The 109,885-nt window shown below is 37.0% G+C and overlaps 3 protein-coding genes, 1 long non-coding RNA gene and 1 other non-coding gene across 13 annotated transcripts; 3 read left to right on the forward strand and 2 right to left on the reverse strand.

Annotated features, from left to right (window-relative positions):
- Nucleotides 1–52,660: 52,660 nt before the first annotated feature.
- On the forward strand, nucleotides 52,661–52,742 carry TRNAS-AGA. Its single transcript has one exon. It is a non-coding gene; the product is annotated as a tRNA-Ser (tRNA).
- Nucleotides 52,743–55,218: 2,476 nt separating this feature from the next.
- On the forward strand, nucleotides 55,219–61,093 carry LOC121253930 (probable sulfate transporter 3.3). The gene is given in 14 exon segments (XM_041153851.1): nucleotides 55,219–55,334; nucleotides 55,337–55,554; nucleotides 55,706–55,754; nucleotides 55,883–56,090; nucleotides 56,267–56,438; nucleotides 57,051–57,116; nucleotides 58,902–59,015; nucleotides 59,139–59,255; nucleotides 59,366–59,492; nucleotides 59,619–59,905; nucleotides 60,025–60,215; nucleotides 60,357–60,442; nucleotides 60,541–60,617; nucleotides 60,793–61,093. Coding segments are annotated over 14 exon segments (1,968 nt in total). The 5' UTR covers nucleotides 55,219–55,252; the 3' UTR covers nucleotides 60,967–61,093.
- Nucleotides 61,094–65,002: 3,909 nt separating this feature from the next.
- LOC121253931 lies at nucleotides 65,003–66,464 on the forward strand. The gene is made up of 2 exons (XR_005938535.1): nucleotides 65,003–65,350; nucleotides 65,474–66,464. It is a non-coding gene; the product is annotated as an uncharacterized LOC121253931 (long non-coding RNA).
- Nucleotides 66,465–70,123: 3,659 nt separating this feature from the next.
- LOC121253932 (dipeptidyl aminopeptidase 4) lies at nucleotides 70,124–76,264 on the reverse strand. Its single transcript, XM_041153852.1, is given in 8 exon segments — nucleotides 70,124–70,880; nucleotides 71,643–71,950; nucleotides 71,953–72,751; nucleotides 72,958–72,987; nucleotides 73,475–73,669; nucleotides 74,656–75,134; nucleotides 75,837–75,915; nucleotides 76,246–76,264. Coding segments are annotated over 6 exon segments (2,334 nt in total). The 5' UTR covers nucleotides 75,106–75,134; nucleotides 75,837–75,915; nucleotides 76,246–76,264; the 3' UTR covers nucleotides 70,124–70,328.
- Nucleotides 76,265–89,003: 12,739 nt separating this feature from the next.
- Nucleotides 89,004–94,364, reverse strand: LOC121253933 (calcineurin B-like protein 4). 9 transcript variants are annotated; one of them, XM_041153858.1, is made up of 10 exons: nucleotides 94,186–94,364; nucleotides 91,510–92,047; nucleotides 91,163–91,245; nucleotides 90,930–90,989; nucleotides 90,476–90,584; nucleotides 90,263–90,315; nucleotides 89,929–90,009; nucleotides 89,734–89,846; nucleotides 89,608–89,663; nucleotides 89,004–89,338 (listed from the first exon to the last, which is right to left on the reverse strand). In XM_041153858.1, the coding sequence occupies exons 2-10, from the start codon at nucleotides 91,589–91,591 to the stop codon at nucleotides 89,331–89,333; spliced, it is 645 nt and encodes a 214-aa protein (XP_041009792.1). In that variant the 5' UTR covers nucleotides 91,592–92,047; nucleotides 94,186–94,364; the 3' UTR covers nucleotides 89,004–89,330. The 9 variants fall into 9 exon arrangements, with proteins under 9 accessions (XP_041009792.1, XP_041009796.1, XP_041009788.1 ...); XM_041153862.1 differs by lacking the exon at nucleotides 89,608–89,663 and having other exon boundaries at nucleotides 89,004–89,297; nucleotides 91,510–91,673; XM_041153854.1 differs by lacking the exon at nucleotides 89,608–89,663 and having other exon boundaries at nucleotides 91,510–91,673.
- Nucleotides 94,365–109,885: the final 15,521 nt, after the last annotated feature.

Here is a 109,885-nt window from a genome sequence, read left to right on the forward strand (position 1 = left end):
TATTTTGATCAATATCAACAAAAATAAGGCAAAATGTTTTTGAAAGAATAATTCTATTTACAGTCCCCGAATGGGGACTGCTTATGCAGACCTCACTTAAACAAATCGAATCATTTCGTTTAAGTTAAAGCAGCTCTCTTGTTGCTGTGTGGATGGACGAGATAGAAACCGGAAGGCAAAGAGCCCTAAGAACCAACGACGGGAAGGCAAAGAGCCCTAAGAACCAACACCTCTGAAGCTGTTGACATTGCGTCGTCACGATTCACAACTTCGTCGTCGCCCAATTGATTCAGCCATCAAACCAACCATCTCAGAACCTCTGAATATGTTGTCACATTCGATTTTGCCAACAGAACTGCGGTCCCCTTCCCTCTCCTTAGAATCGTCATCCATCCCCTTCCTCGAGCGTATGTATACATAGGTCACACAGAATCATTTATAATTGCAGGAGTTAAGATTTATTGGATAGTAAAGCTTCTTATATCTGTGGCTTGGGAAGCTTTATTTTATCAAAAGACTAACGTTGGGTCGTATCTATAGTTGGTCATCACTAAAGATATTGCTACTTCTTTTGTTACCCTTGTTGAGGTCGGTCCAGTTAAACCTACATTTAGGCCTGGGGTTAGTCCTATTGCATGCCTATGAATCTCTTTTCTTTTTATCTGTAATGCATCACAGTGCTTTAAGGGACCACAAGTTGCCCCCCATACAGGCTAAAGAATTATTGATTTTGGAGTGCATAGTTTCCATTCTGACTGATTATGAAACTGTTAACCACTATCTTGATTGGGAAGTATCTGCCTACTCACTTGTTTTGAGTTTGGCAATACTTTAGGTTACAATGTATAGATATTTAATATATCATATTTTGTTATGTTGCAACACAGTGATTATATAGTTAAAACTGTGTTATGTTGCAGTAACATCTCTACTTGTTTCAAGGTTGTTTCATGTTTTTTATATGCAATGTCTTTGTCACATTCTTCATCTTGTTTAGTTGATCGTTCTTTGAATTATGCTCCAAAATGTTTATGTAGAGAGATGATACGTTTAAAATTCTCAAACATCTCAAGAAATCCAAGGCGACCTTTTTATTCCTGCCCATATTAAAATAAGGAGGTAAACACTAATTACTCTTGTATGTGTACTTTTATTTTCAGACATTGTTCTATTAATTATAATTTTCATTTCCTATAGGGAAGGCCATACTGCAAATACTTTTATGGGCAGCTATTGAAGTAGGAAATGAAGGAAACAGAACGTCGCCTCCAAAAGAGAGAGTAAGAACTTCAAAAGTAGGAGGAAGAACTCCAATGTGCAAGGGTAAAGATTCAAAAAAGGGAGGAGGACATCCAAAATGATCGGAATGAGCTTCATGGTCAAATGAAATATATTAGCCAAGCACACATTCTACTCTGCGTATATTGCAGACTTTCAATTCTAAAATCATGTTGTTTGATAGGATCAAGAACAATTACAAATTAAGTAAATGTATACCAAACTATGTAATGTTAGTAGATAGGTTGTAATAAATAGGTTTACAATCTTTATTAATATTGTAATATTCAAACCTAATAGTTGTGTATGAAACTCTTAGAACCTATGATATCCTATAATATATTACTTGTGTTGTCATGTTTTCAGATAATTTGGATTGCTATTTTTTCAATACTCAGAATATCAATGATGACAAATTGAACAGGAGGAAAATGATGGCAACATGTATTACCTGGAATTAGAAAATTATAATGACCAATCTAATCTCCACCAATCTCATGAACATGACCATTCTAATCTCCACCAATCTCATGAACATGACCAATCCTATAATAATTTGAAAATGAGGAAACATATCTCATGTCCACCAAAATTTATAGAAATCCATACCCATAAAATGGTTAAAATATCTAATGTCATCAACAATACACCAAGTTACAATAATACAAAATAGAGTTACACGGATGAAGTTATGACATAGTCAACAAGAACAGTCTGCTGCCATCTTATTCTTTACTTTCTTCCTCAGTGCATTGTCAAATTGATCAACAAATTCTTTTAATATAGTCTTTGAATGTACAAATAGATTGGTGGAGGATGCTGACAATGGGAAGTGGAGGAGAAGAGCACTTTGACCCCATGGATGGTGGAGGAGGTCGGCAATGGGCAGTGGAGGAGAAGAGAACTACGAATCTATCGATTGGGCAGTTTGTTGCTTTCAGTCAATGGTGGCCAAGGCAGTCGTCGACAGTGGAGTATGTGACCTCGTCGACGGAGGAGGAGGTCGTCCCGTTGATGGTGGAGGAGATTGGGTCGGAGGTGGTTGAAGATTGGGTCGGAAGAGGTAGTCGATGGCACGACAGAAAAGGAAAAAAAGTTGCATTCGATTTTCAATTTTTTGGGTTTAGTTAACTTTGGAAACATGGGTAATTTATTCTATTCAACGATAGAAATGGGGACAATTTAGTCAGTTCATACATTAGGATTGCAAAGGAGTCCTACAAGGTGATTGTACATAGCAGCTCTCATACTCCCCTGAAAGAAAAAATTGTCAATTATAGATTTATTCCTATTAAGAATAAATAATTAATCATTTTGTTTGTGGGTTTGTCTCTGTCAATTTTTTTTCACTTACTTTTCTTTTTTATAGTTCTCACTTATCAAAGATTCACAAAAGTACCTTGTTATCAAAAACATAAAATGAGAGAGAGATCCAAGTCTCCAACTAACATGTATAGGTTTTGATTTTAGGGTATCGGCTTAGGGCAGGGAATGAAAAAAGAATGGAGCTAGAAATTATCAATTTGTCCTCACCTTTCAAAAAAATTTCAAAAGTGTCATTTATATCAATTTCAAATCGAAACACATATTTTGACCAAAATACCATAATCCGGCCAAAATGGATCGAAACAGACCATAATGTTTGGAATTTTGTTTGGAATGATTCATCCTATTAAGTCGTATTGGTTATTATTCCGACACGAAAATTTTTTGTGGTTCCAGCCATAACAAAATGAAAGTTAAAACATTGATCTTAGTTGAAAAAGATATCCTTCAGTCTTCAGACCAAAAAAATAATAAAGTATTAGCAATATATTTATGTTCAATAATAATTCATTCCTACCAAAAATTGTTAGGGCTTGTTTGGTTACAAAAATCATCTCATTTCATTTTATCTCATCTAATTATTATAATTTTCCTAAACTCTCACACAAAATACAATAAACAATTCAAAATTTTCAAATCTTAGAATAAAAATAATATTATAACAATATTTTATTCAATTTTTAACTTTCATCTCATCTCATATGATATGTGTAACCAAACAAGGTCTTAATCTTTATATCTTCCATTTTTTCATAGAATATAAGAGATAATTGTAAATTCAGTATGTAAGGGGGTTTTCCCTCTTATCGGCCCATATAGCAAACCCAAAAGGACCATGGGGGAAGTAAGTTAGAGAGCCCGATCAAGTCCAATGACCCTCCTCTAAAAGGAGTCAGTGGGCCTTTGCAGAGTACTTGACCCACTAGCAAAATCCACCCCAAAGAAACCCCACGCATAGGAACAACGGACGGTAGGGGCATATGAGACTCACTGCCCTGATACCACCCCAATGACACCCTACCTTCGGGAACCTGCATAGACAGGTGGGTGGAAAATTTGGAGAACCCTTGATCTCCTCACAGCAGGCATGAAGGGACTTAACAGGGAACCCTGTGAGTCAGGGAGCCACGTTGCATTAATGGCATCACTCCCTCTACGCCACATTAATGACACTATCCCAGAAGCTACGCCTCATTAAATGGTTATGACTAAACAAACAGTGGAAAAGTATATGGGTCCTCAAAGTTAGGTACAAGCTGTCCCCACCTGAAACCTAGTATAAAAGTCGACCTCCAAATATGAAGAACTCTCTCTAATTTCTCTAAGCTCACGCACAAACTATTAAGCAGATATACTAACTTTAGCATTGGAGACTCCCCAGCCTCCACAAAGGCCCCCACTCTCCATGTTTCTTAAGTGTGCAGGTGAAAGACTTAAGACCTAAGTTGTTGGAACTCGACCCAAAGGTGTACAAAACACAACTTTAACAATAACGCCATCTGTGGAATCTTTATAGACTTCACGTGTCCTTCGTATGCCTGCAACAGCTCATTCTCAAACAACATGAGGACAAGAAGAAGCAATGTCAACAAACATGGAAGCAAGGCTCATCGTGATGGAACAGCTGGTAGAAAAACTAACTACCAAAGTGGAAACCCTCCGAAAAGAGAATGAGACGATCAGAGTAACCACAATCGAGCCAAAAAATGAAGTAAAAGTTAGAACTGAGCAAAAAGGAGCACGTAGGATCCAAAAACGCAGGAGGGGGAGGTGACGTGGAGGAAGAAAGAAAAAACATGTAGGAAGAGTTGCGTAACCTTAAAGGAAAATACAATGAAATGACGAGAAAGATGGGCATATCGTCAATAGTAGACCAACTGTTCACCAGTACGGGCCTATCCTACAGTGAGAAGGTGATGGTTGTGCCCCTACCACCAAAGTTCCAAGTTCCCCTCATAGACATGTACGATGGGACTAGAGACTCCCTTGAACACCTAGAAACCTTTCGAGCTCACATAACCCTACACGGCTTCTCAGGAGAGGTAGCTTACAGAGCTTTCCCGATGACCTTGAAGGGGCCGACGAGTGTATGGTTTGGGTCTTTGGCACCCAAGTCCAAAGATAGCTTTGAGGAGCTGGCTTGCCTATTCCTCGCGCAGTTTATGGCGAGCAGTTTGGTGTGTTTTATTCTAGGTTTTTATTTTCCTTATTATTTATTTATTTATGTTATTTAAATTGTGTTATTTAAATTTATATTATGATATTTTTGGTGTGTTTTTTGGGCTTTTTAATTTGTTATTATTTTGCTGGGATGTGTGTGTGTGTGTGTGTGTGTGTGTGTTTTTCATTGTGGGCCGTGGGTGTGTGAGTTTGGTGAGCCGGTTCCAACCCAGCCCGTGTGATTTACTTGTGGCCCAGTCGTGTGCTCTAAGCCCAACCCGTGTGCGAAACGCAGCTCAGCCCGTGCGGAGTGTAACCCAACCCTTCTGTGTTGCTAAACGGCGTCGTTCCACTTTGAACCCTAGGGATTTCATCACTTTCTTCATGCGTCGTGCTCCTTTCTTCTCCTTTTCTTCTTATTTTCTTCTTCTTTCTTCTGCAATTTTCCAGCTCCTCCTTGTTATTTCAGCAGCTGCCGCAAGCCAGCACCTCTTCCTTCCACTTTTCACCTCCTCCTTCCATATCTTTGCTCCGTGTCTTTCGGTAGTGACTCCGAAGCCTACTGTTGAGCTACCGTTCCCCACGGCCACCACCTCACTCTTTCGTAAGCATCTCGGTGGCGTTGGGCATGACCTCCGAATGTGCTGTCTTTGCCGCCGCACCACACGTCCGCGCGAAGACATCTCACTCCTCCATGGCTTGCTGCCATTATTTGTCATCTTCTCTACCCGTGCGACACACAGCTCCTCAAACCGCCATAGTTGATCTATTTATAGTCGACGGGTTCCTCAGATTAATTTTTCGGAGATCCTCATCCTCTTTCTCTCTTTCAAGCATTTTCATCTCTTGGTATTTTGAGTGTTGATCTGTAAATTTTTGTGTTGAATCCGTGAGCTTGAGGTTTTACCGTGCTCTGTTTTGATCTAAAATTGTGAAATTTCAATCGGTTTTGAGTGAATTGTTAGTTATTGCCGTGTGTTGAGTTTCTTAAGTTTTATTTCATAGATCGATTTCTTTTGAGAGAGAACCCACTAGAAAAGCCACTGTTTGATTCTTGAAAATTCACCGTTGCCGCCATTGAGCTGTCACCTTGAGCAACACTTCCTTTCGCTTGATCTTTCAGAATTTCCTAACTTCGTGTGTATGTAATTTTCCATCGTAAATCAAGTGATTTAAATTGGCATTATAACTATTGTTCATTTGTAAATTATTGATATGTTGGTTTTGTTGAAAATTAGGCCTTGAGCCGTTGCAAGTATTGGGTTTGTTAATTGGAGTTGTTGGATTTAGGCCTTGGGCTGGATTGGAGGACAGGATTACGCATGTAGTTAGTTGTAAGCTGTATATTTGTGATTATTGTGAATTTGTAAATAAGATATTTGAATTTATTCCAATAAATTATTGTAATGCATATTTATCGTTTTTTAATAAATTGTGCTATGATGTCACGTTGTCTGTTTGGAATTGTGACTGAATATGTGGGTGCATGTGTATCACGACCCCAAGCGGAGATGGGGTATTATCTCGGTGGAGCTCCTCTGGTCACTCGGGAGCGTAACAGACTGATGTGATGTCCCCTGAGTTGTCGCAGGGCAACGACGGGAACGAACGAGACGGTAACGCTCTCGTACCGATCCGTGACCTTTTGGCTGGCGAGGTTAGAGGATGCTTGGCCATGTAGGCGCTGAGCATGGAACTGGGCATCGCTCGTTACGAAGTCTCATGCACGGACGTTACTCATGATGTGACGAAGAGAGCCAGGGTGTGCTGACGGTCCATAGGGGAGACCGTGGTGTATGCGTAATTTTGTAATAATTATGATCGGGACCAAAAATGGAATTTTTGGTGTTAGTATAAAAAGGGTATTTTTGGGAAAAAGAATGTGATTTCGTTTTCTGCAATATTTATCCGTATGGGGACGCGTGAATATATAAATGTGTTTTAAATCTCTTGGATGTTGTTTTGGTTAATTACTTGCTGAGATGTCATAATCTCATTGTAGTGTTTTACCCTACGGTTCATTTTTATGGTGCCGTAGAGTTTGGCGCAGAGCCCGAGTATGAACCTGAAGGACCGACTCCGCCAGAAGCTTAAGTTGCTAATATGTTGTTCAGCGTTTTGGGATTTATTTCCCTTATGTTATTTATTTTCTTTAAATTATCAGTTAGAAGACTGTAAAATTCTTGTAAAGTTATTTTACTGCTTTTTGAAAAATTCTGGTACTTAATAAAGAAAGACCTTTTATTTTCTCCGCTGTGAATATTATTTTGTACATTTATTACATGTTGTACACACTTTAAGCACTGGTCGTTGGGGTGTGTGATCCATATGGTCATCATCTCGGTGTCACGAACTCTACAAAAATAACACGTGGGGGTCGAGGGCGCCACAATAAGACGCCCCGTGGTGTCCCTCCTTACCATTAAGCAAAGGGAAGAGAAAAGTCTTGAGACATACCTATCTACGTCTAACAAAGAATGCATGACTACAAACGACCAAGACGAAAATATAACTTTGGCAACGTTTTTTGGAGGAGTGTGGCCTTGATCCCAGTTCATGGCCAAGGAGGAAAAATTGGAACAAGCAGAAAATAAGGGGAAGACACCAACCAAAGGCAATACTCGCAAGAAGCCGGAGAAAGGACCATGTGACAATAGGAGAGAAGAAACCTCTACAAGAGGCCTAGGATTTCGATTTGACCGAATAGCGCTCACCATTTAAAAAGACGACCATCAACCTGTCCAAGAAGACAACTACAAGAGCACTAGCTGCCGCTATTACACCAACCATCAGTCTAACACTCACAATACTGAAGATTTCCTTTCCTTGAAAGAGGGAAGAGAGCAAGTTGGGTGACCAAAACTGCAGTACCCTTCCGCTCGGAGGCTAAAGTGGGAGTGGAGGAGGCGATCATGGAAAAGAAGTGAGCAGAGAGTCAGAAGGCCACAGAGGGAATGGAGCCCGATGCAAGGGTAGCTGAGCAGGGACCCCAACACGATTACCCCCGCACACCATATCAAGAAGGGTCACCACTAGGGGAAATCAGAACCATCGCGGGAGGATTTGTTGGCTGGGTGCATATGATCCACACCTCTGGAATGCCGAGCACTTGCAGAAGTCTTATCACTAGAAAACTTTATGACTTGTAATTTACATTTCCACGTTAATAGTGTAAATTCTATTAATGAAAGTATGAATTTTCAGGAATAAAATACGTCTCACCTATCTCGACTCTTTACTCCAACGACGTAATCTCCATCAATGTAATCTCCAATAACGTAATCTCCATCAACGAAAATTCCTTCGACGACTACTTACCTCCCCATGAGGCACCAAAGGGATGAGTTACACCTAAGACTGATTTATTCCTCTCACGATGGAGAGCAAGTCAACCCTCGGCTGCCCGACATTTACCTTTCTGAGTGAGTGTCAACAGGCAGGAGCGAGTTCAATCTCTAACTGCCTAATAACTTAACTCCCCGCGGAACCCTAAAGAGTGAGATGCACATTAAGGTCATCTCATCTCTCTTGCGATATAGAGCAGGTCCAACCCCTTGGCTACCCGGCAACATACCCCAACCTCTGCCACGACGAAGAGTGGGATCATCACTAGCCTGACCCAACACTTACATTCCCTGTGATATCAACGGGTAGAAGCCGATCCATTCCCAAACTACCTTACAACTTACCTCCTCATGAGGATTAATAGGTGGGTCGGTGACCCAACCTCCCTCACATAGGAGAGCGGGTCCAGCCTCTTGGCTGCCCAACAACTTACCCCACCCTCATCACTGCAAAGAGCGGACCAATTTTTTAGCTGTCCAAAAAATTACCTCATTGGGTGGACCAAAGGGGCAGGCTTAGCCTAAGGCATCCCGACCCCTCCCTTGGTGGAGAGTGAGTTTAGCCTTTGGACTCCCCGACATGACTCCTGGGGCACCATTGCTACGACATTAATAATGCTCCCAAGTGTAAGATTGTCGCGCAGTAATAACTCGATGAGTCTGGGATCGAATCCACAGGGAAGGGTGTAGAATTGCAATTCAAAAAAAGAAAATCAAATAAAACAATAAAACTTAATAGAAAATATTATCAAGAGTTGATTGAGTTGCTGAGAATAAAAATGGACAAAACTATAGAGAAAAATATCAATATCTTAAAACACTAAGGCTTCGGGATTCACACAACACATATGATGATAGTTTCAACAATATATTTTATAACTCAACTAAACTTCATATGAAGGATGATCATAGGTGGATGATTTAGCAATTAAAGTACATATTACTTTTCAAAAAGAGTTTCATGAATTGGATTGATTTTAGGCAAAACAGATCTAGAGAATTTTTGTGCAGGAAATTGTAAGCATTCAACGTGCCTGGAGTCTACGATAAATCAAAAAATTATATTAAAAAGATCTCTTTTCAAGAATGGTAAATCGATCCACAAAATCAAAACTTAAACATAAAAACTAGAAACAGATTGTTAAGAACATACCAAAATATGGTTAGGGTTTACCCTACACCTTAGCAAAGTGTTTAGCAATCCATAAGTAAAAGAAAATAAAGTAATAAACTAGGGTTTTTCCTGGCCTCTTGCCTATCAATTTCATGCTAATGATATGTTTATATAAAGTAAAAAAGAAACACTAACGTTTTCATGATTCTCGCCTAAAAAATGGCCTAAGTTTTAGGACTTACATTGGTAGCCTCATACGTACTTTAGGAGTCATAATTTAGAAATCATTATTAGAGACAAAGTTGTAGCCCTTTAAGATAAATTTCTAGCTCATTAATAATCTCATCAATCGAATATGTGAGTAGAAAGTTATGATCGAAATACTAAAGTATGTCCAGACAGTCTCCTAGCACATCTCGAACTTGGACTTCTTATGGATTCCTTCTGTGATTTCTTTCTTTTTTTCTTGATCTAAATTACTCTCAAACCCTACAAAAAAATATATTTATGTGTTAGGACTCATTTTTAGTACAAAATTAAGAAAATAACATTATTCTAAAATAACCTATAATATGCATGAATTAACCTAAACTAAATGTGATTAAGCTATCTACTAATGAGATAAATGTGCAAAACTAAGCTATTATCACACCCCCCAACTAGCTTATTGCTAGTCTCTAGAAATCCAAACGACTCGACATAAAAGCATAAAATAATAAATTAAAACTTGAAATTTTCATTACTTTAGCACAAAGGATTTAATCAGAACTCGAAACACTAACAATCACAAAAGATATCCACGAGCCATCAATACTCATTGTGGAAATGAGGTTTAGTCAACACAAATATGCTTCGAGTTTCAAAATAAAATATGACCAGAATCTTTATCCAAAATTATGTTTCGACTCAATCCTCACTGGTGGTAGCACTCAAAAGAATAAAGTCACTTTGAACATTGTGCACACTCTCAAATATATGTGAGTAGACTAATGTATAACAAGAATAATTATCTCACATATAAATCAAAGGAAAGAACGCAAATAGAAGAAAACAGATTGTCTCATGAAGGGATGCCAAGCACATTAATAATTTTACGCCACCCCATCTTGATTTTGTCATATGAATTTCCAAACTATACCTCCTTAAGATCAATTAGGACTTTTATTAGGACATAACGTAAGGTGAAGTGGGAAAACTAGAAATAAAAGGTAAGGGGTAATAATGAAGAGTGTTTCCAAGAACAAGCAAAGAATAACTTTGAATGTATCATCTAACTTTCGAATTCATTTTTCGACTTTTCAATGCAACACTTTTAGCCACTCTTTTGTTCTTTTTTTTTTAGAGCTTCCTTCTTTCAAGACTCCACCAACATATTCACTAGTTTTTTTTTCTTTTTCTTTTTTTCTCTTTCACATGTTCATCATAAATTTTTCTAGACTAGGGTATGTATACTTTTTTTCTTTGGAGACATTGCACCTGCTCCTCGAACTTCCATTTCAATGTGTCTTTCCCAAAATCTTTTGTATGCCTTTTACAACGAAACAAATCTGAAGCCTTCATTCTTTAAACACGTGGGAATAGGGTTTAAGAAAGGAAGACTAAAATAAAATGCTCAAAGGGGTTACCAGCGATATTGCACAAGAAAAAGAATTAAAGGTTCAAAGTAAAGAAAGATGGCCTAAACTCATCTCTTGAGGACTAGAATAGTTCTTCAATATTTATGGCTTCAAGATGTTCAAGTGTAGCATAAAATTTGATGTGCTCTTAGTGTTCAATAAATTTGAAGAATAATGAGACTAAATAACGAAATATTATGCGCTTCCAAATGAAAGTACGGAGTAATTTAAAATAACTCTATCAAATGAATGGATTGGCTCAAAATCGCATAAGGGTTACATGTCTCTACATGCTATCTTCAAGATTTTCAAAATCATATCTATCTTTCAACCAGAATTATACTCGTGTGGCTAAATTGAAAATAGAACATGAATTAGCTTGAAAAACAATGGAATTCTTAAGTAGAAGTAGCATAATGAGCTTAAAGTTCAATACTCGTGCTAAAGCAACAAAAACAACAACAACAAAAAAATTGAAAAACAAAATTGAAAAAATAAACTGAAAGAAAAAAAAATGCAAAAATGTAAATCATCTCAAGACTCTCCCCAACCTAAAACTTTCGATGTCCTCAATGTAATCAAAGTAAAACAATAAAGAATAGAGATAAAAAAGAGTACCTTGAGATGATGACCACAAACTAAAAAAGCTTTTATACCTACAGAAAGGGTTAAAAGAAAAAAACAAAGTGCAGAAAAACAAAAATAAATACAACCTAAACTAATCATGAGGCTGGTTGTGATAAATAGGATCCTCCAAATTAATGGACTCTTCCTTATGTGAAAAATTCTCAAAAAAATGGCTTAAGATGCTGTCCATTCACTTTAAAATTATTTCCATTCTTGGGGTTCTCAATTTCTATAGCATCATGAGGGAAAACCGTTTTAACAATGAAAGGTTCAATCCACCTAGATCTCAATTTTCCTGGAAATAAATGCAACCTAGAATTATACAAGAGAATTTTCTAAGATGGTTCAAAAGATTTTCTCAAAATGTGTTTGTCATGAAAGACCTTCATTCTCTCTTTGTAAATCTTAGAATTGTCATAAGCATCCTTGCAAATTTCTTCCAATTCATTCAATTGCAATTTTCTTAAAGGGTAGCCTTGTTTAAATCAAAATGCAACATTTTAATAGCCCAATAAGATTAATGTTCCAGCTCTATTGGTAGGTGGCAAGCTTTTCCATAAATAAGTCTATAGGGAGACATACCAGTAGGGGACTTAAAAGCAGTACGGTAACCCTAAAGGGCATCGGTTAGTCTCAAAGACTAATCTTTGCGGTTTGGATTTAACGTTTTTCCAAAATTTGTTTTATTTCCCTATTGGCAAGCTCAACTTGACCACTTGTTTGTGAGCGATATGGGGTCGCGCCTTTATGATGCCATATTTTCCCATCAAAGCCTCAAAATGTTTATTACAAAAGTGTGATCCCCCATCACTAATAATGGCTCGAGGTATTCCAAACCTTGAAAAAATATTCTCTTTCAAAAATTTCAAAACAATTTTGTGACCATTAGTTCGGCAAGGAATAGCCTCTACCCACATGGAAACATAATCCACAGCTACTAGAATGTACAAGTATCCAAAAGAGGATGGAAAAGGACCCATGAAATCAATGCCCTAACAAATAAAAAATTTCAATGACTAAAATTGGGTTCAGAGGCATCATGTTTTTGCGAGTCACTCCACCCAACTTTTGACAAGACTCACAAGATTTGCAAAAATCATGAGAATCTTTAAACATGCTAGGCCAATAAAAGCCACATTGCAAATTTTTACAATAGTTTTCCTTAAAGAAAAATGGTCTCCATAGCTTCATTATGAAAAAAGGTGATGACACTATTTATTTCATTATCAGGGGCACATCTCCTAATGATTTGGTCGGAACAATACTTAAATAAATAAGGATCATCATAGGAAAAGTTACATACCTTGACCATGAAACATTCTTGTCTTGGGCATTCCAATGAGATGATGTTTTACCTGTGACAATAAAATTAACAATGTTAGCAACCAATGTAAACTAGCAATGGAAAACAATTGTTCATCAGGAAATGAATCCTAGATAGGCAATGCATCCATAGAATCATCAAAAGTAAGGCATGACAGATGATTTGCCACTACATTTTCTACTTTTTTCTGTCTTGGATGGTAATGTTAAATTCTTGGAGTAGAAGGATCCACATAATCAATCGTGGCTTAGCATCTTTCTTCGAAAAAAGATACTTTAAGGCTACATGGTCAGTAAAAACAACAAAATGAGAGCCAAGAATGTATGCACGAAAGTTATCTAGAGCAAACACCATATCAAGTAATTCTTTTTCAGTTGTAGAATAATTCATTTGAGCACCATTTAAAGTCTTACTTGTATAATAGATCACATATGGCATTTTATCCTTACATTGCCCCAGAACAACTCCTATTGCATAACCACTTGCATTACACATGATTTCGAAAGGCAAAGTCCAATCTGGTGGTTGCATGATTGATGCAGTGGTAAGCATGTCTTTTAACTTATCAAAAGCTTCTTGACAACCTTAGATCCATTCAAAGGGAGTGTCATTTGTTAAAAGGTTGCACATAGGTCTATATATTGAACTAAAATATTTTATGAACATTCTATAAAATCTAGCATACCTTAAAAATGATCTAACATCTTTAACAGTCTTAGGTGTAGGCAAATTAGAAATTAGATCAATTTTTGCTTTGTCAACCTCAATGCCTCTGGAAGATACAATATGGCCTAACACAATCCCTTTCGAGACCATGAAATGACACTTCTCTCAATTTAACAACAAATTCCTTTCTTCACACCTAGTCAACACTGTTTCCAAGTTAGGCAGACATCCATCGAAAGAGTCACCAAATATAGTAAAATAATCCATGAAAATCTCTAAATAATGCTTTATCATTTCACTGAAAATACTCAACATACATATTTAAAAAGTAGCAGGTGCGTTACATAACCCAAAGGGCATCCTCTTGAATGCAAAGGTACTAAAAGGGCAACTGAAAATGGTTTTCTCTTGATTTTCAGGTGCAATTCCAATTTGATAGTACCCTGAGTACCTATCCAAAAAACAATAATATTCATGACCAGCTACCATCTCTAAAATTTGATCCAAGAAAGGCAAAGCGAAGTGATCTTTTTTAGTGACAGCATTCAACTTCCTATAGTCAATACACATGCGCCAACCTGTGATAACACGAGTTGGGATCAACTCATTATTCTCATTCTTGACTACAGTTATTCTAGATTTCTTAGGCATAACTTTTGTAGGACCTATCTAATTACTATCCGCAATAGGGTATATAATACCCACATCTAACAATTTTAGCACTTGACTACCTCTTTCATTGTACGTTTAACCTACGTTGCATCTCCCTAGATGGTTTGGCATTGTCCTCTAAATAGATTTCATGAGTGCAAACTAGAGGGTTGATACCCTTGATGTCAACAATGCTCCACCCTATAGCACTCTTGTGCTTTTTCAAAACATTCAATAATTTACTTTATTGCGTGTAGCCAAGTTTAGACAATATTACCACAGGAAAAGTCTCATTGGGTCCTAGATAAGCATACTTGAGTTCCATAAGCAATGGCTTCAACTCCAATTTCGATATTTGTTCACATGAAGGTATCAAGTGATTCTTGCATGGCTGCAACTTCTCAAATTTTGGTTTCCACTTGTTCATCTCCAAATCTTGTGAGACATTTAAGAGAGAATAGATATATGAAGTATCTTAATTTTCACCACAATCAAAATTACAATAATTGAGTATACAAGCCTCTAATGGATCTAAACAAGAAGTTTTTCTAAACTATCCTTTAACAAGTGTTTCACTTAAATTAATTTCATGAATATCCACTTCATCTCTAGGCTCCTTACAAGTGTTGAAAATATTAAGCTCTAAAGCCATATTGCCAAAATATAGTTTTAAAAGCTTATTCTTACAATTGATCAAAGCATTAGAACTAGCAAGGTGTTTAGCAATCCATAAGTAAAAGAAAATAAAGCAATAAACTAGGGTTTTTCATGGCCTCTCGCCTTTCAATTTCGTGCTAATGATATGCTTATATAGGATAGAAAAGAAACACTAATGTTTTCATGATTCTTGCCTAAAAAATGGCCTAACTTTTAAGACTTATAATGGTTGCCTCATACACACTTTATAAGTCAGAATTTAGAAATTATTATTAGAGACAAAGTTGTAACCTTTTAAGATAGCTTTCCAACCCATTAATAATCTCATTAATCAGACATGTGAGTAGAAAGTTATGATAGAAATACTAAAGTATGTCCAGGTTGTCTCCTAGCGCATTTCGAACTTAGATTTCTTGCGGATTCCTTCTGAGATTTCTTTCTCTTTTTCTTGATCTACATTACTCTCGAACCCTACGAAAAATATATTTATGCATTAGGACTCATTTCAAGCACAAAACTAAGAAAAAAGCATTATTCTAAAACAACCTATAATATGCAAAAATTAACCTAAACTAAATGTGATAAAGCTATCTACTAATAAGATAAATGTGCAAAACTAACCTATTGTCAACCATCTCTAGCAACAGAATGCCAAACGAGCCACGCCTCAGACTTCTCGCCGTGCTCCTCCACCAAACGGAATGCCAAGCAACTAACGTGTCACATCTCCTGCAAAACAGCTCAGGTTTGCAAATTTTGCACACGTAGATCGAGGATGAGTTATATTAACTTATTTTTTTTTTTTTCAGCGGTATATTAGACATCTCTTACTCACCTCACAGTGAAGAGCGGACCGGCTTCTTAGCCATCCGACAAACTACCTACTAGAGGGGACTAAAGGGACGAGCTTAGCCTAAGACATCTTGAGCCCTCCCCTGGTGGAGAGCAGGTTTACTCCTTTGACTTCTCGACATTGCACCACCTCTAACGACAGAATGCAGGGGAGAGCAGGTTTACTCCTTTGACTTCTCGACATTGCACCACCTCTAACGACAGAATGCCAAACAAGTAGCGCCTTAGAATCCTCGCTGAAATCCTCCTCCACAAATGAGAAGCTAGGCTTGTAAACTTCATAGTCGTGGTTGCGGATGAGTTATATTAACTAATTTAGTTTCTCTAGCACTATTAAATATCTCCTACCTACCTTACGGAAAAGAGCGAGACAACTCCTCAATGACGCGGCGACTCATGCACCCCAGGGAGACCAAGCGGAGGGCTTAGCCTAAGACATCCCAACCTATCTCCCTATGGAATATGGGCCTATTCTTTCTACTATACAACGTAGGCTCTCAAGGAGCCTCGCCCCTCCAACCGACGACAACAAATTGAGGCAACCCAAGTTTATGATTGTAATAACAGACAAATATTACTTGTGGTTGTTCGTCACATAAGTTGCATCACCCCTACACTTCTCGCTCGGTGCACTCTCAGAAGTGTGCGGATGAAAAGCTAAGAACAAAGAAGAAAAAGAAGAATCCGAGAAGAAAGAAAAACATGTATAAGGAACTCCACTAATATTATTGCGAAGTACGTTACGAATAGAAGAAAAAAGAAATACATTGATACAATAAGAAAAATAAGCCAGTTGGCGGGGTTGACACTGGGGAGGTTGTCTGAGAGCGAGCTTAGGATTAGCTCATTCCCTATCAAGGCCCCAGGCTTCAACGCTGCCTGGTCCGAAAGGAGTTTTTACACTTTTAGCACCCTAAAATTACTTCAAGGATTCAAGAGCACGTGATCTCTGATTCTCTCCAAACCCTCTAGATAGCTAGGATTCCAAGCGTCACCGTGTCTCCACGGACTTGCTTTAACCCTTGCCTCAGTCTACAAGGCCAACGAGAAGACCTGGGGAGCCAAGTATCGTGTCTCCATGGACTTGCCTCATCCAGTACTGTGTCTCCATAGACTTGCCTCATCTCTAGCCTCAGTCCACGAGGCAGACGAGAAGACCAAGGGAACCAAGTACCGTGTCTCCGTAGACTTGCCTCATACATCGCCTCAGTCCACAAGGCTGACGAGAAGACCAGGGGAGCCAAGTATCGTGTCTCTACGAACTTGCCTCAGTTTACGATGCCGACGAGAAAACCGGAGAGCTAAGTATAGTGTCTCTACAGATTTGACCTATCCCTCGCATCAGGTCTGCCAAGCCGATAGAAGAAAAAGAAGAGGAAAAAGAACATTAAGGAAGGAAAAAACATATAAGGCCAAGCAGCAAAGGCAAAGGACAATTTTATTTATAGTTAAATGTATACAAAGCGTGAGCAAATGGCTGCAAGGATGTTTAAAGATACATGATCAGAGGTCTTCACAAGGAAAGAAAATAATCTACATAACTTTACAAATAGAGAAGCATAAAAAAAAAACTAAGGCGCGGGAGCGTCAGGATCCAGATCAAGAGCATTGGGGTCTGGCTCAGGTGCATTAGGATCTGGATCGAGAGCACAGAGTCAAGAAGGAAGGCGTAAGGAATCATCTCTCTGCCCAGGGTACAACCGTGCTAAAATGCGTCAGGGTTTAGAGGTAGGTCGCCTGGGTCAATGGATCTTAAATGTGCCTTGAGGGCTCTTGAGTCTGCTTGAGGGTTTTCCAAAATGTGGTCCTGCATTCTTTAGAGGCCTTCAATGTATCCATACAACCAAGCCTAGTCGTGGACAAACAAAGCTGACCTCAACTACCCCTCTAAGCGGGAAACAATTTCCTGAACTTGAGACAAATCGCTCTGCAGATCTTTAATGACCACCCTATGGTTGACTAACCTTCTCTTAACTCCCTTTAACTCTCCAGATGTTTGGCTAGCCCTCATTTTCTCTTAGTCAGCAGCAGCCTAAGAGACCGCCAAAGAATCTTCTCGTCCTTTCAAAGCTTCAAAAAGGGACTGGCGATCTTTGTCCAAATGCTCAAGCCGCTGAGCCTCAGAGTCTCGATGGCCCCTCAAGTCAGCATTCTCCCCTGCAAATGGCTCAGCAATTCCTCAATAGCTGCCACCTTTGCAGTCAGTTTATCAGCTAACCCCTTGGTCAAGATCTTCGCTGCTGACTCAGTTAGGACATCATTACTAGCCAACTCGGCTTGCTCTTTCGTCGTGTCAAGCTCAGTTTTTAAAGTCTTCCACTGACGACAATGCTGCTTGACCTGCTCCTGGCTCTTTTTGTGAGCGAGCTTGACTTTCACTAGCTCCGCTTCTAGACACTCCTTCTATTCCCTCTCTCCCCGAGTGCAACGCAAGGCTTGTCGTGCCAGTGAGCGGAGGGCTTAGTTCTATCTTTCAACTGCTTCCTAGCCAGCCACAATGAAAGCGGAATAGTTAGTATAAGATTCCTAGCTGGTAAGATGGCAGAAGAGAACAAACCAGTGTGAGAGACCTCGGAGAAGAAGTCCATCAAAGACTTGGTCACCCGTTCGAGAGACTCTACCCGAACTCCTCCCACCTCAGTTCGAGCGGAAAGAGGGATGGCCTACATGGTACTCTCTTCGAGAGATGGTCGGGCAGCCGCCTTCACATCTTCAACTACGCCCGCAACCCTCTCTGCAGGGTTGAAGGACGGCTAGGAGAGAAGGTGGTCCTCGGTGGCAGAAGAAAGTTCCTCGCAAGGACTTTGAGGCTTCCCTCTCTCACTAGGGCTCTGCAGACTTTCTCTCTTGCTCCTTGCCTCCACGACCACCTCAATTTCAGCAGCTGGCGACCTTCGTCAGGCATGGGAGAGAGAGAGAGGTGGTTGTCCTCTCAGCAGCAAGGTCAAGAACCACAGTCAACTTTGGCTCTACCCTTTCCCCATAGGAGCTCAACAACGGCGTTGGCAGGAGGAGGGCCTTCTAGTGATGGCTGGGCATGAGGGGATTCAGGGGAAGACATCCTCTCCACACCTGGGTGGGAACCCCCTATGTAATCCTCAGCAGCACCCTTGAAAACTTGACCTTCGATGGCGGATTGTGTTGTGGATGGAGAGGAAGGGATCCTCTACACATTCAGCTCAGGAGGAGGCTCTACCAATGTTGACTGATGAGGAGTCGATTCTAGGAGGCCCCTATAGAAATGCGTTGAGAGCATATTGGCCTCACGGGACAACCTGCACAAGCCCATTGGCATGGCTGGCACTACAGGGACAGCGATCGTGATGAGCTCAGTGATCAAAGCGGTTGGGGAAAGAGGAGCGGTCGGTGCCTCTGGGATAGCAGGACTTTTTCCACTAGCTCCATGGTGGGTTCGATGGATGGATAGATGGGTCTGGCAGTGGGGTGGACACAAATGGTGGAGGATGTCGTACCTCAATTAACACTGAGAACTACCCCACAAGAGATCGAGGAGGGGAAACTAGGCTACTGTCGGCCCTAGTAGCCTGGGTGACTATTAAAGGAGGACTCGGAGAACGCTTTGGAGTCGAGGCAGCTTTGAACTGCATAGGAATGATGCGGTCGTAAAAAACGGTGTGACCAAGATGAGGTAAAAAAGCCCTTATATTTTCCTCCCCAAGGAGAGCCTACAAGAGGATATCAAATGGGTGATTCTATACATATTCTTTGACCAGAACAATACAACATAGCTCCTTAGGAAAGGCCTTTGGCCGTATCGCTTTGTCTTTAGGAACCACCCCCCATATGGTCTAAACGGGGAACTCACGATGATTCATCTGCTTGACTGGAAATTTCCACCCTCGGCCAGATACAAAGAAAAATTTGGGGGTCCAATCTTTGACCTTGTGATAACGCGGTTTCAAAGAAATGAGGGCATGTATCACCCTGAAACTACAAATGTTCCCCTCACATTTTATGAGGTCTTGGGTCAAAAGAAACTCGGGGCCAGTAAGGTCAGCATGCTTCGGGTCTAATTTCAACAAATCTCGTTGCCGGAAAACACAGCAACACATCAAGTTCCTCCAAGCATTTGGGTGGAATTGAGAGGGGGCCAATCCGATACGATCTAGTAGGTCATGGACAAGACGAGGGAAGGGCAACCTCAGCCCGCAAGAGAACATGCTAGGGAAGAGGGCAACCTTCGAGATGTAACCCTTATCGTTGACAACCCCCTCACGTGGTTCAGTTTTGGTCCAAAACTGAGACTGATTGACCGGGTACTTTTATCCCTAAAAACTAGCCGAAACTGACCGATGTAGAGGGATGAAACTGGCTAAACCAGTTCCGGCCCGTTACCGGTTGGTTTGGGTCATTTTTTGGGCTTTTGTTCTTGCCCAATTCAACATTTTTTTGGGTTTTTTTTCCTCAATTCATTATCCTAGATCGTTTTGAGTTTTTTTTTTTAGTTGATTTCAAATTCAAATTTGCTAAATTTTTAAAACTCATTTTAAATTAGTCAATTTGATTTTAATTTTAATGTCATTTATAATTTTTTACTATTACTAACTATATTACTTACTACATAATTAAAAAAATAAAAATAATACATATTACAAAAAAAGACAAATTGTCTTAAGCATAGCAAAACGCAAATAAAAAACATAACATAAATAAATGAAAACAAATTGTATTAAACATAGTAACAATGCATAATATATATATATATAAATAAAATAGAGATAAATGACAACAAATTGGGAGTGATCTTCATGTTTGCTGCTTCAATCTTGAATCTTCAATAGTTGTCACATTTGATTGTGCGCCCAACTCTATTTACAAATATTAATACTAAGAATAAAACATCAGATGTAAGTGAATTTGGATTATGAAAAATACTAAAATTAAATTATGATGGGCTGAGTGCCTTACAACCATCTGATAAATATCGATCTACTTTTATTTTGGCAATAGTAAATCTCATGGCAGAAGATTATACCACTCATAGAACTATTTGGTCTAATGTTTGCTATCACCATCATTCATGGTTCTAGATGTCGGAGGAGGTTCATGTTCTTGGGTACTCGTGGTGGAATCGAATGTAGCATTATACTCCGCATACAAATCTGCTAATACCTGTCTCACACTCGACACCTACTCCTCAGCATGAAACTCATTATGAACTTTCTTCAGGTGGAAAGTAAGAAGCCCTAACTTACTTCGTGGATCAACTATAACTACAATTAACATGAACAAATTCATCCTGTCTAATGACCCCCAATTTTTATCATATTTTGTTCTCGTGTTTATGGTCATACTCCTCAAACAACTATTAGTACTCTTGCTCAACATAATCAACTCATATTGGAGATCACAAATCTCCAGAAAATTGGTGTTGGTTGTCACATATAAACACCCAGAAAATCTATTAGTGACATCATAAAACATTTTCAAAAACTTAACAAACACTTGCACTGTCTCTCATTCCCTAGCTTTAGAAGGCCCCATGTGTCCAGGCCCAGTGCCATCATCAAAGTAAGAGAGGAAATTAAAATCATCACTCTCCATCTGCCGAAAAACCTTCTCAAATTTCTTAACCGCCTCCAACATTATATAGGTTGAGTTCCATCATATCTTTACAATGACACACAACATTTTCTTACAATCAATTTTTTCTTTTTCTGCACATCTCTTAAATTTGTCTAATCTTGTGGGATGAATGCACATATCTAATTGCATTTATAACCATTGTGATGGGGTCATTGCACTCTTTCAAACTCTCATTCACAATAAGATTCAATATATTAGCACAACATCTCACGTGCATATGCTTAACCCCTCAACAAATTCCCCGCCAAAAACTATTTCAAATATGAAATTGCAGTATCATTTGAACTTGCATTATCAACAATTATAGTAAATATTCTATCAATGCCTCAATCGAGTAAGCATGACTCAACATATCTCCCAATTGTATCCCCTCGATAATTAGGGATTAAATAAAAATTAATGATTTCTTTCTACAATTTCCAATTATTATCAATGAAATATGTTGTTAGACACAAATAATTCAAATTTTATACCAATGTCTATGTATCGGTCGTCAACGAAGTCCTCATCCCACCATCTTTAAACACTTTTTAAAATTTTTCCTTTTCTAATTCATACAATCTTTTGCAACTATGACACAACATGACACTTTAAACGGAGGTTCAAGAGACCAACACACTTTCCCAAATCTCTATCTTTCAACAACTCTAAATGGCATATCATTGATAATTATCATCTCTGGAATCGCCAACCTCACAATCTCTTCACTATATTTGTGGGTTACAAGACTCCTTGATATACTATCATCACTCTCTCTAACCCCCTCCTCAGGTGTTGCCCTACCTATCAATGTTTTTTAGTACCTATCAAAAGAACTAAGTTTATAAGGATTTTTAGGATATGAAGTTAAATGATTTTGCATTGTTGAATTTCTGTTCATCTTTGAGTGACAAGCGTATGGCTTGCCACAATAATAACATTTAGCCTTCAGATCATCAAAATGATAACCCTCCACCTTCGTAAAATAGTCTAATAAAATCGATGAATCATTCATTTTCCGTTTCTTAGGCAATGGACAAGTACTACTAATAGGGGCACTAAGGAGTTTTGATATTTGGGTCTCCCTCAAATCATTTCTCAAGTTAATGGTTAGTTCATTCGAATCAACATTAATTGGAGTCGACGAAGAATCCATTTAATTTATAAAACAAAACATAAATGTTACATGTATATTATACATAGTGCATAACACAAGTCACAAATTATAATTACACAGCAGCTAGTTTGCAACATGGCAAACATCACAAGTCTAAGATTCTAATCTAGGTTTAGTTCACTCATCTTTCCTCAATTTATATCAAACTATTTTTACAATGCAATTAAAATATCATAAATTAACAATAATAATAAATTAACAATAATAAATTTTTTCATGCAAAATTTCAAAATAAATATTAAATCGAACATATTAAGAACACTTACAGTGGAGATTCAGGAATAGCTCTTGGATTACTATTCACAGTCCCAATAATTCATTCCAAAAATTTTACAATGTCTATACATACACAAATAAATAATTTAAACAATATGAAAATTAGTATCTCAAAGACTTAAACATAGAAAATTGAAATATGATAAATTGTAAATTAGAATGAAAAAAATATTAACAAATAACAAAGATACATGATAAATTGAATCATCATCAACCTTGCAAAAAATAGGCTAGCAGACGGCAAAGAGGTTGCGCGGCATCAGATGCAAGGGAGAGGGAAAGAGACGAGAGTGAGAGACGGAAACGGGAGAACTGGGAGTCTAAGAGAGGAGAGAGGGCCGAGAGGCTTTTGCTGTGACATGCCGCCGTGGGGCATGGGGATTCGTTGGCGACTGAGATTGAATGTGAGGCTGAGAGAGGAGAGAGAGTTTGAGAGGAGAGGGAGACCAAACAACAGCAGAAGAAGAAGAAAGGTGTGTGGGGGGTGGAGGGGGGATGCAATCCTTAACCCTAACCCAGAAACGACGTCGTTTGGTTGAGACCAAACGGCATCGTTTCCTTTAATCTTTTTTTCATACGGTCTAAAATAAAACAACTGAAACGGCGTCGTTTTGTATCAGAAATATAATATATATATATATATATTATATCTACCGATTTGACGGTTTGAACCTGGTTCGAACCAGGACCGATCTACCTGATGTCGGTTCTAACTATTTTCTATCACTGGCAAACCAGTTCTCCGCTGGTTTCGGCCGGTCTTTGTCGACAACGATCGGTCCGGCTGAATCCTGTTCACCCCTAGGTCCAGGAACCTCAAAAACCTCCTTCTCCAGGACATGAAAGGTGGATGGCAGTGACGACAAGAAATCAGAGGTGACGTTCGAACACCAGTTATGACCATATAGAATTGCTCCATGGTACAAACCTCGGGTTGGTCCAGTTCCCTGAGAATCTTGGGTTGAACAATCTTCTTGGGAGCTATTGAGATTGAAGTTGAGAAAAACGACAGAGAGGAAGAGGAGTCAAATAAAGAGAATAAGAATATTAAAGCAAAAAGAGACAATGATGTAGTAAAGGAGGAAAAAATAGGGTAGAACCATGTTTATATAAAGGGGAACTAATAGTTGGCCTTCCATACCTATGTGTTAGACAAGGGATGCGAGAGGGTTCGAGTTCCATGAAACGTGCGACCCGACGTGACATGGGTTCCAACGACCAAGGGAGGGAATTTAAATAGACTCTGGTGATGGTTAGCATCCCAAGATCGTGGGAACACACGTGCCCTACGAAGTTGGCAAGACATGCATACATCCCGCGGCATGTACTAAGCGGTGTGATGTGAAGAGAATGAGCCACCTGACACTATCAATGCTGAGGGAATTGGAATGATGTAATCAAGTGCAAAATCCAACCATAAGAAAACGTGCTAATAAAGTCGGGAGGAAAACCATTGCTTGACATTATTAAAATAATGAAAAAAGCCATATGGGCATAATCTAGAGCCCGGAACCTGATAAATATAAAAGCCGAGAGAGTAATAATCACTCATTTCTAGGGAAGAGGATCTCAATGGCAATGACTGCTAGGAAATATATAGCATGAATACGAAGGCAAAAAGGAATTCCCATCAAACTAGTTCGATAAGAATTGGCGGAATAACTGTAAGGGGGTTTTCCCTCCTATCGACCCGTATAGCAAGCCCACAAAGGATCACGAGGGAAGTAAATCAGAGAGCCCAGCCAAGCCCAGCCAAATCCAATGACCCTCCTTTAAAAGGAGTAAGTGGCAATGTTTTGAATACCGTACCGGACGCCGTACCGGTCAAGGCACTAGAACGAAATATTTCGGTACCGGTACCATTTCGGGATAGCGTTTCAGGATAACGTTTCGGGATAGTCGATATATGAATAAATTATATATATAAATATATATAAAAATTATATTCCAAAATAATAGTCTATATATAAATACATATATATATATAAATTATAAATAGTCTAGTCTGAATTGGGGATTAAAAAATAAGCTTGTAGTTTGAAAAAATGAAAAAAAAAAAACACAAGCCGAAATATAGGCCGGTACAGGCCGAAATTCAGGCTAGTACCGACCGGTATTTTGGCCGGTATGGAACAGGTATAGTACCTGTACCGGCCGGACGGCCGAAACAAAAATTTCGGCCGTACCGGCCGGTACAGTACGAAATTTAAAACACTGGTAAGTGGGCCTCTGCAGAGTATTTGGCCTACTAGCAAAATTCACCCACGAAATAACCCACGTGTAGGCAAAGCAGACGGTAAGGGCAGATGAGACTCGCCGCTTTAATGCCACCCCAATGACACCCTACCCTCAGGAATCTACACAGGCAGGTGGACAATGAAGAAACCTTGATTCCCTGACAGCAAGCATGAAAGAGCTTAATAGGGAAAGCCCACAAGGTAAAGTGCACCGCATTAATGGCGCCAATCCCCAGACTCTACGTTGCATTAATGACGCTGTCCCAGAAGCCACACTGCATTAAATGGTTCTGACTAAATGAGCAATGGAAAGGACATGTGCTCCTCAAAGTCAAGTACGAGTTGTCCCCACCAGAAACCTAATATAAAAGTCAACCCCTAAATACGAAGAATTCTCTCTGATTCCTCTAAATTTACGCAAAAATAACTAAGGAGATATATTAACTTTAGCATCAAAGATTTCCTGACCTCCACCAAGGCCTTTCACTCTCTGTGTTTTTTTAAATGTGTATGTGAAAGGTTCCAGACTCGAGTTGTTGGAATCCGACTCAAATGTGTACGGAATATGACATTAAGATGGTACTTCAATTTTGTGGATTTATAAAAAATTATATCAGTTCTTTCAACTCGCAGCATTTATATCTAAGCTTTCAAGATTTTGCAATTAGCAACTTCAGCTAAAATCCATTAGTTGCCAACCTATCTTTTTGCCACATGGCAAAAATGATACGTGTTAGCGAATTAAAAGATGACCCTTGTTATTCCTATTAATTTTTTTTAGTTTCAATTTAAAAATTATTAAATAATCAATATAATTTAAAAAATAAAAAAAAATGTATGTAACTTTAAAAAAATAATTTAAAAAACTGGATAAGTTAAAATTAAAAAAATTGATATAACTAAAAGCATTTTAAAAACTATTCAACTTAATGTTGCATTTGTATGTTGAGATGAATTGAATTTTTTATGAATATTAGTGAGTTGAGATTGTTAAATGAGTTTGGTAGGGTCCACTTAAAATAAGTTTAAAATATATTTAGATGTTAAGATAAGTTTAGATATATTTATAGGTAATTGTAAAAGAAATGAGTCCCACCATTATTTTATACTATTCACGTTACAATAAAAACGGAAACAATTTCCTCATCTGGCGCAAAATGCAGCAAAGGACAAAAAAAAAAAAAAAGATTTGGCACTGTAGCTAGGCGCGCCAAGGAGAACCTGCAAAATGGAAATAAGTTATCAGTTGTGGAGTCCAATGGAAATGAATTTATGAATGAAACTCGGCCAAATGAAAATAAGTTGTCAGTTGTAGGGTCCAATAAAAATGAATTTACGAATGAAACTCAACTCATGGGTTTAGGTGAAAGTGATTTGTCAATTGTGGGGACCAATCAATGGGTTCAAAGTTTGAACTGCTCTTACTTGATGACGAACATGTGTTTGGATGAGAAAAGTAACCTTAAAAGTAAAGTGAACTCAACTACTCTGTGCATCCAAACGAAGCCTAAAAGTTTTCGTGTCATGTTTGCCACGTGGTAAAAGGTTCCGTTAACTTGACCAATGATTAATGTATGGAATATACAAATTGTAAAATTTTAAAATTCTCAAAGTCTAAACTGTACGAATTAAAAAATTCAAAAATATTTTAGCCGACAAAACCGACGTACTTGTCGTAAACCCAAATATTAAATAAGAAAATTATAAACTTACATAAATTTAGATATAGAAATGATTTCATCTTATTTTATTTTATTATTTTAAATTTTTTAAATTTTTATTTAAAATATAATAAATAACTTAACTTTTTCAAATTTTAAAATAATAATAACATTAAAAAATAATATTCTAATAATATTTTATTTAATTTTTAACTTTCATTTAAAATCATTTCATTTTATCTCATTATCCAAACAGGATTAGTGAACGAGAGATACTCATGGAATTTTGAAAAATAATAATTATTATATTTGAATGCATTTACACTATATATAATTTTCGTAATATAATTTAATTTAAAAGATAAATTTTAAAATTTAAATCTTATAAATTAAATTATAAATAGTGTATGGTGTAAACTGTAAAAGACTTTCAAATACCACTGTGATATTAACTTTGTTCAGTTTATGCCTAGATAGTCTCAATCAAGATGTAATAAATAGGGGATAATCTTTTTCTAATTTAAATAAATTAGGCATCTAAAAGGTATTCTTTTTTGAGGTTTCCAGGTATATGTATATGACAAGGCAAGACTCTTTTGTAGTAGCAGCCAAGGCGAGATACCAAATTTAATTCAAAGTTAAGAATAAAAGGAAGCAGACGTGCCGTACTGGTAGAGGATGGGAGATGCCGTGTCTTGGGGTTTCACTCTCAGCAAGTTTTCTTCTAATTAATAATTATTATTTCTTGAGAAAAATTAATAATTTATATTATAAACTACGTAGTTAAGACGGTGACCCTTCATCCACTAAGATGAATAAATAGATATATATTTTGGAGAAAAATGTCTAGACATTTTCTAATATCAAGATTATTTAATAATAATACCAATGAAAAAAAACAAAAAAATTAAAAACCCAACGGACCATGCACCAAAATAGCCAATCACATCTTCTCCATCTTGTCCCTAATCCCTAATTTGCGTGAATTTTGACTTTAGTTGCATTTCTAACTTCTAGCACCAATTTTAATAATTAAATTTTTAATTTTATTCTCTAAAAATATGTTGTGTGTTAATTCTAGCCAACTATATCTTCTACATTAAACCTAAGTAAATAACGTTTACTTATGGAAGAAAAGAAAAATAACATTTACTTGTTGATTCTATGGTTGACCTTAGTGCACTGGAATTGATTTAACCATATGCATGACTATCTAAAATTTGTCCGAGGTGTAGAAGAATTGGTCTACACTGGAATAACTAAGTATAAGGGAACTGATCAGTCTAATTTTAAGTTAAATCTAACATCCAAACGCACAACTCTCAAATAACTAAACTCATCTCAACTCAAAACCTATTTACATGTGAGACTCATAGCCTTTTTCAACTCAACGTCTCTTTACACGTGAGACCCCACAACTTTTTTCAACTTCGTATAAATACATCTAAAAACACATATAAACTCATCTTAGGTGGTCTTACAAAACTCACTCCACCATCTCAACTCACTACTTTTCATAAAGAACTCAACTTATCTCAACTCAGCTCAACATCCAAATAGGACCTTAGTAAACAGTAATTTAACCATCTAAATTTTTTATGTTATTTTTTTCTCTGGCCGAAAGGAAACATTTTCACAACACATTTTGTTACAATTTCTAGGTTTTTATATATTTTGATTTTTGGGTTGCTGGATATAAGCATAAAGTTGATTTTGTACATATCTTGATATTTTGTGTTTAAGAATGAAGTGAATTTAGATGGGACGTCGACATTTCTGACATATACACACGTAGTGACAGGGCCATGCCACACTCAAGGACAGATACGTACAAAGTGCACGACATAACTCCCTGTCCCTGACAAAACGCATGGAAGGTGGTCATACTCACCAACCTGCTACAAGGACGCAGCTTGGGAGGCCACGCTGCATTAAAGACAACAACGTGGTGCCCCCATATGGAAGATGGATACCTCTGACATGGGATACTGGAGATCACCTCGTCAGGCAGTATAAAAGTCAAGCACCAGGTTAGAATTACACTCTTATGTTCTTTCATATATAGAAATTCTCTTTAGAGAGCAAAAAATTGACTTAGGCATTAGAGGTGTTTCATCAACCCTGAGCCCCCACTTTCCTCGTGTTGCAAATGATTGAGCCCAATGACTGGTGTGCGAAACACATCATTAATAGTGGTGTTATCTATGAGATTTTTATAAATTAATGTGTCCTTCGCATGCCGGCTGCTGCAACTCTCAAACTACTTGTGACCAAGAAGCAACCTCAAGAAATATGGAGGGAAGATTTGAAAAAATGGAAGCGTGCATGAGGAGAATGGCAACAGAGGTGGAAAACCTCTGATAGGACAATGAGGTACTGAGGAGACGGGATGTGGGAACTCACGAAGACACACATCGAGCCAAAGTGAACATGCAAAGTCATGAAGTCATGGAAAGGTGGATGCTAGTGAAAAAGAGAGACAGAAGATGCACTACGAGTTGTATGGCCTCATGGACAAGTATGAGGAGATGACCAAGAGAATGGGAGCGTGGTCATCGGTTGAATAGCTGCTCAATAGTACGGACTTGCCCTACAGTGTGGACGTGATGGCAGCACCACTCCCACCAAAGTTCATAGTCCCACAAATAGAGATGTATGACGGGTTCAAAGACCTTATCGAACACCCAGAGACCTCAGTGGGGAAGTGGCGTGTCAGGCCTTCCCATTGACACTCAAGGGGGCGACGAAAGCATAGTTCGAATCTCTACTGCCAGGTTCGATTGATGGCTTTGGAGAACTCACCCGATTGTTTTGGACACAATTTATGGTGAGTAGGAGAAGACGGAGGCCTGCAACGTACCTCATCACTGTCAAGCAGTGGGACGACGAGTCCCTCAAGGTGTACCTGACACAGTTCAACAAAAATAGCATGACGACTGATAACCAGGATGAGAAAATCACGCTGGTGATGCTCTTGGGAGGCATTTGGCCTCGAAACTCGTTTATGGCTGAGCTGGCCAGAAAAACATCAACGACATTGCAAGAGTTCATGGACCGAGTGGATGGTTTTATCAACACAGAAGACACACTCTGGGCCTTAACAGCCTCAACGAAAGCCGAGTTAAAACAGGCGGAGAAGGAATTCTGCAGGCCAAGCCGCACGAAGGCCGGAGAGAAACCTAAAAAAGGGCATCCCGACTGAAGGCAGGAAGAGAACATATTCACAAGAGGGCAAGGTGCTCGGTGTGCACATGCCAGCTTGAATGTACAAGAGGAGAGCAAGATAGCTGTATATGATGCTGACTACTACCAATGGAAGGGACACCACTTTTTCACCTATCACCAGTTGAAAATTCACAGGACTGAAGACTGCTACACTCTTAAGAAGAAGCTAGAAGAAATGAAAGGGAATGGAGTGCTAGAACGGTTGGTTACCTAACACACAACGGACCGAGGACAGTCATTCGAATAACAACCAAGACGACCTCATGAATAGCGCAAAAGTGAAAGTCCCAAGTGGTGCAGAATGGACCAGGGAACTGATTGAAATGAGCCCCACTAAACCACGACATGCGGCAATAACCCCTTTAAGGAAATTTGCACCATAGCAGGCGGCTTCGTTGGTTGTGGCACCACTTTCTCGAGTAGAAAGGCGTTCGCCCGAAAATTCAGATACGAGGAAGTGTTCGCCATGGAGAAACACTTGGCAAAGTAGATAAGGCCTTCAACATGCCTCGACATCTCATTCGAAGAGGAAGACTGTAGGGCGTACCTTACCCCATCAACGACGTGCTAGTTGTGACAATGCTCATGGCCAATTACAAAACCTGAAAAATCATGATAGACAATGGCAGCTTCGCCGACATCTTCTTCTAGGATGCTTTCACAAAAATGGGGATCGACCCAAACCGCCTTCGCCCGACCGCCATGCTTCTAAAGGGGTTCTCGGGGGATGTTGTGGCGCCCACGACCTCCATGTAAGGAGACACGGGAATCGAGATGCCGGGATGATGACAACAGGGTCACACATCCCAACGTTAGTGCCAAGTGTGTGTACATGCAACAATGTACAAAAACAACGCAGCGGATAATTAATACAACTAAGTACCAGAATTGTTAATACAATTTAAACAATCAGTAAAAAGGTTTAAATATTATACAGTCATCCGAAATAAATATTTTACAAGTTCCAAACCAGAAAGCGAGTGATCCAATCACTCCTCGGGCGGAGCCGACTCCTCAGGCTCACCCTCATCTCTCTCTGCATCAAAATCTGCGTTACCACAAAATAGTACCGCAGGTAAGTATAGACCAAACAACTACGCGATAAAAATACATTAATGCAACCAACATGTATGATGAAATATGCATTAGATCCAAAAATACTATTTTTCCCAAAAATAGATATTTTCAACACACGCCAAAATCTCATTTTGGTCCAAAAATAATACTCTGTCATTTTCCCAGAAAATGACCCAAATTAATAAAACCTTATTTTCCTAGAAAATGAATCACATAAAATCCTTTTAATCAACACACGCTATTTTTCCAGAAAACAGCCCATTATTCCATTAACCAATGCACCATGATCTCCCTTAGGGATCATCCGCACGTCCTGGCTTCGTAGCGATGCTCAGTTCCGCACTCAGCGCGTTTGTGGCCAAGCATCCTCTAGCCTCCGCCAGCAGAGGTGCCACGGAGTCGGCACGAGACCATCTCGTCTGATCTCTCGTCTGATTCCGTTGTCGCCCAACGACAACCTAGGGGACGTCACTCAGTATATTCCGCTCCCGAGTGACCAGAGGAGCTCCACCGAGATAATACCCCATCTCGGCTTAGGGTCGTGATACACATGCACCCAAAATCTTTTAACACATGAAAACTCAATTTTCATGAAACACATGAACATGAATGCATGTACACGAAAACCCAGTTTCCTTTACAAACATGATCATGCGTGCAATATGCCATGTACATGAACAACACCATACCAACAACCAACATTTCACAATACCAACCAAACACACAACTCCATCCACAATCAATCCGACCCCCGAACTCCTCGGACTCAGTCCGGCATGTCCAACCAGATCACAATAATATGAGTTAGTGCAAAAATATATTTAAATCACGATAGTTCTTTGGAAAAATACTTACAGTGCTATATAATATTCTGAAGAATCATGGAGCTTCAAAAGGTGGCGACACAGCAACGTAACAGTGTAAAATAATACACTGTGGCTGTGGGTCTCAAATACCCACTTTTGAATGGGGACAAACTAAGACCCGAAATTTAGGGTACAGCCTAGAGAGGTCGGTGAAGCCAATTATGGTGGTGGTTCGCCGTGGGTGGCGGCGCAAATGGTGGTTTTGGCCAAAAATACCCAAATCGAAAATGGGGTTGGATGTGTTTCATCGGTGACGGATCGGAGCTGGGGTTGGCTCCATTGGGTTGCTAGGAGGTCAAGGACGAAGTGGTGAAGAAATGATGGCTGGTGGGGCCGCGACGGCGGCGCTGGAGCTCAAGATGCGCCGCGGCTTGGAGGGGCTCGTGGGGGCAAACGGCGGCGCAATAGGAGCTGAGAATGGAGGGAGGTGGTCGCCTGCCAATGGGGAAGCTGATGGGAGGGGCGGTGAGGTGCACGGCGGCGCGCGGCGGCTGGGCTGGGAGAAGAGAGAAACGGGTGGGGAGAGAGGGGAGCAAGGCCGCGTGGGAAGAGAGAGAGAGAGGAGAGAAAAGAAAGAGAAAAGAAAAGAAAAAGAAAAATGGAGGGAAAAAAATGAGGTCCAATCCCCACATCTTGGGTCACAAAAAAAAAAATGATCCAACGAAAATGATTTTAAAACAACATCTCAATTAAAATAATTTAAACGCAATGATAAAATGAAAATAAAATATTTAAATGCAACAATCAATTAATTTAAAATAAAGAGATTCAAATGCATAACAGTAATTAATAGTAAGGAAACATATCAAATTTAATTTTTCACAAACTAAAAATTATAAAAATAAACCCACTAAAAATCCGATAAACTTAAAATAAGAGAATAAATTTTTGAACAAATAAAAATAATCTTTCAGTAAAAATATACTAAAATACGGGGTATTACAGATGTAGTCCAGCCAGTGGGCGTCATAATATTGTTGATCCTGGTCGGCGAAGCTCCCTGCACCGCTATGACCATTACCGACTTCCTGGCGGTGAAGGCCCCAGTCTTCCTACAACGCCATTTTGGGGTGGCCAAAAGACTAAATAGCCTACGAGCAGTGACTTCGACCTATCACCTGAAAATGAAGTTTCCAATGGAAGCATGTGTAGAAGAGGTCAGGGGCGAACAAGAACTGGCGCGAGAGCGCTACGTACAAGAACTCAAGATTGGAGGGGGAGACGTCCTAATGACTAAAGGGTTGACCTATGGCAGGGACCCGCCACTACCCCCAGACTACGTCAACGGTGAAGAAAAAATCAAGGATGAACAAACCCTTCGACAGGAGGAGTAGAACGAGCCATTGGAACTAGTTTCCCCGAACCCGAACCACCCCGAGAACACCATGAGGTCAAGGACCAAGAAGGAATTGGAGATGAGACGGGCAATGAAGCAACTCTTGACCCAACATCGGGATGTGTTTGCCTAGACTCATGAAGACATGCCTGAGATAGATAATGCAATGATCGAACACTGCCTCTCTGTGGACCCTAAGGCTAAGAAAGCTAGGTAGAAGCTCATAAGTTTTAGTGCGGAGAAGGATGCCTCCATAGCTAATGAAGTTGACCGTCTACTGGCATAGGGGTTCATCCGAGAAACACATTATCCAGAGTGGTTGTACAAAGTAGTGTTAGTAAAGAAGTCAAACGGAAAGTGGAGGATGTGTGTCGACTTCATCGACTTGAAAAAATTTTGCTCGAATGATAGTTTCCCACTACCACGCATCGACTTAATAATGGACTCCACGGTGGGCCACCGCCTGTTGAGGTTCATGCATGCCTACTTGGGGTACAACCAGATCCGAATGAACTCAGAAGATGAAGAGAAAACAATGTTCATCACAAATCGAGGGCTTTACTATTATCAGGCCATGCCATTCGGGCTCAATAATGCAGGGGTGACTTACCAAAGGTTCTTCAACCGCATGTTTAAAGAACAAATAGGCCACAACATGGAGGTCTATGTGGACAACTTGCTCGTTAAAAAGAAAGAGCTCGAGCACCACTTGGAGGACCTACGGGAAGTCTTTGACATCCTATGTCGGTATAAAATGAAATTGAACCAAGCAAAGTGCGCCTTTGGAGTGGAGTCGGGAAGTTCCTAGGCTTCATGGTCACAGAGAGAGGAATAGAAGCCAACTTGGAGAAGATCGGAGCATAAACGATGTACAGAAGATGACTAGATGAATCGCCACCCTTAATCGAGTTGTCTCTCAGTCGATGGACAAATGCCTATCGTTCTTCAAAGTTTTACAGAAGGCACAGGCATGGAACGATGAATGTCACCACACGTTCAAGAAGCTCAAGGAGTATTTGGCCAATCCACCGCTCCTTAGTGAAGCGAAGCTAGGAGAGGCCTTGAATGTGTACCTGCCAGTCTCCCCACATGCTATCTCGGAGGCTTTGGTTAGGGGAACGAGCTTTTTGGTGCATTAAACCAGCCGAGCATTCTGGGGAGCAGAGGCAAGTTACCCTTAGATGGACATGCGAGCCTTCACACTAGTGATGACAACACAACGTTTGAGGTCGTATTTCTAAGCTTACCCGATCAAGGTACTAATGAAAGTGCCTCTAAAGAAGCTCTTACAGCGATTGGGTACCTCAGGCCGCTCGATGAATTGGGCAATCAAACTGAGCAAGTTTGACATAAACTACTTTCCCTGAAACACTAAAAGGGGACAAGTACTAGCTGACTTCATAGCTGAGTTCACCAACTTCCCTGAGGAAATCCAAGTTGCATCCATAGGAAAGCCCTGACAGGTCATTGTTGACTGCTCGTCCTGTTTTGCTGGAGGGGGAGCAGGGGTGCACATCACCATAGACTCCAGAAAAGAGCACAACTATGCAGTGATACTCGCTTTCAAAACTACCAACGACGAGGTAGAGTATGAAGCACTTTTGGCCGAGCGATCAATAGCCTAAGTAGTTAGTATGGGAAATGTGTGACCATTTTTAGTACTTCCATATCCAATAGGTGCCGAGGGGAAAGAATCAGAAGGTCGACAAGTTAACACGAGCTGCCTCGGGTCAGGAGGACTTCCCCTATCAAAATAGACAGTCATCAAAACATTTGATGTACCCATTGTAGGAATTGAAGTCATGGAGATAAAGTAGGGAGCATTAGAATGGGCACCAAAAGTAATAGAATACTTGGATAACGGTGACCTTCCCAATAAAAAGTGGGAGGCACGAAAGGTAAAAAATTGGGCAACACGCTTCGCACCCCTTCTGAGATGCATCTTGCTGGAGGAGGCACAAGACATGTATCTTGGCCAGTATGTGGGAATCATTTTGACTGGAAAGGTGGTAAAAGCAGGGTACTATTGGCCACATGCCCTCAAAGACGTGAAAGAATTTGTCAGGAAGTGCTCAAAATGCCAACTGTATGCTACTATACCACATTGCCCACCAGAAGAACTAGCGTCGGTCTTGACACCTTGGCCGTTCGCATAGTGGGGAATCGACCTAGTCGGACCATTACCTCCAAGCAAAGGGTGCGTAAGGTTTGTAGTTGTCGCTATGGACTATTTCACCAAATGGGTAGAAGCGGAAGCCCTGGCAACCATTACAGCAAAACACATTACTCGATTCTTGTGGAAGGTCGTGGTTTGCAGGTTTGGCATCCCATGTTGCATAATCTCAAACAACGAGTGGCCATTTGATTCTAGCCACTATCGCGACTAGTGTGCAGAGTTAGGAAGCAAGTTCAAATATTTCTCCCCAAGTCACCCATAGGCTAACGGACAGGTCGAATCAACCAACAAGACGTTGCTCAAGATACTGAAGAAAAAGCTAACTGATAAGAAGGAGAATTGGGCTGAGGAACTCCCTAGAGTCATATGGGCATAGCGAACTACTGTCTAAAAGCCAATAGGAGAAACTCATTTCGCCCTTACTTATGGAAGCGAAGCAGTGGTACCAATGGAAGTAGGGATCCCGACCTACAGGGTCCAACACTTCAACCAATGAGAGATTGGAGGAGCAGATAGACCTATTGGAAGAAAGGAGACGTGAGGCCGAGAGGACGACGATCAACAAAATATAGGCTGAGAACTACTCCAATAGGAGGGTCAGACCCAGATCCTTTAAAGTGGGCAATTTGGTCTTGAGATAGAAGGGAATAATCACGCAAGAGGAGGGGAAACTATGGCCACGATGGGAAGAACCTGTCACCGCCAATAATAGGTCGGGCTCTTACCCGTTTAAGAACTACTAGGAAAATGAACTAACACACTTGTGGAATGCGGAACACTTATAGAAGTATTTTGCTTGAAATATGATATTGTAACCATTGGAGAACTTGAATAAAATCACTATTTCTCCAAAATTTATGTTTTTTCTTATAGGATGCCAATAAAGGGTCCCTAGACTCGCCGCAAATATGGGCGATTCAAGTCCCTTAACTACCCGACCTTCACAAACAAGTTAGGTCCCTTGGCTCACCATGAACATTGGCCATGTAAGTCCCTTGACTTCTCAACCCTTGTATACAAGTCGGGTCCCTAAACTTGTTAGGAACACGGGCAGTGCAATTCTCTTGACTGCCTTACCATCGCGTACAAGTCGGGTCCCTAGACTCGCTGCGAACACAGGTGGTGCAAGTCCTTTGATTGTCCTACCCTCACGTACAAGCCGGGTCCCTAGACTCACTGGGAACACGGGCAGTGCAAGTCTCTTAACTGCTCGACCCTCGCATACAAGCCGAGTCTCTAGACTAGTCGCGAACACAAGTGGAGCAAGTCCCTTGACTGCCCGACCCCCCGTGCTAACAAAGGCAAGAGAATATAAACGCAACAAGGCAACAAGAAAAAGGAAAACCAAGAATGTCTCTGTACACTAAGAAAGGTTGTGTGTATATACATTAAAAAACAAATATACATTTAAGAATTACTACCTTCATTTACATTAAAAAGAGAAGAACAACTACCTTCATTTACCCCCGCCAAGCACCTACTTGTGCGGGATTTTGTTGTCGCTTGAGGTACTATCTCCCGATGCTTGCCAGAATGTTCTTGTGGTGTCTTCGCTGACCACCAACGCCAATTCGGGCGACCTTCAGCCACGTGGCTAGTGGCAGCCTCCTACTCGAGCGATCTCTCTACCTCATAGCCAGCTATAGTCTCTTGCTTAGGCATCACGGCCCCATGGCCCTCCGAGGGCCCTACATCAACCACCGACTTCAACTCAGGCGTCGCCTTGGCATCCCCACCAATCGAAACCTCCTGCTTGGGTGCCACCGGTGGCACCTACATGACACTCGCCATGACGTCTACACTAGCTGACAACTCCAACTCAGGACCTTTTAGGGAATGCCCATCGATGTCCATTCACCTTCTACTTGCCCAGCACTGGAGATGCATTGAAGGGAGAATCGAGGATCGAGGCCTTGTTCTCTCTGAGATCTACGACTAAGGGAGCTTCTAATGATGATCTCGTGGACCGATCAGGGTGTGGAGAACGGGCATCCTCACCCTTGCCTAAAGATGACGATGCCTTGGCTTCGGCTATTGTCTTGAAGTATATGACACGTGTGTCAGCATAGGCGTTGGGGAAGGGAGCCATCTCCTAGGCATCCTAGGGCGGGTTAGTGACGATGCGAGACTCCCTCGGAGCAGGATCAAGGAATGCCATCCTAAGTTCCTCCTCCCCCTAGCTAAGTATCTCTGTCAGCCCCACGTTGCCCGGCAAGGTAGATAAAGGGAATGTCAGTCGAGCCGAAGTAGGAAGATGGATGGGCTGAGAACCACCCGCGTGACCCATGGTAGGCCGTTAGTCCTTGGTCATGGGATGACTAGCCTAGGGGAGGCATTCTGGCGGGTTCATTGTTGCTGCCGGGTTGAAACTTGATATCTCTTACTTCTCCTTGGCCTTAGGGTGAGGCTTCTTCTCTTTCCCTTCCAACGAAGGATTGAGGGCCTTTTCCAGTCTCGAGAAGCAAATGACCCACCCGAGATGCGTCGCCCACTAAAAAGAGACCAATCTGGAGACACCAAGAACCAATCTATGTTGGTTCTGGTCAACAGAGTGTTGGTATGGACTTCCTCCTGATGTGTCTCCACCCAAGCATAGACTGACACGAACCAGGCTTGCTCCTACCTAGTCAAGTCCAAGCATCCTTGTCGTCTAGAATGACTCCTCAAACGTACGAGAAACTCGCGATGAGCAGCCTTTCCAATGGGAAACTCCCAACCATGACTCGACACAAAGTATAACTGCTTGAACCAGTCCATCACACGAGAAAAAAGAGTCTCCAAGCGAGCAACCCTATATCCAGGTCGGCAACGGAAGCTGCACAGGTTGCAGTCAAGCCGCCGCACCTCATGTGTAAAGAGAAACTCCCTGGTGGTGAGGTCTGGGTAATCATCGTCCTTGGTCCCCAGGACCAAGCACCAAATGGCGCTACAGGACATCAAAATCCTCCATGTGTTAGGATAGAGCTGTGATGGAGCCAGTCGGAAGTAGTTCAAGACTTCACGAACTGGACAACGGAAGTGAAGCCATAGTCTGTTGGAGAACATTGAAGGGTATAACGCCACCTTCTCGGTGAAGCCCTCCAAATTTATGGGCCCTTAACGAGCCGTGGGGACCTCCAAATTCGTGGAGTCGAGCACCCCAAAAGAAGACTTCACTAACCTCAGGTTGGCAGAGGAAATGATGGGGGCCCAGTGGTACCCCTCGAACAATTGCAAGTCACCATGAAACTTGGGAAGATCTAGGCCCCCAAACACTAGAATGTCCTTCTAGGCAATCCGAGCGTGAGTCCCGAGACGCGAAGCTAGAGGTGTTCTCGGGCGCCATTGTAGAGGAAGAACGAAGATCAGAGACGATCAAAGGAAGAATGAAATAGTGAAACAAGAAGGCGAGAGAGTCTAGAGATTGTATCTAGAACGAGGTAAGCGCGAAGAAATGAATGTGAAAAGAGGTAGGGGTGTATGTTTAAATAGGCAACTACGGCACCAGAAGTGCAAGTGATAGGGGACAGATCTTGCAATTTATTCTACGCGAGGGAGCGTGGGATCAGGCCGTCAGGCAGAACCCAAGACATGGGGAAATGGACAAGCGTGCACAACAGGCAAACCATTTGTTAGGCGTTACAAACAAATGTAATTAAAGAGGTCCTTGATTTCCTTAATGCCAAAGTTTGAACTTTTCATATATTTTGAAGTCTTCTAATTTGTTTTTTGTCACGGGAAGGCGAGACATAACGAACTTTGCAATTCAACGTGGAAACGTTGAAACATTTGTTCTTTAATTGCCTTTTCATCCATGTTTGTCGAGTGCCTCCAATGCATCCCAAACTAATAGTAGTGGAAAAATAATGAGAAAGTAATGATAGAATATTGAATAATAGAGAATAGTAGTGAAACATATGTGAAAATTAATAATAAAATAATAAATAATAATAAAGTATTCTAAGAATACATTATATATTCTTAACACCCAAGCTAGGCCTTAAGGCTTTTGTTAATTACTCCGTCCTCAACATTATCAGAAAACGAGTGGTCCAAGCATAAACTACCAAGTATTAACCTTAATTTAAAAAAAAAAAAAGAAAAATCTTTGAAAGAATAAAAAGTAACTTTTTTATATTAAAAAACTTTTCTTTAAAAAAGAAGAAGAAGAAGGGCAATTAGTAGTGACCGCCAACCTCCCTTCACTAAGGTCGTAAATCGCCCCCACAAACTGGAATGGGAGGAAGAGTCATATCTAGCTTGAGGTAGCGGCCCGGGCCATGATTGGTATCTTTTGGAAGCCCATGAGGGTGGTCCGAACCAACGATGTCCGTAAGTACAACCATAGAAGCAAATCAAAAATAGATGCAACAAATATAAATAAAGAATGTGACATACAGATTTATGTGGTTCGGCATAGGGCTTACGTCCACGGGTCGTTTGGGGGCAACTCCACTATAATGAGAGTATTTTATAGTCTCGTACCTCACTGGACAAATGGGGCCAGAACCCTTCCATCAAGAGAAGCTAAAATAGAGTTGTATAGAGGTCGAAGAAGAAGCCCTCTCACTCTTCTCGTAATAGTCGCCCTGATTCCCCTTTTCTTTAGTTGATTTGATCCATTTTATTAAGCCCTTGTCAGTGATAGGTGAAGAATCCGGTTTTATCCCTACTAACTTGACTGCTTGTTTGACCATTTTCTCTCTTTTCTCATTTTTCATGTCATTTCTCTCTTGTATGTATGAGTTCCCCTCTTATCTTGTCCCTTCCTTGTCGCTTCCTTTGTTACTTTTGTCCTTTCCTCCCTCTTGTATTTTGATGGTGGTCTTCTAATGGACTGGGTCCTCCATCTTGGGCCTGGTATATTTACCCCTTGCAATATGATTGTGATTCTTATAAGGCCCATTTGTTCAACAAGAAAGTCTTAAAAATCTTCAAGACAAATCGTGATAGAGATAGCCTGTGGAAACTTATAACAAAATAAATTCTGGAAGCTGGACCTTGATTTTCTGTTTGTTTGTGTTAAGCGATGAAGGTCTCCGAGCTAGGTGCAAGTGCAGAATTCTGCTTCAAGAGATATGCCGGAGATGGGTCGACCGCGCTAGGTGCAAGCATGGAGCTTAGCTTGAAAAGTTATGTGGGAGATGTACTCGACCGCGTTAAGTGCTAGCACGAAACATAGCTTGGAGAGCTAGGCGGGAGATTTACTCTACCTCACTATATGCAAGCGCGGAGCTCGAGAAGATTGATGAAATTTGTAGTAAGGGCCTTCGAGGACGTAACCATCTGAGTGTTTATTGTTAGCAAAGAGTGTGCATACTTTCATGATTGTTTTCGCTAATGTTGGTGGCAGTATATTTCTTGCCCCTGATGCAAATCGTTGTTTGATGTTTTCATTTTAGTGTTTATGTTAGAGTTTGTTTGTAGTAACACACGCTTAAGTACTTAGGGAGCCCGTCGACTCCTAGGTCCATCTTAGGCTGTTGCCAAGCCTGATGACTCGTTCCTGAAGGCAAACTACGTGAGGCAGTTGTGGAGCTTAGAAGCTAATTTTTGAAGGTAACTCACTGGCGACGGTTATAGCACGAGTGTCACCGTTCAACGTTTGCTGGAGAAGTTGCTAGGCTAGAGACGACTTGACCGCATTGAGGTAAGGAGAGATGGAACACTTAGGAGAGGTGTTCCCTCCATTGTTCACTGGTGCGACGGTAAAGCATTGGCTCAAATAACCAGGCAGGAGATGTGCTTGACCATGCTGAGTGGCAAGAAGAGATGAGACACTTAGGAAATGTGGTTCCTCTGTTGTTTACTGGTGTGAGCGAGAAGCATCGGCTTAGATAACCAAGTGGGAAATGTGCTCAATCGCTTTGGGTGGCAATGAGAGATGGGACACTTAGGACAGGTGTTCCCTCCTTTGTTTGTCGGGTGCAACCGCAGAGCATCGAATTAGTTGCTTTGGCGGGAGATGTGTTTGACCGTGTGGAGGCGAGGAAGGATGCTACACTTAGGAGAGGTGTTTTCTTCGTTGTTCGTCGATGCAAGCGTGGAGGAGGGATGAGACATTTAAGAGAGGTGTTCCCTCTGTTGTTCTTCGGTGCGAGCACAAAGCATCGATTTAGCTGCTTTGGTGGGAGATATGCTCGATCGCGTTAAGGTGATGAGGGATGGGACACTTAGGGTAGATGTTCCCTTTTTTGTTCGCCGGTGGGAGCACTAAGCATCAACTTAGCTGCTTGGCGAGAGATGTACTTGACCGCGCTAGTTAGAAGAGACAAAGCTCAACCGCGCTACTAGGGCGAGAGATGGATCTCGACCGTGCTGCTGGGGTGGGAGACAAAACTCAGCCATACTGCTGCGACAGGGGATAGAGCTCGATCAAACTATTGCGGCAGGAGACAGAGCTCAGTTGCACTGATGGGGCAGGAGACGAAGCTCGACCATGCTATTGTGTCAGGAGATAGAGCTCAACCATGCTACGAAGGGAGTTAGAGCTCGACTGTGCTTCTTGGCGTTTCCACAGAAAACCAAACAAGTTAGTGTAAATAATTCGAATTATAAGTTTGAGACTTTGCAAACCTAAGCCATTCGTTTGAGTGTGGTGAAGGTCCAAGGTGCCGACACAGAGCGATTTTTGTTTCCAACTTTTGCTTGACTATGATTGTCCATTGTTGTTCTTTTATGCTTTATTTGCAACTGTTGTAGGGTTGAGGGGCTCGTGGCCTTCGATCATCACTGTGGGCGAATAAAGATATGGAATGTTGCATGGGACATGCAATGTGTGGCCAAGCACATTCAATACTCTGTCGTCGTCGTCGTGGTTGAGGATCTCCATTCTGAGCAACTCTGTCGGTCGAGCCACTTTCTATACATGGCCAAAGAACTTGATTGGTCAAGCTATGGCTGGAGACTCTCTGTGCCTAGAAGTTGTGTCCAAGTGCACTGTGCTCTTTGACTGGGGGAGGTGGTGGTCGGTGGTGCATGTTGCATGGGCCATGCAACGTGCCTTGGAGGTTGCTCGCTAGAAAGACTTGTATAGGGAGGTACATGTACCTTGTCAGGGCGGGCAAAGACTTACCTCTATTCATGTCTGGATGGTTGCCTGCCTGTGCTCGTTGCCCGGTGCTGATGAGTTGACTTCGTGGGCGAGGAATGCTTGATGTGGTTTTAAAGAAAAGATTGTTCTAGGTGCGTGTTCATGGGGCTTTAGGGTTTATGAGATGGGCTTCTATCCGGTCTAAAACATATATATAGTTTTGAATAAAGATGACCATTGGATATGGTTGTTTGAAAGTTTCTAAACTTGTCTGTCTTTCAATAGGCCTTCCTAAAGTCTAACATGAGAATTTAAGATAATGGTAAACCTCCAAAATAGAGAAATAAAAAAATTTCTATTCAAGGTGGCTCTCCTCCAATATTGCACTAAAATGTCAAAGTATTTTTCAAGAAGACCCACACAAGTTATCGGAAAAACTACTATACATTTTGCGGATGACTTGATACTCTTATCCTATCACTACAAGACATGTAATTAGAATTGTTTATAATGTAAACATCAATTTATATTGGCATGGCATCCTATGATAAGATGTAAGTGGCACCCAATAATTACTTCAAAGTTAATATGGACCTCTTTGTAAAATAATCCAATAAAAAATAAACATTTACAAACCAAGAGCCCACTTGGCAGCATGATAAGTAACCAATTATTAATATCCAGTCTAATCAGTTGACCAAGCACAAGTAAATCCAAGACTCTGGCCTGTATCAAAACACCCTATTTTATCTAGATCTCTGCATCATTCGTCCATTTGAGCTATTGATGAGTAAAGTGAACTGGATTTTGTTCTGTTGTCGATGCATGCAGGCCTAGAGGGGATCAGTGCCTTCAAATAATTTGTCGCAAATAGTTACTGTCATCATGAGAAAGTTGCTCCTGATCGCGCGCTACATCAAAGTTGAGCTTGAGTGTGTTTGGAGTAGTGGGAGCTTGCCACCTTTCTTGGTTGGGACTTTTGATGTCAGTCTGGCCATGCATGATGCAATTCAACTCTCATTGTAAGTCCTTTTGACATAGTTGATCCATTCATTAAAGTCTGGATCGGAGTCGAGCTATCATGTAAACATTCCTTCGGATAAACTAAATCAAGTTCATTGATACAACTGTTAATAGAAAGAACGAGTGAGATTCTTCTAGAGGAATGTTAAGAATGCCAGTCTGAGATGTGGTTCGTAGAGACAAGCTGAACGTTGAGCAGCTAGCCAATAGGATATTGATTCTCTTCAGAAAATTCGGGCATATATACTAGCAGTCCAGGAATAGGTGTTTGATGATCTCTTCTGCTACATGATTGCAAAAGGAGCACATGACTGTAGATCAGCCTTCGTCAAATCATCTTCGAATGGTCTCTCCATTTTGACATTTGAAGATCGTACGTAGCATCTTCCATGTCATGATCTTCCAGATCATGATGAGAAGCTTGGTCTCCTGTGGATATATATATATATATATATGTTTGATGACCAAAGTGCTGACCAATGTTTGGGGATAAGGGCCCATGGTTGTTAATCGAGATTGTCGGCCTAATAGGTAGGTTGATTTGTTTGTTTAGGTGCCCTAACCATCTTTGTTTGGTGCATATATGATCCATTAATCATCAGGGTCATTTCCTTGAGTAGGCAGGTCTTCATAATTAACTTTTTTATTTTTATATTCGTTATCAGTTATTTCTCGTCAAAATTATTATTTTTTTATCAAAATGAATATATTTTTATCATAAGTATTCATTTTTTTTTATAAATAACTCGTCATAAATATATATTCTTTTGTAGTGTAACCTTCTGATCACTAGCCGCGACTATCAACTATAATCTCAACAACAAATATATATCAATTGCAATAAAATGATCTATAATGGCATGATAAAGATGATCATCATGTACTATGTAGCATTGCTTTTAAAGCAATAACATATGGATATCATTATTTGTGAAAAGTTAAAATTAGCCACAACAAATTAAATGATGTTGACAATTAATTTGGTTTCTAGTCCACATTATTACAATTATATATTCACCATCTGCTCACATTTTCATGGGCCATAACTTTTTTTATTACAAAAAAAAAAAAAAAAATTGAGAGAAGAATAAGGTCTCCTCTCTCACGAAAATCATTTTTTTCTTCAATTCACATTGTTTCATTAAATGAATACCTTAAATTTAACATTGATGTGTGGTTTGGTACACGTAATTGCTTATAAAGAGACTTTTTCTATATTATTTGGTTGTGATATACATCAAACATGCATTAATGATCATGGGACCTAATAAGCGAAATATATAAACTTTATGGATTAATATTTTCATCCTTAATTTGTAATATATATCTTATAAATTAATGCTTAAGAAAGATCATTTTCGGGGTGGTGAAATCCAAGGTTCACCAACTCTCCTAGAATTAAGCAGTAGTACTACAGCTCCTTTTGAGTCTTCAGTCAATTAATTACCTTGGGATTTACTTTTAGGGTAACTTATCACAGTGGATTGTGCTGTCACTGTTAATATTACTCATTCCATCGATGACTATGTCATGGTAAGTTGTCTAGGGGTACTGGGTTAGGTGGTGGGTAACTCCAACTCAAAGTGTTGATTGCTAAATATATTTTGTAGTCTTTAATGTGACTTCTGATATAGTTGTATCTAACATTACTTATTTTAATATTTTATATTATGTCGAGGATTGAAATTACTAAAATATCCCATATATTTTACTTGAAATGGAGAGGATCATTTTAATATTTGATGTAGGTGGGCATGAGATTTGCTGATCAAGAATATGTAAACATTGAAAGAAGAATTATGCTATTTTTTACATTTTTATAAATAGATATATATATATACATATTTATATACGTAGATGTAAGATTACTTATCAATCATTAGATCTGTTCTTATTTTTATAAAAATAAAAACTCAAGTGTTGATAGATAATATCACATCAACACAGTATAATAAGAATGAAAAGCTTAAAAACTTATTTGGGTTTCATGAATTAAACAAATTCAGGTCCGGATTTTAATATATAATTCAAACCAAAGTGTTGGAGTTTATATTATGAGATCAAACCGATCGATCCAGCCACCCAAACACACCAAAATAATTCAAGTTCAACAAGAAGTTCATGTTCGTAGGATTACAGCTTGAAGTCTATATGGAGTCTTCGTGCAATTACAAGCTAGTCAAGTCATGAATGAAGTCAAGTTGAACCCTTCTTGAGAGACAGCTCATATGTAAAAGAACCAAGCTTCAATTTCGGTTTTACAAATGAGTAAACGGCCATCAAATTAAAGGAAAAGAATTCTTGTTTTCCAGCTTTTTGGTCTAATATTCCAAAGTCTTTTGTCTTTTTTAGTTGAAGTCATGTCGTTTGGTCTTCACCTTTGAGTAGTGTTATTTGGTTGCAATATTCGTAAGGTCAGGGACTAAGCCATGTACACGGACGGGCCAAAATATTGGAGAAAAAAAATAGTAACTTCTTTTGCCTCAAACATAAAAAAGAAAACACACTAGTAGGTGACTCTCATAAAAAGTATGATAGAAAAGAAGAGAAAATAAGACAAGACAAAGCGTCAGAACTCAGTAATGAAGTTAGACACGCAAAGGGAGATTATAAAGTGACATAAAATTTATATTCGTCACCGACCACTCTCAATGCCTCAATAAAGGGAGTTTTCATATCCAAAGCCGGGGGATCTGATTTGAGACGCTTCTGGCCGGTGGCTTTGGTTGGATCATTGGGAGGACTTCTTCTGTTTTTCAACCTCACTACGAGACTCCAAAAATATTATATTTTCTAGGCTAAAGGGGTCACCGACCCCTATTATATTGTGAGATTCAAGCAACTACGAGAGATTATAAAATACACCCATTATAGTGAATTTGTCATTCAAACACTCAGTAGATGTAGGCTTTATGCCGAACTATATAAACCCGTGTGTCTCTCTTATTTACATTTCATGTACTATTTATTACTGTGGATGTATGTATGAACACCATACTGATGTCCAAACCACCACCATGGGTTTTCGACTGCATCATTGTGGCTCAAATAACTTACGGGAGTTGGAATGACTCTTTCTCTCTTTCTGACCTGTGGTCCAATTTTGTGCACTAATAGTACTTTGCATTCTTAAACTATCAAATTTTACACTTTTCGTTTTAAATTACTAAAAAAACATATTTAGTAACTCCCAAATTGAAGTAGATACTTATTTGAAATGCAAAAAAAAAAATATATATATATATATGTGTGTATATATATAATAATCTATATTTAAACATACAGATACTAGTTGTCATGCATGATCATTTTTATTTTGAAATTATTGTTATTTTGGGTGTCTCTTACCATGAGCATATATATATATGGTCAACCCGTGAGGCATATATTTTGAAGATTGCCGATCATAATTAATTGAAATTTAATTTTAGAAATACTCTATATACGAGAGATCTTTTCTATGTTCCTATTCATGTCACAAAAGGTTTACATAATTTTTGTGAATAATCATATTCTGTTTCTACACAAGAATTTGTTACACTTGATTTGATTTGTAGGTGTCACGTAACCCTTTATGTCATTTTCATTGATCTATTTCGTGAGATTCGGGATCACATGATGAGTTGGATTGATCTTTTCACTGATTTAGTAAATTAGGTAATGCCTAGATTTTTCTAACCTTCTTGATAAATAATGCTTGAATGATTAGCCTGTCGTAGAACCCACTTAATGTATTTTGGGGACCTCTTCTAGATTTAGGAAGATGGGCTCGCTCCATGCTGAATACCCTTGAAAACAATACTATTAGCTAGGTTTTGTTGCTTTCAATAAAAAAATTTACAATGATTTCTCATAATTAAGCTTTCATTTTAAGGGTAAGATGCCGTTAATTAGCAAGTTTTATCTTTGTATAGAAGCTAGTTACAAGAAAATAGATTATTTGTTACCAGTTATTTCTAGCAAAAATTATTATTTTCTGTCAAAATTAGTCTATTTTTATTGCAAATAGTCGTTATCATCACAAATAATTCGTCACAAATACTTATTTTTTTTGTAGATATATATTATATATATATATATAGCGCTGCATCGAGCAAAGCTGATTTTGTTCTCATTTTAATCTTTAATTTAGTAAGTGAAATTTGTCTTAATCCATGTATATGTATAATCCGTGTGATACAAGGCTAAATGATATTATTATATTAAAGTATCATTTATTTCAAAAGTTTAAGCTAATTAAACTAAATGAATTTATTTATTTGATTTATATCCTAATTAGTACTTCTGTCCAATCTTGGTTATTGTATGTCTGTTAAAAAAACAATGAGTATACATCTTTTGAAACCATGAAACCTCGTGGATTAACCTAGTCTAACCATATCGACAGTGTCTTGATGTTCTCGTTTATACAAAATTAAATTATCTCATCTCATCTCATATAATCATTACAACTTTTTCAAACTCTTACACAAAATATAATAAACAATTCAACATTTTCAAATTATAAAATAAAAATTATATTATAATAATATTTTATTTAACTTTCAACAAAACATTTGATCTGATCTCATCTGAGCTACGTAACCAAACGAGGCCTAAAAGGAAGGTTAGGATTTGGTCTGCATCAGCCTGTTAAATTTGATCCCAACTATCTAGTTGAAAAAATGAACTAACAAGATTTCTTTTCTTTTAATAGAAAAATAAGTAAAGTTTTTCACAAATCTTCTAGTGTTCTATCAATTATTTATTTTTCAACTAGATAAATTCAGGATGCATGAAAGCGAAATTCGAATGCAAAATACTTCAGCACAAACTGCATGGTTGGAGTTCATACAAAAAAAAAACGTGTTCTGATCGTATATCTCCCACTAATTGTTTGTTTTGTAGCAGGAAATAAAAAAGGAAAAGGGGAGGGGGATCTCTGATCATGCTGCATATTCATCCACTTATTGAAATATGGTTGACATTCAAAGGGCCACATTTTGTGATCACTCATGAATATCGCTTTGTCATCCCTAAAGCATATTTTCTTTTCTTTTCTTTGTGGTTCAAAAGTTATCCAGAAAAAGGGAAACCTGTACATTTTGCTTTAGGACCATCATATTCTTTCCCAAAGGTGGATGTTGGATGGTGGCTCGACGTTATCTTTTAACAAGCAAACACAGTACCTTTTCTCCATCATGTGCCACTTATTTTTAATGCTGATTTTAACTCCAAAAAGGAATATATATATATATATATATATATATATATATATATAGATGAAAGAGCAAATCTACTCTAGCATTGTTATGATCTGAGGGCTCAAAAGTTTAATCAAATTAGTATCCAACAGTCTTAAGACTTTTAGATCAATGGTTAGGTCTTTAACAATTGGTATCAGAGCAAGAATCAGGTCATGAGTTCAAATCATGGAGGGGGCGACCTATAGGCTAGATTAAAATGTCTTGATACTTTGTATAGACACAGTGTTAAATCATTGAATACTGATAGATGAGTGAAGCCGTCAAAAGGAAAAAGGCTACCACCGAGTCAATGTCGATAGAGTGGGCCGCCGTGAATGTCAAATTCGGAAGTATGGTGGAATGTTATAATCCTGAGGGTTAAAGGTTTAATCAAATTAGTATCCAACAGTTCTAAAATTTTTGAATCAATGGTTGGATCTTTTAACAACATTGATCTTAAACCTTGCCATTTTTAATAACATGGATCGATCATTACAATAATAGATGTGATTGAGATAATAAAATTTTCAAATTAAATTCTGGAACAAATGCCAGTAGTACTCGTTTTGAAGTTCAGGTAGAATCGTCCCGAAACCTGCATTATGAGCTAGCTGTACCAAATTTACCAATCGATCAATAGCGTATGAAAAGGGCTCGTTCCAATCTTCGCTGTCCATGGAGATATACATGTTTGGATCTAATAAGATGTGGTTTAGAAAGATCAAATATATTCAATCCCATCATGACAATATAGACAAATATGGTTGCTAAGTGGTGTGACAATCAACCACGCAATTTACAAGGCCTTCTCACGTCATAGAACTATAGAAGTACACTCCAAGGTCATAAGGGGTTGTTTGGATGTTAAAATGGTTTCATCTCATCACATTTCAATATCTAAACACCACTCAAAGCATTTGAATTGGCTTAGCTAAATGTCAGTGCATTTCTAAAATTTGGCTAAATATCAATAAAATGGTCTGTATTGAAGTAGTCAAAATAAAGAAGCTCTACATATGAGCTACAGTACCACTAAAGTTTTCTTCAAATTTGGAGATATATTGTTCATTTTCAAAAGAATTATTTTATTCTAAAAATATATACCAACTGCACATTAGGACATTGCTCATTTTCTTGCTACTCGTTTGTTCACATTGGGATGATGGATAAAATATTGTGTTATTAAATTATTAATTAGCATATAGTTAGTTAGTGTAGTTGCAAAATATGAAAAAAAAATTAAAAATATTATTGTTAAAAAATAATATATTATTATTATTTTGCCTAATCCAATATAGGGTTATAGCTTGAATGGTTTCGGTTTTATGCAAAATATGTACTTTTAGCTAAATTTTTTAGATGACTTTAATGAAACTAATACTAATGCTCTCAAAAATATACTTTTCAATTTCAAATTTTTCATTTAGTAATTACTTAATTATTAAAACTTTTTCAAAATTCTAAATAAAAGACAAAACAATTCATTTTTTTTAAATCTCAAAACAAAAATAATATTAAATAAATTATATTCTAATAATATTTTAACTTTATAATATTTTTATTTAACATTTTTTCTCTCCTCTCCTAAAATTCTATAAAACATCGTAATTCAAACTATTTCACTGCTATTCATATATTTATCATTTCATATAATTCACCAAATATCCCCTAAGCCTACTCGAATTCAATTTTGGTCCTTGCAATTACACACACATATATAGTCATAGGATTAATGATTAGCCTCTTTAACTAGACTTAGTTTGGTCGTGAGTGAGATTGATAATGGTTTGCTAATTGCTATGGGATACAGTAGTGGGTCCCAACATATATATGGAGAATGTCTTGGTGTGAATGATGATTGATAAATACGTAATTACACTCGAGAGGACTCGCTCCTTGTTGAACACGTTTGCGTGAGATCACCTCTAGTATTCACATTTCACACGGAAGATAAATGCTAGGTAGACCGATTGTCTACCGAGCTTCTGCACCGATGAGTGCATTTTTATTTTTTGTTGTTTTTTTTTTTAATTGTATTGAATTTTTTTTTTTTTTTTTTTGTGTTTTCTTAAACATTAAAAAAAGCATTTCTTAATATTTAAAAAAAAATACAACAATCAGCCCCATTTGGATACAGAAATACTCTTAAATCATCTTATCTAATCTCATTTTATTATTACAATTTTATCAAATTCTCATACAAAATATAATAAACAATTCAATTTTTTTCAAATCTCAAAATAATAATAATATTAAAAAATAATATTTTATTCAACTTATTTAAAATCATATTCTCATCGCACTATCCAAAAGAGCTCATCATTTTATATCGGTATACCATCGTTTCCGTAAATGATCCTCACACATAAGAGCATTGGTATTGACTTCATCAAAAGCCTAACCAAATGTAAAATTTGATGAATTTCATCAAAATATGACTGCATTGGATTAGTCAAATAGATAAATGTGAAACTTTGAGCTACAGTAAATCTATAGATTTCTTCAAATTTGAAGATCTACTATTCATTCATCAAATCTATTTTTTATTCACTTTTAATCTCTAAAGGTCTTTTTTATTCACATTTAATCTTCAATCGTCTTGTAATAATAATGTAAGAATCAAATTAAATTATTAATCAACATATAATTAGTGTAATTGTAAAATATGAAAAAAAATAAAAATATTTTTATTAAAAAAATAATATTATATTATTATTTTGATGAATTCAATGACTAATTTAATGTGGAGTTATGACTAGAGAATTTTTAGATTTATAAAAATTATATATTTTTTATCAAATTTTAAAAATAACTTTAATAAAACCAATGCCAATAATCAAAAGCAACTGTACTACATTTTGCTCTCCATCATCTCTTGCATGGAAAACCATCCGTCTCCGTAGAAAGATTCTCACGCAGAATGATTCTCACACAGAACGCAACTGTACCACTTTTTGTTATCCATCATCTCTTGCATGGAACATGCAATTATTTTACACAAAGATACCATTCTTTTCACTATTTTTTTATAATTATATTTTAATTGGAAGACACTTTAATAAAATAATGATATTTTTATAATTTTATTTTATAAAAATGCAATTAATTTAAAATAGAGTTGTAAAAAACCGTTCTCTCTATAATTTTCTTATTTTACAATATTGATCACGTGGAATTAATTCAGGTTTTTGTTTTATATTTCAACAATATATATATGTAGCTATTCTCATTTTTTCAAAAAATAACTTTGTTTTACGTGTAGAGTATTTTTATAAATAGTAATATATGTTGCATGCTCATATATATTTAACTTATCTCAATAAATGTGAAACTTTCTTCCTTTCTGGATATTTTTTATTTTTTTACTTTTAAATAAAATATCGATAGACAATGTCACATTATCATAGTGGAATGCGAATATAATATGCATAATTGTCTTCTAATAAAATAATAATACTTCTATAACTGTGCTATATATAGCTTGCTTTATAAAATGAAAAGTTCTTCTCAAATACCACTATTCACCACTTCACATCTCACATATTAAGAAAAATACACTCACTTCTTATAAAAAGCATCACATATTTTATGAAAAAGTTATAAGTGCGGGGTGTGGGGTGTCTACAATAGTTGATTTGTAGAATTACTCTTATAAGAATGCCTTCAATTTAAAACAACGGTTGGTGGCCTATATATATCATTATTATTTCATATTCCAACAAACTTTTCACAAAAAAGAAGACGGAGTCACGAATTAAGGAAAAACACGTTAAAAATAGAAAAGAATTAAAAATAAAATAAAATAAAATTTTAGAATTAAATATGTTATGATATTTTTCTTGACATATATATATATATATATGTATTGTTTCTTGACTAGTTAATGACTTCTTGGATATGTTAAAATTGTTAAAATTTAATCTTTTAAGAAAGTTTGTTCCCCCAATGTGATGTCACTATTGTGCAACCTCCACACTTTTAGTTTGACACAAACAAATAGGTGCATGCAGCATGGGGTCCTCTTCAAAGTTCTAATATCTCCTTCTTGCTTTAATTTTCCTTTTCTTTTCATGCCCGTATCTCTTTATCCTGGTCCAATCTAAGATTCACTGAACTTTATTGCTTATCTCTACAACATGATAAATTAAGGACAAATCCAAATTTCTAGGTGGGCGTGCCGGAGTGGTTATCGGGCATGACTAGAAATCATGTGGGCTCTGCCCGCACAGGTTCGAATCCTGCCGCCCACGTACCATCTTTTTGCTTTTTATCTTGCCTCTATGACAGGTAATTAAAACCGGATAAGTTTGGAACTTAAAATCATGTCAACTCATTATTATAATTTTTTTAAATTTTAATATAAAATATAATAAATAATTTAATTTTTTTAAATCTTAAAATAATAATAATATTAAAAAATAATATTTTAATAATATTTTATCATCTCAACTCAGTTTAACATTTAAACGCAACCTAAAACCTTGACGTAATAAAATAGATTTAACGAATCAGATGAAATCATGTCAGTTTATAATTTTATTTTTGTATAATTTTTTTGTGAGTGTAGTAGTACTCATAATTATGGTAGATCCAATAAATTATCTTTGGATGCATAAACAAGTATTAAAAGAAATAGAAGTGTTTATTGTGCCACGTACGTTATAATACCAAAAACAATATTATAGACTTAACTCAAAATTTAATACAAAATATTTTCAACACTCAATTTAGAGACATATTTATGACATACATTATAGTGATAAAATATCACAAATTAGTGATAAACTTATATATATAATTTGTTTTTAATGTTATTCTAGTCAGTCAACTGACTTGTGCGCGTCAAGGATTAATTCATGATCTTGATCTGTTCCACAATCATCATGCATGGTAGCAATCATCCACAAGAACGGGAAGTAGTGCAGCTAACACAATCTAAACTAGTGCGTTGGTATGCAACTACCTACGTACGTACAACGGATAGTGGTCGGCCCATTTCAGATCATCTTTAGTCGCTTCATATTTCGCCCAAAAGTCGTGTTTCGTATAAAATAAATAATAAAATTTATTTCTTATTTATTAATTTAATTTTTTAAAAAAAATTGTGATTTCATATATATGCATTGAGAACAGAAGTATTGATTCGAAATCCAACTCTACATTTTATGTCATTTAATTAAATATTATTTCCATCAACTTAAATTAACTTTTAGGAAAAACCATAATTTCATAATTAATTCATTAAAAATCTATCTTACGTATTAATATGACTTGGTCCTTGGATGCTTTTCCTTCCCAAATTGATCTTAATTTGCTACTTTATATAATATATCAATTTCTAATTGTTTTTAAGTTTATAAGAACGTTTATTATACCGTACGTAAAGAAGGAAAAAAAAAAGAAGTTTTATCTGTACAGTCATTTTTATATATTCTTTGAATACTTTACTTATATATTGGTTAAAATAATTATTTTATATTAAAAAAATTAATCCAACCAATCGCATCAATGACTCCGGAAATACTACACGACGCCATTTTAACGTTCTAAAGTATAAATAAATAAATAAAAAGGTGGAGGCCGAGAGCTGCCCACAAAAGGTAGATATATAATGGCGGTCAGTAATCGTACGTACTTGTGAATTAGCCAACCCACTTTTGTGGGTGTGTGTGTGGAGGCTGGAGCCAATCAACGCCAAACAAAGAATGCTAGCTAGTGATGCCTGCAGACCATGTTCGTAGGAGGATTGGGAAATGGGAACCGAAATATATAACCTGTGAGCAGTACAGAGATCAGTCTTTAATTATTTGGCATTGATCATCTTTCTTTCGCCGCGTCAAGCAAATTCTAATGATCAGTAGATCAATTTCAAAACAAAACATCTTTATCTAAGATAAGATGGTGATTTATTTGCACGAGGGTATGAGTAAGGTGGGCGGGGCCGGTGCTTTCGGTAGGTAGGTCATGCATGGTGTCGTTTCCACGTTATTGCCATGTGTTTGCATGTAAATGCTTGATCTTCCTCGCAAATACAAGTTACCGACGACTTTTATGGCTCTCTTTTCCATCTCTGAGCGGTATTAAACATCCAGCTCATAAAATTCATAAACAGCTTAGCTTAGAAAAGTGCACCAATATTCGTGCAAGAGAGAGAGAGAACTGAAGAAGAAGAAGAAGAGGGGAGTAGTGAATGCTCACTCCGGATCCTCTAGAATATTCCGTCTCTGTTGGCCACAAATGACATATGTATAGCCATATCCATGGCACTCTCGTCTATGTACTTTCAATGCTCTGATCTCTACTCTCTCTCTCTCTCTCTCTTACTGAGCTCGTATCTTCATTTGCTATGGCTCTTTAATTCTTAAGGGTTTTCAAATACTAAACAAGAGGAAAAAACCCTCTAGTGAGGGTAAATTTACAGAGCTAAGGCCCTTTTCAACGTGCCAAAAAAGTGAGTGGGCTCAACCACCATTATTATGCTATTTTGATAAGGCTCACATACATATAGATATATATATATATATATATATATATATATATATATATATATATCTAGATGTATTGGTGTTTAATACTATTGTTTTCTTTTTTTGCTATTAGCTATATAGCGGCCCAGTACTAATTTGTATTTTAGCGGTCTCCGGAGAGGCTGACTGCAGATGGGGTGAAGAGGAACATAAAAAGGAGTCAGGATTGCTCATCAGAAGAGAACCAAACCATTCCAATTCTCTCTCTCTCTCTCTCTCTCTCTCTCTCTCTTATGGAGCCCAATATTAACGCCGGTAGCATGGACTCCCACTGCTTGGAAATAAGGATGGAACCACACAAAGTTGTCCCACCGCCCCTAGGAGCACCTTACAAAAGCTCAAGACCAGGCTCAAGGAAACCTTCTTCCCCGATGACCCTTTGCGCCAATTCAAAGGACAACCATTGAAGACCAAATTCATTCTTGGAGCTCAGTATATCTTTCCTATCCTTAACTGGGGTCCTAATTACAGCCTCAAACTCTTTAAGTCCGACATTGTTTCTGGTCTCACTATTGCAAGCTTAGCCATTCCTCAGGTTAATTACTTGATCATCTCGGTTTCTGTGTGTTCATCTTTTTCTATCCTTTCATTTCATTTCATTCTCTTTTATGTCGTCTAAAGTGAACTAAGCGCATTTGAACCTGTTTTCTTTTGTACAAATTTATGTGTTGCTTTTATTGTTTCAGGGTATCAGTTATGCTAACCTTGCCAATCTACCTCCTATTGTGGGTCTCTGTGAGTAGTACTCGTTTTTGGTCATGCCTATAATACTTCTTTTACCTTTAAAGCTAGCTAGCACGCTGTTTTATTATTCATGATTCTTAATTTTTTTTTTCTTTTCTTTTTCCTGGATTTACATAAAGATTCCAGCTTTGTTCCTCCACTTGTGTATGCTGTTCTTGGAAGTTCTAGGGACCTGGCTGTAGGACCTGTTTCTATTGCTTCCCTTGTACTGGGATCCATGCTTATGCAAGAAGTCTCTCCCAACAACGATCCCGTCTTGTTTCTTCAGCTGGCCTTTACTTCAACCTTCTTTGCTGGTCTCTTCCAAGCTTCTTTAGGATTCTTAAGGTCATGAACTTTTCCTTTTTCTTTAGCTCTTAATCTTCCATATCCCTTTTCTCTCTTCCTTTCCCTCCCTATACTCTGATCAAGAGTACTGAAAACAATATATATTAGCATATATTTTCTGGGTTAATATATAACATTGCAGGCTGAAAATTTTGCTGTTTTGGGATGAATTGCAGGCTTGGATTTATTATTGACTTTCTCTCGAAAGCTACTCTGATTGGGTTCATGGCTGGAGCTGCTATTATAGTCTCTCTGCAACAGCTTAAAGGCCTCCTCGGAATCACCCATTTTACCAAACAAATGGGTTTGGTTCCTGTTTTAAGCTCTGTTTTTCACAACATAAAAGAGGTACGCACGTAATAATCTCTTGATTTAGATCTCATTCACAGGATTTATGACGAGGCGCGTTAATTAAACAATCGAAAATTAATCCTACGGTTACAAATAAAGTAACGTAGCCCGGAGTATATTAATTGCTAGCAATTAAGCAAGCTAGTAATTAATTTAAAGCCTTTTTTTTTTTGCTAATAGAAAGAAGCATTAATATATAATACTATATATGAATAACAGTATTAATTAACGTAAAACAATTTCCCTAATAATAATACCTAATTAAGTACTATGTAACAGTACTTAATTATTAGTACTCCCTTTATTATATATATATATATATAATAATTCTACAGATCATTTCTTCTTAAATATTCTACAGATCATTTCTTCTTAAATTTGTCATCTTTAATCATATATATTCATACGACGTAGATGCAGTACTTTAAATGATTTCTTATAAAAAGTCATATAAAATACGTCAAAAAAAAAAAAAAAACAAACATGATATGATGCTTGATCGGGTGATACATGACGTATGTGTAATATGATGTTGGTATTTTTTTTTTTTTTTTTTTTCTTTTCGTTGTTCTTAACATGATGTTCATGATCATCGACTTTTATGTGCAGTGGTCATGGCAAACCATAGTGATGGGATTTTGCTTCCTCGTCTTACTCTTGGTGGCAAGACACGTTGTATGTTAATATTCGATCGATCTATCCTTTTTATCTAATAATATATTTTTCTGCAAGCACAGCTAGCACCCGTCACTTAAAAAAAAATGAATATTATTTTCACAGAAAATAACTTATCACAAATAAATAATTTTCTTGTAGTGCGACAATTAATGTATGGAAAATTCTATACACTACAACACCATCTCACTTTCATCTCACTATATATGATGTGACACATTTATCACTATTAAATGATCATTTATTAGATGATTCTTTATCATCTAATGATAATAAATATACCATATCTTATAGAGTAGGATGAAAGGAAGATGATGTTGTGATGTATAGCATTACTCTTAATACATATATACTTCCATGACATATATAGTACTTCATGTATTAATTATGTATGGACGGTTATGATTCACCAGCTCCTTACACTTGAGCTTGCCCTGCATGGCGGTTGCATGGATTACAACCGTTCGATACGAGTAAACACACATGGGATCAACGACAATAATTTATATAATTGATCACTGTCTCATCATGTATTAATTAATGCATATATACTTGTGGTATATGGTGATTGGCATTAATATTATTGGATGACCTTAATTCGTACGTATATCGATCATGCTACACCTAAAATTAGGTGCATGCATGGTTGCCTTATAATATGTGTATGCTAGCTAGTTATTTCAACTACCACTCGATCGTATTTTAGCTGAAATTTTTGCATGCAAACACGTGTCAATTGTTGTCATGATTAAAGTTGTCGCTATTCATATACAAAATTGATATATTAAATTATAAAATTATTTTATTATAAAATAAATTTAATATATCATATTTTTATTATTTTTTTCTTTAATAGAAAAAAAAAAATTTCTCACATGTTTGGTTTAACAAATATTTTCATCTTTTTTAAAAAATCAAATCAAATGTTTTAAATCTCAGCTTTTTCTAGATCTATCTATTTCAACTTTTTATTCAATTATTATTTAATTATGATTTAAACACAGCAATCGATACAATTTTTATAATTTTTTTTTTTTTAAAAAAGGACTCTTGAAAATTATATTTAAATAATTTCTCAAGTCTACCTATATATTTACTTTCTAAAAGTTCAATAAAACAATAAATTTAAAAAAGGATATTCAAATTTCTCTGTTTAAATTTGAAAGTCATATCGATATATAAATATTAGATAATTTAAAATAGAGTTAATTTGGAATAGTACTTTGGTATTCTAATTTCCTACGCTCTGTATTTTTTTTTTCTATATATATATATATATCTAATATTTTATAATTATTAATCGAAGAAATGCGACATTTAATAAACTCCGGAGTGAAGTTATAAATTACATAAGTAATAATCAATAATGTTCTTGTGAATAGTTTATATTATTTAGTACCTTGGATGCCATCATTAATTAACTACATATTATAACAATATTGACAAATCATGTCGACTGTGGTTGCGCTTCTCAGCTACTCATGATTACCAAAGCTATTTTTGCAATTAAGTCGAGTAAAAACGCCTTAAGAAGTCTAAATGGCGCCACTATAACCACTTTACCAAAACCATAGTTTTACTTTTCACTTACATATATATATTTACCATATTGTGAAGAAAGGCTCTCGATCGAGTACTACTTCTTAGTTCTTATTCATTATTTTTTATTAGTTTTTCATTCCAATTCAACTTAATTCATTTTCCATTGAATAATAACATTTAATTAGTTGCGTGATGATCTTATATATATATATATATATATATATATATATATATATAATGCAGAGCATGAGAAAACCAAAGCTGTTCTGGGTTTCAGCTGGAGCCCCTCTTGTGTCTGTGATCCTCTCAACCCTTCTGGTCTTTGCATTCAAGGCTAATCATCATGGCATTAGCGTGGTAATTAGTTATTTGCAAGGCCCTACTACTTCCTATTTGGAGACTCAAATTAGGTTCACTTATGGCCGCGGCCAACGTAACAAAAATCCTCATTACTAATTTTTAAGCTGTTTTGATTTGTAGATTGGAAAACTACAACAAGGATTGAACCCACCTTCATGGCACATGATGCATTTTCATGGTATCCACCTAGGACTGGTAATGAAGACAGGGCTGGTCACTGGCATCCTATCCCTCACAGTAAGTACTTTTATTTCCCATTATTCAATATTCTGTAATCATGTTTTTCTGGTTTTTATAACCACAAAATTAATGCTAATCGATTTTTGTTTTAATTTTGTTTCAAACAGGAAGGCATTGCTGTGGGAAGGACTTTTGCTGCTCTAAAGGACTACCGAGTAGATGGAAACAAGGAAATGATAGCTATTGGGTTGATGAATATGGTTGGCTCCTCCACTTCTTGCTACGTTACTACAGGTGCCTGCACACATGATGTCCCGTCCCACCCGTTTGAGTCTTATTCCTAAACTTTCTTGTGAGAAATATTGTTATTCTTCATTCTGAATTTTATTAATTACTAACAAAAACTTTGAATAAATTCAGGTGCTTTCTCGAGGTCAGCTGTCAATCACAATGCAGGAGCAAAAACAGCAGCTTCTAACATAGTAATGTCTGTGACAGTCATGGTGACACTCCTCTTCCTCATGCCTCTCTTTCAATACACACCTAATGTTGTATTGGGTGCAATCATAGTCTCGGCAGTGGTTGGCCTCATTGATATCCCGTCTGCATATCACATTTGGAAGATCGATAAGTTCGATTTTCTCGTCACTTTATGTGCATTCTTGGGTGTTATTTTCATCTCAGTCCAAGAAGGCCTCGCCATTGCGGTAAGTGTATGCATTCTTGGGTGTTATTTTCACTAAAAGCTGGGTGTTTCGTTCCATATGAAATTTTTATATTGTGCATGAAATGGAATATTGATGGTGATGTTCTTAATCATGAGCAGGTTGGAATATCTGTTTTCAAGATCCTCCTGCAGATTACAAGGCCAAAAACATTGATGTTGGGGAAAATACCTGGGACGGATATATACCGAAATCTTCATCATTACAAGGAAGCCACGACAGTCCCTGGTTTCCTCATTCTAAGCGTTGAATCTCCCATCAATTTTGCTAACATCACGTACCTTAATGAAAGGTATATATAAGTTAATTAATTCATGTTCCTGTTTCTTTTTCTTTTCTTTTTTTTTTTTTTGGCAAATGATGTCAGTTTATGCACTAATTTTGGTCCCCTTTTTTTTAATATGTTTTTCTATAAATGGCTTCTATTACGAAGGATTTTGAGATGGATAGAAGAATATGAAGCGGAAGAAGATATTAAAAAACAATCAACCCTCCAATATGTGATTTTGGATTTGTCAGGTAAATTCATTTTTTATTTTTATTTTTTTGAGAATATATATATACCATTTCATGAACACATACATGTAACATTAATTATATATAATACACTTTTTCAGCTGTGAGTTCCATAGACACAAGTGGAATCGTTCTATTCAAGGATTTGAGGAAAGCAATGGAAAAGAAAGGTGTTGAGGTAATGACATGAACTCTCAGTCGATCTTATCCGTTCATTGTATATATATATACGTTCTAATTAAACCAGTTGTAGTGATTTGTTCACTGGATCGATGTATGTGTATATATGTCAAAACTCCAATATATAATATATCTCATAGTACTTCAAATTAACGTGGTTTGATCACATGCAGCTTATCTTGGTGAATCCTCTGGGGGAGGTTATGGACAAACTGCAGAATGCAGACGAAGCTCGGGATCTCATGAGACCGGATAACCTTTACTTGACAATTGGAGAAGCTGTATCTTCACTTTCATTAACAATATTGAAGGGTCAGTCTTCAACCATGTGTGGTGAAGGGACATAAACAATTACTAGTATATATTGCTCATTATCAATTGCATGCATGCATGCTGCATGTAAATGCAGAAGATCAATAAGATCATTAATGAATATTAATGAGTGTAAAGCAAAGTTTAATTTTAATTTCTACATATCTAATGTGCCTTCCAACTTAACTAAAAAAGCTTGTAAATTTTACTTGAGAAAGTTCAATTCTAATATTGTCTAAGAAGCTTGTAGCTCCAAAAAGAATCAGAGCAAATGAGGCAAGTTGCCTAGCTGCATCATGTTGTTCAACACCTTATATATATATATATATAGGCATTTCTCTTATGATACATATGGATCATCAACCAAGCTTATATATAATTCGGTAGTCCCAAATGGTAAATGTGTAAATAGATATATAAAGAAATTGAAAAAAAAATAAAAGATAGATAAAAGAAAATTTTAGATAAGCTTTTGAAAACGTGTACTAAAGGAAAGATGGAAAGCTGAGAGGACAAGTACTATTTAAAAAAGCTTAAAAAATAATTAAGGAAAAATATTAAAAAATGAGAAGAAAATAAATGAAAATTTAAAATATAAAAATCATTAAAACAAACAAATAAAAATAAAAATAATATTAATGATTAACAAAAATAATAATATTTAAAAAGCAATGAATTCAGAACAAAAATTGCCTTTTGGTGGAGAGCTTCACCAGCTTTTTTTAGTAATTATTTTTTGTTTTAAGTTTTATTTTTTATTTTTGTTTTTAAGATTTGTTATTTTTTAATAAGAGCATGTGTGACATTTCAATGCCACGTTGTTGCGTCTTGATTTGCTGCCATTTGGCCGCAATAATGCCACGTTAGATAAATTGATAGGAGATGGATGGAATAGTTCCAGGGCCCAAAGACAAGGGTTGGGCCGGGCCAAGTTGGCCCAATAGGCTCAAGAGGGGAAGCAGTCGGACTACATGCACTAGCCAGAGGATGGAAGGCAGAATTGTCTGACATCATTGCGGGTCGACATCTAGGGATAGTCCCTGTACCTGGATCTCGGTGTCTGGATAGGCCTAAGGAATGGACACACCTGACCTGGGGCACGTCGCATTTAATGGGGATAGAAACAGACACGCCACGACAGGGAGTCATGCCGCATTTAATGAATTCCGAGACTAGGCACGCCACGGCGTGCCTCTTGGGTTGTCAATAGTAGCCATGATCAAGCCTGGCAGGTTTGCTGCGCAATAGGAAGATGGCAGGGACACCCCCACCATCTCCTTCTGAGGATCGCCCCGACCAGGTATATATATATATATCCCTTCCCTCAGTGATTGGGAGGGGGGTGGGGCGTTCAGACACTTTGACACTTTAATTCATAATCTTCATAAGGAAATCACACACGAACTTTAGCATCGGAGGTACCCCCACCACCCTGAAGCCCTCATTTGTCTATAGTAGCAGGTTGACAAACTAAGCCCCCACAGAGTTGCTTGGGCTGAGAAACACGACATCAACAGTGGCTTGTCTGTGGGATTCGAACACACGACCGCATGATTCCTTGGATTTGGGACCTAATCTCCTCCAAGTACTTGGCACTGGCCACTTGGCTGGACTCCATGGACGAGATCTGTGTGTCTCAAGCCAAGATAGTGTTCGTCGTATTCACCAACTTGACTTCGAAGCTACGAGCTAGAGCCTTGTTCCCTGAACCCTTGCCATCTGGCGTCAAACTTCCCGAACAAGCGAGAAGTGTTTGAATAGTTGCATCGAGCATCGCCTGGCGGTTGAGGCCTGCTCCCGAGCCATCAAATCCTTCTTTTTCCGAAGGGCCAGAACCCCCTTTCGGGTCTACTGTAGCTTTTCCTCCCTCATCTTTAAGTCCCTATGGGTGTCGGCATGCTTGTCTCGAAGACGTCTGCACTCCAAGGAGACCCGGGAGAGCTCCTCCTTGACCCTAGCCTGCTCTCGCTTCAGCGCGGTCTTCTTCCCCTTGAGCTTCTGGCCCTTCTCGCTCAGAAACCTATGGTGCTCCTTCAAGGCTGTCTTCTATCAACCCGTCATGCTCCAGGGAGAGGACCTTGACCTCCCGATTCGCCTTGCAAATCTCCAGGCAGGCAAAGAGAGCCAGGGATCGATGCACCTTGTTTTCCTCCTCGAGCTCCCCGTACTCTTCGACAATCACGCCCGCCAGTTGATCTGCAGCTTGCAGTACGAGGAACAGTTAGAAGAAGGAAAAGAAATGATCTGTAGGAAAAGCTAGATAGGAACGTCATACTTGGGCAAAGAGAGACCTTAGTTTCTTAGCCTCCCACTCTATCGCCTCAGCCTAGGCCCTCTCAAAACCCTGGCCAGTGGTCTGACTCACCGCTGCCCCGACATGGGAGGAGGTTGCGACACCCATCAACTGCCATGAAGGCCCCGGCACGTCTTGGATGGACTCTAAGGAAGGGCCCACACTAGAGGCTTCCTGCACACCAGCCTCCACCTCCCAGGGCCGCATAGGTCCACCAAATACGGCAAGACCCGAAGAGGGTTCCTCAGTCATCATGGGAGGGGGCCCTCATAGATCACCAGCATGGCTTCCCCCTCGGTTGAGCCCGACTCTCCAGTCGAAGGACTATGCTGGGACGCCCCCTCCAAAGAGGTGACGTAGGAGTCCACCTCCGACTCCGAGGGGGAACGCATAGAAGGTGACGGGATTAACACCCGATCGTTGTTTAGCTCCACAATGAAGGGGGAGCTCGGGCCCACCTCCTCCCTATCATTGGGCCTCGAGATTGTAGATGAGGAGGGAGCCCTTGCCCCGGTACTTAGAGAGATGGAGGGATTAGCACCCTCCTAGTCAACGGTCTTTGCGACAGAAGGAGGGGCTAGAGACCCCCAATGTGCTCGATAGGGGGATAGGCAGAGTGGCCTCCCATGCAAGGGTCTCCTCAAAGGAGACGCAACTCCGCAACTAGGCCCCCACGAAGAGCTGGTTCAATGAAGGCGTTGAAGAAGGCGGCCCTAAAAACGTCATCATCTTCCTCCTCCTCGACGATGAACTCCAGCGAAATGGGCGAACGTCAAGCGTTGAGCCCCTAGGAAAGAAGTAGTCCCTAGGTGGGGGGAACTAGGATATATGGGCGTTTAGGCTGCACACGTTGGGACCCCAGGCCTCTCCCCTTAACACCCTACAAGGAGAAGGTGGTCTGGTCCCCCTAGCTTCACTCCGAGACGCGCCCTCTCTGCTTTGGGATCCCCTGGCCTCTCTTCAATGAACCCCACTGACTTCGTCGTGACCCATCTTTGGTCGTTTCCCCTTGCTACCAACCGCGGGAAGATTAAAGTGACGCTTCTGACCCCGAGGTGACGAGGGGTGGTTCAAGAAGTCCCGACTAAGCACGTATGAGCGGTTGGGAACGGTTAGGTAACTCCTAATGTTGATGTTAGACAACACCACGTCGTGAGGGTGGGTCAATACCCAGGATAGCACTGTCGCTAGCCTGGCCTCCTCCTTGGACAAGTTGATGGACAGGCTCTTGGAGATAGGGACATACGACCAAATGGCCCGAACAAGAAACTCCTGGTGGACGTCTTCTCTTTCAGGATACTCCCAGCCTGAGCCTGAGACGAAGAAGAACTTTCAGGACCAATCCTTGATATGCGAGTGGCGAGATTCCAGGCTGGCAATGCGCCTCCTGGCTGTGCGCACCTGGAAACAACACAAACTCTCGTCGAGGTGTAGCACGCGATACAGCAACAGGAACTCCTGAGCCATCAAGTAGGAGTATTCTTCAAAACTGGCACTGAGCACCCTCCGATAGATGATGCAACTAGCCACCAGGAGTTGCCAGGCATTTGGGTGGAGTTATGCAGGGGTCAACCCCAAGAAGTTGAGAACGTCGTGAAAGGGGTGGCAGAACGGGAGATGAAGTCCATTCACAAACATGAAGTGGTAAAGCATCATGTAGGCCGCCATACCATTAGAGTCCACAGCGGGTACTCAAAGCCCTGAGACCTCCAAAATTGCCGATGCAGGGATGTTGTACTTCGCCTTAAATGCCTGGAGGTCATTGGGGGAGACCGACAACTACCAACTCCTCCCGGCGAAGTACAAAGTCTTGGTGCTGGAAGAACTTTTTGGGACCATGGAGACCGCTGAAGACGGCAGCGAGAGAGAAGAAAAGGGGCACCAAAAGCTCAAAGGAACAAAGAGGGATGTGACGGTGGAAAGCTTAGAGAAAAGTGAGGCAACAACGGGGAAAAGTGAAGAAGAGGGGCTCCGAAAGCTCAGAGGAACAGAGACGGTTGCGTCGAAGGAAAGCTCAGAGAAGAGTGAGGCAATAACGGGGAAAAGATAAGGGAGAAAGGGCCTTATATAGGGCTACGCATACAACGAGGCAATGGAAACCAAGGTGTTGCTGATGACACAGGTGAGTGTGGTGCACGGGCCAATGCACGTCCCGGGACGTGGGGAAATGCCCCCACCAAATCCAACCGTCGAGAAGTTGGAGAGATTGCAAAAATCGAGGCAACACAAACATTAGATGACATGGGCAGGTGGCCTCATGGAACCCAACCGGCGTGGATCCTCGTAGACGTAGGAAGCCACGTCAGGCACGTGTGATGCACAAGCCAATGCACGGTCGGGACGTAGGGAAATGCCCCTACCAAATCTAATCGTCGAGAAGTTGGAGAGACGACAGAAACCGAGGTGCCTTCAAGCATTAATGACCGGGAGAACAACTACGAGGTACGTGCCTAAGGAAGGCATGACAAGAATGTTTTGAATTCCCACCATAAGTGTGTGCTCAGAATTCACGGAGTACTATGAAGGGAGTAATCCCCAAAACCAGGTCAGGAGGAGTAGGCCCAACTCACAAGGCCCGAACAGTTCTAGGGCTCGAGGACAAGGGCTAGGCCAAGCCAGGTCAGCCCAGGAGGCCTAGGAGGGGAAGCAGTCAGGCTACACGCGCTAGCCAGACGATGGAAGGCAGAATTGTCTGACACCACTGCGGGCCGACATCCAGGGACGGTTCTTGGCCCTCGACCCCGGCGTCTGAACAGGCCTAAGGGATGGATGTATCTGATCGAGGGCACGCTGCATTTAATGGGGACGGAAACAGGCACACCACAATAGGAAGCCATGCTGCATTTAATGAATCTCGAGGCTGGGCATGCCACGACGTGCCTCCTGGGTTGTCAGTAATAGCCACAATTGAGCCTGGCAGGTCTGCTGTGCAGCATGAAGATGGCAAGGACACACGACCCCAGTATGAAACGACACCCCTACCATCTCCTTCCCGAGGATCGCCCCGACTAGGAATATATATACCCCTTCCCTCAGAAAGAGGGGGGGGGGGGGTCAGACACTTTGATACTTCAATTCATAATCTTCATAAGGAAATCACACACTGACTTTAGTATCGGAGGTGTCCCCCACCACCTTGAAGCCCTCATTTCTCTATAGTAGCAGGTGGACAAACTAGGCTCCCACAGAGTTGGTCGGGTTGCGAAATACAACATCAACAGAGATATACTGTTTTGTTTATCGTTGTACGACACTATAACAAAGTTGAGCTTTCGTAACGATCAAAGTTATGGCATTGCAAATAGCTCAAATTGCAACAAAATATTTTCCTTTGGAAAATTATCATTGCAGTTAACATAAGATCTAGCATATGAATTTACTTCCCAACGATTCTAGGAATAATACTGACAGATATATTCGTTGCAATAAGAAAATATATTACTAACGATGTATTTGTTCGTTGTAAAAAGCAGTAAAAAACAAAATCTCGATTATCAACGGACTACTAGTAATTAACAACAACAATTTTTTCATTGCAAATAATAAATGAATAGACCAATGATAATATGTCAGTTGCAAATAAGAAATTGACAATAACACTGAAAATCATTCAGTTGCCAAAATCTTACATAAAGTATCGATTGTCATACTTGCATTGCAAATAAGAAATACTCGTAGTACCGACAACAATATTGTTGCTTAAGGAGTTAATATTGGTCTGGCCCAAATTGGGAGCCCAAGGCTCATCATCCATAAAGGACTTAAATGAGTCGTGTAGCTTAACAAAGACCCTAACCGCCCTATTTATTAGGGAGGGATAAAATCTCACATTATGAATATCGATCACGTGGTGATTAGATAATTCCGATACATCAAGGATAAGCATCTTGATGGCTAAGCATTGTGCAAAGTTAATCTGTTCATAGTATTCATCCAATATTCTCCATGCCTATATATAGGGGCCGCAGGTAACTTTCAATCGATTCAATTAAACATTCTTGAATTATTATCTCTCACTCATTACTGACTTAAGCATAAAAGGTTAAGGTGTCACATGCGTACCACTCCGCCCATTTAACGATTTGCAAGTTAACGATCACAACCGGTGGTGGGACATGTCCTTTACAGTGACGCCATTGATAGGATACTGCAATCTGTGATTTAAGTTTTCATTAGACTTCAACATGGTTCCCTCATGCCAATTGTGACACGTTCTCAAGCAACTCGTGAATTGGAAGCGACGCCTGCAAACATAGAAACACGATTAGCAGCAACTGAAGACGCCATGGAAAAACTAAGGAAAGAGAACAAGGAATTCAAGCGCCGCAACATCTCCATTGGTGGTGCTACCATACCCATCCATAGCAAACAGGGAGAAGGAGAAGCACATAGCAATGAGAGAATGAACGTGAAGGACGTGGAAAATAAGAAGTTGCATGATGAACTATGCAGCCTCGCCGATATGTACAAGGAGATGGTGAAGAAGATTGGAGGATCTTCCTCGGTGGAACAACTGTTGAGCAGCACAAATTTGCCTTATAGTGCAAAAGTAATGGTCGTGCCGCTCCCGTTGAAATTTAAAGTGCCACAGATGGAGATGTATGATGGGTCCAAGGACCAGGTAAATCACTTGGAGAACTTCAAGGCGCATATCACACTCCCAAGAAATTTTTAACACAATTTATGCCCAGCAGGAGTCGTAGGCGCCCAGCAGCGTACCTCCTTACCATCTAACAGTGGGAAGATGAGTGCCTGAAGACATACCTCACCTGCTTTAATAAAGAAAGGTTGACGACAGATGACCAAGACTAGAAAATCACTCTAGCCACCTTGTTAGGCGAGATCTAGCCACGCAACCCGTTCATGGTTGAATTGGCTAGAAAGAACCCCCTCTACCCTGAGAGAGTTCATGGATAGGACGGATGACTTCATTAACATCAAATATACATTACAAGCTTTTGTAGAGCCAAGGAAGGGGGAGCTGATGGCGGAATGCAAAGGCAGTTCGGAAGACAAGAAAGTTTCACCGAACCACCAAGACAGGAGGCATGAAAGGTGACAAGAGCATAATACCCGACTCATCCACAATGATTTAAACGTGCAAGAAAAGGAAGAGTCAAGAAGAGAATACCGATAGCTTAGAATCGACAGACACTACTATAAATTCTATCAAACAAGCTCACACTGGACAGAGAATTGCACGACCATGAAGAAGAGAGTGATCGAGTTGGTGGGCACTAGAGAGCTTGAACGAATGGTCATGGAACAGACAAAACCCAAACTACGATTTGTGAGAGGACACAATCCCCGTAGAAGTAGCAGCCTGGATAAGCAGTGCCCATCGAGGGAAGATGCCAGTAATAACGACAAGGACAAGGCGCCTCAGAATAATGATAGGGACAGGATCCCCTAGGTGAAATCAGAACAATAGCAGGCGGATTTGCTAGGGATGGAGCATCCTTGTCTAGCAGAAAGATGCATGCCCGAAGGGCAAGATAAGAAGAAATTTATGTAGAGGACAGGTCACCCAAGCACAAAAAACTTGATGCTTTAGTAACTATCTTTTTCAAAGAAGAAGATTATGAAGGAGTATTGTACCCTCATGATGATGCACTAGTGGTAACCCTTATGGTCACTAATTACAGTACCAGGCGCATCCTCATTGACAATGAGAGCTCAATAGACATTATTTTGGGAGGCTTTTGTAAAAATGGGCATAGATGCCACTAAGCTGAGACCCTCGCCGACACTGCTGAAGAGCTTCTCTGGGGATCAAATCCAACTGGTAGGCGTCATTACCCTCCCGGTCATGGCGGGAAAAGGGATGCATATCGCGACCACCATGACCGATTTCTTAGTCATGAAGGCACCCTTCTCGTATAATACTATACTGGGGCAACCAACATTGAACAATCTCAGGGCAGTTACATCCACATACCACCTTAAGATAAAGTTCCCAACTGAAGGCGAAGTGGGGGAAGCATGAGGTGAGCAAGCCCTAGCATGAGAGTGTTATGTGTAGGAACTGAGGAGCAATGGGGGAGAAGTATAAACTGGAGAGCATCACAACGTACCACTTGCTCTTTGGGATCTACAATTCAGATTGAGGTTTCCTCATACGACAAATTTCCTCTAAGTTGCAATGACTCCCTCTAAGTTGCAATGACTTGTAATCTAATATGTGAGAGGGTTTGGGTATGTATTTCCAAAGCGTAGAAATATGAAAGACGTTATATATCCTGGATATGGCAAGTGGTGGTGCAAGTCAATATGTAACTAGACCAACTTTTACTAAAATCTGAAATGGTCCAAGATAACGAGAACTCCATTTGCCATTTTTATCAAAACTCATAACGCCCTTCATTGGTGCGACTCGCAAAGTTACTTTATCTCCAATCTCAAACTTCAAAATCTTTCCTCATTTATTCACATAACTCTTTGTATGCTTTAAGTTGTTTGCAATCTCCTTCGAATTAACTCAATTTTCTCACATATCCTTTCTACAATTTCGGGTGGTCCCAAAATTTCTCTCTCCGACTTCATCCCAATAGAGTGGACAACTATGCCTCCCACCCACATAAAGCCTCGTGACATCCCAATACTCGTCTAATAACTATTATTATAGGCAAATTCCACTAAGGATAAGTTATCAATCCAAGTATCCTCAAAGTCCATGATACAAGCTCTCAACCATCCTCAAGGGTTTGTGAATACCCATGTAGTGAGGTGAATACCCATTTTTTTAAGATGATTTTGAAATCATGCATGATTACCCTTATCCACTCTTCTTATTCACATTCCTAGGTGTAAAGAAAGCACCTTAAATGTGAAACTGTCTGAGAGAGTCTAGTTTCTATTGAAATGACCATTTGGTAGTGGCTCTTACCGCATATTTCCATAATGTGGGGCTTTTTATACACAAAATCCACTTGACGGCTTATTAAAAAAGGCTGAAAGGTGCCATACGGGTCTTCCATATTTTACAGAGATAATAAAAAGGAATTGGAACATAGATCTCCCTTGGAAAGTAAAAGAAAATAAAAGCGCCCCCCCCCCCCCCCCCCCCCCCCCCCCCCCAAAAAAAAAAAAAAAAAACTTGTTACTTCACAGACTCCTCTCTATGAAGTCCCAAATCCTCTCTTCCATATAAATTCGATCCCGGTGTCGGCGAGGCATGTGGCGTTCGTCTGGAAAAATTAATAATTCATAAGGCTTTCCAGCCATAACAAGTGCATTCACTAGCCTCGCAGTGTGCCTGAAGTGTACATTTTCATCGATCATGCCATGCACAAGTAACAACCTCCCTTTCACCTTGTGCACATGGTGCATTACACAACTGTTCTCATAACCCGATGGATTCTCAGAAGGCAATCCCATGTATTTCTCAGTGTAAAATGTATCGTACCCATCCCAGGCCGTTACAGGGGCACCAGACACAGCACAACAGAAGACATCAGGAAACCTGGCCAAGGTCATAGCTGAAAGATATCCACCATAACTCCACCCATACAACCCAATATGGCCAACTTTAGCAAGCCCTCGTTTAATAAGCCATTCAGCTCCAGTCAGCTGATCATCAGCATCAATCTGGCCAGCCTTGAATTTTAAAGAGCCTTCAAACTTAAGCCCCCGTCGAGCAGTTCCTCTATTGTCCATCTGTACAAATGGTAAGAAAATATAAAAAATTGAGCCTTACGCCTATCAATTTTTCAAAAGAGGTAGTATGATGTTGGATAAGCCCTGCTCGAGAAGCAGGCAGAAGTTAGCTTTTATCGATATGTTTGACAAAACAAGTGGGGTATCCACTATCCACTCCAGACTTATGTTTGACACCTCAAAACATGTGGAGGATCGGGATTCCAGACTTGACCAAAAAAGGGGTTGGATTTGAAGTAATTTTTTATAAGTGGGTTAGATTTACAATATCTAAGCAACACATCCAGTTTTGGACAGGGAAAGAAACCAGGAACAAAAAAACCTACTTTGATGAAAATTCACTCTCCTTTAGTCTGCCTCTGCATTTTGTATGTAGATGTAGCTACCATGTCTAACAAGTTACCATGAACCCTAGCTAACAAAGAGAGTGACAAAAAATTCTGGTCGTAGTTTAGTCATGTCTCTTAACTAGAAAATGATCATATGCATGCTTAGTTTTACAGCGTTGAATAATCAGAGTATGTTTAAGTCTAGTGACAGTTAGATCAGAAGTTCAACTCTACTCTGGTCAACTAGATCAAAATTAACAGATGGAGGCTCTATAAATTCCTTATAACTAATTGAGACCAGCTACATGTTTATTTCTTTGCCATTCTATCCCTTTCAAGGTCAACAAACTCCATTAGCTTGTACCTTTTAGAAATTTAATAAATGAAAACCAAACCAGGTAAGCAATCATATATTTATGCAGAAAATACTGACCTTCCAGACAAGGATGCCTTGGCTTCGTAGATACTGTGCTCTCATGTCAACTGTATTTGCCCAAGAATCACAAACAAGCTGTACACTTGGACCACCATACACACTGACTAAGGTTTTGTAAGGTGGAGGCCCAAATCTTGTTACATCAGGCTTATATAAAGCCCCATACAATGTAGTTCCATCATTTGCTGGTATTTTAAGTATCTCTGGAGGCTCAAGTAGAAGCCCTTTGAGTTTGGGAATGGTACATGGCTGCTCATACAGAGGCATGATTAAGCTTCCATCTTCCAATGAGCAAATTGAAACCCTGGGGGAGAATCAAGAGAATCATGAATATCAACAAAAGTTCGCATGTGATGATCAAGCACAACCACATGTTTTCCTTTGCTCTGAGTCAATCTCACTGGGGCCTCCAGGGGTCTGATTCCATCTGTGAATAGTTTAGCACGGTAAAGGTTAGATTCCAAAGGCCCATCTAATGTCCCAGTGAAATATACAAGCCCTGCAGCCTCGTTTACACCAGCAATTTGCTCAACCATCCAGTCCCCTTCAGTTATAGGTCCTAAGCAAGTCCCATTTGCATCATGCAGGTATATATGTCTAAATCCGGTTTGTTCACTCGCCCAGATAAATCCCCCAGAAAATCTGGTGACTCCTTTGTCCAGAGGTGTGAAGCAGTCATGTAAATTAACCCATGTACCCTGTTCTTCTATCAATATTATTTCACTTTGGCCTTTCTTGATATCAAACTTAAGCATCTTTAGTTTAGAGTGCGAACGGTTCAAAACCTGAGCTATGAGAATATTCCCATGCATCCAATGGACTCTAGCCAAATATTCCTCCTCATTGTTTGCCTGATCTGCTCCTCCACAGAGAAGATCCATCCAAGTAATAGGACCACCAGCAGCAGACACTACCCCAAGGCGAACTTTGACATTTGAAGCTCCAGCAAATGGATAAGCATGGTCCTCCTGTGCCTCTGAACCAACTGAGCTTTTACCTTGGTGCATTATTCTGAAAAGAGGTATCTCTGCAGAATCAACTTGGGTAAATGCGATGAATTTGCTGTCTAATGACCACCAGTATCCATTCTTCCGTTCCATCTCCTCCTGCAATAAGGAACATCTTCAACTTTATTTCAAAAAATAAATAATACGAACAAATAAACATTTTTTTTTTTCTTTTTTGCATCTGAAATCAAAATATTTTGACACTTGAATGCTCAGAAGCAGGAACTACTGACAAGAAGGAAACCAAACAATTGCCTAGCTTTATATATTATAAAATGCAAAAGAAGATCAAATGAAATTCTCACCTGAGCTATATATTCAGCAAGGCCATGAGTCTGCAATACGCAAGGATATAGTGTCATAAGCAAGAAGGAAAAAGTTTAATAGAACTTCAAGAGACTAGAAGGTTAACTTGTTCCATCCAACACAATTCCAAGGGAAAGTAAAAGTTATACTCTTATGAGTAAAGCAAACAAATCACTAATATAATAGCCAGAAAGACCACTGCACTATTTTGTCAATCTGATAAGTTGTAGTTTGAAAACCTACAAATCACCTTATTATCGCAACCACAAAATTGAAACAATTTGAAATGAGAAGATAAAATGTCAAATTATACTTTCAGGCACATGAAAGTGTATTTCTTTGACGAGTTTGGACAGACGAGGTACAGCAGGGCCATGGCCAATTCACAGATGTTTCATTTGTTCCCAACCATAACCATGTTGTCTATATAGGGGATAGATATTGAACAAATAATGAACCTGCCATGACTCCAGCTAAATGGGGCAAGGTGTGAATCCATGTCAGCATTTTACATACCAAAGAACTTCCGTTGGCACCATAAGTCAACTGTTTCGATTCATTGCGCAAGAGATTGAGTACATGCAATTCCCAATCCCTCACATAAGCAACCATTGTGCCATCTGGGGATAGATGTGGATCAACAATAGGTGAACACACTGCACTTGGAATCTTAAGCTCTGGTTTTGAAGAAGAAAAATCCTGGAAATAAATCTGTCCATAGCGAGAAGAACAAATCATCAGTGTAAACCAAACTATTTCAAGCTCATAGTACTAGCAAGAGTTCAACTAGAACATCTGTAGACAAAATGCCAAGATAATAATGAAAAAGGTGAGCTTGGGTAGTGATCATTAAGCACTAACTGCATTGATGGGACAAATAATTACAATTAGAAGAGAAAATGGATTCCTGATAGGCAGACCATGTTGTCACATTTAACTAATGTATGAAATGTGGGTTGAGCTGAGTGTCAGATGAGTTCCAACTCCATCAAATGAAGTCATAAGATGGGTAGAAAAGAAAATCCAGGTTAACATGCATACAACAAGTCCATCTGCCATCCACAAATTTGTAACAAATCCTAATAGAGCCCCAGTGCTGAAGGTGTCATAAAGCTGAAGATTTATATATTAGAGGAACCAATAAGGGAATCAGGATGGTGGTGATGGCAAGAGAGTGGATAACAGCAGAGACCGCTCAGGCAATGGTGGATATAATTCCAAGTGCAAAGGCGGTTATGTAGAGGTGATGAAGGAGGTCATGATAGAGGAGATATTTGTGTTATAAATGGTATCAGTAATGAGATGATGGGGTCCATGAAACCTCACCCCCCCCCCCCCCTTTTTCCGAAAAAAAAAATCACAAATATTAAGATGCTAGTACACATCGCCTTAGGAAACCAAAAAGATGAACATGGACCTAAAACACAATTTCTTACCACCATCAAATTTCCAACTTCATTGTTATAAACAAGCTTAAAACAAGAGAAAGAAACCAAAGGGTTTATCCTCTTGAATTTGTGATATCAACGGTACAACAAACCCATTGCAGACATATATAATATTATCTAAGAAAAAATATAAAAAGCAAATGCTAGGGAAGAGGGCAATGATTCAAAAAGGGGAGAGTGGGACTTATCATATAATCCAATTGTGGCATAATACATAATACCGTTAGTGTAAGGGATAAAAAAACAAACCCCAGCTGGCAAGGGCACCATGATTGCTTTCTTTGTTAATCCCATCTTCACCCATTCGTACCGAGTTACTCCTAACCCACGCTCCCTCAGTCTTTCCCTCCTCAACTTCTCTTCTGGTGATATATTACTCTCATCCAGTCCACCATCCGGGGGACTAAAAAACAATTCTTGTTTGCGAGTCTTGAGATCAAAAGCAAAAACCTTCCTATTCAAAGTGTGATCAGGACTAAACAAAAAAGTTATTATACTGTCATCGGGACTGAAACTGATTGCAGAAGGCACACCACAACCAGGCAATGGGGTTTGGACAATCTCTTCAACAGGGAAGAGAGTACAGCTGTCAAGAGGTGGTGCAACGTTTGAGTCAGTCAAAGGCATATTGCAAAGAGACGATCTTGAACGCTTCAGATTCTTCTTCTTTTCCTTCTTGTCCCTGTCAACTGATTGCATTAGTGGTGCACTAACAAGTGCCAATCAACCTGAAGCAAAATGTGAAATTATTGAGTGACAAATCAATCGATCAAATGTGCTAATAATACACTTCTGTTTGATTCTTAAGAAAATGTAGTTCAACAAAAAGGACAACACTTGGTAAAAATTAATCGATCAAATGTGCTAATAATACACTTCTGTTTGATTTAAGAAAATGTAGTTCAACAAAAAGGACAACACTTGGAAAAACTGATTCTAACCAAATGTGATTATAGCCATCAAGGTTAATGAGAAAAGCAACGAAGTGAAATAAATTGAACCTTATATCTTAGTTTCTTTATAACTGTAGGACTAAGATTCTTCATTAATAAAGCCCAATAAAAACAAAAGATACAAACAAAAATGTGTACTCAACATAGATCGATAGATCAGTTCATCATGACTTCTAACAGAAAATTAGAGAGCATAAACAGTATTATCTAAGAGTCCCAAGCTCTCGCAAAAAACTAGAGTCAGAACACATTAACAAAGAATCTTATTTTTTTCTTCGCATTTTCCGAAGTTGTTTCGCCAACTAAAACAAAATTTTTAGCAATTCAACAACAAAACCACTCTCAAAGAAGAACGCGATAATCAAATTCTAGGTCTTAATAATTCTACCAAATCTTCTCAACAACCGAAAAGAGTTACGAAAAAGGAAAAAGCAATTCCAAAATCATCACTTAGATACACATTTCAACAATACCAACCTCCTAAGAAACTCCACGAATCAGCTCTCTAACAAAGCTCTCGAAGATCATCAACTGGATCCGATCATAGAATATGAACCTGCACCGAACCATAACTTTTCTCCATAAATACCAAAACAATAAAAACTAAAATGGGCAAAATCGACCCAGTACTTATTTTCTGTTTGTTCTCAAGGAGAATCTTAGAAATTGACTGAAACCAAAACCTTAGAAAGAGCTGAAAAAGATCGTCCATGAAAGCGAGAAAAAAAGAAAAGAGAGATATGTTATCGGATTCTGGATTCCTCGGAAAAAAACGAATCTTTCTTTAAATGAGGAATCGGAATAAGCAGAGGAATCGATTCTCCAAGAATCGGAGTTTGGGCAAGATCTCTCTTTACGGGTCTTCTTGGAGTTTTTAATAGAGAACCTGAAACGCGTTGAATCCGAAGGAACTCTCTGGGATGAACTAATTTTTCGATTTATCCGTTGAATTTTAGGAGTACTGTTCCGTTTATATTTACACGCGGCCACTCGCGTTGATCTTCAAATTCACAAGGAAAATACTATTTCCACATAAATTTCTACCGAAATCTTGTACCAATTTTTTTTTTAATTTTTTTAATTTAATAATTAAAAAAGTGTTTTTAAATGAAATTTCGTCCTTATTCTCTTTTCAGTGTCCATTAATATTTGAATTTTTCGTAAAATTAATAAAAATGATCAGTTATTATTTTATTTTTTTTTTGACAAAAAAATGATCGGTTATATAATAAGATGAAAGTGATATATTAATGTAGTTTGTAGCATTAAATATTAAAATTTAAACCTCTTAAAAAAACGCAAAGATACCTAAATCAATATATATATATATATATATATATATATATCATACCACACGAAGTGTCTTGATCAAAATTTCCTGATAGTTTCAAATCTTGCCAACAATAATAATAATAAAATAATTTTTATGATTAGCCTTTTGGAATTTGGATACATTAGTTACGTTTAGATGTTGAAGAGATCTCAGATGATCTGTAAATATTAGTAAAAAATAATAAATAATAGTAAATAATTTATAAATAATAATGTACTGTTTGTAAATAATAGTGAAGTAGTCTGAAACTATTTCACTTACCAAATATAGTCTAAATTTTACATTATAAAGTTTATTACTATCAATGTTTTTAACTTCAAGCAAATTAGATTCAATCAAAATATCTATTCTTTATAGATAAGGAGCGAGTTATGAATCCAACTTTCTTTCTCATGTTTAAGTTACTGAATTGTGGAATTCACCCCTTCCATTAATATATCAAATGCCACTAGTTATGAAGAATGTTTGAAGGAATGATCCTAAAGCAAGACATGCTCGTGAGGCTTCTACTATTCACTATTTCAATATTTCAAATTGATTTTCGGACCCATTTTGAATTAAGAAAAGAGCCCTCTTTGGTTAGGTGGACATGTGTGTTTTCCGTGTGCTCGCCTAGGTTGGCAAGTACTCTTTGCTCGCTCTAGTGGAAGATGTTTTTGCTCACCTTAGTACGAGCAATGTGTGTGCAGTGATTCATAAAATATCTTTATATTTCCTTAAAATTAAAAATAAATTATCTGAAAAATAAATAAAAATTGCAATTATCTTCATCTTACTTAGTACAATAATTTATAAGAAATATAATTTCACAATTTAACGTGAACATGATGCTGATCACCCTCCCAACTAAGGTCAGCTTGGTAGGGAAGAAGTTAGAAATCTAATTTAGGGGGTCAAAGTACATGTAAATGTTTTTTTTTTTTTTATAAAAAGTATGACATAACTCTATATATGTAATAAAAAATACATATTTTCTAGGAACAGGTTTGATATAAAAAAAATATATATATATATATAACTAATTATGCTAAATGAGCTCGTCACTCTTTCATATTCATCAATTATGACATCCGTGCTAAATCTTTCAGCAATTTTTTTCTCAATATAGATTGTCAAATAATTTTCAAGAAAGTCATCTCTATTTTGTTTCGAAGCGTTGGCTTAACGATTAGTTATGAATCCAACTAATTGTTTAAACAATCCACGTTGAGAGTTGCGACCCACATTCAAGATGATTACAACTTTCTTTTATCGTTAAGACTTTGTAAATTGTGGCTATACCGATGCACGTAACAAATGATTTGAGGTGATCCCAAGTAAGGCAAACGATTTCACACAGAAGTGTCAACTTGTATTTGTTTATGTTCTATGCTCTTTTATCAAAATCGTTCATAAGTTTAGAGAAAGTTTGATTCGTTTGGATCCTCAACTCATCTCAACTCATCATTACAACTTTTTTAAATTTCAAAATCTACTTATTGAACTTTTATTTGGATACGAGTCGAGCTAATTAATGTTCATGAATAGCTCATTTATTATTTGCGCGAGCCGTTCACGAGTTATTTAATTTTGACTAAATAGTTTCGCTATATTATATATTATAACTTTATCTACAAATATTAACAAATAAACTTCTCTTTTGCATCCTTAATATTAGTTTGTTATAAGAATTTCTCCTTTTCTTAACAAAGGCTTGTGGATGAAGTACTTGGGATGGAAATGAAGGTTACAATTTACAATAATTTTGAAATTTAGGTCTCGGTTGTTTTCACGGATGAGATAAAATGCGTTGAGATGAAAATTAAAAATTGAATAAAATATTGTTAAAATATATTTTTTAATATTATTTTTGTTTTGAGATTTAAAAAAATTGAATTGTTTATTTTATTTTATGTGAGAATTTAAAAAGGTAGAAATGATTAGATGAGATGCAATGAGATGAGTTGAAAAACTTTGTGAAAACAAACGAGGCCTAGTGAAAAGTTATAATGTTCACTCTGATCCAGTGAAAAAATAATTCTATTTATCATCCTCACACATCACACACTATACTTATTTTTTTTCTACAATAAATATGTGGTGTATAGATGATAAGTAGAATAACTTAATTAGTTTAACAAGAATAAAATAATATTATAAAATATAAAATATATAGTGTGGAATAATGAGTACTTAACCATCATTTCAGGTGCATGCATGATGATCAAATGGAGAATTAATGCTTTTGAAAGAGAATACCATCATTTTCAGGTGCATGCATGATTTTCAAATGGAGAATTAATGCTTTTCAAAGAGAATTCAACTTCACTCTCAATATGTTTTTGAGTGAAAGGTTTCCAATGTAGATAAATTGTGACCTTTCAATTATTATCGACTCTAGTTTAAAGTCTTACAACAGAAGCTACTCTGGTTAATTATATAAGAGTAATGTTATATGTAGTGTTAATATGTGCAAGTCACGTGTATTTATTTAAAAAAAAAAAAGTAGAGTTTATTATTAAAAAAATTATTTTTTTCATATAATTTCTATATTTGTCTACTTTTTAAATGGAGTACACAAAACTTACACATTCTAACTCTGCAAATATCATTTCTTATTATATTAACTTAATAAAAGTAAATTGGTAAAAAAAAAAACTAAACTAACTTGGTAAGTAATACCGATTACTACAATAATTCTTTTTGTCTAGGGTGGGTTTGGTTACCAAACTCACCTCAACTCATCTCAACTTATCATTACAACTTTTTCAAATTCCAATACAAAATATAATAAACAATTCAACTTTTTCAAATTTCAAAATAATAATAATATTAAAAAATAATATTCTAACAATATTTTATCATCACAACTCAACTCAACTTAACTCACTTCAACATCCACACAAACCCTAAGTATTGATTGCTTATCTCATCATGTATTAGTAAATAAATAAAAAAAATTATTTTCTTAGAGAAAAGAAAGTCTTCCTAATATTCGATGCTGAAGGTGAAGTTTGAGATAATCAAATGTAATTGAAACTAATGAAAAACTGTTTTATTTCCCGATTTGTTTTGTTTTATTTTTGTTTTTTTAAGATTTATAGCGATAAAGTATTTGGACTATTGTTTAATCCACAAATTAGAATTTGGGGAGCAAGTCGCGTGTATCTTACACTCCTTAAAGCATTGACATTAGTTTATGCATATGTATACGCAAAATTACATCTTCTGCATATTCACTTTGTCATTCAAGCAAAACTTCAACATTGGCTTATGCATATTAGAGACAAAATAATAATAAAATATTCTTATTAACGTTTTGCCCAAATACAATTTCATAACATCTAGTACATGTATTAATATAATTTCATACATCCAAATTTAGCAATTTCATATATATAATAAAATACATCAAATTTATATACACCAAAAATGAATCTCATGTGCTCATAAACAACACATATTAACATGAATTAATACAATTTATGTGCTTAAAAACAGTTTGTAATATCAACTTAATAAAAATTTCATGTATCAAAATCATCTTGATACAAGTTCAAAAAAGTTGATTTTGATACAAATTCATTACAATACAAATTTCTCCAAGATCATTACAACACAAATTTCTAGAAAGGATATGGAATGAAAATTTTCTAGCAACACAAATTTCCAGCAACAGCAGCCACATCCAGCAACCACCAACAAGTCCTCCAGTAGCTTCACCACCAGCAAGCAGCAACAAAAACTAGCAACCACCAACAATTCCTCCAGTGGCTCCACCAGCAAGCAGTAACATACTAACAAAAACCAAATCCTACCAACAACAAAATTCACCCAATCGATTGGTACCCACCCACCATCAACCACCAACAAAATACAATTCCATATAAAGGTACAAAAAATGATTTCCATTTCATAGCAACTCATATGAACATTAGCATCAATATTTAACAATCAGTGAGACAAATCATGAATGTAACTCATATGAACATTAGCATCAATATTTAAGACTAAGATTTTTAACTACAGCCACAAAAGGAAATATGCTCCAAACACGTTAATTGATAATGAATGCAAACAGAGAAATTTGGTTCCCTAAACAAAACACAATTCGGAAATCATTTTTCAGCAAGAACAAAGCATTAGTTCAATGGCTAAAATTTACACGTAGGAGTTTTCTTTATTTTATAACTCATCAATGGACTAAATGATTGGATAACAACATCATCGAAACTAGAATCTAAAAGCAAGAATAGAAAATCTAGTCTATCGAAACCCTAATCTAAAACCAAGAACAACAAAACTGTGAAGGAATAGCAGTACATTGAAATTGTGAAGAAACAGATGGAGAAATACTTACTTCTCAATCTAGCGATTTCATACTTGAAATAGAGAGAGCTAACAAAAAAACCCAACCTTGACGAGTCCATAGCCATCACAAGCTCCGTCAACAACTGTCATGAGAGAGAGGTGCACAAGTTTGATCTTCCGATGGGGTTGTTTGAGTCGAGAGAGGGATGGAGAAAAGGAAAGCATGTGGGGGAGAAGTGAATACTTTCAGGATGAAAATAATCCTATTAGCGGGGTGTTGTCGAGAGCGAGTGGGAGGAGAGATAAATAATGAGTAAAATGTGTTTTGTAGAGTGAATAGTAAATCTCTAAATTTACATAAACACTGTTCATAACTAGTTAAATATTTAGAGGTGTATAAGTCAATGTAGAAGAATTTAGGCTCATATTATACAAATATGACTTTGCCGTATTTGCATATGTTGATGCATAGATCAATATGAATGCTCTTAGGCATGTTCGTTTCACGTCAGGTAATTTACTAATTCAAGATAATGAGGCAGGATTCACGGTTCGTACGACAACTGTCCCAAACAAAGTTACAATCATTGTTCTTGTTCGTTGCTTGATTAAATTAGGCCCGTTTGGAACTTAAATTAAAATCAATTTGGTTTAGCTAATTTTAAGCTGTGTTTGATATTTAAATATACAACTCTATAATTATTAAATTTATTTCAAATTAAAATCTTTTTACACGTTAGAGTCTAAGACCGATAAATTTTTTCAACTCAAAATCTCTTTATACGTGAGATTCATAATTTTTTTTAATTTTTTATAAATATATCTAAATTTATCTTAACATCTAAATATATTTAAACTCACTTTAAATGAGATTATTAAACTCATTTCATTATCTCAATTTATTATTATTCATTTAAAAAAAAAAACTTAATTCATGTGAATACAACTTATGAACGGGGCGTTAATGCTAGTAGATTGGCATGAATGTTCTTTAATTCTTAATTAAACGCCAAGTATAGGAGCTGCCACTTTGCTTTGTTCCTTTCTTAACAACCAATTAGAAGCTGCCAAGTTTTTAGGTCATTTCACAATAAATTGGTTTAGAATCCCACGATTTTTTCAAGGGCATAAAACATCAATCAGTGGTGTCATTTAGCTAACAGGGAGATAATTATGAGGTCCCTAGTCTGTACGTACTTTGGCTCCTATATACGGTTTTTTTTTTTTTTAATAATAATCCATTTGTCAATACATTCCTTCCGTGACTAATATTAGAGCCACCGCTTTGAACTCTTGTTAGGAGCTTCCATTGGGGCTCATATGTATTTTTCATATGTTTCTTTAATTATTTTTTATATATATTTTTTAATATTTTTAAATATTTTTTAAAAAATAAAATAAATTATTAAAAAATATTTTCTTAATCAGAAAAAAAAATCATAACATTATTAAAAAATATTTTCTTAGTCACAAAGTAAAATAAAAAATTATAAAAAATAATTTTTTTATTTTACTTCATGATTAAGAAAGTATTTTTTAATGATGTTGTGATTTTTTTTATTTTTTTAAAATATTTAAAATTGTTAAAAAAAATACATAAAAAAACACATGTTAGAGCCTAACGGGAGCCCCCAACGGTGGCTCTAGCATTATTCTTCATTCCATACATTTTTTCCTTGTTTATTTATTTTTAAATATTTTTATTCTATATTTATTGGGATTTCATTTCAATTGTTTGTTGTTTCTCACATTTTTATTTTTTCAAATGATTTATGAATTTTTAAAACTATTTTTTTCATTTTTATTATTTTTCATTTTTCCCATACCGCATGTAGGACTATATCCATCTATTACATTAGATTAATCAAATGCTAATGTTTGTAAATATTTACCTAATTTATTTTAAAAATACCAATACCTACATTAGATTAGTCAAAGAATAATGTTATGGCTAGTTATGGTAATCTCCTCCCATCCATCATATTTGGCCTTATAATGTAGATAGATTAATTAATGATTGGTTAGGTTATGCAGTTCAGATAAGATGAGATGAGATATTTTGTTAAAAATTGAATAAAATGTTAAAAATTGAATAAAATATTGTTATAATATAATTTTTATTTTAAAAATTTTAAATTTTAAATTTTTTATTATATATATTTTTTGTGAGAGTTTGAAAAAAATATAATAATTATATAAGATAAAATAGTTTGATTTTAATAATAAAAAATAAATATTTTATTGGAAAAAATCCTGTCCGACTATCCGTAAGTCATCGGGCCTCGGACTGTAGATAGGTCTGTAGCTCGAGACGAAGGATCACAACTCACGAGAGTATGCTCCCCGTTTGTGTGAAAGGAATGGCCACGGTTGATTTTTATTTATTTATTTTGCTTTAAATTGACACTGGGTGATATTGATCATTCTAAAACAATTCAAGTTTCTATTTGAAAATTTTCCATAATATTTGGTTGGTTATTAAGATATTTATATAGAATTTAGGATATTTTTAATAAAAAGTTTTAATTATTACTTTAAATGATCATTTAAAATATGATTTTTAAAAAAATAATTTAATTAAAAAATAATTATTAATTAATATATGATCGGTAGATATATAAAATATGGCAAAGACAAATTAGAAAATAAATATTAAAAATATCAAATTAATAATATTTTTATTATTATATAGGGAATAGATAGTTAATCTAACGTAGGAATATATTTTGAATGGAATAAGTAAAAGGCAAAACATGTAAAATTAACTAAATTTTGATTTTACCTTTGTCTATTTCAATGCTAATACTCTAAAAAAGTATCAAACATAATAACAAATGAGTCGTTCCTTTTAAACATGAAACTTGGCGATTAAAGCAAGACTTTTTACAAACCAAATGATCATTACATCCTAAGGAAAATGCAACTTAGTCTCCTCAATGTTATTGTTCAAAGTTAAAGCTTGAATATTTTAATTTTTTTTTATTTTACTTAGTGATTAAGAAAGTGATTATTAGTGAAATTATATATATATTTTAATTTTTTTTAATAGTTAAGGATTTTAAAAAAATTTACAAAAAAAAAAATACAAACAAACAAACTACACATTTGTGCTAGCGATACGCCCAACGATAAGTGCAGCAACCCACTAGCACCACCCTACATCCTAATGCTATTCTCTCTCTTTTTTGCTATTATTTTTTTCTATTCATTCAATATATTTGATTTATTTAAATGCATTTGTATACCTCAAGTTCATTTTTGTTATCGCACTTAGAGAACTCTATCGCTTTTAAATCATGGTAGAATTATTATTTGTGTAAGACAAGGCTAATTCAAATTATCTCAAGCAGAACGGAATTTATACAAATCTAGATTTTGTTCGTTTTACAGTCTATATCAAATTGTTGGGATGGTTAACTAACTTCCCTAAAAGTTAATTAGGGAGATCACTTGATTAACTGATTGTAACTTCTCTACCCATGTGGATATTGCATGGGTCTTAGGGTTACCTATTTATTGACAATTAGAAACATAAAAGAAGCATATAGGGGATGAGGATCCTTAACAATTTCCTTAAACTAGTTTTTACAATGCTACAAAATGAAATTATTTTCTGTTAAAATGAATTTATTTTTAGTCACAAATAGTTGTTATCATCGTAAATAATCTATCACAAGTGCTTGTTTTTCTTGTAGCGCAAGCTATAAAGTAAGACTTTGAGATGTCTTTGACGACATCTTTGAGGCCACTTCTCTTTTGACAACTCTATTCATTATCACTATTTAATAACTTGACGATATGTTTATAACATGGTATCGAGACATTTTATAGTTGTTCATTCATTCTCTGACTTGAACTCGTGACTAAAACCAACTGCTAAAAGACTAGCATTGAGCCAATAGCTCTAGAACTATGCGATAGTTAAATCTTTAAAGCCTTTGATCATAACAAGAATATACGTAACTCATTATTCATTTAAATGAATGTGTGCAAGAGAGAAACCTCATTGTGTTCTTTCTGGTTTAGGCGGGATAAAGAGTGCAAGACGTGGGTTTTTTTTTTTTTTTTTTTTTTTTTTTTTTTTTCTTTCAATGCAACGGACTACTACTTGTTAGGTATAAAATGTGTCAAGCCACGTAATCTAGCCACAGCCAGAGAATAAAGCTCACCATTCAAAAGGAGAAGAGACAGAAGCTTTTCATGTGTCGTGTGCTTTGCGATGGCATAAAGGTAGCCTAACAAATACACAGGGCTCAAGAGGGCGAGAGGATAAAAGGTTGACAAGGAAAAAACAAAAAGAGAAAGAGGGAACATAAAACAACATGCATCAACTAAAAGAATATACTGCTAGTAAGAGTATTGGCACTGGTCTTATTAAATTCATCTTTAAAATTTGATGAAAAGTACATATTTTTCATAAATCCAAAACCTCCCTAGCTATAATCCCACATTGGATTAGTTATTGGATTAGTCAAAATAATAATATAATATTATTTTTTTAATAATAATATTTTTAATTTATTTTTTTCATATTTTTCAATAACACTAACTATATGTTAATTAATAATTTAATTTGATTCTTGAATTTTTGTTTGTCAACTTAAATATATTGTGTCTCAAAATTAGAAAACAATAATTTAAATAAATAAAATAATGGTTATAGAGTTTGAACAGTGAGTCTTCAAATATGGAGATGAACTTAACTATGCTGTAACTTAAAGTTGGAGATTTATGTTTTTACCGAATCCAATGCAGTAATTTTGAAAGACAAACCTTTCAAATTTTGATGAAAATCAACATTTGAAGAGGCTAATATCAGTGCTCTAAGCAGGACTTTTAAGCTCTGATTCATTTTTATCATTGCAACAAAAGGCCTAAGAGGCTATGAGAACTTGTACATGTCAATATTGAGAATTCTCCTTCCTCTTAAGATCCTGCATGTAGGTTTTAGTGTCGAACCACGAATATGGTTTAATCTCTCTATCCTTCATATATTTTGCACTTTATTCACTGTTCATAATGTGGATGAGCCCTCCATCCATTATACCTCCCATCAGGCACTACTACCATAAGTCATTTGACCATATTATTAGCATCCGCCGTCGATGAACAATACACCAACACTACTCTTTATCTGAAATAATAGGGTTCTTCATCTAGACTAATAGGGTTCTTCATGATCTACATACAAAAAGTTAGATCTAAAAATAATTTGATTGATTTGATAACTAAAGCAAGAATGATTCCTTATTTTGCAAAGAGAAACTGTTTATTGGTGTGACTATAAAAAACAAAACGAAAAATGCATCTAACATGTTACATGGTTAATCATGCCGTGTGTTATTACATGATGCTTATGGAAGAGAAGATGCAAAGCAAGAATGGAAGGTAGGAACTAGAATGCTGAACAGGTTTGGAGGCAAATTCGGTACTGGGTTAGTGCTATAGCCGAGAACTCAAGGACCTTACATAAGTTCACTTCATCAGATATGGAGTTGGTGCGTGAACTTTAACTTTCGCACCGTCCTGTGTGCAGAAGCCCAGGAAAGTTAATTTCATAAGTCAAGCCCCCTTTAGGTTGGGTTAAATTGAACTGTGATGATAGTTATCTGGGAAATTCTGGTGGTGGAGGAATTATTCGAGATTGCTGGAGTAATGCGATAGTGGCTTTTTCTAGTCATTTTGGACATGGCACGAATAATAGTGCGGAATTAAAAGCAATTTTGGAGGGATTTCAATTGTGCAAACGGCTTCGATATTCAAATGTGATAATTGAAAGTGACTTGCGCATTGTCGTGGAGTGGCTTGGGAAAGGTGCATGCTCCATCTCTGGGATTTTTGGGAGGACTTACTGGTAGAGTTAGAAGGGATGAATTTCAGGGTGATTCATCAACATTGAGAAAGAAATAGTGCGGCGGATTTTCTTGCTAGAGAGGGAAAGATGAGGAAGAACGTGATTTACGAAGAGAGTCATTCTTTACCCTTTTATTTTAAGGGAATTCTTCGATTGGATAGGTGGGACCTTCCATCTTTTCGAAAATAGGTAAACTGATTGTCTCGCTGTATTAGGTGGGTTGGGATCGGTCTTGTTTGGTTTTCGGATGTTTTTTGTTGGTTTTGGTTTTTATTTGTTTAGAATGTTAACATGATATTCTTTCGTAAAAAATGATGACTTTATTAATAAATTTAGATCGGGACCACGCCACGAGTGGTTGCCCGCTATTTTAAAAAAAAAAATGGTTAATCTTTTTTATGCTTTTCATGTTGAAAGTGCTAGTGCCTGGACCATGCATCTGGAATTCGTGTTGGAAACTGACAACATGGTGGCTGCACAGACTACACTTTGGTCAACATTTCCACGTGAGTTCTTATCTATTTTTGGAGGCACAGACATATATATCAGTGTCTCACTTTGCCGTCATTCATTTTCATGAGGCACGGATCACCACTGATCAAATCTCGTGGATCAGGCTCTGCATTTTCATGAGGACTGGGGCAAACATAAAAAGTGATGTTAAAACGGGTGGGTGGGGCCCGGTGCGGGTACCCATCTTCATTTTTTCCACTAATTAACACATCCTTTTCAATTTAAACTTATACTCTAAAATAATACTATATATAACTGTGAAGTATATAAATATCATGCAATTATATTTAAAAAGAGTAAGATCTATTATTAAAAAATTAATTTTTTTTCATGTAGTTCTGAATTTATTAACTTTTTTCAAAGTGATTACATGGCGTCTGCGCACCCACAACTAGGCCTGCAACCCGAGCAACCCATCCATGTTTTTGGACCGACCCGACCCGTATATTGACGGTTATTAATCGGGTTCAACCCGTAATTTTCTTTTTTTGGACTCGCTTATACCCAGAATCAAGTACTTCGAAAATATCGGCATCTCCAAGGCAAACAAGTTTTATTGTTAAATGGCATCAAGACAAAATGTTCAGATTAAGCGTATGATGTGGTTCAGCGTCAAACCGTGAGTCCTCAACAGATTCTGAACGGAGTTGGGATTCTCTATGTTCTCAACGTTGAGCTTATTGGAAGCTGAAGTGGCCAAATCTAAGGACAACCCACACGAGTTTCGGAGGAAGGAAACTGTAAAAGATTTTGGGTATGTGGAATTATGGGGGGTCTGAGATGGGCTTGAGAGAGGAGGTTGAGTACAAGTGGCCATGGCAGATTGGTGAAGCTCTGCGCCTTAATTGTTGGGGCAGCTTAACGAAAATCAAATGAAGCATTTGGTTTGATTGCTGAAAAAGCTGAATCACTGGTTACCTGGATTGAGTTTTGAGATGGAATGCGATGCTCTTGTTGATTGAAGCGTCGGCCTCCTCACTTTCCCCATGCTTTGTGACTCTCAATGCAGCAATCAGTTCTGCTGGAGGTTTAAGACTTGTAGTAAAACTTGTAGCTTTAGCCATGCGTCATCCATCGCTCCAAGATTTAAGACTTTTGGGTTGTGGATGATAGCGTCGCGATGAAGAGAAGTGGGGAGGGGGGGAACGGAGGTGATGCAAAGAGAAGTGGAGGTGGCTGCTTAGGGTTTTGTGTTTTAAGCGGCGGGTTGTACGGGTCGAACCCGAGATGTAGTTAAAACCGATTTTTTGGTGCGGGTCGGGTCGGATCAAGCGGACGGATCGGGTCAAGCGGTTTTTTGCACAGGCCTACCCACAACTGCAACTATCATTTCTCATAATAAAATGCATTGAAACATTGCTTTCCCAAATTCATATTAGAGATTGTAAGAAAGGAATGTTTCCAAATATAGTATGCATGGGAGCCACGCCATTTACACGGCCAATGATGCAGATTTTTATTGTCTCCAGTATCTTGTCACAAAATCTCTCAACACAAACATAGAAAACGCGCAATTTACACTACATAATTTGGATTTGAATCCCCTAAAGTTCTGGACTCCCTTTATGTCCATCTCTTCCTCACTCTAGGCACTAGAGTTTTGGACAAAGAACTCTAGATCCTAGATTCAGACAAGAACTCTAGGCACAAGATCTTGGGTCATACAATTTATTGGTATCAACTTTGCATTCGAAGAACACAGATAAATTTTCAAAGATAGCAATGAGAATTACAGCTTGTTGAAAGAGTCCTAGTTGTTGGCTCTTCTTCGTGCGATTAACTACTCTTCTTCCAGTTTTTGAACTGGGGTTATAGTCTTATTCATAATTTTGTCCAACGTTCACGTTTCATCAAAGAACAGGAAATCAAAATATTTCTCCATCGGACACGAGATTGTTGATTCCACCTTTCTGAAGTTTTAAGCATCATATTTCTGAATCTTCAGCTTCTGAAGTTACCACAAAACTCGGGAACGTTACAGTTATATCCCTGGAATATGGGGAAAAATGATTGGTAGCATGGAGTTTACATCAGGTGACTAAAGTACATATAACAACTGACATAAGACCAGAAAGAACCTTTCTACTTGCTATAGCCAATTTGGAGGACTTATCTTTCACATCTTTGACATTATAAGGTTTGATTTGCAAGAGAAAATTAAATTCTCTTACAAATCAAATCCTGACATATCAATGGTGTGGAGGGTGTATCTTCCATACCGGCTTGTAAATTTCACTTTTTGACTAAAAAATATGCACCTGGTCGCCTAGACGAGCTTAATAGTAACTTCATAGTCAAAACAAGAAATCCCGTCCTAGAACGATCTAGATTTTTTTTGGATAAATTTGGGATTTAGATATTAAGAAATGTTATGTAGGACTTACTTTAAATAGGGGAGAGTCATGTTCTTTATTAGAGACGGATTCTTCAACACAAATTCCTTCCACTCTTCTTGGTCAATTCTTCCATCACCTTTTGCATCTGCTTCACTAAATGTCTGTGGAATTACACAAGAACCGTAAGAGGATTTACTTTCAATGAGGATGAATAAATGGAGCTGAAGAGGTAGTAATCTGCACCTTATGCACGATTATTTCAATAACATCATCTGAAAGTACCAAATCTGATTCTTGCAAAAGCGCCACAACCATGTCCTTCAACTGTCAGATAATGCAAGATATTGTAAACGCTCAAGGTAGATTTAAAACACATCTTTACCACTATCACCTTCAAATTTTCATTACCACATTCCTTGGCCCATGACACTTAGAAGGTAAGAATCACTAACAACAGCCAGAGACTGCTAAACACTGAGGTTTGTTTGCAATCCAACTCCTTTTAAATAAGAATTTCTTCTTTTAGAATGGTGAAATTTCTTCTATAATGTGATGAGAAGGAATTTGGAATACTCACCTCCTCTCTTTCAATATACCCAGTTTGCCTCAGGTCATATAATTTGAAAGTAACTGCAAAATGATTCCACCATTATAGTAGATGATAATGTGCTTATTAGATCCACTGGAGAGCATTCATGTGAAACATAACTTACTAGGAATAACTATTCCAGTTTCACTAGGCAGAAATTTAAAACATGAATCGAATATCGAAATGAAAAATAAGACCTACATGCGATTTTGTCTTCTATAGGTGTATTTGGATGAAAGACACCCAATGATCGAACAAATTCTCCAAACTCAATAACCCCATTGCGCTTCACATCAAATACATCGAAAACCTAAAAGAAAACACCAAGTTGATATAGTTAGAAAGCAGAAAAGAACAAGTATAGAATTTCACGTTCTATTTTGTCCAAAAAGAAATTGATCCTCAGATACAAAAAAACTAAATAAAGGTGAAGAGGCTAGAACTTTATAGCATCAATAGAAATTTGGAATCTCAGTAATATCAGCCATTGATGCTTCCTTGGTTGTGAAGTCAAAATCTACCTAGCAATGCCATGTTATTTTTTAAGTCATTCAGCACAGATAAATATAATTTCAGGATTGCTTCTTGTAACTGCAGCAGAGCGGTGAAATAAAAAAAAATAAAAAAAAACTAGGGGCGAGTGAGCATCGCATACCCTGTCTGCAAAGAGATTTCTTTTATTCCTATTCCTGAACAGTGCAAGCTGGAATTCTTCCTGCTGACAAGAAAGCATATATAGAAGTTATTAATATGAACAAAAGTAAACAGACAAAAGCCATCATATACAAATGTGATGGAGCTATAACATTATATACCATACAAAAACTAGATTGTTACAAGAGCCAACAGCATTGTTATAATGAAACTTCACAAAACTAGCAAACTTACCTTGTGAATGAGCCCATCATCAATAATTGAACTGCTCAATTTCTTAAAAAGCTCATGTAAGGCCTCCACTTCATTGACAGTAACTACAAAGAAAGAAGACAATCCAGCAATCCAAATATAAATGTTCATGTTATGTAAACCATGAAAGTAAGGTGTCAGCAGGCATGTCATATATTTAGCAGTGTGCATAATGGGTTAAAGCTGGTGAAAAATTATCTGGCAAAATCCAGACCACTAAATCCGTTAGCAACATTGCAGGAAAAATGACCAGGATGGTTCATAACTGAAGGTAAGTAGATGGAAAGAGAAAGTTGCAGGAGTATAATAGGATCAAGGTGCATACTCACAGGGTGTTTCAGCAGAAAGAATTGAAGGATCCTCGTAGCTTGGTGATTTTGATTTAGCTTTCTTTGAGTGATAGCAGCCCATCAAGCAAACTAATCTAGTCCACTAGAAAATATCTTGCAAATCAGCAGGACTCATGCCCACAGACCACAAGGAAAAGCCCTACCTGCTATCATCCAAAAGAGAAAAGAAAGAGTCAACTATAAACCATCACATAAATCAGTGAGTCGAAATGCTATTAAGAATTTTGATGACATCTTCTGAGAAGTACTAAATAATATCATTAGTGGCCCCCTTGCACCAAATCATAATTGGCCAGGGCTGTCACTGCCATTACCATGATGGCACAAAACTACTAATTGAAACCCAAACCATCAGTAATAAGGCAGATCCATCTGGCTTTGACCAAGAAGAATGTATGCATAAAATGCTTCAAGCATGGCTCAATTCTGGTGATAGTGCATCCTTGACATATCCTAATAACAGCCAGCACAATTCTGGTAATCCTCTATGGCCGACACATGATGAGCCCTTCATTTTCTGATTCGGTATAAAGCCATAAAGTAGATCCATCAAGCCCAACTAAATCCTTATGACATCATGAAGTATGCACAACTATATTATCAATTATAACACCAAGTAGTAAGCACTTTCAGACAGGATTTGCATACTCATCTTGATATATAAACAAAGGCCAGTGAGTATATGCTCATACTTAGAGAGGTTTTATTGCGAATATCTTCAATAGTTTATCGTTACAAACTAAATTGCCTATACAGCAAGAAGAAAATTGATTAAACTCCATCTTTAGATAGGTCATCCATCAAGAAATCTATCAGCCTCTATAGTTGAAACAGAATTAGCTAAGTTCCTCAGGAACAAAAATAACAAAAGCGAGTCCCCTAGATTTGGTGAAACGACTTAATAGAGCAACATATGTAAGCTGCAATAAACCATTGTACGCAATTACTCAGAAGCAGTAAATCCATTGATCATTAGTGCACAACCTAATTAATGATTGTGTCAAATGAGTCAACAGCTTGCAGGTTCATGCTGGGAGAAAGAGAGCGAGAGAGGTATAACAGGATGAGCAATATAGCTCAGGTTTGTACACAGATTACGATCCTGGCAGCAATGCCATATTAAAGGCATTTTCTGAGTTGTTTAAAGGCCATAATAAACACCACACTTATGACAGCATGATATCAACAACAACAACAACAACTGCAGATTTAAAAAAAAAAAAAGAAACTCCAGCATCTAACTATATAGTGGGTGAGAACAAACAAAGATTACTGAATTGATTCAAATGTGAAAGAAAGAATAATAATCATAGAAATCAAAGACCTAGGCAACAAACTGGAGCACCTTTTGTGGCCCCATTAAATCATGAAAACGATACGTGACTAATATATGTTCTCAAGTTAAGCCACATATCCACAGGGGACCAATTAACAACCACTATGAATTGCATTTGATATTTATGGTAAGCACACAGATGTGGTGGAATTTTCAAAACCTTGGAATTTTCCAAAAACACAAGAATTTCCCACAAGTAATTAAACCCTTAAAACCAGCAGATCATGTGTACACAGATCTGACCTCCCTTATGCCCACCCCCCCCCCCCCCCCCCAAAAAAACCGCCCCACACACACATGATATACCCACATAGAAAGGAAATATATATATATATATATATGAGTAATGCTACATACACTTGTGAAATGAGCAAGCTAAGTGTAGTCTCTTTAAAAAAGATTGGGGTCCACTATTAAAAAATTAATTTTTTCATGTCATGTGAGTCCTATATATATATATTCACTATTTTCAAAGTAATTGTGCGGCGCTTGCGCACTCACGACTGCAACTATCATTTCTCTATAAATAAATCTTAGAATTTCAAATGTGCAAAATACTTTGTATCTTAGACATCAAAATTCCAAAATGAGACCCTTTAAGTTTTAATGAACATTAAGAATCACAATAGTTTATGCTAGAAATAAAAATACATAGGCAGCAAAGCTCATTTCTCTAATGCTATCTTTTGTTCTTGCGATAAAATAAGAAAAAAAATTAGAGTATAGGAATTATATCTGCGGAAAGATAATAAAAACTATTATGTCAAAAACTTATATATATATATATATATATATATATATATATCCAAGTTTTCTATTTTCCACGTTCTTTCTCATTTCTTTTTTGGTAGCAACCAAAACAGATAAAACTATATTAAAATGTGGCCGATATATACTTCACAAACCCGTTTGAATGATGAATTAACAGGTGCAAGTGTTAGAAACAGAAAACTAATTTTATTCTTCAAAAGCATTATTAAAACTAGAATAAGAAATTGCTGAGGATCATGTACTCAGAAGTACCATTGAGAACCCGATCGAGACTTGCTCATCCAGAAGAAAGACTAAATGGCAACGATTTTTAAGTGGTTTGACTTCTGAAACGATCTTGAAACCCAGAAACCAGAACGAAATTAAAATATTTCAAATTTCCACCAACAAAACTGAAAATGGAACAGAAGCCAGAAAAATAAACAGAGGATGAGAAAAGAGAGCCCCAGCCAAACTCCATTAACCATATAAATGCCTTGAGCGCACTAAAAACATATCTACACCGTCAAACATATATGTGTATAGAGAGAGAGAGAGAGAGCTTATACCTGTGAGTGATGTATGAATGTAGGGAAGCCTGAGCGGGTTTAAATTTTAATACTCGTGATTGCCGAACATTTATATATATATATATATATAATATGTTTTCGCGGATGGTGAAGGTTTCTCGCTGTATCTTCGGCTATTCCACCAGGCTGCCGCAAGATGTGCCCAATCGGCACTTGCACGTTGTAATTAGTGAATATAATATTAATTTTTTATATTTATTTAAATGTATTCAGTTTTTTTTTTATTGACTTTGAATTAAAAAATGATAAATACTTTACTAAAATTTTGTGTAAAAAATTATAAAATGATAAAGAATTTTTTATAAAAATAAATCTATAAATTAATGTTACTTTATATATATATATATATATATATATATATATATATATTTATATTTGCTGCATATGTTTCCTGAAGCTTGGATTCTTGTATATTTCTATGTACCATTTGTTTTCTGTCTTCTTTTAACATCGAGGATGATTCGTGTAGCAAATCTATGTATTTGGTTGAGGGAATGCTTTGTATTTGACCGTATGGTAGCTCATTGATTAGACCAAGAAATACAATAGATTTCAATATTCAATATTCAAGAAATACTATTTCACTATATTATTATTCTTAAATGATAATTTCATTGCGTTTGAATGTATCATATGTGAATAAATATGAAATAGTAATGAATAGTTTGTGAATATTAATAAACTATTTGTAAATAGTAATGAAATAGTCTGAAAATATCTGAAAACATTTATATTCACCCAATATCATGGATTCATATCATTCACTTTCTATTTATGTTATTATTAGATGAGAAATTTAATAACTTGGTATCATTAAACGAAGAAAAACACTTGTTGCAAGCGCCTGGTGCAAACGGCGTGCAAACGTGACTAACGTGGAGATACTTGAAGAGAAAGAGACCGAGCTGATGAGAGAGAGAAATGAGAAGAGCTGAGGAGAGAGAGAGACCGAGATGATGGAACTGATGAGAGAGAGACCGAGCTGATGAGAGAAGAAAATTTTATTTTAAATCTGATGTGGCATAGACGACTGCACGCTAGTTGTATCTACCGACTGTATATAGAAGAACTGTTAAACAAAACATATAATGTTAAAAATAATATATCCAATTAAATTAATAATTATAGTGCAAATTAAATTTCTTAAATGGAAAATAATATAAGTTGATTAAATTAAAAAAAAAAAGTTATGTAAAATTAGCAGCTTCCGTGTTTTTGTAACCTTTTTTTTTTTGGTTAATTTTTGCAAAATTGGTTTTTTTTTTTTTTTTTTTTTTCACACCAAATCAAGAGTTTTTGAGGTTTCTCACCAACTTAGAAATAAGAGTGAGTAAGGGGAATGAGCATAGATCAAGTTGCTCGATCAAAATGTACATTAACACTCTTAAAGATTATATTTATTGGATATTTTTCATTTAGTAAATTTAATTATTCTAATAGTTCACGATCAAGACTAGTTTAAGCTAGAAATTCATCCACCGTCCGATGGCTAATGGCCATACACGTCGTCACCCATGTGTTATTTTATTTATCAATCTCTGTCTTGTAGCTGCTCACTTGCATAATTTAATTAGTTCTTAGCCTGTCTTGTAAAGAGGAAGAATTAAAATTTGAGTGCTGTTAGGATGCCGCACAGGATCACCGCCGCTGGGCGTGTTCCAGGCAAAATTCTCTTTTTAATCTTTTTATTTATTTATTTATTTTTAATATTTTTTAATATTCTTAAAAAATATATAAAAAAAATATTAATATATTAATAGTTATTTTCTTAATTAATAAATATAAAAAATATAAAAAAATAAATATATAAACAGACAAAATAAGAAGATAAAATAGAACGGAATACTAACATTATTGTTAAATTTTTTGCTGAAAAGGACAATAAAATAAGATTTGAGTACTACACGTCACAAGAAAAATTCCAAGAAATTTGAGACAAGGAAATAGTATGCTGATTATTTTATAGTAAATTATTGGGTAGGAAGGTTGGGGTTGACTTCCCTTTGTTAAATTAAATTGTATTGATCATTAAAAAAATGTTAAATATTTTAGCCGATATCATTTTTTTAAAGTAAAATTTTTTATTTTTATAAAATCTTTATAAAACTTATTTATCAATATTCTCTAGGCCTCTAATTCTGACCTGATCTGAGTGATCATCAGAATCAGAAGAAACTCTACTGATATGACTCAACTCATTCTAAGACTGAGTAATGTTATACACCACGCTCCCCATAAGTGCGATCAAGTCCAACTCGAACTCGAACTTATTGGCACCCTCCCCCAGATCTCTCTATAAATATCTTCCATTCCGTGTGTTATTTGAAAAAAAACCACAAACCTTCATAAGTGCAACAGCCAAATCCAAGATACCTGGTCTAGCACTGTGATTGATTTTATGTCGAGATTTTAGGAAGTAACATTATAAAGTAAGTAACTTGATCATAAATTACGATTAGCATATGTTAGCTAGTTATATATATTATTATTAAAGTCAGTTATTTGGAAGCCAGTGTTTACATACTACACATGTCATATTTTTGCAAGGACATCATTCATCATGTTTCTTTCTGCATATTATAGTTATATATATATTATGCGTCTTATGCATCTCATGTTGTATAAGACATGTAAGTTTTTATAAGATGAAGTGTAAGATAAGTTCATAACAATTAATAAGATGGTCATTAGAAGTATGGTACCAATGCAATTTATGGGTGGACGTGCAAGCTACAAACGTAAACTTGGTCCACCATAGTATGCTAGAATACTATTAGCGGCTCCCTTTGTGGCCACGGGATATGGGATTGGTACACATCCTTGCACACAGGATTAAGTGTATGAGCCATAATAAGTGAGATAAGTCATACATGTCACAGCATATATATGAACAATCATGATTTTAAGTTCTCAACATAAAATATTTTATAAAAAACCTTATATTAAGTATGTTTAAGTTATGATGAGTTTCTTACCGAGTCATCGACTCATTTTAGTTTGTTTTTATGTTTTTAAACCACCATTGGTCAAAATATTTATGAAGGTACTATAGCTGTAGCATGAGACTTAGTCCAAAGAGGCATGAAGTGGCCTAGATCATGTATAGAGATTTTAAGTTTTGATTTTGAGAAATTTTAATAAATGTTTCTGTACACTCTCATTTATGATTTCAGTATTTTGATTCAAAACAACTCTATTTATTATAAGAAATTACGTATAAGAAAATATTTTTTTTAGTCAAGTTTAGTAGTAGTAGTCCGGCTTTCTTGAGAAGTTCTAAAAGTGATTTTATTTTTAAAGCAGGGAGCGGGGTATTTCTTGCAACGTCTTACACAGTAAGATGAAAGTAGGATAGTAGTGTGGTGTAGGGGTGCTACCCGCATAGTGCTGGGTGGGGTGTACCCTTCTCTGCATCCCGCCCCGCACTATGCGGGGGGAACGGTTTGCACCCCCGCACCTCCCTCATTGAGGGCAGGGGCTGGGGCTGGGGCCTCTGCTCGAGTGCCGGGGGGCAAGGTCAGACACCTCATCCACCCCGCCCACTCCTAGCTCATTGGGCTAAAAAAATTATTTTTGGGTCCAAAAGTCATCAAAAACATATTTTTAGACCGAAATTATAAATTTATATTCGTAAATATGACTATAATTTAAAACTAATAACAATTTTAAATTTGCTAGTACATATTTGTGTGCAAGTTATAGTGTAACCTAATGATCTTTATATAGGAGATTAAGACAATATAAGTCTCACTCTTAAACAATAAGAGACTCGTGTATTGCCTGAAGCATTAAGTAAAAACTAAACTTAATACATATTACTATATTTATTTATAGTAAAAGTATAAATATTTATAAATATGTATGTATATATATATAAAATAAATAATTATGAGGGGTGGGGGACGGGGGCAAGGCCCCGTTGGGGCTAGACTGCCCCTTGCCCTTGCTGGCAGTTTTCCTTGTGGGGCAAGGAGAATAGTAGCGGGATAGTGAAGTGCGAAACCCTGCTGTCTACTCCTAGTGTGGCGTATAGAATTTTCCTCCGAAACTAATTCAAAATTGGAATGGATCATCGAGTTAGAACACGTATTTTTCCTTTCAATAAATCAAAGCAATATATGTTTTTTCATTATTTTTAAATAAAAGTGATCTTTGGGGCAGAGTTCCGGTCGGAATACTGAACTTTCAAAAATTCAAATCTTTTAAGCCTTGCTTGGTTTTACAAACCATTCAAATCATCTTATTCTATTCCATTTTATATCATCTTATCTCAATATCTAAACACTATTTAAATATAAATATTTTTTAATTACATATTTTAAAATTTTTAACTTTTTCATCTAATCATTACCTAATAATTACCATTTTTCTAAACTTTCAAATAAAAAACAAAAAATAATTTAACTTTTTTAAATTTCAAAACAAAAATTATATTAAAAAATTATATTCTAACCTTCTTTTAAGTTTATAATTTTTTTTATTCAATTTTTTTCTCTCATTATTCAAAATCTCATTAAAATATTAATTCAAACTATATCATTACTATTTATAAATTACTTCACTATAATTAATAAATTTTAATTTTACTTCATCGCATTTGTATAATCAAACGATATTTTGTGCTCCTATTTTAAGTTTTAAAAAAAAAATTATTTTACCTCTCAAGTTGTACCACTCTACTTTAGACAGTAGAGTAGCCTTACTTTTCATGTTAGAGTTTCTTGTCTCTTTCCGTAAGGCCCTTTTATTTATTATTAAAAAAAGATCATTTTACTTTATTTATATGTGGATGTCATGCATGGTCTTACTTTATTTATATGTGGATGTCATGGGTTTCACAACACGTGTAATAATTGATGACAACTCCTTGCTGGTTGGGACTTCTGTAGTTGACTCGGCTCAAAGCCCATAATTTTAAACATGGCAAAAAAATAAAAATAAAAAAAAATAAAAAAAAAACAAGAAGAAGAAAGAGAAGAAGAAGAGGAGAAAAAAAATCTCATGCTTTTATGTCGCATGTACAAAGAATAAATAACAGTAGTAGCAAGATTACAAGGAATTATATTTTAAAATTTTAATTTCGCTAAAAATAAAGGGGTGAATTGGATAGTAATTAGTATGAGTTTAATTAATCGTATCCATCAATGATCTTATAATTTGACAATATTTATCTTTTTATGTCATCAGAGATATCTAAAAAACGTGTACTTTGCATGTATTGAGTCTCTTTATAAATTATAAGAAAGGTGTATTTATAGTGGGTACTCATTTTCTTTCTCTTACGATTTATGAAAGAGGCACTTTATGAGCTTTTATGGGTGGCTCTTAATAGTCAGTCATGAGTTATACTTAGCCCTCCCTCATTTGATGAGACACTTGCATCACAATCGATCTCTTTCTCAAAAGTATTATCTCTATTCACGGCATTTAAGTTGTGAAATTTGTAAGTGTTGCTCTGGTATTACCATGTAGCACACTCCACCATCGATGTAAAGATCGTGGACGAACAATGATGCTTGAGAATTTGTGAAACAACCGTACTAGATCTACGATTTACCAACGAGGTAATATCATTTCTACTGTATACTTTGATATAGTATTTCTAATATAAATAAAACTGTTATTTTTCTTTTATAAGAAACAAAACAAAATATGCAAAATAATGTTTTAATTTGATATTTTAATAATTCTCTCTTTTTGGCGACAGCATGTTTTGATATCATATGTTGGGATGTCGGTATTACAAAATGAAATTGAAATTAATTTGGAGTTGATCTCCACTTTGGTCAATTACTTGGAGGATAAGGGTAATTGACTTTAGGCATCTAGTGAGAGTGATGATGTTAAATTGATTGATAGGTTGACATAGAAAAGACAATAAAGGAGAAAATGAAAGATTTAACATGTTTTTTTTTTTTTTTTATTGAAATAATATGATCTTTGACCTTTGAATAAGTGGTAGATCATATGGCTCCGCATGGAGATTTCATGCAATCTCGATCCTAATTCATGCAAATAATTTGTATAGGAGGGAGGGTTGGATAAGAGATTTTAGAGAAAATGTAAATAGAATTTCTGTTTAAGAAGAATAACTCTATCTTAAGAAAAATTTTATTTATCATTTTCACATTACACACTATACATAATTTTTTAATTTTTAATTTTTTTACCTACTAAATATGTGGTATATAGATGATGAATAAAAGAATTCAATTAATTTAGGAAAAATAAAATCAAAATAAAGTAAAAATAAGTGTGGTGTATAGTGTGTGGGAATGATGAGCAGCAAAATTATTTTATAAATCAAATTATATCATGTGGATAGTATGGGATATAGAGGCCTTAAAATAGCATTTCTCTTGGTTTAAAAAACTACAAATTTTAGTACCCTTATTTGGTGGAGAAAGGGAGGGTCTTTATTCTTACTGCTAATGCCAAAAATTGCATAACAGACCAGAAGGGAGGAAAGAGTCATCTCGACCCATAAGATGATTCAAACTTAGAGACGGTGTTTTTCGCGTTCATCCATGAAATAAATAATAAATAAGTAAATAAAAATAAATAAAGGGAGATACATGAATTTACGTGATTTGGCATAAAAACCTATGTCCACGAGTTGTTGGGGGTAAAATCCACTATATCAGGTGATGATTTTATAATGTCTCATGGCCTCACATATCGCTTAATACAATGAGAGAATTTAGTTTCAGGAGAGTCTCTCTAGAGAATTGGTGGAGAATGCATGGAGAGAGCTTGTCAGATTTGTATGGGAGTTGCTTCTTATATGGAGGTTATTCCTTTGGAGTGATAGAATCCAACTTGACTTGTGATACTTTTTCCTTTTAGGAGTCTGAGCCAACTTCTTTGTCTTATCTCTTTCCTGCATTATCTCTTAGCTTTATCTCTTTCCTTAGTGATAGATTTTCAGAGGGTTTGACCCAGTCAATTTAATCCCTAACAGATGCCCTCAATTCTTAAGGTCAACTTGTTTATAAAAAAGGCCTTTAGAATATTCAAGTCAACCGTGGTGGAGGAAATCTACAGAAAAAGAAATTCTGATAGCTGGTTCATAGTTTTTCATTCTTATGCAATGGAGATCTCCATGAGTGGTCCTCAAGAAGAAATTATAAAATTTGTAGTAAGGGACCTTCGAGGATGGACCTTTGTGAAGTTTGTTTGTAAGAATGTTTATGTAATGACTGTATGTGAATGTTTATCGTTAGTAAAGTGCGTATATTTCTAAGCTCGGTGATCGTTTTTGGGTTTTCAGTGGCTTCAGTGGATTTTACCCCGTGCTATGATTTTTTGTTAGCATTTTTCCATTTTGATGTGGATGTAAAAGTTTGTTTGTAGTAACCATCGCTTAAGTGGTTAAGGTGCCCGTCAACTCCATAGATCCATCTTAGGCGGTTGCTGAGCCCATCGACTCTTTCTTGAAAGACACCCACGCGAGACAATTATAAAGCTTGGAGGCTCATTCCTGAAGGTAACCCGCTAGTAGTGGTTGTAGCGAGTGGAGACACTCATATGTGAGTGTAGCGGGATAGTGCCTCGACCGAGCGATGAGAGTGTAGTGGAAGAGTGCCTCGACCGCATAACTCTAAGAGATGGTTGTAACAGGGGATGCTCTTCCCGTGTAGCCGTGGCGAATAGGTGTAGGTGGAGATGCCCACGAACGCGTAACCTTGGCGAGTGGAGTGTAGCGGGAGATGCTTCGACCACATAATTCTGGCGATGAGAGTGTAACGAGAGAGTGCCTCGACCTCGTGTAACTCTGAGAGATGGGCAAAATGGGGGATGCTCTTCCCGTGTAGCCGTGGTGAATAGGTGTAGCGGGAGATGCCCTTGACCGCATAACCTTGGAGAGTGGAGTGTAGCGGGAGATGCCCTCGACACGTAACCTTGGAGAGTGGAGTGTAGCAGGAGATGCCCTCGGCCGCGTAACTCTTGGCGATAGGCGTAACGGGAGAGATGCTCAACCACGTAGCCTTGGTGAATAGGTGTAGCAGGAGATGCCCTCGACCACTTAATCTTGGAGAGTGGAGTGTAGCGGTAGATGTCCTCGACCGCGTAACTCTTGGTGATAGGCGTAAGGGTGAGATGCTCGACTATGTAGCCTTGGCGAATAGGTGTAGCGGGAGACGCCCTCGACCGTGCAACCTTGGAGAGTGGAGTGTAGTGGGAGATGCCCTCGACCGCATAACTCTTAGCGATGGGCGTAATGGGAGAGATGATCGACCACGTAGCCTTGGCGAATAGGTGTAGAGGGAGATGCCCTAGACCGCGTAACCCTGGAGGGTGGAGTGTAGCGGTAGATGCCTTCGATCGCGTAACTCTTGGCGATAAGCATTAAGCATAATGGGAGAGATGCTCGACCGTGTAGCCTTGGCGAATAGGTGTAGCGAGAGATGCCCTCGACCGCGTAATCTTGGAGAGTGGAGTGTAGCAGGAGATGCCCTCTACCACGTAACTCTTGGCGATAGGCGTAACGGGAGAGATGCTTGACCCTGTAACCTTGACGAAGAAAGCGTGACGGAAGAATGACTCTACCACGTTAGTGTTAAAGTTGAGTTCAATTGCTTCGTTATAGTAGTAGAAAAAATACGACCACACTTTGTGGCGGGAGCTAGAGCTTGCCTTGTACCAAAATAAAAACCAAACATGTTAGATTAAATAATCCAAATCACAAGTTTAAGGTTTGCAAATCTTGGTAATCTTGCTTGAGTATGGCAAAAGTTGGTGATACATGGGTGATGCCCACGAGGAGCCATGCTCTAACATTGATGAAGGTCTGGGATGCCTGCGACACCAGAAAAAAGGCCCGGGATGCCCGCGATACTGAACGACCTATTTTGTTAAAGATAATTTGAGATGTATGAGTGGAGTTCGAGATGGGCTTCATAGTTGGTATTTCACGCCATGCAAGTGATTTCCAGTGAGGTACATTCCCAAAGCATGTAGCTACTAGGTTTTTCGTAGAACCTCGAGGAGCTTTGTGAGAAAAGATCCTCCAAAAAATCAACTTTGTTAGTAAAAGTAAAATAGCATATTTGAAAAGCCAAACCAGAGTAATTTCGTTGTTGCACTCGACTATTCCTTTGTTGTCTTATTCTTCTCTCTCAATTTTTTTTTTTTTTCTTGTAGGTTTGGTTAATCGCCATATCGATTGCTCTTGATCCGAACTCTTTCTCTCCGAGGTTAGTTGCTCGCCACTTTTGCTCGTCACTTGCATGGTCTCGCTTGTGAGTTGTTTCTCGCCTAGATCAGGAGTTGGTCTGGTTTGCCCAAGGCATTGGTTTGGTTGCTCGCCCAAGGTGCTAGTCATGTTGCTCGCCCAAGGCATTAGTGCGGTTGCTCACCCATTGGGCTAGTCTTGTCGCAGACCAAGGTGCTACCTGTCATGTGCGTAGCTAACCTTCGGGATATATGATCTTTACTTATGCAAATTTGGTGAGGTGTTGGTGGAGAGGTTCTCGCCAAGGGACGTTGCAGAAAATCAATTGCTGCCATGCAACGTTGCTCTCTGTGTGAGCTGCTCGGGATTACCTCCATGGGCGAGGAAGCTTCTATGGTCTAGCACTGGCCTGGAGCTGTATCTTTGGGGTGGCGAGCACTGGTGGCGAGGAAGTTCCCAAGGCGAGCATTGGCACTTCGGTGGCAGAGGGTCTTCACGCCGGTAACAGAAAAATTCGACAAGCTAAGGGTGGTTGAGTTGGTTCCCTTCCTGTGCTCGCCAACGTGTTCCCTGTGTTTGCAGAGACTTCATAGTGTGCTGCTAAGGCCAGGATAAGTTGAGAGAAAAAACTGTTGTGGTCCGGTATCGTCGTTATAGTGATAGACAATGCTGGCAAGCTTGACGGTGGTCGGTGACAAGCTCACCGGTGCATGGATGCATGGCTTTGCTAGTTCTTCGTCCGCTTGCCTATTCTTCTTGCACTTTGGCCAGCATGAGCGGCTCCCATGGTGAAGGAACTACCCCGCCAACAACAGAAAACTCTGGCATTCTAGTGGCTATCGATGGTGCCCCTACCAACTCATGGATGCAATGTGTGGGTCTCCGGTCGCTTGTTTCTCTTTATCTGCACTATGCACGATGCTTCGATCCGGTAAGTTACTGGCAGAAATCGCTGCCTCCATTGTATCTTTGCTGCTTGCATCACCAATAGGTTACCGGCGAGTCACTAATGGCTGCAGGTTCTGCCTGGCCGGTGAAGAAACCGGGTGCACAACGTGCAGTACCCTTACGTGCGCTATGCATGGCACATACACAGTGCACGCTACACGTGTGCCCTTATGTACGCTATGCATGGCACATGCGCATTGTCGTGCAATCTACTTCTAGTTTTTCTTCAATTAATATTATTATTATTTTTTATCTACAACGTTAAGAGAAGAAATAATAGGAAATAACCAAGTTGAGGAGATCTTATCTGATTTTATGAACGTGATATCGTGAGCTAAGGAGTTTGAACTTTTGTAGATGATCTTCCCAGCCGTGAGTCGGAAAATATCCTTCTCCCAATTCCGGTATAGGGAATTAGTCGATCCCATAGACAATGCCAACTGTTAATGCCAAAAATTGCACAACAGACTAGAATGGAGGAAAGAGTTATCCCCGATCACGAGATGATTCAAACTTTGATACGGTACTCTTCGCGTTCATTCATGAAATAAATAATAAATAAGTAAATAAAAATAAATAAAGGGAGACACATGAATTTAAGTAGTTTGACATTAAAGCCTACGTCCACGGGTTGTTGGGGGCAAAATCCATTATATCAGGTGATGATTTTACAATGTTTCATGGCCTCACATATCGCTAAATACAATGAGAGAATTTAGTCTCAGGAGAGTCTTTCTAGAGAATTGGTGGAGAGTGCATAGAGAAAGCTTGTTTGATTTGTGGGGGAGTAGCTCCTTATATAGAGGTTATTTCTTTAGAATGATAGAGTCCAACTTGATTTGTAATATCTTTTCCTTTTAGGAGTCTGAGCCAACCTTTTTGCCTTATCTTTTTCCTTCCTTATCTCTTGATTTTATCTCTTCTCTTAGTGATAGATTTCCAGAGGATTTAACCCAGTCAATTTAATCCCTAACTCCTACTTTTGGAAACACTTCACTATAATTCATAAACTATTTATTACTTTTTTACTACTATTCTCAAATCAACTGAGATCACCTCAGCATCTAAACGTAACTAATTGAAGGGGATGTGTTGGAGATAGTTAATGCATTGTAAAAATTAGAAGGACAAAGTTGTATCTAAATGCACTTTTAGGGCATACTTGAGGAGTGAGATGAGATAAGAATTTTGTGAATATTAGTGAGATAGTTTGTGAATAATAGTGAGATAGTCTGAGTTAATTTTTTATGGGGTTTTGGAAAAGGAGAATGAAAAAACTGAATAAAATATATTAAAAAGTTAAAATATTGTAATTAAAATATAGTTTTTTAATATTATTTTTATTTAGAGATTTGAAAAAATTGAATTTTATTTTTATATTTTTTATTTGAAAGTTTAGAAAAATTATAATGATTAGTTTGAAAGTATTTGTGTTTGAGTGATATTTCGGAATGAGATGATATGATATGAGAATTTTGGAATGAAAGTTTTTTCGAGATGATTGTGCTAAACATTTTGTAACGATGGTGCCTGCTAATACAAAAATGAATGCAAACAAAACCGAGTTAGGATTTCTTATAAATTCTTCGAGATAATTGTACTTGAATTTGCCCTTTTTATAATTTGAGACATTAATTTTCAATTTTCACAAAATTGATACATGAATTTCAAGAAATCTCTTAATTATGTATATCTATCACTTTCCCGTTAGATAACATGTAGTCGGTCTTTAATTGGTGGACACATGTCATCAATATGTCACTTTAGTCAATTAAAAGTTGACATGTGGCATAATGATGCCACGTTATCATTAATTTCTTAACTAAAGATTAACATATGTACCTTATTACCTAACTGTGAGTTTCTTGAAGTTTAAATTTTAAAAAAATTAAAAATTAAGGTCTCGAATTTTAAAAATTTGAAAGCCTAAATATTGATTTTACAATTAACATTATTTTTTCTTTTTATCTAAATGCTTTACAAGATTTAGAAAGATACATATGTAATCTATAAATATGATTGTATATATAAGTATTGGAATGCACATATATTAATGTACAAGCAATAATATTATCAAAAATTCTACGTACAGTCACTTTTACATATTTTTTATGCATTTCACTAATGTGATTAGTTACGTTATTTTTTTTAATATAAAATAACTGTTTTGGTCCATCATATCAATAGAGTGCGTAAAGAATATACAAAAGTGATTGTATATAACAAATCTCGTTCTCACTGTGTAAAAAGAGGATATTGAGGTGAAATGTTATTAAAAAATTGATACATGAAATGTTATATTGAGGTGAGACAATGGGTTTCACTTGCGTGGATATTGAAATAACTATTCTTAAAGACTTTGAAAACTACTTGTTTGAATATGAATATGATGTCATGCATGCATGGCATACGAAAGTCGAACAAATGCTTATATATATATATATATATATATATATATATATATATCAATAATGTTAAAGCCATGGGGAAACATATGCGATGAAAAAAGGGGTGAATCAAAGAAACCCATGCAGCGGCCAGGCACCCAACGGCTCCTCTCTGTCCATCGATCATCAGCCATGACCTCACAAGTAGTACTAGAAAGGCTTTCAAAATAAGCTCTATTTTATTCGAGTAGAGCAAAAAGATTATCTAATGTGATTTAGAAGTTTTTGTTCCAACTTTAAAATGAAAGAAAAATACGTAAAATGAGTTTCAAAAGATTTAGATAGCGTGCAATATGTATTATATAGAACATGAATAATGCTATTATTTTTCTTAATTTATACAATTCATTTTATTCTCTTGATGTGGCACTACGTGACTTATTAAAAAAATTTAAAATATATATTTTAAAAATAAAATGACATCTGAAAACATAAAAAGAAGATGATTAAAACCCTAAACTCCTTCTACTCTTTTATGTTTGTATTTTTAATCTTTGTAATAAGTCACGTGACACTATTATATATTGTGGTGCAATGTTAAAAGAACAAAATAAGTAGTATAAATTAAGAATCATAATTTTTATCAAAAAAAAAAAAAATTAAGAATCATAATAACAATTCTACGTAGAACATACTATCTTTCCGTCTATATCTCTCTTTTAGCTATTAATTTTAAAGTACTTGCAAAATCTATAGAGAATCTAAATGCTAGAGTAGTTGACAGTGAAAGTTAACAGGAGGTGATATCAATATCCTATATAATATATATCTCCCTTTCGTCTGGCTTTTCACTTGCATTATTTAATTAAATTTTAATGTTTCACTTAATGAGGACAAACTGAGCTTTCCGGGATAAAATTTTTAAAAAACTTCTTAAGGATAAAGTTGAAGTTTGAGTCTTTGACTTTCATTTCTTTCTTAATTTAGAAAAAGAAAATGCCTTACATCACGTACGTTCATCTTCTTCAATTTGTTTGAAATGGATATGCATGGCATAATTACTTGCCAAATTAATTGCTTTCATAAGTGATTTAGAATCAGTTTCCCTCCTTTTCAAAGTTTTGAAAAATTATCCACCTTGACTTTTGTTTAATTTGAGAGGGCGTGGAGGTGGTAGGAAAAAAAATATCGGATAAGGGAAGTGTAGTCAAAGTGTCTCAAAGAAAAATGCTCTATATTATCAGAAGTGGAACCACACTATGACAAAGTAAGATGAAAGTAAAGACTTGCAGAATAAGTCTATAAAGAAATATGAAGATAATATTACAGGTGTGGTATGAAAGGACATTAGTTACGTACCTGTCCTATGTCCAAATATTTGGTGGACATATATTAAGTATCTATGAAGGAAAAAGAAAATAATAAAATTGATTTTCAAATAATAAAATTGACTATTCCGGATTTGGCTGTCCCGTAAGGTTTTACTTTTAAAGAGTTCTTTAAAAGTTTCTTTCGATACCAATCTTAGTGCTATACGATTTATTTATTTTATGTTATTATTAAATTATTAAATTAATCGCATGCTTGAAAACTAACTAATTTGTTGAGTGATTTGGTAGATATTTTCGCTGCGTTACAGGGATACTTGGTTAATTTCAGGATCAAATCTTTAGTTAGTTAGTTATGTAGACTTGGGTTATCTTTATGATCTGCATAAAGAAAGATCATAAACATGATACATGTTCACTTGTGGAGGTACAATTATTTCATGGAGATCTGTAAAGTAAACATTAGTTGCCACTTCTTTCAACCACTCAGAGATTATTGCAATTTATGAATAAAGCTGAAATGTATTTGTTTAAAATCAGTAATTCAACACATTCGAAAAAAGTGTAGTTTATCCACAATCAAAGATAGAACAACAACATTATATGAAGATAATCATGTTTGTATCCCACAAATCAAATGAGACTATATTAAAGGTGATAGAACTAAACATATTTTGCCAAATTTCTTTTATACACATGAGTTCCAAAAGAGCGGTGATATTGATATCAAACAAATACGATAATGTGACAATTTGACGGATCTATTCACTAAAACATTATCAATTGCAACCTTTAAAAAGTTGGTACACAGTATTAAAATGAGTCAACTAAAAAATCTTTCATTGTAAGCTATTGAAGCTCTACATACATTTGAGGGAGAGAAAATGATCATACGGATTGTACTATTTTTCTTTTGCTAAGATTTTTTCCCATTAGATTTTCATTTGCAAAGTTTTACGAGGCAAGCCTAAAGCATTCCAAGATACACAAGAATATTGTATTCTTTTTCTTTCGCCGTTGATTTTTTCCATTGTGTTTTTTCTTGACAAGGTTTTAACGAGACATGTTGTTTGTGTATAGTCATCCAAGGGGAGTGCTGTAAATTCATGAATGTAGTAAAATACATTCCATGTATTTGATGGATGACCATTAGAATTCTTACCCATTCATATATTCCAATTTTCCATGTTCATGTATCCTCTTGATTCAAGTATTGTCATTTCCAAAGTTTATGTATCTATTTAATATTATGTATCATCTTATGCCTATAAAAGGGAGTCTTGAGGAGCATTTGTGATAGACACACAACGAGAAAATTGAGAGAAATAATATTGAGTTTATAAAAAACTAGTTTCATATATTATAATCATTCAATTCCCTAATTAATACTTTTTTTTTTTTAATTTTACAACAGGATCAAAATAATTAAAGTATACTTGAAAATATAGGAACTAAAAAGTTTAAAATTAGAATTATATAGTGACCGATTTGTCCAAAAGACAAGCCAAATGGACTATTAAAATATTAACCATGTATCCGTGAGAGGAAAAGTAATATTAATACTTTTGGATATATATTGAATGAATTTTTTTATTATTTAAAAAAAGAGAAGAAATGAATTAAACACTTTTTTTTTTCCCATTCAAATCCAAATATTTTTCAAATTCCACGTGGTCTGATGAAATGTAATTTATATTATTTTTATATTTTGATGGTATGCCTCGTAATTATCTACTTGTTCTTTTTTTTTTCGGCCTTTCACATTCATTGCTTTCTTATAAGTTGACTCCCATTAAAAGAAATGTGGTTTAGGAGGATATATATATATATATATATATATA

Source organism: Juglans microcarpa x Juglans regia, chromosome 3D (assembly GCF_004785595.1).
Source record: "Juglans microcarpa x Juglans regia isolate MS1-56 chromosome 3D, Jm3101_v1.0, whole genome shotgun sequence".
Taxonomy (NCBI): domain Eukaryota; kingdom Viridiplantae; phylum Streptophyta; class Magnoliopsida; order Fagales; family Juglandaceae; genus Juglans; species Juglans microcarpa x Juglans regia.

Excerpts from the sequence above, each read along its gene's own strand:
- LOC121253933 (XM_041153854.1), bottom strand. The coding sequence starts at position 91,591 with ATGGGCTGCTATCACTCAAAGAAAGCTAAATCAAAATCACCAAGCTAC. Across the intron at positions 90,990-91,162 it reads ATGATGGGCTCATTCACAAG|GAAGAATTCCAGCTTGCACT; the intron begins GTAAGTTTGCTA and ends TCTTGTCAGCAG. Across the intron at positions 89,847-89,928 it reads TTGAAATAATCGTGCATAAG|ACATTTAGTGAAGCAGATGC; the intron begins GTGCAGATTACT and ends GTAATTCCACAG.